This window comes from Neopsephotus bourkii, unplaced genomic scaffold (assembly GCF_033783945.1).
Source record: "Neopsephotus bourkii isolate Nb327-2 ecotype Australia unplaced genomic scaffold, CSIRO-AGI_Nbou_v1 NB_259, whole genome shotgun sequence".
NCBI lineage: Eukaryota > Metazoa > Chordata > Aves > Psittaciformes > Psittacidae > Neopsephotus > Neopsephotus bourkii.
The window spans coordinates 199224-325467 of record NW_026900768.1 but is presented as its reverse complement, the minus strand read 5'-3'; the positions used below and the strand labels follow the sequence as shown (position 1 = coordinate 325467).

General features: G+C 37.0%; 1 protein-coding gene and 2 long non-coding RNA genes across 6 annotated transcripts; 1 reads left to right on the top strand and 2 right to left on the bottom strand.

The window, feature by feature from the left end:
* Positions 1–29091: 29091 nt before the first annotated feature.
* Positions 29092–88898, bottom strand: GABRA2 (gamma-aminobutyric acid type A receptor subunit alpha2). 3 transcript variants are annotated; one of them, XM_061346150.1, is made up of 10 exons: positions 88845–88898; positions 87726–87813; positions 85100–85215; positions 61802–61869; positions 51034–51254; positions 48585–48667; positions 45681–45824; positions 44732–44884; positions 35103–35305; positions 29092–31376 (listed from the first exon to the last, which is right to left on the bottom strand). In XM_061346150.1, exons 2-10 carry the CDS (start codon positions 87794–87796, stop codon positions 31068–31070), a joined length of 1368 nt encoding a protein of 455 aa, XP_061202134.1. In that variant the 5' UTR covers positions 87797–87813; positions 88845–88898; the 3' UTR covers positions 29092–31067. The 3 variants fall into 3 exon arrangements, with proteins under 3 accessions (XP_061202134.1, XP_061202135.1, XP_061202133.1); XM_061346151.1 differs by lacking the exon at positions 88845–88898 and adding an exon at positions 88604–88725; XM_061346149.1 differs by lacking the exon at positions 88845–88898 and adding an exon at positions 88418–88558.
* On the top strand, positions 88831–117978 carry LOC133208342 (uncharacterized). 2 transcript variants are annotated; one of them, XR_009724333.1, is made up of 3 exons: positions 88831–89268; positions 93494–93773; positions 117869–117978. It is a non-coding gene; the product is annotated as an uncharacterized LOC133208342 (long non-coding RNA). The 2 variants fall into 2 exon arrangements; XR_009724334.1 differs by lacking the exon at positions 117869–117978 and adding an exon at positions 95124–95218.
* On the bottom strand, positions 116215–117487 carry LOC133208334 (uncharacterized). Its single transcript, XR_009724331.1, has 2 exons — positions 117448–117487; positions 116215–116528 (listed from the first exon to the last, which is right to left on the bottom strand). It is a non-coding gene; the product is annotated as an uncharacterized LOC133208334 (long non-coding RNA).
* Positions 117979–126244: the final 8266 nt, after the last annotated feature.

Sequence of the window (126244 nt, the reverse complement as noted above, 5' to 3'; positions counted from 1 at the left end):
CAAAATTACATGAGAAAGAATTTTCATGCTTAAAGCTGAAAGAGAATAATATAGAATAGAATATAATAAAATAGAATAGCTGAAATAGTTCAAACAGAAGGAGGAGGGAAAAACAAACAAAAATGAAACTAGTTAATAACCACTGTATTTTTCACCTGGGAGACTTCGCACCTAGTATTGAAAAGTATTTTAATCCTTCAAAACTTAATTATTCAAGACCACAGAGGAACCTAAAAACTCTCATAGGTAACTTTCCATCATGTATCTTCTGTATTTGTCTTGGGCATAACTACTTTCCTTACAGGAACATGGGAAATTTGATGGGAGCTTTGTGTGCCTGCACACCACTTTGAGTACATAAAGAGCTCTGAAAATCTAGTGGGTGGCTTATCTTCATCCACTGTTCTTGAGGGAAGTTAATGGTCCTCACTCATGTAGTTCTGTAAGAAGCATTTATCCTGCTGAGCGCAAAATTATCCAGTGGGTGGAGAGGGAAGAGAAAACTAATGTGGTGTTCAGTGGTGTTCTGTCCTCCACCAACAAAAAGCATATACAATAGCAAGAACTCAAGGACCATTAGAGCCATGTCTTCAGAAGGGTAAATTCAAATTTACATAACACTTTTTGCATGTTTCCATATGTAAACCTTAACTGTGGACGTACAAAGCCATTTCCTGATGACATTGCCCCCTAAATTCATATAATCATAGACTAGTTCAGGTTAGAAATGACCTTTAAAGGTCATCTAGTCTACACACACATACACACACCCCTCGCAATGACCAGGGACATCTTCAGAAAGTCTGCACATGTGATTTATGTGCTTGCATTTGAGTAAGCACAAATTTAAGTGCAGAGCCACATGCACAGATTTTTAAATCTGCAGCCCAAATGAAAACAGTTCCATTCTTCTTAAGGCAATTCAGAAAAAGTGATTTTAAATATGCATAATCATTCTTAATCCTACCTGAATATTTACTCCTTAGTAAAATTCAAGAAAGGTATCCTAACTAGCCCATTGAAGCCCGAACTGCCATAGATGCAAAAAGCATCTCAAGAACAAAGAAAAGTAATGGAAACATTTTGGCACTAGCCTTTTAAAATGGACTTTAAATATGGTGGATATCCTTGGGAAGAAAGCAGAAGGATGGAGAAATGTAACTTCAGTGTGGCTTCCATATTGCAATTAAAACCACAAAATAATTGCTTTCAGTGAAACAGTCAACATCTTAATAGAAAATAAATTATAAAACTCTCACTTCCCATGGCTAAATACTGCTTTAATTAAGATTTCATCTCTGATACATTGATTTAACTGCTCACTCACTTATGTTGTTCATTAAAATGATTACTAACAGTACAACTTTAGCAGCACTTAAAATTAAATTAGAGTAGTACTCTCAACTTGAGAACAACGGATGTAGGAAGGCAGCAGACTGCACCCATCTTTGCATCCAAGGGAAAGGGGAAGGATTAGAGCATATAAAATGATAATTTTTTACATTTAGCATGTTACCCTTCTTCTCCATTTAAGATAGGATGAAATGAAAAACAAGCTGAAGTATAGGCAGATCTATGGTGAATAGGCTGAAGTGCTTGGGCACAGAAAGGTAACTTCAAAACACAAGTATTCTCTTGGTCTGACTATTGTCATTGCCTTTCACTAGACCTCCAAGTATTTTCAACATAATTCAGAAAACAGTAAATAAATACATTTTGATCCTTACTGATTTATGGGCATAAGTCCACAATCCCACCCTCTTCTTTTCCCTGAGTACTATTTTATCTTTGCCTTTCCCTTACCTTCCAGACCATCTCCCAGCAAGCAGAGGCCAGGACCCTGGATTTCCCATCTGCCAAGGCACATCTTTGAAGACAATAGACTTTGCTAGGGAATTTGTGGCCAACAAGAAGAAGGATACTTGCAAGTGTGAGATGCGTATGCTGCAGATAAGGCAAATCTCACAAGGGACTGGGACACCTAGATACACTCTAATTTGGGAAGTTAAGTCCAGCTGGGACTACCTCAGTGTCACAGGCAGGAGGTGGGTACTAGTTCAAACTCTTCTTCACAATATGCTCTATTTTCCCCAGCAAGGAAGTGATATAGTTCAACCCAGTGAACCAGAGAGGGTACATTATATACATTGTCACTTTAGTTCAAATAAGGAGTATGCTTTCAAAGTTAACCTCCCAACCGTCTCTATATACAGAGCTTTACCTACTGAGCTTTAGCTGGCATAACAGAGAGGCACTGGAGATTGGACAGCATAACAGAGAGTACATGAAGATGCTTGCAGCATCTTTCCATAGGTACTAAGAACCTACTGTGCTCCAGCACTAATGGGTTTTCAGTCCATGGAACTAGATTGGTGCCAGTCAAATGAAATCCCACCCCCAAAACACACTGTGGGTGTTGGGTTCTCAGCACCAATCAATTCTCTCAGAAGACCTGCTTCTATTTCACCACAGTATTTGCCAATGTAGCCAAAGCCACAGTGAATTATTAGAGAACTGGGACCCTGTCCTGACTCATGGCAAATCAGATGCTCAGTGTAAGTGCTCCCATACTTTGAAATCATACAGCAAATAACTCTTTTCTTTTTTCTGATTCCTCTTGTCTCCAGGTAGAATGGACATTCCCTGCAAATAGTAAGAATAAGAATTGTTTCATGGCTTAGAAGATGCTCTCAGGAGACAAATATTTGATTATGTCTGATTTTATTTTGTTATAGGCTAACAGGGTAGCTGTTACACCTGACTACTGTGAGCACTTACTGTTCCAGCCAGATCAGGAGGACAAAGACATGTGAAAATAGAAAATAATGGGGCAGGCAAAAGACTGTGGTCTGTACTTTTTCCAGTTTCAAAAAGGTTCAGTTGGTACTTGGCTCTGCCTTTGTTAAAAGCTGAAGTGGCTTTTCAGAATACCCTAATTCTAACCAACCCTCCTTAGAGTATAAAGAATTTTTTAATCTGCAAAGCCCAAGACATAAAAAAGGTACGTTCATAAGACTGGTCTGTCTGATAATTGAGAACCATTCTCTCCAGGATGTCGATTTAAACTCCTGGTAACAGAATCCCATAGCAAATCTAAATGGTGATATAATGCTGTCCAGAATATTAACACGCTCTCTACAATTTATCATGTCACTCACTGAACTTCCATACTTAATTATTAATTGACCTCTAGACCTCTCAATTGTAACAAAAGCCTGAAATACTTAGAGGTTGTTTTTTCGCACGTAAAACTGTATTTTGCTGACTGTAACAAAGGATATACATTCTCTGAATTTGCACTAATTTTCACCTTTATTTGTGCATCTCCATTTTTCTTCTTAAGGGTCTTTTTTTCATATTTCTGTGATTACTATAGGACACTTATAAAACCAAATGTTTAATTTCCATTTTGAGTACATCACAATCATCAGTACCTCCTGTGCTTACTAGGAAAATAAGCAGAGATCTGGCTGAGCTTCAAATTATTTTTATTATTACAGAGTACCAAACAGAACTGTTGTACAATACAGCTTGGTGTAAACTCAGTCTCAAGTCAATAGATTTATTTGCAGTGGCGGGAAAAGGTCAAAATACATCATGTAAAACCAGCATTGCGTCCAAGCTTAATTATTGAGAGAAAAAGTTAAAAAACCCACCCTTCGTCATTAGTGTGTCATGACAGGTTCTCATAAGATTGTGTAAAGAAAATGCTGTTAATTACCATTAACCATTTGCTGATGATATCAAACATATCAACATTAAGCAGCATTGAGAGAGCACAGAGCTTAAAGAATAAATGCATATGTCATGATGTCAGAATGCTAATTTTTTAATGATGTATTTCATGGTATGTTTTCAAACCTACTCCATTCATCATGGTCCCAGAGAAGAGTATTTTTCTCTCACAAACAGTACTGGAAAGTAGAAGACCCTTAGTGTGAGGTCTTTTGCACCTAGAGAAATTGTTTCTGCAGTTGTCTTTAATCACTGACTTGCATATTCTAGCATCTGCATATGATGAAAATTCTTCATTTTAGCATGACAGAAACTGTTGCTCTGCAGAGATACTTCTAGTGAATGACATAGAAATCAACTATTGTTAAAGGTGGAAGAATTATGGTTCATTGTACACTCTCAGGAAGGTCATTATCAGTTACAATTATCAATACCAATTCACCCTTTTGATTGGATACTAATGGAACAGCTGCTTCAGTTTGTATCATTGATGACTCTATTATTCTTCAGTATGAGCCTTCCCTAGAGTAATTCAACCATTCTCTTGAAAGTATCTCCTAAAATAATTCCACTGACAAGACTGGTGATACTCATTGTCTTCTGCTTCAGCTATGTTGCAAATGATATCCTTGATGTTAGTCTTTGGTTTCCCTAATAGCTGTTAAAAGCATTGTATGTTTTTGCGAAGCTTCACCTCAGTCACCATGCTGTATTAGCCATGTAAAACATATACTTTATTTAGTCTGAAAAAAAATATTATAAATTAATGTGATCTAATAAAAGTTTAATTTAAAATCAATTTTCTGATTTTTCCCCCCATACTTTCTTTAAAATATTTCTCTTAAACTACTAATCTTTTTTACCCATTAAGTACTTACTAACTCCTGGCAAAATGTTGTGCACCCGCTGGCTAACCTACCTCTTCAGGATATATCACAAAGGCTATAGTATGTTGTCTTTGAGCTGCCAGTCCCAGTGTGTCCTAGGCTTATGACAAGTATCAAGTAGAAGCTGCTATTCATGCAGAATTTTACAGTGTGTTCCATAACCAAGGAATTTCCACCATCCATCTTCGACAGCTCTCTATTATAGTTCCCACTTCCTTCCAGGTCAAAACCAGGACCTGTATGACTTATTTACAACAGAGTTTGCAGCTTCTCCTGGATCATATTGTCTCTGCTAAGAACAGATTAAAAGGACCATACCCTTACTTCCATTTTTTACAATTGTATCTTTCTCATCTCAGAATTTCTTCAAAGTATCTACTGTAATAACAGTAACTTTGTATAATTTCTTAAATTCACTCAGATTTCAGTGGTTGCTGCACACACACAGTCAAAAGTGTAGGGTTTGAGTGGAAAATCTTATGGAAAGACAAAGAAAATTATAAAAGCAGGCACCCTTTTTAGTGTTGTCTTTCTGCAGAGCCTTGTGTCCAACATGAAACCTGCTTGCCTTTGCTCATTCTACAGATTTCTTCCAGTAAATTGCTATGTCATCTTCTGCTAAAGTCCTGCCTCTAGGTTTTGTCATTTATAGCCTGGGTTGTGAGCATTACCTGAAGTCCACTCTGCACTCACTGGGCAAATCATGGCAAGAATCAGAGATACTTTTTTAGCCAGTCCCAGACTTCATTGTAGCTCCACAGACTGATTCATAGCAGAATATCTGCCTCTTGGAACAAATGTAGCACTGTGGGAAAAGATATTCATGCTAACTCTTGTCCTTGAGTCACTGCCACATTGCGCAGTCGTCCCTGTGTAAGCCCTAGATAAAGTGAGTCACAGCTGCACATATACTAGGGATTGCTAAAGCCTACTGCAATTACAGAATATTTTTGAATAGCAGTGGTGTATTCCCCTTCCAAATAGATATCACAGAATATTTTCATCATGGTGAGGAGACACCAAAACCTGTCTTTAAAAAGTAAAACCACTTGCCTTAGTGGGGTGATGGAGATTCTTGCTAGCAGCAAGTATTCTTGCTGGAGCCTTATGTGAGCATCCTAGCCAGGAGCACCTATTTGTTTGCAATCAGAGTAAGCTACATATACACAAACTTTTCATCTTCAAGACTTGTGACAACTTGGTAAATTTACACTTGTCATCTGTTGAGAACATATGAATTCATTAATTCTATTCAAGCCTTTGATGATTAACAAAGTATTGAAAATAAATCCATATACTAAATTGCACCATAGAGTTTACATAAAATATAAAGTGATGGGGCATCTTACTATATGTACCTAGTGTAATCTTACCTAATGTATGTTGTGGTGACTGCCTTTTGTTTGTTTTTTTTTTTGAGCCATTTCAAGATAGCAGGATAAGCCTTTATCCCATAAGAATGCTCCCTGAAATACTGTCCAGTTTTCCTTGGAGAAGTAATCTAGGGAAAAAAAAAAAAATCCCTATACTGAAACAATCTTACTTTTTTATCTATCCATAGGGAAGAAAACCCCAAACAAAACCTAAAATTTTTGAAAGTAATCTGTATGGTTTACTAGTATGTGTGTTTGAAAAGCAAGGTGATTATATTCAAGTTACAGCTTTTCTTCAGGGAGGCACATCTTGACAACATTAATGTCGGTGTCTACAAATGGAAAGACACTCCTGAGAATAGACAAAATTATGTCAGTAGCCAAGTGCTAAGCTACAACTAAACAAACAGATTTATTAGCCTAAATTATTTAAGCTACCACATTTCTTTAGTAGCTATGTATGCCTTCAGAGTAGAGTAATTGCAGAGGTCCTTTCCCCTCGTCTGTAAGCATGGCATTGTGACTGCAATGCTACAGTGCTTCTGGGATGAACAGGTCAGAAACACAAAAGTAGCTATTGTACACACAAGCAATACTCTCACACTGTAAATTGTGATGGTAGCTTTTAATAGTAATTTTCCTATCAGAGTAAGAGAAACCATACCACTGAACCTCCTACTATTTTGTCCCTGCTCTTTTATACAAATTAACTAGTTAAGCTCATAACATTTTTGCTTATCTTTATAGAGGTTTTAAGAAAGAAAAGCCAAGAGACAGTATTGTGCTGTAGATATAGATCAAATATATTTGGTTTTGGTGCAGGCATACAGATCATGGTAACACATGAACTGGCAGCCCTGTGGACTTCTATTTACCTGCAAAATAGGTACATTACATGTAATCTTATTGTATAGTATCTTCCTACCTGTGGAATGGGAGAGAGTGAAAACTTAGCTCACTCTTCTAGCCCAGACATTTATGCTGTCTCTGAAGCTGATAAATACATTAACTAACATGAAGTTATTCTTCAGACTGAAAAATTACCATCTGACATCAGCAGAAATAATTTCTTTCAATCCTCACTCTACTAGAAACAAAACAAGTGACCACATTTACAAAGCCTGGTGTTTTATAACTATGTCAAGGTCTCTAACTTGCAATTCTGCATTGGTCTACCCTTTATAAAAATATTTCAGCATTTCTCCTGTATTTGTGCCTATGAAATCAGATATAACATTATACCTATAAACAGTTAAACACTTGGGAATTCAACAGCTAAGATGCCAGTTTAGTAAGCAACTAGATAAATCATAGAATGGTTTCGATTGGAAGGGACCTTAAAGATCATCTAATTCCAATTCCCCTCACATGAGCACAGACACCCTCCACTAGAGCAGGTTGCTCAAAGCCCTATCCAACCTGATCCCGATCACTGCCAGGGATGGGGCAGCCACAACTTTTCTGGCAACCTGCTCCAGTGCCTCACCACTCTTCAGTAAAGAACTTCCTAAAATATAACCTAAATCTACCTAAACAATTAATTAAATAAAACTATTGAATTTATTGATTTTATTAAATAACATTATTAAATAAGTAAATCTAAATAAATGCAGCATACAATTAACTTTTGTGTTGTTCTGAAGTGCTTAGGTTAAGAGATTTATTTCCCAGGATCAGTATGTAGTCCATGGAGAGGTAGATAGTTACCTTTTGCAGGATTCAGTTTCTGTTTCTCAGTTGCATATAGTTTAGCTGTGTGACTATCCCTTTCCATTCCTTTTACTGTTAATTAATGTTTCTGATTCTACCATTTTCTGTGACATCCTTAGCTCCATGTGACTGGAAGATGTTTCCAGGTTGGGTCTGCAGAAGGCTTTCTGTCCTCATTGTGAAGTGCCTGTCTATTCTTTTCTTTCACTGGAATGAATACTTCTTTACTCACTGCAGAATGCCGTTCTTCATTCTTCCAGAAACTGTTAATCTAGTCTGTCTAGATAGACAGTAGATCACAGTTTCTCCATTTCCTACAGCAGTGATAGATGTGGGCAAGGTAAGTAACTTATTTTCATTTTTTAGCTCTTTCTCCTAATGGAGCCAGTCCACAGTTTTGAGTAAAGAATTCCAAATCACATTTGGAATATGTAACTGTCAAAATGTGTGGTCTTGAATGGGAGAGTGTTTGGTAATAAGCATATCAGGCTGCCCTTGTTATTAGCCTGCTTAAGGTGGTGTCATTATCTGTGCAAAACATACATGGATTTTAAGCACCTATTATGTTTGTGGCCAGAATGAAATAATTTTTTTAATAACAATAAGCTGGAATCAATGAGTTAGGAATTGCATTCCAGTGCTACCCAGTGAATTTTGCATATGCAGTACACTCAAACAGAATTACTCCATTGTTAATCCTACACAACTTTTGACAATGTGCAAAGTACACTAAAGATTTGAGTTCAACTGTTCAAGTCTGCTCTGAGCTCTAGAAGCCACTAGCTTGCCCTGACAAGTTATAAACATGCATTAAGATGGTCACCAAAAATAACTATAAACTTTTAAAAATAGCTACTTCAATTTTAGGGACTGAAATCCCACCTCTAGTAAACAAATTTTGATAATAGCAACATTGCCATAAATTATGGCTATTAACAATTAATCACATTACTGGGAAAGAACAGCTCCAAGGCTTTTGAAGAAAACCAGGGGCCTCCAAAACTTCGAGCACAAGAGGACAGAATGGGCCTTGAAAGTGCAAGAGCAGGATGACACCAGAAGCCTTGGGGCTGCACATCAGGGTAGTATTGGATTTAGGGATAACAAATACAGCAAAAGAAAGTATTCAACATATGAAAAACACAGTATGTATATACTAAGACCCAATAACATGCAGTGAAAAAACTGTAATTGGATAATTTCAACTGTACATGTTAGCATCATTGTAACTTGATCAGTAATAAGTTTTTTATTAGATTTCTAATACTTTAATTGGACTAACAGTAAGTTCCTGACTTTGCATAAAATGTGTTTCTTTACCCCACAGAGCATTTGGTCTGGTACCATGCCCTTGAAGCATGATTGTAATCTGGATGCATTGCTCCTTAAAGTTATGTAACATGTCTCCGGTATCTTTTATCCTTTTGCTTCTTAACACATAATTCCAATATAATCATAAACAGATTAATGGGATAATTTTTCTTTTAATGGATTACTTTGCAAATATGAGTGCCTAATAAGTAGGTGTGTTTCATCATATTTATGCCATGCCAATAAAAATGAGAATAGTGGCAATTTGGTGAAAAGACTGTCCTGGTTGCTCCCTAGCTCCTGATGCTCTGGAAGCAAATAGGGATAACAGCTAAAAGCACAAGCCTTCATAACATTAGCTAGCTGCAGTCACTGAGCAGTTCTTAAATCACACACATAAGGAGCTCCATGTCACACATGAGCAAGTTTACCAGTTCATCGATACAGACACCATTTGACCTCCTAGCCATCTCTGAAATGCCTGCATGCTCTTGTTGCTTCAATTGCAGATGGCCAGGTAATCATACCTTGATGCAGGCTGGCTGGAGGGTTTGTCTATGAGTCTTGTCCAGATATAGTTGCTATTCTGATGCTCCCATTGAGCACCTGAAGAGGTCAAACTCTTCCCTTTGTACAGAGAGCCCTACTTCTGCCTGACTGCAAAGACTTCTATCTGAAATTATAACATTTTTGAGACAGAAGTGAGAAAGTCAGACAAAAAAGTTCCATATGTCTTTTATATTTATTAGGGGACATTTGCAGCTTTTCATTAGTAGGGGCAGTTTGGAGAAAACAAATGTTTATGAAACAGTAGTAAATACCTGTGGAATGAGCTGCTGGAATTCTTAATAAAAATCACAGCCAGACAAAGACACAGTTACTGAAGAACATCAAATCACTTTATATACAACAGCACATTTTTTGTTATGTATCTTTAAATATAGCAGCCCCCTAAATACACGCGCACACACACACACACACACACACACACACACACTCTAAAGTCCTTTTCAGGGAATCAGTGCCTTTTTACCTCCGTGATATGTCTAGTGCCTTCAGTTCACAGAAGTTCTTAAATAATCTACCATCCTAACATAAGTCAGTAATCCTCAAGGAGAATATTTGGGGAAAATTTCCCTCTGAAAAAGTAAGATGATAGCTTGTGATTATGTATAGCAAATTATGATGTGTTTGTTCCTTTTCCTATACTGAATTGCCTAGACATAATTATTTTATCTGTTTTGCCCTGTATCTACTTTGTAGACATTCTTTCCACTTCAAAATAGATGTCTCAGTCATAAAGCATAAAAGAACTATAAAAAGCTGACTTCAAGTTGTGTCCTAAATACCTTAGGGACTATCCAGCATTCAGCAGATTAAAGTACTGGTTCTTCAAGATTGAAATGAAATGTAAGTGTGGAAAACTCCTTTTAGGAAAATTAAACCCCAAACCAAACAAAACAACCCATTGGATAGTACAGTACACAAACCATTTTTTTAGAAGACATCTCTTGCAGAGCACAGTGGCTACTTGGGTATTAATATATGTGTCAAGTAAATTTTCATATACTTTAAATGGAAGTGTCTGGGATAAGAAAAGGCTGCTTTCTCTCTCTCACCCTTTACACTATTTAGTGCTGAAACTTGGCTACTGCTTAGTCATCTCCCAGCTCTATCTGTTGCTCTGTAAAGACTGCTCTAATGGAAAACAAACCACTCCCATGTAAAATTAATTGCAAAGTTACCAGATGAGCTTTAAACACAGAACCCTGAAGATGCTGCAGTGACTGGGTATTGTGTAGCAGCTCTAACACCCTGATAAAATTCTGCCTCTTCACAGACAATGAGTTATAAATGTTCTTTTGCCAATAAACATAAAATACTCATGCCAAGTAAAATGCAAGCAAGTTGTGGAGGTAAATTTGCTAGTGATAGAAACCCATAAGAGAATTGAGGAATGACATTACCCCAATAACTACTTTTCCAGGGGTGAACTGCAAGTGGCAGGGCACTGCTTATAGCAGACTCCTAGGAGCTTTATAGTGTTGGCGGGTTAGCAAAAATCTCACAAACATCAGAATCAAACTTAAGAAGAGATACCCAGCAGAAGGAGATTTTAAAGATAACTTTTCTTTGTTACCATTTCTAGAGAAGGAAACGGCAGGACAGTTTCACTCTTCCTGCTCAGGCAAAGAAAGAAAGTACAGACAGGTGCTTTAAGCATGCAAAGTAAGTGAAGAATTCTTGTGAGGCAAATTAAAGGACAAGTAAAATACTATTTTTTTTTTTCATGCAATTCAGACTAGCTGAATTTGGAATGGAAATGCCGAAGAAAAATAAATTGTAAAAATCTGAGTTTATTTTATCAAAAGCTACATTGTGGTAGTTTTTGCTTCAAGAGAATACCCTGAAGACCAGTCCAAGGCATTCAAGTGCAAGAATTAATATCCTCTCTCATTCTGAATTTCAGAAATAATTTAAGACACCAGGCAAGTAGAAGGAGGTAGAAAATACCTTAAATAAACTTAAGTTAAATATGCCTTATCAGAATATTGTGAGTTTTATGAGCCAAGAAGCTCCTTTAGGGCCATTTAATACTTGTTAGAATTTCTAATTGTCTCCCACATTATTCCAACACTTAAACATCACAGTTACTTCTAAATGGAAAAAAATATAGCAAGCTACATTGCCAAAATGTATCAGATAAAATGATTGCTGACATCTTATACATGTAAAGGCAACTTTATTCTCAAAGGCACTTCTAAGGCACCTACTATCTTGCTACAACAACAAACATACTCCATCATTTTCATTACAGGGTACTAACATGGGATTTGCTGGGAATTAATAAGGGTTTGAATCATCTCTAGGTATTTTCTGGACAAATTTTGGTTTCTGTAGGAAAAAGAAAATCTAATTATACAAATCCTCTAATTGACTTAAGTGCTTGTTCTCTTTTATGCCTTGGTAAATTCTCCCAGTCTCTCCAGGAAACTCACTGTCATTCTCCAGCACAGACTTTTGGAACAACATCCATTACTGCTGTTTCATCTTACTCGAGCTTCTCTTCTGCTGCAGAAGGATGAGACACACTAACCTGCGTCCTGCCCTGCACAGTCTAAACTCAGTTTGGAAAGGAGGAAGAGGGGACAGCAAACAGCTTGGCTGCTTAGGCTCAGCAGAAGCAGCGTTGGGTCCAGCCTGTCCTTGCTGCTCTGCATGAGCAAGGAGCTCACTGCATCTTTTGCACCCACATGCACCTCCAAAAAACATTGCTTTAATACCCCACCCCCCACCTCCGAAAAAGTGGCTGAGCCAGCAAGAATTTCTCAGATAATTCAGAAAAGCTAAGGATAGGATTATGGCTTTACATACATTATAAATGCTTACACTTTCATACCTTCAAAGTACCTGCAAATGATGTTACCTATTTGAGGTCTGCCTGTTATTGACTTCTCTCCAATGTATGCAGAAGTTTCTGAAAATAAAAGTGTTTCTTCTCAGAGTTCTGTGCCTCAGAAGTAAGAGTTGCATTGAATCTAATCTTCCTTAGCTTTGCAGGGAGGTACAGGAGTCAAAAATGCTTTTGTGAGCTCTCACACTTTTATCGAATGAAATATGATGTTAAGTATTGAAGCCAAGGAAAAATTCATTTCACTAAGCTACGAAGTAATTCACTAGAATGAAACATTAGAAAAACAATCAAAACCGAAACCAAAAAACACCAATCCTTAAGCCCCCAAACAAATGGAATTTAAATAAATAAATTTTGGAAAAGCTTGAAGCTGTAAAAGATCAGAATAAATTTGGAAAAAAAAAACTAAGGAATAATTCTTTTCAGTAATCTAAGGAAAAATTCACTAGGATGAAATGTACTAGAAAAAAAAAAGTCAAACAAAAAGCCAAATGGAATTTAAACGAACTGATTTTGTAATAAGCTATCCCCTCTCAACTGCTCAGCAAGTTTTCTTTGAGAAAGTGCAAGTTCAATAGTTTTGTGTTTGTCTGACTTTCTGCTATGAAAAAACCCCACCATGAAACTAAAATATTTTTCTCTTGATTAAACTCCTTGCCTTCCACATGCATTACAAAGAGCTGAAATACAATAACAACTGCCTTTATCCTGCACAAGTCACCTTGAGAGCTACAATCTAACCCTGAATTTATTTATGGTGTCTATCAAGTATGACGATGAAAGGGATATACAGTACTGAAGAATGAATATGAAACATGTTTTAGTCGAAGTGGTACATTATTACATAACCTACCCTTTGTTATATAGCCTCTTCTAACCTGATAGAAGGCTGCAAGAACACAAAGGGAGTCACTTTAAGTGGAAGGTTTTCTAAAAGTCAACTGCGACAAGAGCTCCCCATTACAGTTCAATTCAGTACAGTCCCTTCTTCCAAAATCTCAGTGGCATGGCTTCTGTGAAAGCACATCTAAGAATTAATCCCTGGGGGGGAGGAAAGGTACAGAAGAATAAAAAACAGCTCACAAAATCTGATACATATTTTTGCATGAATTTTAAGGAATATGTATTTCCCTTTCCTTATGTCTGCCCATACTGGAGGGAAACATGCCCAGGTGAGAGATACACCTCTGTCCCATCATCTGCCTAAGGGAAGAAATGAAATCAAGGGTGCATTTATTCAGAGATTTCAATAGGATATGAGTTGCCATAGAAGTCAGCAATACATTTTCCTAAACACTTTAATACTTATTTTAGATTATTCACAAATAATACAGGTACTGATATTCATATTCTGCTGCACTGGGTATGAGATGATTCTGAGTTACTCCCTAATTATCTAACAAATGACAGTTCCCTAGGCTAAGTTTCTGACTCACAATGGGGGAAATATACCATGAAATGAAAATACAACTCTCATCCCATATTAAATTTACTGAAATCCAGGTGCCTGTTAAATATTTTTATGCTTTAAAAGGCATTATACAGTTGCATGAGCAGGGAGAATGGAAAACTTATACTTTTTTTCCCTGAACATCAATGATGATTACTTTTAAAATAATCCTTAAAGCATCAGTGATCTCTCTCATAGAAGACTTTTCTCACTTTGGTTTTAGGTGCTTCCTGTGAATAAGAAACTTTGGGTTTATGCTTTATGTTTATAAAATGTGGTTTGTGCAATCTCCATTTTTAACCCTAACTTAACACTTTACTGAAATGGTCATATTTATGGCTTGGCAAGAAAAATGTCTGTTGTGCTTTTTACTGAATTACTTTTTAAAACAAATGTATAAATAAATCATGTTCCTTTAAGTAGTCAGATTTGTTTAGTGCAAAAGAAAATTAAAAGCATCAACTCTTAAAAAATAGGCTCTGGCTGGGAAGCAGTCTAGGTTAGAAATAACATTTTCTAAGATTTTTATCTTTGAAATTAATTCCAAATATTTAAATATATAAATAATATATCAAATTTCTAAACAACTAGTTTATAACTTGCTATGGATATAGTGCAAGTTATGTTCCAAAACATTCTTCTTGGGTGATTTTCCCCTTCCAATTATTTCCCAGTTAAAGTAACTCTTTTCTTAGACACTGAACATTTTCCTTTTCTTTGATTCCCTGTGGTACTGTACCATACAACAGATGCAATTTTATAGCTTTTCCTGTTTCATTCAAACCATTTTCCTTTTTTTTTGTAGGGAATTCACTTAAATATTGTTTGTGTGGGTTGCTAAACAGATATGCAGGTTATTTTACAACCTTAACTTTACACCATATTTTAAAAGCTTTTCTGCAAAATGCAAAATATGAACATAATTGTCCCTAAAGGCTAGATTATGCCTTCAGGCTTAATTGTTAACATCGTTCCTTGATTGGGTAGGTTGAAGACAATTCTTGGTACAACTCCTATGAAAAAGTCATTGTCTTTCCTGCAACAAGACCACAGTATGGAACACTGCAATGGGAGGACTGAGCAATAACCTCATCCTCACTGCACGCCATCTTGCTCTGGGACTAATCTTTTAAATGAGCAGGTCAAATAGCAGAGAGACAAATGTGGACCTTCTCTTCTTTACAACTGCACCATGAAAGGGTGATTGGCAGGGTGCTTATCTTCCTTAGCCAGTTCAGTGACTTTCTTACTATGTACCAGACCAAATAAACTGTCACAGATCCCCAGGACCTCACAAGAGCACCAGGACAGAGAGCCATTAAGCTCTGCTCTCCTACAATGGTTCTGCAAGGTATTGAAGGGAACCAAAGTCATGTAATCCAGAGCTGCTTTTGAAGCCCACCTGGGCAGGAAAGTACTTTGTGAGGAGCTCCATTAATTTAAATGGGATTACTTGAGAAATTAACCACCACTTGAGGAAGTGAGTAAATCAGACCTGAAATGAATACCAAAGGATTTTGCCTCAGCAAAATCCTGCACCCTGTTTGGGTCACTGTGAGTTTCTCTTGAATGCAGACCTACCTTCTGCTTTCCTCAGGATAGTGTTCTGGTCACTGATATCAGAGGCTCAAATGACTTCATGACCGGAAGCCTTTGAAGTTCAGCAAAGTGGGAATGCAACCCACACCAATCTTCTTCAGCTGTGACCTAGAAGGGTTTGCTCTGCAATTCAAGCAGAAGTCTGAGCTGGTGAGGCACAAGGTGAAGGACTGGTACTTAATAATGTCTGATTTGACCTTTTTCTTAAATTAAATTTAACATGTAGACAATTACATATGAGAACATCTGATAGATCATAAAGTCAAGTGTTCACCAGGTCAAAAATGTCTACTTGCCTGTGTAACTGCAGCCTTCTTGGCTGTTTGCAGTTTAATGCTGTACTCAATTCCAAAATCAAATGCCGTAGTTTTCCTCAAGGAATAGATATGAAACTTTTATATCTACAAAATAGATAGGAAAATTCAGACTTTATTGTCTGAATCACAATTTCTTCTAATATAGATATGTAATTCTGATATGCAGTGACCCATTACCCCAGCGAAGAAGTATTTAGGTGGATTAAGCCTTTTGTTTCAGATTTTATATGTGGGCTACATTTCAGAAATTTCTATCAGTAAGTGAACTTACAAATTAAACCATTAAACAATGTGAATAATATATGTACCATGTATTAATTAGAGATGCAAAACTTATAAGATGCCTTCACGACTGATCAAAATAAAATTCTGGTTGATATTTCCAAACATTCTGAAGAGCAGTATTCAATCTGTGAGTGTATCATATACCACAATGGAAAAAAAAAAAAAATTGTTACTGGATAATGTAATTGGATGCAAGGATATAATAGTCAGTTGGTGCTTGAGCAGGTGTAGGGAATTCAGATATAATTACTACCATGAGAAATCAAATGCCAACATCCATAAAAAAATAAATGTCAGAAGCAATTCTCCTCTGTAGAAAGGGAATAGTTTATCCAAACATAAAAACCCCTCAGTTAATAAAAACAGGTAGAAACTCTGAACAGAAAAGATTAAGATCTGCAGTGGAAGTTAGTGGGTGAAGTAATAGCTGAGACATATTTCTTGACAGAATGCAAATACACTGTCAATATTAACAAAATATCACTCACTGCCAATTCTCATTTAATTGTGATTCTTCCTCTAGCACTGAAGATCACTATTTCATCAGCAGTGAAATAATTCAAACAATATTGAAATGTGCATCATAGCCACTGGCTTTGAAGATTAAAGTGTTGCCATTACCATAGCTAGACAACAAAGCAACTACACTTCCTACATAAATGCTTAAGCTTTAGCAACAAGTATATTGTGTGAGTGAGAAAGGCAATAGTTTCAATTAGTCAGATCTTTATGACATTGTGATAAGCTCAAAATAAATTGAAACCATCTGATTGTCATTAATGCTCTGCAAGAGTGAAAAGACAATTTAGAAATTATCCTTGTGAAAATGGAGAACGAATAGCAGAAAAAAAACATTGCTTCAGTTGCAGGATCTTAATGTGAAAAGGACAATTTCAATCATCTTTAATAAACATTAGATATCAGAGTGTAATAAGAGATCAAAATATGCAATGAAGAATGAACTGCTGAAAGCATGAACCATGTGAAAAGCTTTCTCACACACTGGCTTTTCGCTGGTGGCCAAAAAAATTTTCCCTACCATCATTAAAATGAGGCACAGCTGCAGTTCTAGTCTGTGTCCCACCATGGGAAACAGTCCTTATTAGAGGGCAAGTGTTTGTATTGTCAGTAGGATCTATAGCATTCTAGTAACTTTTGTAGGTACTTTTAAATGAGTTAGTCCCTATCTTACAACCTGCAATACTTAGTTCTGTTTGATTTGTAGTAGCGTAGCACCGCATAAATCTCCATTTGTTTTTGTTTTATGATTTCCTCTTTCCTATCCCCTAAGCACTATAGACAATAAAAAGCATGTATTTGTAGCCTAGAAGAGGAAACAAACCTCTTCCTTGCTCAAATTACTTAAATTATCCTAATTGGAGTATGAATTAAATGATTAACTGATTAGTCCACAGCACACTAAAAATGACACTTCTCAGAAAAGATCTGTTGAGATCTGTCAGATTGCCTGGCAGATTCAGAGTGTGCTGTAACTTTTGATGTTGAGCATAAAACTCAGATGCTTTCTTTGCAACTGCAAACAATAAAAGCTGTTCTTGTACGGAAAAATGAGATATCAGCACACAAGAAATGGCAATAGTGATGGGCTGCCTACTGTGGTGCAAATAAAAGACATCTAGCTAATTTTTAACTGAATTTCCTCAAAGTAAGAAATAAATATTTGCAGAATTAGCAAAAAATCCTAACACCCTTAACTGTAATGTCCTACTACATGGAGCTAATGCTGCAAAGGATGAACTTCTTGATGCCATGTTTTGAAGTGTAGTGTCACATGCACAAATTGCTCCTGGAGTTCAGTGAATCTGCTAACACAGGTGAAGTTATTCCTCTCTGTAGTAGGACATTGGCCACGGAGTTTAGACAGAGTTTAAACTCTGTTTTTCTGGCTGGTAACCAAGCAGGCTGTGGGAGAATGCCATTGAACATAAAGAGAACTCAGCTGACAAAGAAGCTGCTGATAGACAGGAGAGAGGCCTCCTATGGAAAACATCATACAAGGTTGACATTTACCAAAAGACTAAATGGCAAAATAAAAAATATATGCTAGTAACAAGGTGGAGGATGAACCCTGGAGCCAAAGGGCTTTCACAACTTGCAGAAATCAAGCCAGCATTTCACCCAGGGATTCGAACTACAACAGAACCAGCAAAACTGAAAGATGTGAGTTTACAGATATGCTAAGCCCTTCCCTCACCTCTGGGTGCTTATTCCCATTCCTTCATTTAGCTAGCACTTGTTCTCTATTTTAGATCAACTGGTCAAATTAAGGAGGTAATCTTGCAAAAAGTGAATCAATCAATCAATCAATTAATCACTAGAATTCAGCATTTAGTATCACTATCAGTAGTAGTGTTTCAATATTTTGTACTATTATATCTATCCAGATTAGGAAATTTCCTCACTGTAGGAGAGGATCTGGTTCGAGACCATCGTAAAAAACCTGAACATACACAAGACCTTGGGACCTGATTAAATCCATCTGTGGGTCCTGAAGGAGCTGGCAAATGACATTCCTAAGCCACTGGCCATCATATTTGAAAAATCACAGCAGTCAGGTGAAGTTCCTGATGACTGAAAAAAGGGAAATATAGCCCCCATTTTCAAGGAGGGGAAATGGATGACCTGGGGAATTACAGACCAGCCAGTCTTACCTCTCTGCCTGGCAAAATCTTGGAGTAGATTCTCCTGGAAGGCATGCTAAGGCACATGAAAAACAGCAAGGTACTTGGTGACAGCCAGCATGGCTTCACTAAGGGGAAATCCCACCTGAACAATTTGGTGACCTTCTATGATGGGGCTACAGAACAGATAGACAGGGGTAGAGCAGTTGATGTCATCTACCTGGACTTGTGTAAAACATTGAACACTGTCCCACAAAACATCCTTGTCTCTAAATTGGAGAGACATCAATTTGATGGATGGACCACTCGGTGGATAAAGAACTGGCTGGAGGGCCGCACACAAAGAGTTGTGGTCAATGGCTCAATGTCTGGCTGGAGACCAGTAACGAGTGGTGTCCCTCAGGGATAGGTGTTGGGGCCAGTCTTGTTCAACATCTTTGTTGGTGACATGGACACTGGGATTGAGTGTACCCTCAGCAAGTTTGACGATGACACCAAGCTGTGTGGTTCAGTTGATACGCTGGAGGGAAGGAATGCCATCCAGAGGGACCTTGACACACTTGTGAGGTGGGCTGATGCCAGCCTCATGAAGTTTAACCATGACAAGTGCAAGGTCCTACATCTGGGGATGGAGCAATCCCAGACACAGCTACAGGTTGGGCAAAGAAGACATTCAGAGCAGCCCTGTGGAGAAGGACTTGGGAGTGCTGGTCAATGAGAAAATGAACATGAGCCAGCAGTGTGCACTTGCAGACCAAAAAGCCAACCTTATCCTGGGCTGCATCAAAAGGATCATGACCAGCAGGGCAAAGGAGGTGATCCTGCCCCTCTACTCTGCTCTTATGAGACCTCACTTGGAGTATTGTGTGCAGTTCTGGTATCTTCAACATAAAAAGGACATGGAACTGCTGGAACAAGTCCAGAGGAGGGCCACAAGGATGATCAGGAGACTGGAGCACCTCCCATATGAACATAGGCTGAAAAGTTGGGGCTGTTCAGCCTGGAGAAGAGAAGGCTGTGTGGAGACCTCATAGCAGCCTTCCAGTATCTGAAGAGGGGCTATAGGGATGCTAGGGAGGGACTCTTCATTAGGGACTGCAGTGATAAGACAAGGGGTAACGGGTTCAAGCTTAAACAGGGAAAATCCAGGTTAGATATAAGGAAGAAGTTCTTTACTGTTAGGATAGTGAGGCACTGGAATAGGTTGCCCAAGGAGGTTGTGAATGCTCCATCCCTGTCAGTGTTCAAGGCCAGGTTGAACAGAGCCTTGGGTAGCATGGTTTAGTTTGAGGTGTTCCTGCCCATGGCAGAGGGGTTGGAACTAGATGATCATAAGGTCCTTTCCAACCCTAACTATTCTATGATTCTATGGTTCTATGATTCTATGATTCTATGATATAAACCAGTTTGGTTCAAGAGGCATTAGCTGTTCTCGTTTAGGTGTTTTAAAATGAGATGCAAGCAATAGCTTTTAATTATTCACAAGTTATAACACAAATATGATCGCCATAGAGCCGTGGCTTAGCCACATATCTTATGGACAATATTTCTCCAATAATCTATAGTTCATTAATATCAGGCATAACTCACATCCCCTCTTCAGTGTGATTCAGTTTTTTTGTTGGAATACATTTTGCCAGGAATTCTTCATGACTTTCATAAGAGCACAAACTTGAATAACAAAATCCAGGCTGTATCATATTTCTAAAGTATGACTGTTCCTTCCAGTGAAACAAATATGGATCTACATTGAATTACAGCTGTAGCAGAGTGTTTCCTGATGCAATTGACATTGCATATGCTTTGTTTGTAGTGTACTGTCACATGATCAGAAAGCAAGCACTAACCAAAGGCTATGAAAGACTAGCAATTTGGTAAAGTTTGGCAAAATAGCAAGGTGCGTGTGTTAACTACAGCTGGCTGAATCGTTTATCTTCAGTCACTCTCAATGTTTCCCTGTTTTGAGGATCCTCATTTTCTAAAGGAGAAGGCAAACCAGTGGCGAGTATAATGATCTGTGTTTGTTCCCATACAGAAACAGACTATATTCCTTGTTGTGCACAACCATTTCTTACACTGTTTTAGAATTCAAAGACTGACATATATGCATTCATACTTGCATTTATGTATACCCACATAAGCCTCCCTACCTTTGCTTTTTTGGTTGTTTGCTTGGACTTGTTTGTTTTTGTTCTGGTTTTAGGTTGTTTGCTTGGGGTGTTTTTTCCCTCTTAAATCAAGACTGTTGTTAACATACCATGCAATTCATGAAGAACCAAATTCTGAACTTTTCAGATTAGCTAGGATAAGGCAACAGAAAGCAAGATCAGTCATAGAAAGCCTCAGGCTCAATTGTAAGGTTAAGTATGTCTTTGGGACTTCGATAATTTAAGTGCTTAATGTATCTATAGGCTCATTTTAAAAGAGGTAGGTATTCATTTCTTTCGTAATAGATTGAAATACAAGTCAATTTATTTCTACAGTTGAAGGGCTATCATTGTGACTTCTAACTTACTCATATTTTCTTTATGTAGCCTATGTTGGTAGTGGGATCTGAAGAAAATTTGGCTGCTATACTTGCAGATTTTGGATTTGAAAGTGAATAGGGGAACAACACATTGATTTGCAGCATGCGTTAGGGAATGCTATTACTGGTATCAGGTTGACCCACAGTCCACTCCAACAGGAAGTATTGTTCTAGTATATTAATGCTGTCAGAATTCTTTACTTTTTAAATAGAAACATAGAACACCATGCACAGCCCACAGTAAAAGCAGTTAAACTCTACCTATAATGCATCTTGAAGTATGGTTTGACTCTAAACTCCCATCGCTGTCATTTCTGCATACACTAACAGGTTTAGTGTCAGGTGGCTCTGACAGAAAGGAAGAACAGAAAAGGATTTTGAAGGAAAATGTGTTCCATCAGAAAGGTTTAACAGCAATATGCCAAGCCACAGTTTAGGGGAATTTTCATTGTCAGTTCAGACTATCTCAAAATATTAACAATTGACTTGGAGGGGAGAGGAGTGCAACAGTTAAATAAGTTGCTCTGCAGTAAAATAGTAATCTTCATGAAACTCAAGTCACGTTCTTTACACTTGCCACTCATGTCCAGTATTAGCAAAAAATGATGCCAGTCTTTGTAAAGAGGAAGAGACATTACATTCCTTCCTCTTTAATAATTTGTACTAGGGTGTCAAGAGAGCTGCAAGGAAACTGAAAGCAGAGTTGATTCTCAATATTTAAAATGTTATGAATATTCACCTTTCACTTTTACTCGTCTCCAATCCACCAAAAATGCAAAGGACAACTCTTCAAAATGTTTTCCATGCTGGATCTAGTTAAGTGCTTCTCTTCACCCTCACGGGGGGGGGTGGAACTAATTGATCTTAAGGTCCTTTCCCACCCCAACTATTCTATGATTCTATGATTCTATTATTTTTAAACTGTGCAAATATTACTCTGGACCCCTCTTTACTTTGTATCTGTACATAAAGCATACTGTTGAAATTCTCATTCGCTACAATCTGATTTTTGGATTAAAAGTTTTCGGAGAAAATATACTATATTACGGACCATTTATTGCATCGCTATTAATCCTTCAGCATTCCATAAGAACATAAAAATACTCTGACACTGGTGAAATATTCAGAAAAAAAATCTAAAGAAACACACTTTCTAAGGAAACAATAGCTGAGTTTGGACAATTGCAAATAAGAGAATATTTTGCCCCCAAGCACATTTTGTCTGTGTACATTTTTTGCATCCATGAGGGAAATGTATAAAGAGACAAGGAAAACAGATTGCTTCTTCACCAATAAATTCAACCTGAGTTTTATCTTGGCATTAGAATGTTGCTTTGCTTTAGAATACAACGTTCTCTCTGAAGGGGAAGAAATGAAAAGGAAGTCAAATTCATCCAGGGGCTCCGGGGGGGGGGGGGGGAGAGGGGTTATTTGCAGTTTCCTAATAAATCAGTACATCTCTTAATAACAAGTATCCTGAACAGATATATATAAGAAATGTATTGGTCATGCAACTGAGATAGATAGGACCTTGTTGGTACACACTCAAAAGCTACTGATGTGCAGTTCTAATGAAGAGCAGGAAGCAATGACCAGGTAAAACAAGTACATACCTATCAGCGTGTTTGCACAACCACATCCAGTCTCTTGCCAGCAGCACCTGAGTGTGAATCTCATGTTTCACAGGTCAGCCAAACACTCAGCACTATTTCCAGGCAGGGTGGTTTGTCTGGACCATTATCAAAGAAATGTTAAGCTATGAAGCGGTGAGAAGTATCAGGCCCACACATTGCCCAGTATATAGCCGATTGTGCAGCATATGTGCTGTTCATAGGCTTTTCCCTGAGAATAGCGTTTGTGACAATGTTGTAGTAGGACTGGAGTTCACTGATAGTGTTGTACTTCAATGACAGGCTCTAATGCAGTAGAACAAGCTCTTTAGGCCTTCAGGACTTCAAGACTAGATTGATTGTGTAAGGTGTGCTACACAAACAAAACAGAAAACCGACACTTCTGAGTGATCACAAAGCAATCCAGAAAAAAGCAAACCCATTAAGAGAGGCAGTGCCCTCACTTAGCCTGTACCAAACTGCAGATGGAGTGTATATCTATAAATACAAAGAAATGGTTTTATGTCATGAGAGGAGGAAAAGGGACCCAAAGAAGTTGTGCAATTTCCATCCTTGGTGATGGCTCAACACTTGACTGGGCAAGGCTTCACATAGCTTCATACAAAGTGGCTGTGTTTTGAATGTGGGATTTGACAAGATGACCTGCAGGGATCCTTTCCAGTGTAAATTATTGCAATTCTGCTATATTTATCTATTCACAAATCAGATCTCTCTCATTCTGTCCTGGTATTCCCAGGTGTTCCTGGAGGGCATTACATAACCCCAGCCCAGATCCAATTATCAATATTATGTCTATCTTTCATGAAGAACATTTATGTGTTTATCAAAAGAAGATGCATCTATACAGGAAAAGCAAGGGCTATGCTTGAAATATTTATAGCATTTCCACTGAAAGACTTGGAACTCAGAACACTCATTTTGAAACAAACAAACAAACAAAACCCCCAAACCCCACATAGTACTAACAGTATATAATTTCTGAGTAAGGTTTGGTACGCCATTTACTTCCTTTGATGAACTGAGCTGTCTAGTAGGAGGCTTCTTGTGCTCCCATTATCTACTGAACAGTGTATACCCTGCAGCAGTATATTTTAGAACCTTCTGGAAACATGAAATATTCTCATGTGTAATATGAATACATGAGGACATTCTCATTATATAAATAGAAAACCCTATTAAACTCTCACCAATATTTTGTTTCCAATATATTGCTTGCTTCCTTTGGGAAATTCAATCCTTAATAAAAAAGCACCTTCACAGATGCTGCAATGGGTTGCTTAAAAACAAGCAAACAAAAAAAATCACCCCCCACAAATCCTCAGAGAAAAACCATGAGAGAAACTACACATTTATGTTGTCAAAGCATGAAAAACAAAAATACAAAATGTGCTATATTTAAATTAACTTTAATAAGAAGTACAAAAAGATAAAGTTAAGCAATATTTTGCATGTGGTTAATAAATATTCTTCAACAGCAAGCAGTGACACATTCAAACTTAAATCCAGTTATTTCTTTTACATTTTAGAAAAGTAACAACTTTTTTCCAGTTAAAACAAGGTCACAAATTACAGCACATTATCATCCTCTTTAATTATTTATAACTATGAAACCTACTAAATAAGTGAACTGTCACCCAGAAGATTTTGTATGACATTGATGTTCAAGGTTAAGTATACTTACATTTATCATGCAGTTTCTTACTGTGCATATTTGATTGGTGTTTATTCTTTAAAATTATTGGTTCCATTCTTCCCATTTGCTTATTTCTTGTTAATACACCAGAAGCATCTATTTTCAAACTCCTATATATTTTCACACCTAAGTGACTCACTAAAGTAGATTTGTCATAGAATGCTCTCTGACTCCAGCCCAGCTTAGAATTTGCTAACAATATTTGAATCAGACTCCACATTTACTTTTTTTTTTAAATGAAGTATATAATAAGATTTAGTATAATCGCTTCCATTAAAATTAAAGTGCCTTCAAATGTTTCCTAATAAAGTGACTATTTGGAGGGGAGAGGGTGAATGGGTGCTGTTTAAGAACGGATTTTTAACAGTTTATAGATACGGTGCATATGTATTCTAAGAGATGTAAAGCACTACATTGCATTCCGTGCTAATGCTAAGCTACAGTACCCTATAAACTGATAAATTCAGCCAAAATTAATATCTAATAAAAATATCAAAAGCAGTTGATCAAAGCAATACCTTGTCCCATTCTGTATTTCCATCCATCCTCAACAACATAGATAGATGGATGAATTACTGGAAAACAAATATAACACTTCAACCTGTTGAAGCTCATCTTTTTGAATGTCAGATGAATGAAAGCACTCAGTGCAGTCGTTAAAAAACTTGAATGCATAAAGACATTCTCCAGGCCATCTGATCAAGTGAAGTATTCAAAACATTATGTAAGGAATTAAAATTTGAAAGAAAAATATAACTTTTGAAACACCCAACGATAAAAATATATTCATATATATTTATGTAGACACCGACACTAGAGGAAAATTATACATTATCTTGCATATTTTAAAACATCCTTTAAATTTCTTTTTGCATTATCACCTACTCCTAACTCATAGCACTTTCTCAATATTCTCAAAAGGCATTAATATATACTAGGAATGAAACAGACATCAAGTCCTGTATTTCACTATGGTTGGCTCTTTTAAGGTCTTAATTTTATAGGTTAAAGAACTAAACCACCTCTATTCAAAGGAGAACCCTGGTGTAATCTCAGGTGTACTCCCCTTCTGTGAAAAGTCCTGACTGACTCCAGTGACATAGATAAATATCCTCAGGATGTTAATCACTGTTAGTTTAAATTCAGTGCAAATTTTGCCCTGATCTCAGTCCAGCCTGCAATGTTTAGCATCTTCCAGTCAGATGTAATCACAAACTCCAAAACACAAGTTCAAAGATTCACCCAGAGAGATGTGAACCTAAAAAATTAAATGAGTTTAAAATATTTTTTAAATTTTTATTTTATTAACTTCTGCCATTCGTTGAAATGAACTTTAAAGCCTTTAACTTCTACTACTAAAGGTCTAAAGTGATAAAGTCTCTCACTGATCCTCACACAGCTGAATTCAGAACAGAATTAGAAGTTCTGAATGTTAGGGATTTTGGGTTATCTACAGAAATGAGGTGGAGGAGGTCTCCTAGACTAAAAAATTAAGAGAAAGTAATGTCAAAGGGATATAACTTCAAGTTACATTGCAAACTGACAACGTTCTAGCAGAAGAGGTGGAAGGAATCCTAAAACTCTGATTTTGAAAGAACCACTCCTTGTACTGGAGGCTGAAGTGTGAGCTGACTTCTATATAAAATCACTTCACCACTTTAACGCTTCAAAGTTTTTAAGATAAAAACTTCATATGACATCAAATTATACCACACTCAGAGATTCTATTTAGATGCGTTTAGACATTTGTACATTTTTCATGCTCTTTTTTTTTTTTTTAAATTAGGCTATTTAACTTTCTGAGCTAATTTAAAAATGTCTTCATCTCCTTAAAACCCATCACATTGCTTTCTAAATTGCTTTCTTTTTTTTTTAGCATTATAAGTTTACCCATAATTGGGCATAGACTGATGATAGCTTCATATCCATACTGAAATAATCTTCCATGAATATTTTTTAGGAATAGAAATGTTCAGAAGTATAGGCTTCCTCCGTTTTGTGAAAGGCCAAGGCTAAAACTTGCACACCACTTAGCTTTCAGAATAGGAATGAGAGGTATGGAGGATAGATACTGACAACCTGTGTTTAAGTGAAAGTCACACCTTTTAAGAAAAAAATAGAATTAACAAAGTTCTATTTCATCAATTAAGCTTCTTTCCCCCCTTCACCCTAGATGTCTCTTATGGCAGGAAGCACACAACACTGCATGGTTTTCAGAATGCAGCCAGCAGAAGTCTCTCACTTTCAAAGGCACAGCTCATGTCCCTCAAGTTCAGCAGAATTATACTAGTATTTAAATTTCCTATATTCTAGAAGTTACTTTCCCACAACTCATGCTAATGAAGGCTCAGAACTGAAGCTGATACAAAAATACATATTACCGCACTCAATGGCTTCTTCCTCAATTATCTCACAATCCACTAAGAATAACAAATACATTAGCTTCTTTGCTTTCCTCCTTTCTTCCCCCATACGTCCTATCTCTTCCCAGTTGTTTCTAGTTGCTTTCACACAGACAGTTTATGGTCACCTCACTTCTGAAAAGTCTCACCACATCAGATGTTATCTATGATCACTGGGAAGGGAATTCAGTAAGGCTCCTCTTTGGCATCTGGAGAAGCTCTTTCATGCTTCCTAATTTAGCATAATGTTCAGTTTTATGAGTAGTCTCCCAACCTAAAGTTTGTATCTCGGAACATCCAGGGTAATTTTCTTTTTTTTTTTTAGAGATGATCAACAATGCAGCAGTTACAAGTTGAATTAACCAGATATGGAACGTGAAGGTAATTTCGTTGGCTACAACATAATTGAGAATTTTAGAAGCCACTCTTTTAAAAGCAAGGAGTCAAGAAGTCTCCAGCAGACAACCATGGCTGATGAACCCTGCTGGTCTGTATATTCCTCATGCTGATTTATAAATTATTGTTAAAGTACTGACCATGTGTATCCAGCAGTGCATGCCTCAGTACTACCTTGGAAACCTGTTTCACAAATGAAACCTCGTTTGTCATTATAGTAATTTCAATCAAGTTTACCATAGCGTTATATCACTGTATTTTTTTGTGTTCATTTATTAACTCACATAAAATATGAACACCCTGACCCCAGAATAATGGGAAAAATAAATTATATTAACATGTCAATCAAAAATTTCACTGGTAAAAAAATTTCACTGTGCAAGTCTTCGATAGTGAAATTATTTGTATTTGATCACTTACGCTCCCTCTCCTCAATTTTAAGTATTTAAGACCAGCAAGTTTTACTTAAATTAAATGCAAATTCTAGGTATTTGGCTCATAAATTTGTGACAGCAGTTTTCAAATCCTAGACACAGATTCAATGCCACTAAACTGAAAGAAGGCTTAGCTCTTGCATTCCCATGTTCCTCTCATGATGCTTGCATTCATTTAAACCTTTACATTCAAATTCACTTATCCAGTCATTAGTTTTACAAATTGACAACTTACATGTAGTCATTGTACTTACTATAAATGTTTCAGTAGTGAAACAATAAAGCAGACTTCCTCCCACAGAAGGTGTTTGCTTTAACACAGACCAGCTGAACTAAATGTAAAAGTGAAGCTTTTGTGGAGCATACACACTCAAAAGTCTTGCTAACGCCCACAATAACTGCATGTGTATACTTAAAATGTATTATTGACTGACTGAATTTGTGCATTATACTTATTCTTCTATATTAGTGTGCAATAAATGTATCTTTAGCATGTGATAAACACCTGTTTTTTTGCCTGCCTGACTCCTAAGCATAACACAAGCACAGAGAAAATGGTCAGTGAGTGAAAACATTGTTTTACCCCAAAAAACAAAGCAGTAGCAGCAGAGCTGACTAACATGAGACAGCATCAGGTTTCTTGTACAGACTGAAGATACACTTTTTGCATGCAGCTCTGAATTACACAACTGTCATTTTCCAGAGAAGTCATCTTGTTGTAGAAGACTTGTACTGTCAAAAACCTTTGAGAGGTCCCATTCTTGGATTAGGATGAAAAATCCTCCCTTATCAGCTAATCCAATATGCCTCTAAGCACACTCGTATTTGTAGTGGGGAGAGTTCTGACTATACAGTGTCATGCATGGAGCAATACACAACATTGTTTGAATATTTTGAAGAGTTTGGAGTACCTGGGAGTGACCGAGGGTGAAACACAAACCTCTGCTTCTCATGCCCCAGTTCAGTGAGCCTTGGAGGGTCCCTACATCTTGCTGATGCAAACAGAAGGTAAGAACTCACACTAGGTCACAGGAAGGAGACCTTTGCCACAGAAAACATAATCGAGCTACTCAAGTTCAAGAGCAGTTTAACATGGGCCTCCATTAAACTATACAGTCAGAGCCCTTTGCCAAAAACAGAGTTAAAAGTGAAGGGATTTTTCTACAGTTCTAATATTTACAATTGTTTGTACATATGTACATATTTATATATTTATTCATACCTGGACAATGTGACTTTAAAGGGATCATTTATAATTTACAAATGAAACATTTTAAAAATGTATAATTGTACCATGAAATAAACCTTTGTTTATTGCTTGCCTTCCAGCCTTATGCTCATTATCTCACTATTGCACACATCTCCATGTTACATGGAAAATCTACATTTATATATAAATATATATGAAAATAAGGATATTTTAATTTTAATGTTCTGAGTAAAGTGCTCATTTTTAACTACTGTTGATGAGAAAGGTTTAATCTGACAGTTTAATTAGAGGGACTTCAAGGGAAACACACCTAGTTCACACTTCTCCATTTCATTTATAACTTACATTTTCCTGATGTCAACTCTTTCTTAACTATTAATTCTATTCATAATATGCATTTGTGACCTTGGCACCTATACTGTCACACAAAGTACAAAACAGAAATCACATTAAAAGCAAAGAAAAAGCAAGAAAATAAATCGGCAAATGAAAGCAGTGTTTCTTGTTGTTTTTAGCACATTTCCATGTCTTAAGATACTCTTTTATTTGATTTTAGAAATATTTGTACAATTTTGTTAAACTCTGAACATATCTATTTTATGCACTATACTCAAGTACTGTACAAAACTGCAATAAATGACACTATACGACTACATATGTCTCTACTAGAAGACATCATCATAAAGGTGTATCTTTTTTCAAAGGTCAACTAATAACTGCTAATGTATGTGTGACTAGAAGTATTTTTAATTGGCCAAGTATACTAAAATCTAAATACAGTACACAATTATTACTTATGCTATGATTTATCAGGCCTTTAGGGGCATAAAGAATCTTTGCAAAGGCTCAGATGAGAAACAATTTTACTGATTAGTATTAAATGTTCATATAAAATTGCAAGTGGCAGCTCCAATTTTGTTCTATTTGTGTATATGAAATACAGTTTATACCTACTGAAAATGCATGACCTTTTATTAAAAAAATAACATTCAAATCTTAGCAAAACCATTTCTAGTATACAAAGTTGTTGTAAAGTTATGTCAGCGAAATGCAAAGTTGCAATTTACAAAAGCAGCAGTAAATTTTATTATATGGACAATTTCCTGAACTTAAGTCATGATTCTTGTTTCCCTTCAAAAGAATGCTTTCTGGGACGAGTACAGGTAAATATTTTAATGGCAGGTTTTAGGTTAACATTAAGCAAGGAAGGAGTGTATGATATTACTCATATACTTAACCCTGATAGATTTCTGAGCACTTTTCTGAACCTCACAATAATCCAATTAAGGACAAAATCAAAAAACAAAACAAACAAAAAAAAGTCCAACTTTGCTGAACCAGACAAACCTGGCTTAGTAACATCAAATAAATAAAACAGTGAAAAGAACAAGATTTTTCATTAGCGGAAGTTGGTTGAAAGTGGAAATTTGATTAACACTTGCTTTTGCCTGAAATCAGTTAGAAGGGTTTAATAAGAACTTCAAGCAGGACAGAAGAAAGAAACTTGTGTCTTTTGCCATATAGTAGTCTTTACTACCTCTTCAGACTAACTAGTAGCCAGAATGTTTGTGAACAGTAGAACTGTACGAGCTCCATACTTTGTTATGTACATGGGTACAGCTATTGTATGAAACAATTACATCTTTTTAAAAAAATCATTTTTTTTAAATGACAGTTTCTTTCATTAAAGTAGAATTACTTTATAGAAAAATATTTTAACTTTAAATTAAAAAAATACTGTTCTGAAATAATTATGTAGGATCATATCTTCATTTTATTGTACGGAGAGAATATAATTCTGTATCTTTGAATCCTACTTTAACAGAACTCTCCTGGGTATAACTTTTAAACAGCTGGCTATATTTGCCATGGGTGCTATCTGTTTACAGACCCATGAAATAACAGTGTGTCCCTCCTTTGGAGATACACCGATATCTATATACACTCTGTACATAATGGTTCACAGATTAGCAGTTATTAGTCGGACTGTACATAGCAAACAACCTATCTGATTAGAATGATTCTTTAAGTCCTCAGTGCAATTCAGATTTTAGGTTGATGGTGCAAAGCCAAGTAAGACAGGCTCTCTGTTTAAATACGTAGCCCAATACACTAAATTGAAAGTACCAAATAAGACCGGAAACACTATTCTAGACATTCTGTCAATTTTGCTAACACTGTTGAATGTTTTCTTTGCTTCCTGTGGCTTCGCTTCTGGTTTTGCCTTGTTGGGTTCTGCAGTTGTAGCACTCTTGGAGATAGTTGGTAGCACTGAGTCCTTGGTAATATTTGGAGCATAGTTGGCAACAGCCACTGCATAGGCATTGTTTTTCTTAATGACAGACGCTTTTTCTTTTTTCTATTGGAAGACAGCATGAAATTAAATATTTAATGTGTGTTTGCCAGAATAGACTTAATTAAACATCATTTCAAATGTAAAAGAAACAAACAAGTATGCTAAAATAAATATTAGCAATACCATGCTGATAAATTCAAATATAAAGAAAGACAATTCCAGTCTACCAAAACAGAAGGTACAGATAACATGAGAATGCTGTAAAAGCATAGACTCTTGCACTATCAAATGCCCTACTGAAGTTCTATGAGGAAGGATCTACTACCGCAATTGTAAGGATAACTGGAAGAGTTTTTTCTCTAGCTGCTTTGTATCTGGCTCCTTACAATATAACTGCAAGATGTTTAAAATGTTCTCTGTTAAAAGAACTATGAGGAATGAATAGGTGGACTGAAAAAAAAAAAAAAGATTACCTGGCATTGTAATAAAAGGAAAATTAAGCCATCTTTTCCACGTAAATCTAGTATCACTATTAACTGAACCTCTCATAATATACCACTAATATATAATGAAATTTCAGCAATGGTCTACACTTTTAAGAGATGGAGAAATATGTGTGTGCTTACATGTATATATATATAGACCCACACACTGATGTCAGAAAGAGGTTGCAATTGAGAGAAAGAAGGACTGGAGCCTAGTAGTTGCAGAAACAAGCTGAGAACTAGTCCAAGAACTATTTCTGTTCTTCAGAAATTATTGTTTAAAAAATGTATAACAGTGATGAATATGGGGATTAGAACCTAAAAAGTAACAATATATGAAAAGTAGGGTGGATTTACAAGAATTTAGTGAAGTTTAGCAAAGGGAAATTGAAGTCCTGCACCTCGGGAAGAATAACACCATGCACCGGTAGAAGTTGGGACTAATAGACTGAAAAACAACTATGCAGAAAATGCCCAGGGTAGACAACAAGTTGAACAGAAGTCAGAAATGTGCCCTGACTGCATTACAAAGAATGTTGTCAGCAGGCTGAGGGAGGTGAGCATTCCCATCAACTCAGCCCTAATAAGATACATCCATAGTGATGGACCCAGTTCTGGGCTCCCTGGTTCAAGAGACATGCAGAGTGAGTCCAGCAAAGGATTACAAAGATCATTTAAGGCCCAAACCATCTGAAATAAGAAAGGCTGAAAGCTGTGACTGCTCAGCCTGGAGATCAGCAGGCTCAGGGGGGAGTTTTATCAATGTATATAAATACCTGGTGGGAGAGAGCAAAGACCAGAAAAGACTCTTCTCAGTGATATCCAGTGGAAGGACAAGAAACAATGGGCACAAATTGAAATGCAGAATGTTCTACTTAAAAATACCTGTTTTACCGTGAGCATGACTGAGCACTGGAACAGGTTGCCCAGAGAGGTTGTGGAGTCTCCGTCTTTGGAGATAGTAAAAACCAGTCTGGATATGACCCTAAGCACCTGTCTCTGCTTGGGGTAGGGTAATTAAATTCAGTGACATCCAGAGGTCCTTTCCAACCTCAGCAATTCTGTGTTTTTACAAGATTGTGTATGCTGTCAAATGGCTAAATTTCAGCCAAAGCCAATCCAATGGAAACACTATGTCTATAGATAGATACAGGAATGTAAAGTTAAAAGAGTATAGGCTTGAGTTTTTAAACATATGTATAGGTACACAGACTAGTTCTGAAACAAGATTGAATGTAATTGATTCACCATTTTAAAGCAATCCCAAACTAAGGAATTTTGAATAACTGACAGGAAAGAATGGAAGAGAAGCTTATCAGGAAGCAAGACTCTCCATATAGAATTTAGAAATAGACAAATATTACATTCAGTCCATCTCTTTCACAAAATACAGAGTTAAACAGATGAAGAAACAGTCTGGCTGTTGTATTGGTTTAGTTTAATTTTTTCATCTAATTAAGGTTGCATAGGAGATGGTGTCACATAAAATCTGGGATTGGGTGGGAATTCAGCACTGTTCCTTATTGACTGGAGCGTGAAAAAGGGCTGATCAAATCTGTAGCTTGTCCTTTCACCTGCTTTCCCGTCAGACAAACTCCATGTTGACAGCATTTAGATGGGAATTTCCATATAATGTGAACACAGATGACTGTCACTGAGGAAACATATTTCACTCTATTTGGTGAAGAGTAACCTGGCTTTAGGTGCAGAGATGCATTCGGCAAAAATAATTGCCAAATCTAATTACAAGAGGAGCACTCTAACTGATCTATAATTCCTTCCTTTCAGACACAGTGTGTTTTTAAAAGGTATCTGTAAAACCATTAAAGAGACCTGCATAATAAAGATGAACCATATTTTTGTATGACAAACTATGAGCATGTTAAAAGTTTAGCTTTTTGTTAAGACAGTTTGAAGAAAATGGAGAACTGGGAATGTGAATTGTATGTAAATCTTCACATGGAATAGATAATTTTATTTTTCCTGGGAAAGAAATCCTATCTTGCTGTTAAACAGCTGCCATTCCTAAGATCAGGAGACAACACTGTTATATTAATTTGAAGGAACATCCAAAGTATGATCAGAGTTTTTATAAGGGCTCCCTACACTATTACAATGCCAGGGCAATATGCCCATCTGAAAAGCTTGACTTGTGACATGCTGATAAACTTGTAGCGATTCTGTATCTATCTACTTCTAGCATGAGGGAACAGACCCTGAAGCTATGGACAGCTCATGTCTTAATGGAGGCCACAGAAATGATAAACAATGTACTTTTTCTTCTAATTCTCCTGCACCATTAATTGAACATTTTGTTTCTTTACGCATTGTGCATTGTGTATTCAAAGTGCTGAGAAACCACCAGTCAAACATTGCTTTACACCTAATACTATCATCTAGGAAGCAAATAGTAGTCTACCTAATTTAAGAAGAATGGTAGAAATCAGAGTATTCTTTACCATAAGAAATCCTTTTCCATTGGTAGAACCAGGGACTGAGATAGGAAAAATTACATAATATAGCCAGTCAGTCAAAACAACAAGTCAGCTTTAACAGTCATTCTGTGTTATTAAAATTGCACACTGCAAAGCTTGCCACAAATTTAGGAATATCACCAGTTAATTTTGTTCATGAAATGGGAAATTCTATCAGGTGAAAATTTCTTCATGCTGTCACACCTACACTACTATCAATACCAGAAAATTAAGGCATGACTGTTTTTCTGTGAACTCAGAGCAACAATGTATCATAGGTGAAGAAGTATTGAGAATTTTGTAAAATTGCTATTTAAAATAGTTTAAAGATCAATGTATACATATCATTAAGGATAAGATTCAGAATACTGAAAATGTTCAAAACCTCTAGATTTTGTTAGTAATAGTCTTTTACATATATGGGCATTCAGTTCATTTTCTTATCTTTAATTACCAGGAAAATTAATACACATTATATCATTCTCTAATATTTTTCTTATTTCCAATTGAAATGGATTAAATAATGAAAAAGTGATCAATCAATAAATCCAGATTATATTTTCTGAATATTTAAGGAGTCAAGAAACAAGTCAGTTCCCAATGTAAAAAAAGCAATGTGCTTGATAGATAAACCTGGAGTACTGAGACCAAGTAACATTAGCTACGTTAGGGCAGATATATTTTTGTTCAGGACTGAAAATACATCTACATTCTTTTGATTTAAAACATCATATATTATTTGTTTTTATCTAGCTAATTTTATCAAAACTATGTATTACAGCTGCTTTAATGCAATTGAATGGAAATAGAGAAATTTCCTTAGGACTTACCTTATCATTCACTACACTTTTTCCATCCCAAGCCCATCCTCGCTTTGTGAAGTAATTTACAGTTGCAAATTCGATTAATGCAGAGAATACAAATGCATAACAAACAGCAATAAACCAATCCATAGCTGTTGCATATGCTACTTTGGGGAGTGAATTTCGAGCACTGATGCTCAGTGTTGTCATTGTCAACACAGTTGTGACTCCTACAAGAGGGAAAAAAAAACACAACAGTAACAATTTTACTTGGATTTTTAAGGTTAACAAAAATACAAACCAAAAATTATTATGGTATGTTTGTGAACACAGTGGAAAACTTTCTTATCTAGGTTCGTGACAGACCACCAGAACCTTAATAAAAGCTGCATCTTGGATTTGACATATTTTAGTTCAATTTTGTTGTCTAAACTTCTGTTTTTTTTTTAATCAGGTTAAGATTTTACTTATAGGAGATAGAAAATATATATATAGATATATTTTTTTAGCTATCAGAACAGGTAAGGAAAAAAATAGCCACTCCTTAATGGAATCATACTATTTGGCAGCATTAAGTAAAAATTATTGATATGTTAATGTTTTGTGGATGGCTTCACTGCAGTAACTGCAGGTTTGGCACTGTTTCTCACTAACCTTTCAGTGACACAGTTGAAGATATAAACAGATAAAGTCTTCATCCATGTATCATGGATTTATTTTTTTTTCTAGAACAGCATATTGTTTTGAAATGTTAGATTATTATAACTATGTCACAAAACAAGACTTCATGACCCAGTAAGTTTGTTTTTCACTGTGGCAGTTATTAAAAGCACTTCACAGTATTTTGTACATGATGAAGACCAACTAGGAAACCAGGAATCAAACTAAAAAAAAACCAAAACACCATAAAAAAGATAAATGGGAGGAAAGGATGAACATTTTTTTAAATCAACTTTTAGCAAGCAGAAATTCACAGCCCAAACACAGTCTCCATTCCTTAAGTAAACCAGTTCTCCTGCATGAGAATGAATCACTCTTAGACAAACTGAACTATTCCCTTTGTGGCAAGCCATTAAATACATCTCCAGAATTAAAAGCAACACAAAGCGATATACTTAGCACAAATCAACAAACCTACACTCCATTACGACAGGCAAAGCAGATGCCATGGCAGAAATATTAGTAACAGCACATCACAACTTCAACAACTATACACTCATACAATTGCTATAAAAGGATTCCCAACAGAAAGTAAAGTCACTCTTCCTAAGATCCTTCACTGTCAGCAACCTGTCACCTGGGTTCTGCAGGATTGACCTAGCTCAGATTTTCCTTCTGCTACAAGAGAAGCATATTTAAACTGCTATGTGAGAGGAAAGAGAGGCACCAATTACGCCTACTCAGACCTCTTTAGGCTTTGCAATTTCCATCCTTTCTGTGAAGAATCTCCATCTCTGAGGGTGCTACATAGGATGACAGACCAAAGCTAAGCGGTCTCAGACTCAGCGTTACCCTCCCTTGATAACAATTCCAAAGGCCTGTGTATCAGGGAAAAAAAGGCACAGAAACAACCTGCTGAGTCACACAGTAGCCAGACACCTCAGCAAACATGATTTTGTAATTGCCATTTTTCAACTTCCATAAATGAAATTAGTGGATTTAATCTGGAATCAGCCATGACACTGTTAGCCTATACAATGAAAAGGAAGCAGCTATCATGCTATAGTGTGTGAAAGCCTGTAGACAATATATTTTGTAAAGAACTTATTCTCTCCTAACACACAACATATGGCTTAATTATTTCAGCACCTCAGGGAAAAGCAGTCTATCTTAAATTTAAACTTATCACATGCAAATTTTAGCAGCAGTCCTGAACTGCAAATAAATCATTTTAATTACAAGGAAGTATCAGTAAAGTAATTGTTTCTCAGAGATAAGTTGAACTTATCCACATGTAAATATATACAGTTGCTAACGTAATGTTCTGTTTAAGTCCTACCTTTTAGAATAAACTAATCTTCTGGAAGCCCCCTTGGCTTCTTCAGAAATTTAATTTAACTGCTGACCTTTTCTAGTCTCAATTAAAACATCACGAATTTACATCTTGTATCTTGGTACCAGTTGACAATTTCTCTAAAAAGTTAAGAAAACCACACCACTTTGGGACCCAAATATCCATCAAACAGCCCACTGTCAGAGAATTGCCAGTGCACTTCATTTACTCGTTCATTCTATAAATACAGACATGTTCAAGATACCACAGTGATTTAACCTGTGGCAGCTTGAACATCAGAGTGGGAAAAAAATGGACAGAAAATTTCACTTGTGAAACCTGTCAGTATTGGAATCTCTAATATTTTTATACTTGTTATTTTTCTTCAGTAAAAAAAAAGAGAGATGATTTTGCACATTATAGTTCATTTAAAAAATCAGTATTATGAAGTCTTTTTTACAAAAATGGACTGAATGGAAATAACCTCCCTCCTTGTCATTGCTAAATTTGATAGGGCTGAAAAATTATTAATGTGGAAGAATATGGTCAACTTCTAAAACAAAACACAATTATTTCACAAAGATTTGACTTAAACCCCATACACTGACCAGATCAAAAACATTCCTCTTTCCAATAATTTGTAACACTAGTGAACTAAAATTGGTATAAAACCCAGTGAGTAGATTGTCCCCGTACAATGAGGTAGCCAAGCAATTAAAGAAAAATGATGTTCTCTCCTAAATCATATACGACTATGAAGAGCCTAAATAATGTAACAGGCTACATAAAGACTGCATGCTATCTCCCTATGATGTAGAAACACCAGTTTATAGACATGTCAAGACCTATCATCTATAGCAGATATGGCACTTTGCAGGTTCCAGAAGGACATGGCCACATATCATCTTGTAAGAGACCATGAGCAGCCATCAATTTGTCTTTAAAAAGGATCCAAAACATAAACCATTGATGCATCTCTTCTTCAAAGAGGACCAAGCATTTTATACTTGACAGTAGATATAACCCAACATCATACAATTTATTTTTTTTTTCTCAGCAGTGCATGCTTATAAATGTTAAATATACCACTACAGTTTTATCCATTCTGGAGCTATTTGATTGCCTAGGATTTTTTTTTATGGTGCCACTTTTAAAGTGGCATCTGTTCAGTGGAGGGAAGATACCCATCTCCAGGACTCCAAATTCAACACTTTCAACTGACACTAAACTTACATATGTGGAAAATACCAGCTCTGAAATATTTTTGATTCCAGGACAGATGGATACCATCCAACATATGTTTTAAGTCAGACATCCACCTTTGGGCAAAAAATTTCTGTCACTCAGCAGTCTAGGGCACTGCCACACAACAGCAGAAGAGGTAAACTGAAAACCTAGAAATAGTTAACTAAAAACATTCAGTGCAAATTGAAGAAGTTATCACATAAATATTAAAGTTAAAATCTTGTCATGATGAATAGTTTATTCTCACATTTGTGCACAAAAAGTCAGGCTGCTCCTTGACAGCAACAAGATCTTTTGGACCCTAATTTCACCTCTTGTGTATCAACTGATTTTTGTAATTTGAACAGATTTTAGTTAACTGTAATGAAGGAGGCCTATAAGGATGCTGGGGAGGGACTCTTCATTAGGGACTACAGTGATAGGGCAACAGGTAATGAGTTAAAACATAAACAGGGGAAGTTTAGATTAGATATAAGGAAGAAGTTCTTTACTGTTAGGGTGGTGAGGCACTGGAATGGGTTGCCCAAGAAAGCTGTGAATGCTCCATCCCTGGTAGTATTCAAGACATGGTTTATTGCGGTGTCCCTGCTCATGGCAGGGGGGCTGGAACTTGATGATCTTAAGGTCTTTTCCAACCCAAATCATTCTATGTTCTATATCATGTCCTAGCCTTCTCGTGTTACAATGTAGACGCAACCCTTGAAAATGACATAGTCATTTGGGTGATATGGTTTAGTGGGAGATGTCCCTGCCCATGGCAGGGGGGGCTGGAACTTGATGATCTTGAGGTCCTTTCCAACCCTAACGATTCTATGATTCTATAATGAAAGCCAAAGGCCTAAACAGTGAGTTACTAAAGAACATTTCTGTAACAAAAGTGGTACTTCAGCTTTGCAAATAATCTGTACAAAATGCCTAAAATGTGTTCCATTTCTTATAATATCATGCTACTCCTCCCACAATTTTATCTTTTCACCAGAACACTTTGCAAAGATACACAGGGTGGCTGAAGAACATTTCACAAAAGGATTGATAAATTGCTCTTTTTGTGTGAGGAGACTAATTCAATTGCTCTATTATTTCATGCTTTACTTTTCCTTAAAAGTAATTGCAAATTTTGTTAGGCAATTAGATCACCCACCCTGGTCCAACACCTGAATAGATTTATAAATACAAATAACATAGCAGAAAGAAAACATTGCTGTACCTTTTTGAAAGATACAGATTTCTGCCCCATTTTATCACGCCAAGAATAAACAGTTGGAGGCCTAAACAAAAGCTTAAAAATTCTGGAAATAGATAGTGTAATTTTAAAGTATTATACCATAACTGTGGCTACACACCATACTGTTTCTTTTTTATTTATGTAATGTATTACTTGAGAATACAATACAAAGGAAGTTTACATTGATTTTGCTTAGACACTGGCAAATAAGTCTGAATTGTCCTGGGTTCAGCTGTAACAGTTATTTTTCTTCTTCCTAGCAGCTGGTGCAGTGCTGTGTTTTGGCTTTAGTCTGAGAACAATGCTGATAACACACCGATGTTTTAGTTCTTGCTAAGTAATGCTTACCCTGATCAAGGACTTCTCAGTCGCTCATGCTCTGCCAGTGAGGAGGGGCAGAGGATGCTGGCAAGAAGCAGAGATAGGACACCTGACCCAAACTAGCCAAAGGGGTATTTATACCACAGCACGTCATGCTCAGTACATAAACTGGGGGGCGTTACCTGGAAGGGAAGATTGCTGCTCAGGTCAGGCTGGGTATCAGTTGGCAGGTGATGAGCAATTGCATTGTGCATCACTTGTGTTTATTGTTTTCTTTTCCTTCTCCTCTTTTAGCTTTATATTCTCTCCCCTTGTTATGTCTCTTACCATTATTAGTGGTAGTAGTATTAGTTTTCTATTATAGTTCAGTCAGTGGACTATTCTTATCTCAACCTGTGGGAATTACATTTTGTTGATTATCCTCCCCATCCTGCCTCAGGGGGAGAAGGGAATGGGTGAGTGATTGGTTGTGTGGTTCTGAGTTACCAGTTGGGCTTGAACCAGGACAACAACTAAAGCCAAACAGTAAGTGCTATTTACCCTAACTCCAGTAAAAGTTACATATCATTATACCACTATTGGAATATGAGATACTGTTGTGACCACCACTGAGCTGAGAAGACATATTAGTTTGTTTGCAGCCACCTCAGTCATGTAAGGTCTACAGTTTCCCAGGTATGCTTGCCCACTGCCTACCAGTAGTGTTATACCTACAGTTAGCAGAAATTCCCAATTAAGAAATCATAGACTGAAAGTTGTAAGTGCTGGTATAACTCTAAAGGCACAAATGATAATCAGCAACATGTGAAAGGGAAGCAAATAGAGTTGAGATTTTTTTTTCAACAGAATGGGAAAATATAATTTGTATATATAGAATTGTTCAAAAGGAAAGGTCTACATTATTGAATTACCATGTAAAAATAACTAGAAAGCAAATCTACACTTTTCTTACATTTCCCTTTCTGTGTTTGTACATAGTCTGCCTATTTCAGGTCTAAATGGCTTTTTGCTTCAAAATGTACAGTAATTAATATAGGTTCAGAAAAGAAAAACCAAGAACAAACAAAACACAGGAACAGGAAAGCAGAATAATAATATGATCACAGAGAATAGAGTCCTGACAAAAGAACATGGCTACCTGAATTTAATATTCTGCATCTTGGACAATGTACTAAAAAATAATACAACTCCTAATTTTTGTTCTTGCCTGCTTTGGGTATCAAATTGTGTGTGTGTGTATGCATATATATATAAAACTACATTCCTTTTAACAGTCTCATTCCCATTCTGCGTGAGAATTAAACCACATAGACAACTATAGCACTAAGAAAACTAACTTTTGATGTTTCTGTCACCTGCCTGTAGAGCTGCAATTCAAATATATGTGATGCTTCTAAATGTTATGACCATTAAAAACGGAGAATTCAATAAGCTGAACAAGATTAGCTTTGCTAACATTGTTGACACTAAACACATAACAATAAACACATTACTAAATGAAACAGATTGTAATCTTGCACTAAATAAAGGCATTATGAACCAAGCTCATTCCCTTTCATTAAAAATGCAATCAAATGTTTTTCGAATTTATCTGCTAGAGGAAACATATTCAAGACTTAATTAATGATGATAGAACTTCCTTCTTCCATTAATTTAAAGCAAAGTTGAAACAATGTAACATTATTCCATAATTCATTCGGGATAAATTAGGTCAATAATATTAAATAGATGCCATAAAGGAAAGGGATTAAGGAGCTTGATTATAAAAGAAGCTTCATTCTACCAAGCCCTTAATGTTACCCTAGAACTTGAGACTTCATTGCAAGAGAATAGAAAGGGGAAAGGTCACTTCTTTCAAATATTAAATAATAAATGGTAAGTGCTGCTTTGAATATCTGGCAGTTATGTTTCTTTGAAAACAACAGTACTCCAGGAGTTAGTCCTTTCCAGGACTTGGTAGCTGTCAAGAAGATATTTGAAATAAAATTCTTATTTATTCTGACAAAGACTTTATCAAAACTAATACTTAATAATATTTTAACATTTATAAATTAATTATTGCTATACTATTATATCCCTATACCCAGGACATTATCATGTTTATACATTATGTGGAATATATTATTGTTATACCTATATATTTATGATACAATGCAAAGATGGGTATCTAGTGACAACTCCTTATAAAAATTAAAAATTAAGTATGACCAATAAAATATGTAAAGTGAAATCTCCTACAAGTTTTATATTTCTGCTAGAAGTAGGTTATTTTATTAACTTAGCTGTAATATGGGCTTCATGTATCACTGCTGGAGTATACATGAATATCATTCAAATGCGATCTTGAGTATACCTGCTAACTCTAATTGCCAAGATTAATTCAGTAAGAGGCAGAAAACTCCAAGAAGCAAAAGACGAACTTTGCTATGAAACTGTACCTAAATTCACACTTTCAAAACACATTTAGACAGGAGATCAGAAGGGTAACATAAATATAGGATCATAGAATAGTTAGGGTTGGAAAGGACCTTAAGATCATCTAGTTCCAACCCCCATGCCATGGGCAGGGACACCTCACACTAGACCATGTTGCCCAAGGTTCTGTTCAACCTTGCCTTGAACACTGCCAGGGATGGAGAATTCACCACTTCTTTGGGCAAGCCATTCCAGTGCCTCACAACCTTATATCTAACCTGGACTTTCCCTGTTTAAGTTTGAACCTGTTACTCCTTGTCTTATCATTGCAGTCCCTAATGAAGAGTCCATCCCCAGCATCCTTATAGGCTCCCTTCAGATACTGGAAGGCTGCTATGAAGTCTCCATGCAGCCTTCTCTTCTCCAGGCTGAACAGCCCCAACTTTCTCAGCCTGTCCCCATACATGAGGTGCTTGAATCCCCTGATCATCCTCGTGGCCCTCCTCTGGACTCGCTCCAACAGCTCCATGTCCTTTTTATGTTGAGGACACCAGAACTGCACTCAGTACTGCAAGTGAGATCTCATGAAAGCAGAGGGGAAGAATCACTTCCTTCAACCTGCTGGTCACACTTCTTTTGATGCAGTGACAATTGCTTCCAGTAAGTATGAAGACTAGGAGATTTGCCTGGGGCTATGTCACTAGAGAAGCCATCAGCATTTTATGCTGACAATCTCATCTAGAATGCAAAAGAACATTTAGAAATAGTTCCTCAGGGGATCTCCAACCCAGTGCCAAAGGCTAAGCCCAAGGTGCAAACGCTGTATACAGGGGTTATTCTGCTCCATCAGACAGAGCCTGGACATGTCTTGCTCTCCTGGGTTCAGGGTACCAGTCTAAGCTGGCCTGAATGGGACAGAACCCTGACTGGTGCATGAGGGCCTTGTCTGTGTGGCAGCAGTAAAATGCTAGCATAGAAATTGCTATTTCCTCAATATACCCATTGTGCTTAGTACACATACTTTAGATTTTATGTCACTGGGTGGTGTGATTCTGCTCTTGCAGCCATCTTACCCAGTTCCCTCAAGACATCCTGAAACAGGACACTGTTTATTAGCCATATTATGCTAAACCCCCAGGAGAATAAAACAGCAGGCTACCATGCAGGTATTGCTTATTTCCAAAGAAAACACCATAAATTTAAAAAAAAAAAAAAAAATCAGAAAGAAAGAGGTATGCAGGAAGGGACACAACATTTCATATAAACTGTCCTAAAGCCTTGTTACTGATGACACAGTAACAAAAAGGGCATTTTAAGAAAATAAGATGTGAGACTTTTTATGGACAGACCAGTTACACTGCATTAAATGTACAGGAGGGAGTACAATGGGAAAAGTCAGAGATACAGAACGATTTGGCAGTATATTTGCAAGGCTGGAAAATAAATATGTGAATTTTGATAAGCAGAAATGGACACATTCACAGAAGATTTCAAAGAAAGACAGAAAAAAAGATAAAAATCGGCCAGATAACTGCCTGGGAAAACGTGGCAGAATTCTGGTCCCACTAAAATCACTGATCCATTTCATCTGCCTTCAATAAGGCTCATGTTAGAATCTACAATTTTCACAATGCTTTGTGTGGCATTTTCTCTACAAGGAGAGACAGAAAGTGAGTTTGACCTATTTTTTGAAGAGTGCATAGTGTTTACTGATGACTAATCATATAATTTATGCAGCATTTCTGATGGCTTATTTCACACAGACATTGCTTTCCCTCTTTTGTTGTGCTAGTCTCTTTTTCTTTAAAAACAAACAAATTAAAATAACTTTAGGTTATGTAAATAAGAAAGGCATTTGTTACTTTGCTTTAATAAAGAAGAAAGCAAAACCTTATTGTAAGAGAAACAACATTTTGCACTGCTGATGCTGTTCACTGCCTTGTAGTACATTCCAATTTGAATTAGTGGGAAGGGTTTGCCCACACTCCCAGAATAGGGTTAATTTTAAACAACTGCAGCTTGAAAAGTTTAACACATTCAAATAATTCAACAAATTCAAATTTAATTTGCTTAATTTAAAAATTATATTTAGAAATGTGCTTATCTACCAAGTATGAAAATATTATTCATATAAAATCAAGGTAAGAAAGACATTTCAGAAAATAATCTAAATTTACTTTTTAAATAGAAACATTGTCTTTCTATTTTGTGAAAACTTTTTCCTCTCAAAAGAGTCGCATATATAAGGACAATTTTCTCCTAAGCACTAATTTCAAAAAAACCTTCAGGATTCTCAGAAGATCTGTGAGCTGTAGTTGAAACTCATTTGGACTAGAAAGAGTCATTCTACAAGCACACCAATTTGGATGAAAAATGCCTTTACCAAGCATACTTCAGAAATGCTTCCTAACAGCTTCATCTGCTGCAAACAAAGCTAACAGTGCCAAGTATACTCACCAAAAACTGTCCTGGCAGGTACAGATTCTCTGTTCAGCCAGAATGACACTTGAGAGAGAATCACAGTCATGATACAGGGCAGATAAGTCTGAATGACAAAATAACCAATTTTTCTCTTCAAGTGAAAATGAGCCGTCATTACTGTATATTCACCTAGGAGCCACAAACAAACAAAATATAATGAAATAAAATGTTATCATCTTAAGGAAGTCCATTTCTTTGGTAAAAAAAGAGTTTGCTATGTTTATGTGAACTAAATGTGCTAGGGTTAAATTGCACAGAACATATTTTGTAGTAGAAAGCATTCCGCAGAACATAAGAAAGTTTTTGAGCACAACTACATCTTATTCCCATTGAGCTCCAAGGAAGATCAGTGTTCAGAAATTTACAGGAGCTCTGCACGCCCTGACAAGAGCTTTAGTCTTGCAGGCTTCTGCCCATGAACAACATTCTGTGCTCACACAAAGGCACCCTGAGAACTCAATCTCAGTCAAAAGGCAATCATGGGGGTCCCTTACAGCCTGGCATATGTAGGAACACAGTCTAGACTCTGGTAGAATGTTTAATGCCAAAAACATGATGGAAGGGAAAAATGGCTGAAACTTGTATGCTTCACCATTTAGTGGACAAAAAGTGTCATTTATCACAAGAAATTAAATAATTATCCCAGTCTTGGGTTAAAAACATTAGGATTCAAGGCTAAGCTCCAGATACAGCATTAAAAAAACAGTTACCAGGGACAAGATCACCTTTGCTATCACCAGTTTACTTATTAACTTGAAAGAGTCAGTAAAGTGCTGCTATGTGTTACTTACCATACATTAATAGACTTTGCCTAGCATCTCACATTTTGCAAGTGTTTTTCAGAAGCCTTTCAACACCATCAGCAACGCCTATGTTCTTCATAGACAAGTTAATGCCTTTCTTTGTCAAAATTACTTTTACTAACCTGTACTAGATTTAACAGTCTCTTTTCCAATTGTTTGGCCTAAAAGATCATACTGATTCAATCTTGAGCCATCTGGTGCCACCTGCACTGAATCTGAAGCATTATAAGTCCAAATGTATGTCACTTCTGAAGTTGTGTATGCATCTGTGGGAAATAAGATAAAATATTTTGTCAGAAATTTAAAGTTTCTATCAAAACTCAGAATTAGAAGAGCTACTTTCTTTTTTTTCTTAAAAAAAAAGGCTGACACCATAAACTTACAATTATATGGGAAAAATATGCTTTGACATTTAAAATAGCTTTACTGTAGGGTAAACGCTATTGCAGCATGGGAACAGGGCACTCCTTTGTGATCTTGTCAACCACAATTTACTGCTTCTAAATTACAAACATATCTTCTACACTGCTAAAAGAACTTGTCAGAGATCAGGTATTATATGTATCCTAAAACCATGTAAACCAGATGAAAAAAGAATCATAGTGCAAGATTTAGAATGTACAACATTTCTGAAAATTCATTCCTATATTGTTCTGCCTTTCTATTGTCCCCACTCTCCACTTTGGGATTGTACCATAAGCATTTTAATATTAACTGAAATTTGTAAATAAACACAGGAAGTCATGTTCAGTGATAATGCCATTAACAAACCTGTAATTGTTCCATGACTTGCCCTGTGTACCCTCTTAAATTTTACCCTCTTAAACAGCACAAATAACATCTGTTTGTGGGACACACTGATACTAAGCAGGCTGCTTGCTGTCTCAGTACACGCATTTAGCCTAGGGTCTGTCAAAATAAACTAGAATTAAAGCAAATCAAAACTGTATTTTAAATAGTTTATTTTAAACTAAATTTTAAATAAATGCCTCTCCATAAGTAAAAAAGAAAATAATTGAGTATGTGTTGCTAGGTTTTCCAGTCTAACACCCTACTAACAAATGGAAAATGAAAGGAAAGTGGTAAACCACTGATGGATGAAACTTTGTGTTCAGTTTGATTGACTGAGACAAGTACATTTTAAGTCTTATAACTGTACTGCAGTGGGGAGAAAAAAGAAAAAAAGAAAGAAAGAAGCAGCAACATTTCATTTCTGGTGGGATGCAAACATTTTTGCTTGAGAAATATCTGAAGGCCCAGAAAGAAGCTTTTTCATGCAAGTAGCCGTAGATTACATGTGGAGATTTTTAACAATTCCCTCCTATCTTTCCAGCTTCCCACAGGAAGACCTCTGCTTCAATGTAAACCAACAGTATTGCCAACTACTGGTTTGTCCCAATACTCCCCACTGTTGGCTAGATTTTATGGTGAGGATAAAGAAAGGCTGTGAAGCTATTTATTAAGCTACGATTTCTCCAAAACATTCTGTTTGGCTTTTCTCCTATGTATAAAAAATCCCCACCCAAACAGACACACATAACAGGCTTGTGATCCTCCTAGCAATGTAAGAGTAGCAGCATAGGAAGAGCTGCAACAAATATACATCACTGGCAAACTTGTCTCAGCTAAACCAAAATCCTCAGGATTCCTGCTTATTTTTATGACTATTCATCATTCAAGTTCTATCCCAGAATAAGAGCTAAAAAATGCACAGCAGTCTAGAAATGAGTTGTTGGTAAAGAAATAAAATGAGTGCGAAGCTATTCCAAATGGACAGAAATAAGAGCCCCCTGAATGTGCACAGGTGAGTATGAGGGAAATGAAAGACAGATTTTCTAAAGTCACATTGCTTACAGCGTTAATTTTCCTTCTTACCAGAAAACCAGAAATCATGGACACAGAACAAAGAACAAATTAGTAAGCAAAAAAGACCCAACCAAATAAGGCTACATAGAAGTCTTTTTTCTTACCATACCTTATAAATCAAACATACTTTGCTGTGCACATACATATAAATAAGTATTAGCAGCTGATTTCAGCTAACATCTCTAGTGTTAGTTAAGCTGTATTATATATATAAAATATTTAGGGGTGGGTAATGCTCCATGATACAAATATTATTAGTTCTAATGATCTTTTATCTCCACAGACAAGTTTTCCCTCTAGTGTGGAAGCATCATCAGAAACACAGGCTTGGTTTAATCTGCTTCAAACTCCAAGGAAAAGTATGCCAGGGTTATGGGAGGGAGTGTGCATAACGCCCTGACAATGTTCACCTGATTAACGCTGTCCTTAGTGGCACCTTACCACCAGTTTTGTAACCTGTGGTGTAAAATGAGCCAGAATTTAAAGGTAATAACTGGTTTCCTAAAAAAAACAACATTGTCTTTCCTGGGCCCAGCAGAGAATGTAGACTGCAGGCAAAGAAAAAAAGAAAACCTTCCAGTGTACAAAATCCAGGACATAAAAATAATGTGATTCTAGTTCATGAAGAAGAAGAAGAAAGGCTGTAGTACAGATAAATGGAGTTAGGCTGCTGTTAAAGTAGTAACTACTGAGATCAAATCTCACCTGTTTATAACATGCAGATGTGCTAAGAAGTGAAACATTTTAACACAAGAAGCTTTCATTGACAAAGAATGTAAAAAACAAATCTCACTAGCAATATAGAGAAAGTAAGTGTTTAAATAAATGAAAAAAACCAACCCATTATTTGAAGTCTTTAATCTGCTCTTCGTTAATACATCATGGGCTACATGCACCCAGGTCTGCATTCATCAGTATGGTTTCAACCCTGGAATAAAATGCTGAACTAGGTGTATAGTGCTTATTGTTAACTGGAGTCAGGAAAGCTTTAAAATACATTAGAAGACACCACACAAAGAGATTTTGGTATATCAGGTTACAAACCTTTTAAAAAGAACCGTTTTGTGTTTAAGCCTCCCATGCAACAACTTGCTGAAACAAAGTGATGGTGGGAAATGTTAGGTATTCACTAACCTAGGCTAAATTTATTATATACTTACAGCTGCCAAATTTCAATGGGCATGAGTGGGCATCCATAGGGAAGTCCTCCAAGTGCATTGGACATTCAGCTTGGACTGTAAGCCTAAAAGGCAAAAGACCGCTGTGCATTTAAGTCAGTTAACAGTACAAGAAAATCACTTCAACAGAAATGAACAGAGTTCATGCTGGTTTAGGAGATGAAATTGAAATGTTACATTAAACTAATTAAAATTTAAATCAGCTCTTGCTTCTTCCCTTTTATGTGTTCCTTTGGAAGGCATTGCCTTATCACATCAAAAACTTGAAAGAACTGACCTCAAAACTCTGAGCAAAGGCCATTTAAATGAAAATATAAGTTATGTAACCATGTAACTGCAGGTTGTTAAGAACAGTCATTTTCTTCTCATAATATTCTGAGGTACATGTGTGATTATATGGCTCTCAAAGGCTCCTTACAAAAGCACATAAATACAGTTAACTTGCCAAAGGACTGTGCTCCATAGTTTCCTGGGGCTTTTTTTTTTCTGTTTGAAGATGTGGCTGACATAGACAAAACCCCATTTGTGTTCTTTGAAAAGATTGCCAATACTGCTCATTCTCCGTCTTACTTGCTATTATTATTTTTATGCATGTATAATCACGACAATAAATTAACAATTCATTCACTTTTGCTTTTTTTGTGAAAAAAATCCCACCAATGTTTCAGTATCAAATATAGGGATTAATAAAAAAAAAAAGTTTGAAGAAGGATTTTGATAGACTTTTCTTTCTTGTTATTTTTAAAAGAAACAAACAAACAATACAAAACTCTATTTCTCCTTCCTATCTCGCAAGTCTTCTCTGGTTAGAGATTTTTTTTTCTGGATGTCTTCATTCCTCTTCATCCAGCCTCAAAAGTCAGCTACATCCTCCTTGTACTCCCAGTGGTTCACAGTCATTGTATTCCCCACTATGTTTTCCCACCCTTCTATCCCAAAATATTACATATTACTATTCCCCCACTCCACAGAAAAGTGAAGTCAAGGGGCAGAGAGAGATGAGCCAGCAAACAGTGGAAGGTGAAAGAACTGCGTGAGCCCCTGATATAAATCACACTATGATTTTAAATATACAGATAAAAATGGCTGTTGAAAATCTAGACAATGAAAACAGTTTACACATTAATCTCATATGCTCAGAAGCAACATACATAAAAGTCAGGAAAAAGCTTAGTCAATTCTAGTTGGCATGTCCAAACTTTTGTTTTCTAAAAAAAAATCATCATGCTTTCAAACAGTATTTCATATTATTTATAGCATATGACTACAATGCCTTCTGAAGGAAGAGAATTTCAATTAATTTATACAAATACAATTGCAAATATTGATTTGAGCCCAAGCAAAAATACTATAAATGGGGGTCTCTATTTCCAGCAAAACTTTCTGAAACTCTCCAAATACCACATCATTCAACATTATTAACAGTCTACCCATCAACACCCAATACTATAAGTGTGTTGTGCAGTAAATCAGGCTTAAGAGATGCTGGTATTGCTGCATGGGAAAAAATGCACAGTACATGCTTCATGCTTGCTTTACAGCTCACATTTTATATTTTCCTTAGCCTGGGAATTTTAAGTCTGTATTTACAACAAATTCAATTTATTAAATATTCCCCCCCAAAAAAAAAAAAAAAAAAAAAGAAACTAATAAAATGTTTCTGGAAGTTTGGATAAGAATTTTCCAGAAAACTCATATAGGTAACATTAGTGCAGAAAGAATAATCAAAGAAGAAATCAGTCTTATACAACTGCTGCTTATGCCTATGGAAACATAATATTTATAATTTTTCATAAATTATTTTATAAGCAAATTTCATACATTTTACCATCTAAATGTTTATCTTAGCTGCTAATCATATACAGGATTCAAAAAATAAAACTCTAAGTAAAATATTGTAGTTAGATATAAAGATAGATTTATTACAGAGTAAAACACATTTTCCCTGCAGCTTTTGCTGGAAAGAATTTGAGGCCTTATTAACCCTTTCTTCTTCCTCTTTATTTTTTATTGCCACTGATCTTAATAGTAAATTTGCTTAAGGACTCACATGTTTGGTGCAACGGGTGCAGTAGCAGGCAATTAACATGTACTATTTTAATTGTTCTGAGATGGACTTGACAAACTTTGAGTATTCTTAAGAGTTCTTACACACTGATTTCATCTGAAGGTCTCAAAGCATTTTATGCAGGTGTTCAGTATCTTTTAATACATTATAGAGGCATGAAATCTGAGAAACATGTAGGAAAACTGACTCAACTGATAATCAGCCAACATACTTGTAACAAAACTATAAACAAAATGTGTTTTCCTAGCTTTCTTTCTGCTGGGACAGAAATGAAACAAAGGACAGTACTACTGCAATCAAGTTGTTATCTTGAAAAATCACTTAAAAAAATAGGTTAGGTAGAGAACAGATGAAAAGACTTACCTCATGGTGTACAAGAGAGTGCCATCATCTTGGATTCGTAGAAGCTTGTTTGGCATCGTCATATTATGAGCCACTGACTTCTTCCCATTGTGGAAAAATGTATCTGGAGTCCAGATTTTGCTTGCCATTAAGTTGTTTAATCGAAGAATGTTCATCGGGCCCTTAAACTTTAATCTCTCATCCTTCCATCTCTGACGGAAGAAAACATCTATTGTGTATTCCTGTAATGGAATAAAGATATGCTTGGTTTTGATGCAACAAAACATTAACCTGCATTTTTAAGGCCAAAGTAGAAAAGCTCTGCTTGCAAAAATTCCTTTGGTAAAATTGTCAAGGGAGAACAAACATCACACAAAATTGTATAATTCTGAGAATAATAAATAGGAAGTCAATTATTAAAGGTATGACATTCTTCTTCATGATTGCTAGCTGTTGTTTGTATATTGCTCCATTCCTATCTTTAATTTACATACCTGATGCAGACAGTATATGTGACAAAGGTAATTTTAAAGAACACAGCTATTTTACATTAAGATGTAAGAAAAAGAATATTGAATGGAAGAGTATTAAATGGTTCCTGCAGCAGATGCACCTGAAGGAGAATAACCCACCATTTCAAGAGCACAGGAGAATGGCTGAGACTGGAAGGAAGGAAATAAGTCTACGCATAAAGGGCACAATATATTGAAGCAGAGTGATATAAGGAAGATTTTTCCAAACAGGAAAGTAAGGCTCTGCAGTGGTATGGATTTTATTAATAGAAGTAGATAAGTAGGGAACAATAGCTCATGATTAACAGGTGACACTGTCCACTGAACTTTACTCTGATGCCTTATACTGGGAAGGAAGCACAGTCTGGAAAAAAGGTTGTAAGCGGAAACAGACTGATGACCTAGACCAGACACAGGGTATCCCATCTGCTGGATTTTGTAGCTTTTCTAAATGTGCAAGAAAAAAAAAGACACTGATTAAACACTGATAATAAAAATTCATCAACTAACTTCAAATTGGACCTGTAAATGCATTTAGTGGTTTGCTACTGTCAGCACAGAATACAAATTGCAAATGGAAGAGCTTACAAACTTTATTGGAAGCAAACTGTATTTTGTGTATTGGCAAATGCAACCTTGGTGCAATTTCACTTTGTTGCACAGGTGCAAAATGGACCCACTGTTTCAAAATATTAGTATGTTACAACAGTCTGTAGTATTGCAATAACACTGTAAATGTTAGAGTTTACACGAACCGTTTTTGAGTAAATTATCTTTGAATGAAAAAATCCTGATAAAATTTAAATAATACAAAATAATCAAGTGATTTCAAGAACTTATCAGTGCCCATCACTTTCTGCTGGCTCCCTTGTGTGCTGATTAACAAGGCTTAAGTTCTTTCTCAGTAAATCATATGGCGGTATAAAAGGACTGCTGCATAGACAGTGAGATGTGACAGCCCTTTTCAGCTCCTTTGGTCTGTGAGCCAAGGAGCTGTGAGTTGCATTTTCCAGGTCAGGGCCAGTGGCTAAGATGAGCATAAGGAATAAAGGAAAGAGAATCCTGATACCTGAAGGAGCATGTCAGGGAAGGAGAGAAAGCAGTTGTCATTAGGAACTGTGACAGGTGCTTCAGGACATCTTTCTGGAATGATGTAATGGGATACTTATAAACTAATCTGACAAAACTACAAGCACAATTTTTAGCCATATCAAGTGGTCTCACATTACTAAAATGCAATTTTTCAATTTTTATAATTAAAATTATAGTCACTAAAACAAATACTGAATAAAACTAACACTACAGTACACTGAAAATTATTTTGTTTTAATTTCTTTAATGCTAGTTACTATTACCTCTAATAATATTTTAGAAAATATATCTGTGAAATACAAAGTTATGACTTCTAAAACATTAATTTCATTGACATTATACCAGATCTTTTACTGTCTCTCATCACTGCCAGAGACACTGCCTCATGACAAAGAGTCTGCCATTTTTTTTACAATAGATCACATTCAAGTATCCTGTTTTACTTGCTGATTCATATGTTGGTTTATTTGCTAAATATCAAGTGACTTAAACTCATATTTACAAATTCCAGTTTATCTATCCATTTAGTTGTAAACCATGGAAAGCCAAAAAATGCATAAAATCATGGAGGATTAGGAGTAGAAGGAACAGTGTGCTTGAAGCAGGAGGAATATATAAAATCTAGCTAGAAATATCAGGTAATTCAAGGAAAACAATTGTACTGAAAGCCTCCTTGTTGTTTCTGTTTGGGGGGCTTTGCGAAAAAATCATTGCTATATATGATAAGATTGATGTTTGAGGTATAAAGAAGTGGAAAGAAGAGCCTGAGGGAGCAAGACTGAAATGCCACTGAAATTCAACAGAAGTGAGTGGCAAGTCCTCCAGGCTCCTTTGACAAATACCCCCGCATATAAATGATTAGAATATAAATCTTAAGTTTTGGTAATGTTTCCATCAATAAAGAATTTCAAAGGTCCCACTTCTTCACTGTCTTCCAGCATACGTAAAAAGAATTACAGGACATATAAAACAGGGGAAAAAAAGGCAAACATGAAATGCCACTAAATCAAAACAACATTTCAGAAAACCAAATCTGATGCATGGCAACTGCTTAGGAAGTAAAATAAGCAGGAGAGAATGTGAACTGCAACCTTGAATGATCCCACTGATAAATCTCTGACTGATTCACAGGTAATTCTAATCTCTCCATCCAATCCATGTTGGAAATCTTTATTTGCTGAATAACCCATTTAGAAGGTGGAAGCACAGAATAAACCAAGGTTTGGTGTGAACAAAAACCTTCTTCTCCCATTTACCATAACAGCAATAAAATCTCACATAGTTCTTAAATAACTTATCTTCCTATAAACCTCAGTACATTTTTCAAAGAAAGTATTGGGAACTCAATTTTGTTTGAAGAGAAATCAAGACACAGAGATGAAATTAACTTGTCCCAGTCCATTTACTGAGTGATTATGAAAAGCAGAATACAATGTATGCCTTTTGCATCCCAGCACTATATTAATCAATCCCATGTCCCCTTCAGAACCAGATCTATTCTGCTTATGATCATCAATATCTTTATGGTGATTAAGATACAAAACAAATTAAAACACAGGCAACTATTAAAGTATGTTGAATAAAACTGATATGATATAATGCCAGCATTTATCAAAAGATGCTAGATAAAGATTTTATAGCTATTTCCTATCCCATACATGTACTACTTTGTGGTAAATGCTGTGTAACCTTTACTTTCCAAGCAACACTAACATTGTATCAGAAACAAATCTGGACTCTAGAAAAAAACCCTCAATTTAATACCTGATACTCATTTTATGCAATCTGCAGATATTTTCCTATATGAAAAAAAATCTATGCTGTTACTGGATATTACCCACCACTCAGTCAGTATATACTACAGTATCTCTACAAAATCACAAGAGCATACTTTCAGGGCTATAAATGACTCCTGTGATCATTTCTAAGCAAGTGAATGCTTCCTACTGATTTGTGCCTCGAAAGGTACTTTCTCAGCTGGACTGGAACAGGGTACAATTAAACACAATATTTCAAGTACGTTTTGTAACAGCTTACGTTCCACACCACAGCACATCATGCCTTGTATATAAAATGGGGGGACCAATCACTGCCCAGGCTGGGCTGGATATCATCTGGTAGGTAGTGACAAATTTTATTGTGCATTACTAGTGTTTTCTGAGCTTTTATTACTTCTCCTGTTGCTTCGTATTATTAGTAGTATTGGTATTATGGGTATTCCTTTTATTATCGCTATATGTTGATTTATTTTAGTTATTGGACTGTTCTTATCTCAACCTGTGGGGTTGACATTCTTTTGATTCTCCTCCCCATACCACCCTGGGAAAAGGAGGGAAGAAGGTGGGTGAGTGAACGGCTGCATGGTGCTGAGTTACCGGCTAGCTCTAAACCATGACAACAGTAAAAAAAAGATACTAGTATCTCTGGGAAAAGATTTTACTGACCCAAGTATAAGCAATCCCTCTCACTACGTGGCCATCTTCTTTTTTTCTAAGGCCAGATTTGTATGGGAAAAGTTCAAACAACAAAAATGCACTCTCATCCTCTCATAATGGTTGGCAGATTTTGGCAGTTTTTTCCATCTGGAGTAAAGATGAAAGTGTTCCAAACATCTCAAAAATTGCTAGTGTCCATTATCATGCAGTACTGTCGTGGAGCAGACTGAACATTTTATTAAGCACCCTCTGGAACACAGCATTTTGTTAAGTAAATTGTTCTGGCCAAGTTTCCTCATTCCCTACTTGTAAAGATTTTACTCAGTCAATTCTCTACAGAAAGTTTGGCTTTAACCACTGTTACACTGACACACATATATAACCATGAAAACAAATTTTAAGTGTTGTAAAATATGAAACTTTAAAAAGGCAAATACAAAAAAAAAAGTAAAAAGGAAAGGGTAAATGTCACACATATCTTTTTATTGATTCCTTCAAGACAGTCAGAAATACTGTGGTTTATACATTGATAAGATAAATGCATAATATTCATGGACCTAAATCTCACATACAAATATAAGGGCTTTATATTAATATTTATTTTTACATTAGTATGATTTCTTAATTTTAGTTATTTAAAAGATCATTCTTGGTATCATATCTACCTTAAGGCAATGAGTAATTTTTCTTTCAGTTTAGCTTAAAAACATGAATAATATTAGTATACGAGGAGTACTGCTGAATACTAACATGGTTGGGTATGCAAGTATAAAAACTACTTCTAAGAAAACCAAGAATTTGTTTTATACAGGAGACTCAAAAAAACCCAGTTATTCAATCCAAAATAATATTCCGAGTATATGCATTCTTGTTATCATGTGATATTTGTGGGTTTAGTGAGTGCAAGTTTGTGACTGAACTTCTGCAAACTGATTTACTAAACTTCCTTACTAAGCATTTGGATTCTAGCTTTTGAGTGAATGATGAAATAGCTTTACAGTGGGGGGGATCAAATAATTGGTTTCTTATCTCGGTCATTTTATTCTCTGTGGAATAGATGTATGCATGGTGTAAATGGCATACGCAAGGGCTAACACACTAAAACAGTCTGCAAAACCCCATAATTCTTGAAGTACACTGCTTGGCTTTACCTTGGCCTGTCTAGCATATTGGACAAACAATGTTTCTGATGTTTCCACCTCACTTCTCTCTAAAATAAACTGAAAGAGTCCAGGATGCAATTCTCTTCTCCCCCAAAACCCTTCAGTGTCACAGTGTTCAGGCTCTGTAGAAGTACTTCATTAGCTGTGTATCTAACTTTAAATCTCATCGCACAGATGTATAAACTGTGTCTATTTGCTCTTTACCAAAACTCACCTTCTGGTGTGTACAAAACACAGAACGTAGAATGAAATGGCAGATGGCCAGAAATTCCTTTCAGACCTTTGGGAGGTGTGAATCTTATATACCAGCGAACAGAACTCTTGAAAATATTCTGAATAAGCTCTCTTAGAAGGAGGGTCGTGGTTTCAAACTGCACTGTTGGTTATTTTTCATCAAAGTCCTTAATAGCCCTATTAAAAACCTGAACACCATACCACCACTCCATTTCAAACATGTATGCATTTTTAAATACATAAGTAATGTCTGCCACATATATACAACCTCTAATACTATAAGAATGTCTGGTATATTCCTAGGGTATTGTTGCATGATTTTCCTCTATGTGAAGAACTCATTTCTAGCCTTTTATTTCTGCTTCATCTGCCAGCTTCACTCATTTTTGTCTAAGCATTTAATCTAAACATGAAATATTTTTAAAGATCTGCAAAAAAATGTGTTTAACCACTTTGAATGATAGTGTCTAGGGAAGACAATGTCTTCCTATTTATGTTCATTTATGAAAAAGGTCCTTCTCTGAACAAATTTCTCTCTTTTTCTTTCCACAGACCTGATGCAGAATGAACTCTGAGTCTAAAATAAGCACTGAAGAGGGATAAGAGAGGAATACAAAAGACACAAATAGGGATTACTTAGAAAAGAGACTGCAGGATATCATTCACAGCGCTGTCACTGAAAATGTAAACACTTTTCATTACCCTTTTTTATTCAGACTTGGAGAAAGAGCAACCCAGAAACACAATGGACGCCTGGTGCAAGGGGCAGGAATCCAAACAAGAGGTACATTGACAGCTAATGTCAGTGAAGGGCTTGGACACAGCCCCTGACAAATCAATTTCCAATATTGACCCACTTGGCAGGATGCTGCACAGGGGAACAAGCCATCCTAAGAGAATAAAAGGACAGAAATTCTGCAAGAGATCACACAAGATATCCTCAGCAAAATTTCAGCCTATGCATTTCACTTCCAAAGGCATGAGAGTAAAAGGGAACAGCGCAACCAATTTACTGACTTTTCAGACCTTATGAATCATAAAAAGATAACCTATATGCTCTCCAGCAGCCAAGAAAGCCAAGTGCATCTATAATTTCTTTTTGCCTCTTACACTTTAGTCTTCTGTTAAAATAAAAGCTACAGTAAGATTATTGCAATGCTTTTAATCTTTGTGGGGAAAAAATTACCTTGGTGCATTCCCTTATTGTTCCTAACTCACCTATCATATAACCCCTTTAAAGCTCTTCTCCAGCTAAGGACCCATAGCTAACAGTTAGACTTCAAAACAGTTAAAAAATAAGTTTTGTATAAAAAAATTCTACAATGGAATGAGGGAATTTGGAAAAAGGACACACAAAAAAAGAGAAATGCAGTTCCCAGTTCAGCAACTGTCTCTAAAGAGCCATCCTCAGTTTTAGTGAGAGATGCTGTAACAATCCTTTAGGTCATTTCTGTATTTGACCTACAGCCTTCATTAAAAAATTCTGTTCTAGCTGTATTTGAAATATCAGAAACACTCCTTGAAATGTTAATTGAAAACTAAGAAGGCAGAAGTGTGTGTAGTGATGAACTAGCTGGGTACAGCTGTATCTACAGAGAATGTTCATATTTCTTGAATCGAGTAAAAAAACAGAGGTTCACCATCAAGAAACTAGGAAAAAAAAATGGCATAAAAATAAATAGGGAAAAACAAAGATGTAACCACAGTAAACTCCCCAAAGACAATGAAAACCTAAGGTCGAAAGTTGAAACTCAAAACTTTTAGAAAGGTTACTAGTTTTAATATTCAATCAAAACTGATTCAGGTCCTGTCACCTGTTGTAGGACTGCTATAGTCCTGCGCAGCAGACTGCTCTGAGGCAAAATTTGGCAAAATCTTGGCAAGGCTTCCTTTACCTCATATAGAGGCTTTTAATGCCTATGTTCAGTCCTGGGTGATGCAATAACTATTGCTTGAGGAGTAAATATGTTTGTCTTTTTTTTTTTTTCTATCAAGGACATCAGCACTTCAGTCTATTACATTTTAGAAGGAAATTTTAGAAGCCAAAGTGTCAGAAAGCCCTGGAAAGAAAGCAAGTCTCAGGATAAACTGTAAAGTATCTTGCTTGCAGTGCTAACATCAGAGTTATCGGCATATGTAAATAGACAGCATTCTACTGGATTACAAATAATTAACTAAAAAAAACCCAACAGAACAATAATTAGTTATAATGTTTAAATAAATTATTTTAAACGTGTTATCCTACAAATTATAACCCAACTAAAATTATTCTTCACCTCAGAATTTTCAAATTTTAAATATTTAAAGCTAATTACAATGTTTTTAATTAGCTTCTTTAATCAACATTTACTCTTCTGACTCTTTAGAAACTCACATATGCTTACTTTTTCAATTGTTCTGTTCAAATTTCAGTTTGGTTTTCTAAACAATGCAGCTCTTCTCTATGGCTAACATCAAAATAAATTTTTATCACTGATCTGGTTGGACGCTTATGAGGCATAGCATCACAATACTGAACTTAAATATTTCAGAGAAGTAACAACTCAAAAAGACAGAAAAGTAAAAGCAAAATCTGTTTAAACCCATGTTTTGGTTTGCCTTACTTGATTCTCATTAGTTTGCAAAATGAAGTTGAAAATTCCTGTTGTGTACTGGCATTTCCTTTGACGTTAAATGCTGTGGTTGACATACAATAGCATTTTTATGACACAGCTAATACAGATACACCAATATTTTAGTCACAGCAGTTAATTTTAAGGACAGTTTGCTACAGAATTCTGTCCAAGAGTCAATAGATTTGGTAGCTGACTCTTTTGGAGCGGAACAGAGAGTAACATCTTCTTAACTTAGCCAAATATTAAATCACAACAAATTTTTTACTCTTAATACATTTGGAAAAAAACCTCAACCTCAGCTTTTATCTCCTAAATTTATCAACGACAACTTCAGCCAGCCTAAAATCAAAGACCAAATCTCCCTGGATTTAATTATTTTTTTTGGCAAAATTGTGATACTGGAAAAATATAGGTAATATGAACAGAAACCTACATTCTTGCAATCATACCGAGTCACAGACTGCACATGATACTGTATTGCCATTAAAGGGAACTACTACACTTAGTGAGGAAAACAGAAACCTCACAAATTGCTATCAATTCAACAACAAAGATTAGAATGACATTGTATCAACTTTGTGAATCAGCTGCCATGTGACAACTGTGTTGTTCACCTATCATTTTCAGTGTGCCACCTCCCTCTCCAACACTATAAACACGTATTAAGCATCTCCCATGGGAATGAGCCCCTTCCCATTTTCAACCGTGAATGCAGAGAACCTCAAGGGCTGGGACCTGACAAGATCCAAGATTCAGTTTAGGATCCTCTGGAGATTTAGGAGGTTATGGGCAAGAGTCAAACTTATTCTTCCAAGCCTTTTATGAAGGAAGCATAAAAAATGAGAATATTCCAGAACTTCCAACATCTACAGAAGAAACTACCAGTTAACCCTCTATATAGTAGCTTACATTATCAATTCAGTAATGTAATACCTAAATGAAAAAGTATTCATGGTAAAAACCCTAATGTCACCTTCATGTTTGAGGGAATATATGTGATAGTCTGGAAGCTATTATTTCCAAACTCACATGTTGAAATTTTCTAATTGACTGCTCATACATTTCAAAATGATTTTTTAATTATCAACTGAACAAGCTAAATTAACCCTGAAACTTGGAAGCTAAATGGCTCTTACTTACCTATCTACTTATCTGTAAACAGACCTACCCATTACAGTAACAGCTGCCACCCTGTTCCGATTAACACTCCTGCACAAAGCTGCTAGAGCTGTAGCATCAACCAACCTGATCCTTTATTGTGCGGTGAAATGTGTTTGTGCAAATGAGCACCCAGCATTCTCGACACATTTACACACTGATACCAAAAGTGTTCCAGGATCCAGGGATTATGCTTAGGGAGTTTTTCATTAAATTCCCATTTAAGGATAGATGACTTGCTTAGCCTTGGTTGTCTCAGTACTTGTGCCTCAGTACCAGATCTTTAACACTGGGTTAATATCATCTCTCCATTCCATGGGAATACTGTAAGTGTGAACACTGTGAAGTTATGAGATACCAGACTAACAAGGTCAAGATGTTCATACCAACTTTGTATATAGCTGTAGATACTTGCTTTTTATAATTAGTTATAAAACAAGAATAATTTTGGAAACTTAACTTCATTATGAAACAAGACAATAAGAGAATCAGTAACATTTAGAGTGACAAAACCAAAATAAATGTCTATTTATCCTATGAAATGACTTTTCATATGAGGCCTCAGAATCAAAACAAAGTTTGAAACTGAAACTATCACACACAAAACCCAAACACAAAACTCCAGGATATATTTTTCAAAGTTATGACTACCTGTTAGTCAGTGGGAAAATAACTTCTAAAATGTACACTGTACCATGAAATATTTAGTTATGTTTCAGCCTAACTGGCAACATCAAGATGTCTCCTGTTTTGCATGATGTGTAACCTGAAAGTTTCCATATTTGTCCATTTTTAGAATTACTCAATTTTTAATACCTATATATACACACATAAATAGCATTTTATATGTCTCATATATGATCATGAACATTGAAAACACTTAAAAAATAATTTCATATAGGAAATAATTTCTTGCAGAAACGGCAAGAGCAGCTAAAGTAACTCTCAGATTGTCCTTCCCTTCTTTCATTTTAGAAATGTTACACCCATGAAGATCTTTCTCTCCAACGTGACACGTTCTCCCTAATCTGTGTACAATTTGCAGTGAGACTGCAAAAAAAAAACTGTAATCTGGAGCAGTATTCTGACAGTTTCTATCTTTATTTAATGTCACTAACTTCCTTTAAGTTGTGCAAGCTATAAAGGACAGGTCTATAGAATAATACAAAAATGCTGGTGACCCAGCTCCCAAGCCACATCTTTCTAGAAGTTCAGTTTAGACTGAGTCCAGTCAGATCCCTCACTCTGATGGCAACATTAAGTATGCTTCTACAGTGCATCTTCCGCTCTAGTTTCATCCAAGAGGAATCCAGTTCACCCATCTCAAGACTGATATAACAGAAAGAGTAGTCAGTGGGGTCAACCAGAAGATTCACCAGAGCAAAATAAACAGCTGACACAAAGTACTTATCATGAAGACCAAATTCTGTCTCTAGAACTACTGGGATTTGGCACTTCCTGACTTCAGAGAAATTATTCCCAATGTGCGCAGTAAGTAAAAGTAGAATACAAGTTTACATGAAGTTAACAGTATATATCGTACATCATTTAACATATGTGAAAAAGATTCAGAAACTCACCATATCAGTATCTGAAACTGGTCCGAAACTGGTCACATAGATGTTAGTGAAGACTTCAGTAATACTATCTGATATAAAAAGAAAAAACAAGCAAATACATTAAAGTTATAGCACTTCTTCAAGCTGTCTATGCAAAATAATCAGACATTTTAAACAATTTTCTGTCTTATTTACTTCTCCTAACCAGTATCCTCTTGTAAGTACTGAGGGTCTCTACCCCACTTCCACAGAGGTTACCAGATGAGAGTTTGTCCCACTGAGTAGTTTGTTTCAATTAAAGGACTATACAACCATCAGCAACTGCACACATATTTTGCATTTCTCCAGAAAATATAACCACGCTGTTTCAAACTTAATACAGTAGTACAGTTCTAAACACGAAATGCCTTTGTTGCAGAGGTTCTCTCCGTTGTCGCAGATCATTCGCACTATAGACTTTCTAGTTCAAGGCTGTTTTCTTCATCCTGAATAGCTTTTTCAAAGCCAAGACATGAAAAGGTTTACAAAGCAATTATTGACTACACCAAATGTAACATTCAACAGCATCCTGCTTTTTAATTAGGTATGTTTTTAAGTGGCGCATATTTTAACATGATAGTTCCTTCTCTTGATACACAATGTTCCTGATACATTGCTCTGGTACTGTAAATACTGTAAGAAAAAGTTCTTCATAATCATTGTAGTCAGACAGCCATGAAATCGGAATATTATATATTGTACTGCAAGGACAAATAATTGCTCGATTTTCTATCTTCAGTTTTCAATTAGGCTCAGAATGGAATGATATCCACTAAGAGGGATAGAACACACTCACAGGAAATTTCTTACAGCAGTTGCCAACTACTGTCTGCATTCAAGAGAGTCAACACGAGGAATTCTCTGCCGTCAAGCCAGTTGGTGGCTGGAAAACAAAAATTTGAGTACAAGTAGCTGCAAGCTACAAGTTGACTTACCCCAGAATTTCCCATTCCTAAAAATACAGCTGCCTGTTATATGAGTAACCCTGCTGCTATATCATGATTTGCATATTTAATCATTATTTAATATTGATAGCTAATAATTTCTATATTCCTAAGAGCTACCTGTTCACAAATAGGTAGCACAGGCAGATTTTTCTTTTCCTTGTATGGAGGCCAACAGTATAATCTACTGCCCTTTATTGTGAGAAATGAGAAGTGCTCACCCATGGTAGCAGATGCTCTAACAGCCACCAGGCAAAAGCAAGGCTATTCCATGAGCGGCTGCATGGAGAGCAGCTAATTTTGAAAGGGATGCAGCTGCACCCAAAGCAGAGATGGGGTGATAGAGTACTTTTTTGGAACCTGGAGCGTGCGGGAGGCACATTCCTGTACTCTCAACTTTAAGGAAACTTGAATTTCCTTCTCCAGCCGAACACTAGATGGGCTTATTAGAATAAAGGACTTCATAAAGCCTTTCCTATCCAAAAAAATCTTCTTTCCAGGATCATCTCTGCTTTTAAGCCAATAGCTAAAGAGTGACTTTTATTATGTGTTACACAAAGTTCACAATTGCAGTTCTCCTCCATGTCCAGGGAGATGTTCATTTGTGTGATAGAGACTTCAGTAATTCCATATGCAGCATCCATATACAAGCTGAGTTGATTTCTACTCCAAACATTTTACAAATTAATGTTAAGTCAGTGGACAACAAGAGGAGCTGAGTCTGCACTCTTCTTAGTATTCAACAGGGATAAGTATGGGTCTGGCTGAAATATCATACAGAAACCACAGGTGCAGTCCAGAAAACCAGTGGCTGAAATTGCCTGTGGGAGACTTTCCAGAAAAAGAGATTATTCTCTCAAAATGGATACCTGGCACAGCTGACATGAAATGGAAAAGTGACAGGAGAGCTACTCTTCAGGGGGTAAAACAGGGCTGCAGGGACTGTGAAATTTGGCCTGTGCTATTACCAACAACACAAAACCTTAATTACAATTCTATGAAAAACACTGTTGTTACAAAAATATGACTGACAGTCAAGTATCCCCACAGCAGGGAATGAAGGCTAATTTCAATTATACTGTTATAAATAACAATAATAATCTGATGGAACACTACTGTAGCCAACAAAGTCACTTGGCAAACCTTAATCTGCACACACACCCCTCAAATGGTTGGAAGCATGGTCCTCTTGTAACTTCACCCTATTGCTGTCAGTTGTTTGCATCTGACGTGTTATTCGACACATGGGAATGACTTTGCAATTTGCATATAGTAAACTACAGGGCATGGAATCTTCAGGCTTGCCTTGTATTTTAAGTTTTAATTAAAAAATCATCCCATATTCTACCCTATTATTTCTACAAGTTTCAGGATCCATCCTCCCATCAGTAATGAGCAGAGAAGACAGAGCTGAAAACAAACAAACTGAACACCATATATTACTGAATGATATTACAACAGTCTGTAGATCCCCCTTGGTGATGCACATTAATCATTTCAAATCCTTGGAGTGAAGGATCACGACTTGGGTATTGGAGGGGATATGGATGGGAAGAAGAGGAGGCTTGCTATGGCCAGATCCTCAACTGCAAGAGCTTCATTTAAGGATGCTAAAATTAAGATAAGCTCTTCAATGTATATAAAAAGTCCTGGGGGAAATTCATCCCTGATATCCTCAGGAATGGGAATGGATGCAAAGTAATCATGCACCTTCATTTATTATATAGATATATATTTTTATTTTTTTTGCCAAAACTACCTTAAACCAGTGTAGCTCTAGGCAATGGTGACAGCAGAGAATTTTGATGAAACCAGTTGCTCTCCCACAAGTTGAGGGTTCATCTCGACAACTGCCACTCCACCAGGCTGCTTCTCCTCAGGCAAGAGCCACGCCATTGCACAGTGAAGGGAGGAGACAGAATGTCTTGCAAAAGGGTATGAAAGGATAGGAAAAGCTGAAAAGTTACAAGAAATTATAAGACTGAAGAAAAAAGGATAAGAAAAGAGAACAAAGGAAGGCAGTGAAAAAAAAATGAGAAAAGTACAATGGCAATGAACTGGCAGATTTTTATTTCTGCCTCCTATTTTCTCTCAACATGCTGCATATTTTATAAACTTCTATTCATACCCTATGTAAAAAGAAACTGGTCCTTAAAGACAAAAGAAGCTGAAATGTAATAAATTTTGAATTATTACTGTTACCATCTGTTAGTGTTAGCAGCCTAAGCTTTGTACACGTTTCTTCTTTGTTACTTAGTGTTACCATAAAGACTCCCCTGAATTACAGATTTGAACCTATGAACCTATGAAAAGAAAAAAAAAAATCCTCCTTTTTTTAGAACAAATATTACAGTTACTGCTTTGAAAGAATACATGCTTGTCAAATAAAGTCTGTATTAAAACATACTGCTTTGCCCCTCTAGTAACTCACTGAAAACAATTCAGAGGCACAAAGAACAGTTTTAGATGGACTCTCTAATCAGAATTCACCCAGCAGGCACCACAGTTGCAGTCTTTTTATAACTCACATACTGTCAAGAACAACACAAGTTATCACACTTAACCCACTGGAGATTCAAACAGTTCTGGATAATCAGTACTTGTGGAAAAGTCAAAGGAATGCACTCACTAAAAAATGTTCAATGCAACATGCGGTCATGAACAATCTAGAGTCTGTTTTTTTGAGGAAAATTAAGGACAAGACTTTTCCATTTGAATTATAAAAATCTTTTTCTTCAACTGACATGTAAACATGTATCTAAAAGGCCTGACTTTCAAAACAGCTTAAATCAATGAAAGCCTAGTGCTTTTGAAAAGGTCTAGTTTTTAAAGAACCCTCTGTTGGGATGAGTGGGGGCTGATTCATTTCTATTTGCAAGCTTTCAAGTTATTCTGAATCACTGCCTTTGAAGGTTAAACAAATATGGACAGGAATGGGTAAGGATATAGTTTCTATTTCTCATGCTTCTTTTAGGGGAAAAAATCTTGAAGATGACATGTAGATGCAATCACCACATGAAATGCTCTGAAATTCAAGAAATGCTGTTATAACACCATTTCTAACTTTCCTTGGTCAAAAATGTTAAAAGAGAAGCCTCAGCTGACTTAGCTTAGGCCAATTTCTCAGAATATGAAAGCCAAAGGTAAAATGATGAAAAAAATGTCATGAAAATTAGGAATAAAGAGAGGAAGAAAAACGCCCTATGAAAATAGTAAAAGTAAAACCAGTTAAGATCATGTTTCATGTCGGTCTCAAGCATTGGTTTCTTCTGATTCCCTTTTCTTACTTCAACTGTCATATCAATGCTAAAAAAATCAAAAAGTAAGAAAAAGCAATAAATACACAAAATTTCAGAAGATTTATAGATCCTTATCTTAGCTGAAAGGTTTACTGTGTGCTTTAATGACATTTAAGATTTTACAAACATGAATAACCTCTCTCTGAAAATAATGTTATCATTTTTATTTTTCTGTATTTGAGAAGCTGAGGTAGAAGGGCTTAAAGAAGTGCAAGTAATACGGAGTAGGGGTGTTTACCATATCTGACTACAGCTGTCCACCATTAAGTATACACACTTGAAAATGTCCGCATCATTGACTAACCAAAAATTAGGAATTGATATTAGTGCCTTTGCCCATTGCATTATACCAACACTTTTGCTGGGATACCCATTTTGGTGGCCTGAAGTCCTGATGATACTCGTTCCTCAGTAGAAGAGCTGGCTCAGCTCATATAGGCTGCCTGGCAGAGAATTTGAGATGGCTAAAGTCTAAACCAATCACAGGTTAAGTAAGATGCAGTTGGTCAGAGAAGTTGGATGAAAAGTTTCCTCATCATCATTTACCAATTTGTCAAAATTGGAAATTTCCATAAAGGCAATTCTATTTTGAATGAGTTTCTTTGGACTGCTGTCTGCCAGGCAGTTTTCAAAAGTCCTGCTTTCTTTCAGATGTCCTTCTTGGGTACCTGCGTCTCTGAAGCAGTTTCAGTGTCTGCAATGTGAGGTCCTGTCCTGGGTTCAATATGCAAGGTTAGGGACATCTGAGAGCTCTCCCTTTCCTGAAGAACTCTCAGGCAGGATTATCTTTCTTGAAAGAAATTTTCCAAATATTTCTCAAATTCCAGAATGACCTGTGTTTTGCTCATTCCTTCTCTCTTCTGAGCAAAATAATTGACAAACCTTGCTTCACAGAGAGTAGTGACAAAAGATGAATGGCTTGTTCCAAGTGTGTTTAAAAGAAGAGAAGAAAGAAATGTGATCATTGAGAGTTTTTAGAATTGACCATCAACAAGGTTCCAGATGTTCATTTGCAAGAAGCTAGATATATTATCCATTAATGTGTCGAAGTTACCTTCACAAGAAAACAGGCTAGCAGATTGGGTTGGACTTTTATTTCACTTGAATTTTCAGTCAATAAAACTACAAATGCAGGGTTTGGGCAGCTAAAAAAAAAAAAAAGCCATTCTGTTTGAGGCAATCCAAAACCACCAGAAGCACTCTTGGTGGGACAGAGCTTTTAAAAAATACATACAGAGTTCAATTTCTTACAAACATCATTTTAAATATGAATTATTACCCAGGAGAACACTGCAAGCTGTAACTGAAGGGCTGCTACACCATGAAAAAAAAACCAGTTTAAAATAAACTACTGCTCTTTAATTATGTCAACAAAAAATAAAAAGGTCAAGTCGCAGTGCTGTGGGAGCCTTAACTAAGATTTCTGAGGTTTTGTGGGAATGCTGTCAAAAGCCTGATGCTACTTTAATTATTTTGCTATTAAAAAAAATTATTTAACTGGAATTGACATTGTTCTGACATTGTAATATGGTCTCCAAGGGCATGCTTGTCAATATTGCCCAAAGGCTTTGAAATTGTCATTCATAATACAGGTCACAGTTTGCACAGGTGAAACAGCCAGGGTCTTAATCTGTCAAACACTATTCCAACTGAACATGCTGTCCTTATCTGACAAGCTCCTTAGCATGTCTGTTGACAGCTCAAGACACTCTCTGGCTGCCAGGGAATGGGGGTCAGAGGAAGTCATGTAACATGAAGCTGCAAGAACAGCAAAATCCATAGGAATGCAAATATTTCAAATTAGTGTTCTGCCAATTCTTCTTTATACTTGGTTTTGGCGCTTTATGTGACAGTTTTATCTGTCCAACAGCTCATCATCTTCATTCATTATCCAGCCATATGTGCCTGTACAATACGCTTCCAATTTGTAAATTTAAGCCAGCTGTGAGAAGAAAACAATTCACTTCCCTCGACACCAGCACTTTACTTCCAGTAGCCTCTCTATCCTCAAACTATCAGCAAGACAATTTCTTAATATGAACTATAAGTAGACTTCTCTTTCAAATCTCAATCTTTAATGAAGCATATGTAGAGTAAGCTGACCAGTAAGACCTTGTAATACCTGTGTTACTGCAAACAGCTGCTCTCTTGATTCATTTTGGTGTAAATTTGACCTGAATCAGGCACTGTACTTGACTTCTCATGGTGTTGACTGAAACAAGAATATATTCTGGAGAAAATATTCTGGAGGCAGATAGAGGAATTGAAAGCCAGACCCCAACTGATTTCCCTATCAGTATCTTACATCTAATAACAGACATAACACCACATACTAAATAGCTCCATGCAAAGACTATAAGAGTCCCTCCCAAAGGCTTACACAGAAGTCATGAAGGTGGGCAATCCTGTAAAGCAATACCATACTCTTGAAATAAATACCATTATGTAATTTAGATTAACTAAATAACTGGTTCTAAGCCCATTCTCAAATTGGAGTTCAGAAAAAGTAGTATTTATTTTTCCAGAATTTAGCTGAATAGCTGCCTGAAATATCAAGAAAATCTAAACTTGAGGAAGAATTTACTGTAATACAAAAATCCAGTTAAAAGTAGGTGTACCTTCAGAGAGTTTCTGACCATCAAAAAAAACCACACATTAACCTAGCTTAACTTTCAACATAGTTTTCTTCTGTAGCAAAAAAAAATATGACTTGCGAAAACATTGTCAGATACATTTTTAGCTGAGCTAACATTTTTTGTAGATGTAGATTACTCACAAAATGTGCACAGAATGAAATTTAGTCATACCTGCAACTCAGATAACATGATACATCTCTACAGCAGGGTGATTACTGAGATTTGTCATGTATTTAAGACACTGGTGCAACCTGTAAAAGCACTATTTCCAGCTAGCGAACAGAAAACTAAAATGTTCTCTTTGTGCCGAGTGATACATTTACACGTTACTAAGATAATTTTCACATCCATATGACAGATTTAGGGTTTAATTCTCACCCAAAAGCATACAGCTCACATACACAAATTCACACAAACACTATCTTTGCTACTTTTTCTTCTCTACCAAGAAACCTTTAATTTACAAAACTTATTACTTCAGGTAGCAAAACCAAACACATTTCCAAAGGGTCCTATAAATTAGGTGCCTTGGATACAAGTGGCATTTGAGGTGCAGTTTTAACTTTATTATAGGCTTCCTCCACAAGTTTGAGAAAGTCACTCAAGGATAGGGCTACAGACTGATTTTGGTGCCCAATTATCTCTTTAAGTATATTGGACAAGCTCCAAAAACTTATTCAGGCTCCAAGCTTCCACTTAAATCAATAAAAGTTAATCTGAATGTCGCTGTTGTCCAGATCATAATGGCTCCATTTTGCGTAATATCTGAATCCCCCTTTACTTTCAAATTCCTAACACTATCAGTACCTAAAATTCCCTGGCTGCTTTTATTTCCATCTTAAGAGAAAAAAATACCCTTATACTGCCAAGCAGCCTAAATAACTGGCTCTCAACCAAATCCCAATGAGTTCTTCAGACTACAAATAATTACAAATTTACTGTACCAGAAAGACTTTGGGAGAGAAAGCAAGAAATCAAGCAAGAGACTGATTCCACAGCCTAGCAGTACTCATGGGATGTAGGAGGCATAAATTGAAGTCTCTGTTCAATATCTAATTATTTACACAAAGCAGAACAATTCCTTTCAAAGACTGATGATGCATGCCCCTAGAAAATTCACCTTTGTGGCCAGGAAAGACCCAGAACACAGTAACCTGAGTTCATATTTCTGCTTTAAATCAGAGCATGCACTTGACAATAGCTGCTCTCCCACAGGCTTCCGTCATCCCAGGCTATCAGCTACATGCATGGTTCTTTTCAGGAAAAGGGGAATGGCATGAGCTGTAGAGAAATCACACCACTGTGGACAGATGAAGTGGAGACTGGTTATGTTTTCTCACCCAAGCTTGGATGTTTCACCTGTGTTGGTAAGAAAAGGCTTCACCTGCATGTCTCTCTTCACCATTTTTTAACTAGTTGACAGGTTTGCACTCAGTTTACTGACCTTGTGAACTGCTTTTGCAGACATTAAGGCTATGCCCCCACCATTTCTGAGGTGTGCCAAGCCACCTAGCTTTCCCCATGTTTTACAAAGGAGACCTGACTGTTTGAAGCAATCAATTGCACAATACCTTGGTTCCAGGAGATGTAGGCACTACCTAACCTAAGCCTTAAGTCTGTATGGGGCTGACTAGCCAGGCTGGGAATGGCTCTGCATCCTGCAGTACAAAAAATAGGTCTCGCTCTATGTTCTGACACATATGTAGATCTTTTATAAAAAGTAAAGTATATCCAGTGGAAGAAACCGGTCTGCCAGAATGATCAAAAGCCCTGTGTCTAGTTAACAGAGCTGGAGAAGTGGGAGACACGGTTTCAGATCCACACCAAGAAAAAAAAAGGGGGGGGAAAGTAATTAAAAAGCATTCAGCTCTAAAATAAACAGCAAGTGTAAGTTGGAGTTGCACAAAAGGTTCAGGAGAAACATGAAAGTGAAAACATAGTTGAGCTTGGCTGGAAGTGATCCTGCTGAGATGGATTACTTAAAAGGTCGAAGTAAAATGAACACATTTGGCAGCAAATCAAAACTGCATGGCATTCAAATGAAAAATAAAACATCAGCACTAAACCTTATCCCTCTAGACACTACAGCTTCCATCAAGATGCAAAGAGGTTGTATATAATAACCAGGCTGAGTAACAAATGGGACTACTGCATTGTTTAGATCAACTGGATGAGCATGATAAACTTAAAATGAACCAGATTGACCCAGCACAGTCTAAATAATGTGACAGAGGAAGACAAAGAGAATGAGCACTCAAGTCTAAAAGTGGAAGGGAGCAGTCTTTGATCAAGTGGAGCAGTAATTATTTGGACCAACCTGAATCAGTGCCATCACATAAGTAGGGATGGCAAAGTTATTAATCCCATGCAACTGTATTTCCATCTACTTTACTTAGACGTTTGTGCTATTAGAAAGGAAATCATAACATGCACGTAAGGCAGAACAATTTCCAAAAATATCCCAGATTTAGAAACTTATATTCAGAGTTTCTTTTTTTATTTCTTTCAATGTTTGAATTGTATGACCTTGGTACTTAAAAGTCATGCATGCAAAATTCTGCTGCATTACCCTTCTACTTTAATTTCTGTTTTAATCTGTGTTTTATTCCAAGTCACAGCATTTATAATTCATCCCATTTGATAAGATCACTCTGCCAGCCCCTCCTGCAATCCAAAACACATGTTCCCATAACAGCAGTATCATTTTTAAAAAGCAGCAGCTTCTAATTTCTCTTTGCAGTGATGAAGTGGCCAAGTCTGAGCTGCTTAAGATAGGCCTTCATTGCACAGTGACTCTTGACTAACTTGATTTTAGTTGCTAGCTTATTTGCTTGTTTATCTCCTCTTACACAAGCCCAGGTTCTTTTTTTAACCAAGATCACTGAGCCTAGGTTTTCTTCAAGTTTGATCTCAAGAACCACTTTGGCTTAGGCTGGTAACATGTCAACTTGGAGGTGAAAGTACAGGCTATGAAAGGCAGCTCTTCTCCACTGCCTTCCTATATTCCAAACATTAAAAAATATAAATTCTCATAAATCCCTGGAAAAACATCGGAAGTCAAAGTCGTTCCTCACAAAGGACATGTGAAACAGCTGCAGAACTCACTTTGGAATGGCCAAGGAACTTTAGTAATACATACATAATACAGGATTTCACCCTCTGGCTAAATACTACTTTTTCTAAGCTGAATCAGGCACTGTCACAGTCCTTATTACCCTGCTAATTATTTAATGAAGATTTGGGTAGCACACTAGAGCCCACTGAGGTCAGTGAAAAGGGTTTCCCCTGGTGATGGCAAATGTCAGAGGAAGCCTTTGGAGAACGCTTTTCTCTGTGGTCAGCCATGGCAAAAAGCGTTGTCACCTTGGAGCTGACAGAGACCGGGATGATGCCCTGGGAAGAACAGTCTTGCTTCTGCGGCAAACATTCACTGTCACTAAAGGTCAGCATCTTTCCAAGGCTTGCTGCTATCAGAGCAAAGTATGAAATTCACACATTCTTAAGTCTCATAGACTGATGGAGTTCATCTAGAAATCAACAGATTTAGGAAAGCATTGAAAATTATAATCCTTTCAGACAGATTAATTTTACTGTCCATGTATAGTGCCTGGTTACTACAGTCCAGGATTGTAGAGTCATTAAAAATGAAGCTACAGTTCTTTTATCTTTTGCTAGCCTTGTACTTTGCATTCAAGCATGACAGGAACCAATGGCAGAAAAAGGTAGTGCCTTTATTTAATAGAGGCATGTATTAGTGGGCACTCAATACATTTTTTGCAGCAGTAGCCTCAAATATATTTTTAATAGGTAACGCTTTATGAAATTCTGTAATAGCATTCAGGAGATTGTGACAAACTGTTAAGAAAACTAGGCAGCATTCTAATCCTTCTATCAACCAGCCAGCATTTCTTATTTTAAGCCAGGTGAAATAACTATGAGATATAGGAAATTAATATTTATCCAGACTGCCCTAATAGCCTCAAAAAAAGTTAGCATGGACTTACTAAAATCAGCAGGAGGCTGTGTGTATGATAATACCCCAAATACTCAGGGTGAATAAGAACAGTTAAGCATACCTTATATTTCCCTGATGCCCACAGTTGCTGAAATGCAGGGAAAGAAGGAAGAGAGGTACAGGGTTTCAGGTACAGCACAAATCAGACTGACTGCCAAGCTACCTGGGTTTTTTTATTCTTAACATCTGTTTGTTTGGCAGGACAACCCATGGGCTGGTCATGGATAATAAGCTTCTTACTAAACAGGAACCGTGACAAGGCACGAGTTCATGGCTTGAACCAACAGAAAATCATATTAATACTCCAATTCAACAAGGACCCCCAAATAAGCAAAAAAATAGTAACATGGACAGTAAGGGGGCAATCTTTTTTTAAATCCCATTTTAACATGTTCCAGAGTTGTCAGTTACTCTTCTGTCATCTAGTTAATAATAAAAAAACAAGGTCTTAGATTAAGACTGTGTAATTCGCCTGCAGGAAGTATACTGTAACACTCAAAAAGTCCCACAGCTGAGTCACTTGAATGTCCCCAAGCTACTTTACAGATAGCAGTGTTTCCCAGAATCTCCTCTAAAACATATTCCCAGGATACTCCTAGGGCTTAGATTAAGCAGCCTCAAATTTGTCTTTTATGGTTGCCTGTGACAAGAGAATTCCCCTCTGGCTGTTCATGGGAGCATCATGGGAACATTCAGAACCTATCAAGCTGCTGTATGTGGAAAAGCTATATGTTTGAAAATAGAATCTGCTTTTAATATTAAATTAACAGGCTTGGGGGGGGGGGGTTAACAAGTTAAAAATAAAGAACAGGTGTGTTTTTTTTTCCTTTGAAGCAATGCCAAATATGAGTTTAATTGGAACCCAGTTTCTTAAAGTGCATATTCTTCTAAGCAGATACGAAGGCTTTGTGAAAAAGCAGACAGCATCTACCACAGAATATTATTTTAAAACAACTGGTTATTTTAAAAATAGCATATTATGCAGTAACAAAAAGATTATTTGTTCATTTTTTAATAGGCAACTAAATACAAAATGGCTGTTAAAAAAATAAAGAATTCTGACAGCTTTTAGCACCCAGCAGATGGGAACAGATTATTATGGATGTAACCATTCCTTTACCTCAAACAACAGGCATTTATACTTCTTCCTTCTCATATTTATTTCTTTATTTTTCCAGGGGGAAAATATCTTCCCTTTTGTTCAGAAATCGCATGAAGTAATGCAGTACCGAGTTAACATTTAAAGAGCTAGTAGAAAGAAGTTCCCTGGTATTCAGTTAATACTATGGACACTGATAAGGCTAGTGCATGAAGTGCTATGGCATGCCCTCAGTATGGTAGAGGACTTTTATCAACACTCCATTGAATCTAAGGCTCAGAGTTCTGGTTTTCCTTATTTATATATGCCACACTACAACTGCTTCTCAGCTTCCTCTCATCCAGAGGAACTTATTCCTCATTCAGTGAGCCTATAAATTTTGAAAAAAACACATAAATTACTTCAAATAATAATAAAAAAGCATCTACAAGAGCCTTTAGATTGTCAGTCAGAAGGAAGCATCTAAAACATTAGGCTGTTTCATTTAGAGCAGGAATTGCCCCTTCACCCCCCCTCTCAATTCTTAGACAAATGCAGACTCTCCATTCCCTTTCTTCTCTCTAGTCTCCTGCTAAAAGGCTCATATGCTTGAGGGAATAGAAAAGGATGTCTCTAATAACACCCAGTCTCCTGATGGAAGTCATCTGAAGAACCTATTATCTTAGGACAACTGAAAATTAATACAAGAAAGAAAAAGCAGGGAATGTGCCAGAAGACAACTGGATGCAACCTTTAAAATTAAAGCAGAAGAAGGTGTTAAATGCAGATAGGTAACTCCAGGAAACTACATTCACATGAAAAATCACAAATGCTAGCAGTCTACAAACACTCCAAGGAAAAAAAATAGAAGTTTCAAAAAACAGCTTGTTTAGAAGTCATCTTTCCAGGTGGACTTCTGTATAAACCTCTCCACTCAAGTCAAATCTGTGTTAGAAATTATGTGACCTGTAAAACAGGATCTGTTCCTGGGGGCTTGGATCTGTTCCATTACCAATAGCAGATCATACCTCCCAATTACTTCACCCTCATGTACCTTTTGTATTTACTCAGATACAAAATTTTAGTGTTGCTGCTGTGAGAAAAGCCATGAGGTACATATAATGGACATGTAGTTCTACAGCACTCATCAGTTTTTAACTTTTTCTGAACTGTATGTGTCAGAACAGAGTGAAGGTCAGTGGTCTGTGCACTGAATCTGAACTGCAATCAGGTCTATTAGTTATAACACTACAAGATTACGAGATTCCTAATTTACAGTTTGTAAAAACACAAATTGAGCAGATGGAATATGGGGAATCCATGTTTTTACCAACCAAATTACAGATTAGAATGCATGATTTCTATTGATTCAACACAAAATGCATGTGCTGGACCAAATATATAAGGGCATAAAAAAAATAAATGGAATTCGGTCAGATGCAACTAAATCCAACCTCACACTGCAGCTACACAACTTTAATAGTGTTTCATGTCCTCTGATGTGCACAATAATCCCAGGTAAGAGGGAAATTGATTTACACTGCCTTCACAGAGTTAATTGCTCTAATTATTAAATAGCCCTCACATATGGCAAGGAATCACAGAATGTAAATTGAGAGCCATGTGCTGCAAAGTAACCACACAAATGGTTCCCAAATAGCAACATGACTTCCAGAAGGTTGGCAGAATCATACTTTAGTGAAATACAGACAGTTTCAGAAAACTAGTGCTGACATACTCTGCATTATAACGCAAACTATTATTAGGATGACAGTAGTAAACAAAACTTCCTTTCACTTGTGATTGAGTGCTAGCCTGAAAAAAAACAGCTATAAAAATGTGTTTAAAGATTAATGTCAGCATATTAAAGTGCTTTGATTCTTATCATTAAAATTTATTAGACTTTTGACAGTATTAATTCAAAATCTTCTGCTGATGCTTTAATTTAGCATGCTGGTGAATCGTACAGCAACACAAAATGTTATCCACTATAGCTGCTTCTTGAGACAGATGACTCATTTTTGAAAAGCATTAACATCAGAAATATAAATACATACATATATCATAATGACAAGAACTGTTTACATTATTCTACTATCAAGTTTGCAAAGGGTATTTGAAAAAACTCATTCATCTTAATATGCCAGTTGTTAAAAGCAGCCAGTGTTCGGTATTGCCATTTTGTCTCCCTCCTTCACTCTCCATCTCTTTCGGTTTGCCCTTTCCCCTGTTCCTTGTTCAGAGTGGGTTTGTTTGTTTGGTTTTTTTGCCTTGGCTTGTATTATCCTAATGCTAGTTTGTTGAAAACAGTGTTATGTTTTACTTCATGTCTGTTTCTTGGGAGTCTTTAGAAGCTACTGTTAGATACTAATAGTAGCCACTAATATGAGCTGCTAACATCAACAATTAGTAGAGACCAAAATACTGTAAAAGGCAAAGCAGATGCATTTTTAACGTACAGGCAATTACAATGTCCTTCTCCATGATCCTTGTTGCTGAAATACCTCTCTCCACACACCACTAATTCTAAACATCAGATGTACTAGACTGTAAGTTGAAAAGGTTATTGTTAAGAAAGGTCACAAAACGGTGGCACTGCTATTCTTGCAGGAATATGTAGTCAGGAATACTGCCAGAAGCAACAGATCTATCTCAAACCACTCAACACCACCAATATAATTACATTGGCACAAAAGGAATGCCATAAAATCTGTAGGTAGAGAAGGCTCTTTGTTTTCTACAGCTGCATCTACATGTCACAGTATTTGGGGAAAGCTGTGCTTAGATGGAGTAAAATAAATTCATTACATTTTTGTCAAGTAAGAGTTGGGCATCTTCTAGAATGCATCAAATAGGTATTTAGAAAGGGAAAAGACATGAAAACAAAAAAAAATTAACACCTCCATCAGGACACTTCAGAAGGGCAGAGTTTAGAGGCTCCTGAGGAGGTGTTGAGCTCTAGGATACAGCGTTGTTCAGCTTTTCAGTTCCCTGTACCCTGTCCAGCAATGACAAAGTAAACTAAGAATGATTCTATGAAGTACAGTGCCCCTCCTTTAAAATACTGTCTTTTCCCATATTTAACCCTTTTCAGAACTCCAGGTTATGGTGACAGTGGGAAAAATGTGGCTAGAGTCACTTCATTAGTCAAGTTCCCGGTTTTGCTGAATGTTAGAAAATCCAAGGTGAACACCATAAAAAAAGCTTGTCTTCTGTGTTTTTCCTGATCTTTCCCATCTACCCTAACTCTTATTCATGACAGTGGACTCAGGAGTTGTATAACGCTGCGCATCCTGCTGTCCATAGGCAGTCTAAACCTTTCATTTACACAGGTATATTTATTCATCTGTGTCTTCCAGAACTGACATTCTAATATTTTTTTTTCACACTTGCCAACTGAAATGGAAAAATTCAGCTATTTTCAATGTCTTGCTGGTTGTAAGTCAAGAAATCTTATCATAAGTTTAAAAAGCACCTTTGGAAGGTCCAAAGCAGAGACAACTCTGAAGGCAGATCAGGTTGCCCAAAATTCTGTCAAATTTTGAGTGTCTCCACAGAAGTTCCACCACTCAGCAGTCATTACATCTGCAACTGTGTTGAAAATCACCATCATTTGCCTTAGTTATGACCCTGCCTACTACAGCTAAGGAGGCGGGGAAAAAAAAGTAAAATTTCTTCATTATTTGTCATTTTAGATTCTGTCTCATAAATAAAAGATAGTATTGTTACATCGTTTTCACTACAATCAGACCTTGAATGGCGTAGAAGCCTGTCCTGCTATGCAGAATAAAATACATAGTAAGAGGTGTGTCTTACAGCAGTTTTCATTTATGAGGTGCTAAAATACAGGAAATAAATACATATTTGCCAGTAGAGCCTGCAAGAACTCAGTTAAAAAAAAAAAACCCAAACTTTTCTACACAAAGAAGCTGTAGGAGTTCTGCATGTCTACTTAATCACAAGGTTTTAGTTTCCATTACAAATAAAATGTCAAAATTTGACAATTAATTGTCTTGAAAGTAAGTTATTCATTATTGGACAGGGCTTTGAGCAACCTGCTCTAGTAGAAAGTGTCCCTGCCCTTGGCAGGGGGGGGTGGAAACAGGTGATCTTTAAGATCCCTTACAACCCTCACCATACTATGATTCTATGATTATTTGCTTAAATATTGGTTGTTGTCACATGAGCAGAAATACCATCACTAAAACAGTGATGCCTGCTCATATCACAGTATGCTGTAACTACCTTTTTCTTTAAATCAAAATACTCCTAAGGTCTATTTTTCCAACTCAGTGAAGGACAGTGTATTCCAAATATTGCCTAATATGTCTAAACCTAGGAATTCAAAGAGCATTAATGCTTTTATTATTGCTGATTTAATAGTTCATCATAGAATCAGAATAGTTAGGGTTGGAATGCAAATTCAGATCAAAAAGTTCCAACCCCCCTGACATGGGCAGGGACATCTTGCACTAGACCATATCACCCAAGGCTCTGTTCAACCTGGCCTTGAATGCTGCCAGGGATGGAGCATTTTCTTCACCAAAATTTCTTAACATATTTAGGTGATTGTACAATTGAGATCTCTATAGCTTCCTTCTTACTTTCTTTAGTTATGACTCTTTTTTTTGGTATACATTATTAAAGAAATATTTGAAACATAACTTTCTGTGTGCCTCCTATAGAAAGGATATGTGAAACTGTGTACTCCATGACTACATCAAAGCAGTAAACATTAAAGAATTTCCCTGATACTGTTTGTAAGTAGAATCATAGAATCATAGAAGTTCAACTTTTAGTGTGAGCCAGAATACTGTTAATTTTGCATTACAAAATATGTCTTCGTTGCTACCGAATGGCCAACTTTTTTTTATCATTGTAAGCAAGATATACATTGATTTCTGTATTTTAAAATCACTTTTTGCTTGGTTAAAATACACTACTAAAACCCCATTAAATCCATTAAAATCCCCCAAAGATATCCTGGATGAATTTTTTAATGCATTTAAACATTTCTGAAAACGTTTCAGATTTAGATTATTTAAGTAATAATTATATTTCCATATTCTGTCATTTCACAGGGGTAATAAAAATTTTGGAACTATAATATTGTAGTCCTTTGGTACCTGGCTCTTAAAACTAGTCAGCCTGAGTGAGAAGCAGCTCTGTATTTTGGATAGCAAACTCATTGCAAGATTTATGTTACATGGTAAGAGGCCTTAGTGGGAAGCAGTCAACAGCAGAATACCTTGGGTATCAGCAAGGACACTGCTTTTCAACGAGTTTCTAAATAACCTAGAATAAATTTATCATTGAAATAAGGCAGTTTGTCTCAGCCCATCAAATCTGGCTGAAAAATTAAACAATCCCAACAGTCTGTTTTACAATGAGCTTCAATAAGCTCCACAGAAATCTGCAGTATCTGCTTTCACATCTTCCTTGTAGCTGAGATAAAAGTAAACAAAACCTTAATTCAGCCATGGTGTCATCAGCAGTATTTCAAACATTAGAAGCAAATGTTGATGATAAGACAGGAAGAGGAAAAAAAATAAATAAAAAAAAAGAATATACTGAACAAACGTGTTCAGCGGACTGGGAGATCCTTCCAGACAAGCTCCTTTATAGGCATAAACTTTACAGTAAAGCATACAGATTTTTGTTAACTGTGGTGAAGCATAGCATTTTACCTCTTTGCACAAATGCAATACTCTGCACAGTTGCAACATAAATTTTATTCTGATATTTTCACTATTGATTTATCCACAGACTTCCAATAAATAGATACATACATACATACATACATACATACATAATTTTTTTTTAGATCCTCAGCCACTATCCTATCCTACAGCATTTGTGCTGGTTTGTTCTTCAGTATCACAACAGCTTCTGAGGGTTTTTTTATCCTTCTACTTTCCTAATGATTCATTCCCCAGAATGCTTATAACTACTGAGTTAGTTCTGTTCTTGGATTTTAACACCATCTGCATGCCCTGGATAACTAATTAAATGAGATTTTCATATCCTCCTCTCTATTGCTTTTCCATTTTTTACAAGGAATGCTTTTTGCCAATATACATTATCCACAACTCATAACATAAATTAATCGGAGTTTCCCACTGACTCTTCTGAAAGCACTGTTACAGCCAGATTCCATGTGACCCTTCCAGGTGGGCCCAAAAGTGAGCATACAGTAGTTTAATCCTTTGCATCCCAGCATAACTGCATAGATAGTGGGCTTTCAGAAAATGCAAGTGCTGCTCTGAATTGCTCTGCACTAGCACTGGGAGAGAGAGATTACGATTTCCAAAAGATTAAACTAGAGCAAAGAAGGGCTAAGGAAGCAACAAGAACTCTGCAGGGGACCTGCATCTTTTCCTTTCAAAACAGTAACAAAAGCTTTCATCTAGTGGTCTACAGCAAAAATAGTCAAAGGACCTTTTTCTAGGGTATTCTGAATGTGTATTAAGTATGATGAGGCTGACAAACACTGCTAAGTTTTGAATGACTAGCTAGGGGATTGCTGCAGTTACAAACTCTTCTACAGCTGATTAAAACTCTGAATCACAGAGACATATAAATATACTGTCCTAAATTTAACATCTTCCCAATTATAAGCATGTGATCATGGCCTTGTTTCTTGGCAACTGAAGAGATACAACTCTTTGATAAACACATACACATACATATGTATATATAGCTCTCCTGATCTGGTGAGGAATGGGGGAAATGTTTTCCATGAAATAAATTACTGTTTTCTTTTAGCTCATATTGGTAAATACGTCATACAACTTTTTATCCCGGAGTCTAATACTCTGTGCTACTACACCAATTTTATGCAACAATATATTCAGTGCTGCAAAGATAAATTATCATACCCTTAAGTACGCACTGCTCATCATCTCTCTGATAGTAATAATCCTCGGTTCTCATCAGTTTTCCTGCTCAATTTATTTAGAAAACATTGTGGAAAAAAAAAAAGGTTTTGGCATTTCTATAAGTGAAACACAATGGAGATTCTTGTTTAAAGCAATTAGAACATCTGAAAGTTATCTTGCAACAGAGATGAATCCTTCAAAATGGAAGCACAGTGGTATTTAGTTTTCATCTACCTACTATTTGATCTTCCTCAGTTTTCTTAATAACCCAAATTCACCTCCTTGGTTACAATAAGAATGCCATTCCAGAAGCTGGTGAGACTGACCACAGTTTGTGGAAAGATCCTCAAGTTGTATAAATTTGCATAGCTCTTTCCGATGTTAATGTAGCATCTCAAAATCTGGCCTTCAAGCTGTGAGGCCCAGTCCCGTGTCTTTGTAACTTCCCTCTGTGGGGTTTTGGGGTAGAGGGTTTGGTTTTTTTTCCCCCCCAAGATCTGAATTTTATAGATCCTAAGTCTTGCACTCAATTATATTTTATAAACTTGGGAGAGCAGAACAGACAGACCTTCTATAGCTGATGAAAATTATCAACTTGGTCTACTGAAAAGTGTCCCGTGGTGGGGTTTTGGAACTAGCTGACCTTTAAGGTCTCTTCCAACCCAAACCAGTCTATGATTCTATGAATTTCAAACATGAGAAAGCAAAGCAGGCTGAATAGCTTATGGTAAGGCTCCTGAAGTATTCAACATGATATCAAAAACCTAGCATCATCCCCATTATTTCTCCTTTCCTTCTTCATCTTTAAAAAGAAACTACCATTTTAAAAATTATATATGTTTTTGCTGATATACCTAATACACAAGAACATCAACATATTAAAGGAAGGGACTGCCTTAACATATGTCACTTTTTCCTTTAATTGTATCTGTCCATGGTGCAGAGGAAAGCAGACAGAGCAGACACATAATTCAATCACTTCCAGATTGTAATGCAGCTGTATCTCAGTTTCAACATTCTACTGTCCTATTACTTGAAGATCTAAACTCTTTTGGTCTCTTCCTTAATTTTAGTGTCCATTGTTTTGTGAATTTATTTTGCTATAAACTAACAAAAATCAAAGGATTCATGGTAAAGCACTAAGTGTCTTGCAAACATTACAACAAATAAATAGAACAAAATACCTTCATGATTTTGAAGAAATTCATGCACAATCAAACTCTTTATAACTTGTAATTTGCACAGCTGTATTTCATGCAAATCAGTGCTAGTGACATGGGGAATTTGTTTTGAAACTGAACTTGTAACTTATTTTGATGTCTCAACAGAAATAGCATGGAATGTTTGAGTAAAATAGCTTATGTCAGAACTGAAAGTGCAGTCAAGAGTGCTCCGGTCCTGTGCTTAGCATAAAATGAGTACAGAGAAAAAAATTATCTTCCCTTGAATACTCTCATGCCTACCCATATCAACATAGTAGGTCAGGGTATTACCTAATTCATATGAGATATCCCTGGATTTAGGGGACAATGCAGTGCCTTCTCTTGCCTGCCCGCACCTATTTGCAGGCTATTTCATCACTAGAGGGTTCAAGGATCCCAGCTCCTAGAACTACCAACAGCCAACAGCCAAAACCTGTTTATACAACAGAGCTTCACCATCAGTAAAAGTTAAAGCTTCCTTAACAGTCTATAGAAAATAGTATTCAGTTCTGAATTCTACTGATGTCTCAGAAGAACGTCAAGTTACATACTGGAAGTAATCACACCAAGTCTGCCAGTAAAACTAATTATAAATTCAAGAACAAATTCCCAAACAGACAATTACTTAGTTGAATCTATCCAGAGTCTTTGAAGGAGCCTATACATTTTTATTTGGTTGGTCAGTAACTACATACAAAACATTTCTGTTTTTAATAGAATGTTTGACTCCACCTAATGTTTAAAAGAACAATAGTTCTTTGCAATGAGCTGAATTTTTGCTGTAAGTCATCTCTAAAAATGCATTTCACAACAAATGAAAGTGGGCTGGTGAAAAACTCTTTCTTTCAAAAGACCTTAGAAGAACCTATCTCAGACCCTGGCCTATTTCTGTTGCAGCACTTTAGGTCAGGTGATCTCAGTCCTAGTGGTGTAGTCAGGATAATGCAAGCTGCTATGCCAAAGTAAATGCTGTACTAGTTTCAGTTAAATCATTTCAGATTCATATACATGCAAGTGGAACAGAACTGAGACTAAGTATATTAAATTAATGACGTGACATCAAAATGCAGCAGTCTATACAACAACACTTTTAGAAACTATGAGGACTTACTATGTACAGAGTGTTAAAAAAAATTACGAAAAAATATTAATTCTTTCAATTTTTCTTTTTAGAATACAGGTTAATAGAGAAAAAGGAATAAAGTGCTACAAAATTCCTGAAATGTGAAATTCCATAACTGCTAAGCATTATGTACAAAGGCATCGTTTGGTATATGTCAGATCATGGATTATCACAACTGGCTTTTATGAGCATTCTTTTGAACTACAAGAATTAGCCCATCCACCACTGAAGTATTCTTGCAGATTAAGATTAATGTATCATGAATCATCATGGTTTAATGTGCATGACACAGTTTCATTTCACACATGTTCTGCATGGGTTGATTGCCATGCACACCAACATCAAACAGATGTTAATTCTTTAGTTTTTATGCTCCCAAAGTATATTTTAATTACCTAGGAGGCATGACAAAGAAAAGGAGGGAGGCATTTTGAATTAGATTTAATAGAAAATCTAAAATATCCATCATAAAAATAATTTTTTGAATTATTTTCAACAGCATATATTTTAATATGAAAAAGCATACATTATATGAAAAAGAACTGCAGACTGCTCTTATTAAATGGCATAGTCCTTATGGTAAACAAGGACAGAATTCTTCATTATTTTTCTAATAAAACCCAGGATTTTAAAAGCTCTGTCAACTAAACTTGAGCTCTGTTATATAAAATATTTCTGCAAGTCACCTGCAAGGCATTTGTATGCTCATACTATATCTAAATTTTAAAATTCGGGTATTTTGCAAATTAATTGAATCCCTGTGTAAAACAGCACTATAGAAATTCTCACATCAAGTCCCTTTCTGTGGATCACCTAAATTAAAAAGTCCTTAAATATAAATTATTTCATGTTTCCCCTGTGCAGAGTCCAGAAATGGAAATAAAAAGATATCCTAGGTTAAGATTAATGCATATGAGAAAGTGGTTTCCAGCCAGTGCCAGCTCCCACTTTTTGCTGTGTCAGCTGTAAACCAAGATTCTCCGGAACCAGAACAGCAGCAGATCCACAGGTCAGGATGAAAGATGGTCAGCTAAAACCTGTGAGTTTTAACTAATTCCTGATTTGATCAGAGTTGTTAGAGCAGGTCTCTAGCTTTGGGCCTGATCTTACTGAAATCAACAGGAATAGAAATGGCTCCCAGGGATTTTGCACTAAAATCAGTTTTAGCAAGTTAAACAGTCTCCAGGTTGAAAATGACAATTACCAAAACTGTTACAGATAATAACAGTGTTCTATTTGATACATGAATATTTACATTGGTTAGCATCAATATCAGATAAACAATAATAGATAAAAGATTATCAAACCCAACATATTCTGCCCCTCCCCATACCACAGAGACCTTTTTGCACAGTAATTCTATAATTCTAATTCTTCCAACACCAAACAAATTGCTTAAATTTTTTGCTTACATATCTACATGAGCCAGTGTACAGCTTTGAAATGAAAATGTGAACTGACATTTTGAGAAATAACTGACAGTCATGGCACAAGAGTGCAGTGACCTCTACCCTCTAATGTTCCCTTGTTTCTTTTGGTGTTCTGGGTTTTTTTTTTTTTAATGCCCAAATATGTGCAAGGTACCCAGAAACAAAATGTTATTTACCAGGAAAACCTTAATTCCAATGAAGTAAAAAATACAACATTTCCATTGAATTTACTGGAATAAGGAATGAATCTAAAATGTGGGTTGTGCACACACCACACATAACACTTGTGCAGATTTCTGAAAACATACATTCATCGCATTGCAGGGAATCAAGACTGCATTCCTTGTTCAACCAGAATTCCCTGACTGGAATAACAGCTTTAGATGTTATTTTTGTTCTCATTCTGTTTTACTATGTCAAATCACCAGATTTTTGTTGTGGTTTTTTTTTTTCCTTAAGATAAATGTGTGAAAGTGCTTCCTTTCCTCCTTTCCATTCATAGATGCTATTTTCCTCAAACTTCACATGATTCTGCTGGGTGAATATAAAGTTATAAATAATTTTTCAAGATACATAACAGTTATTTGGGGGGGGGGGGAAGCCCCAAAGGAATATCACTGCATAAAATCTGAACATTAAAGCTCATTTTTTTTAATTAATCTTTGTTTTTATTACCTCCTAATCCAGGTCTGAGACGATTATCATAACCATCCAGAAGTCTGTCTAGAATTCTTGTAAAGATGGTGATGTTATTCTTAGCTTCATCTTCCAGGGAGTCAGCCAGCACTGATCTAGATGGACATTTTACATTTTAGAAAGTACTACGTAAGTTTCAATGTACACTCAACATGCAGTTTTTGCAGGCTGGCCCAGAATACTTAACTTTCTGCTCTCTAACAGTAATGGTGTAGTTAAGAGTATACAAATACACAGTTTGTACATAACAAGTTCAGAAACATAGAAGTAAATTATATACTACTTAAAATTTCCAGGAAGTCATTCTTCAGTAGCCTCTACATCTAGTCAACATTGCACCACCATGGGTGTTACGTCAAGCTCTACTAACACATTTGGCTGTGTAGGCACAAAAGTCTAAAAGAGCTTCCCAGGCCCCAGTGGCATGTCACTCCTCGACAGATAACCTGGGTTCCCACACACAAAACTGTCTCCTTCCAGCTCTATCCTAGTTGTCCTCACCTAAGTGTACTCTATCTCTGGATAAATCCTGTGGATATGCTTCCACCCAATGGTCATGTAATGTACATGACTAGAAGAACTAACATGAGGGAAAACTCCCTTGATCATGCTCAGGGAGTCCTCTGATGTCAGTGTTTGGTGGGTGGGAACAATGATGCTGACTAGCAAGCTGCAGGACAGCTGTGGGTTGATTTCATGTTACTAAAATGCTATTTTGTCATAAAAACAGTATCTGACGTTCCACTAAATGCAGACAGACCTTGTTAAAGTTGGATAGAAAAAAATTAAATGAAGCATCAGGAACAATCTATAGATCGTCAATTGTTTGTAACTTCCCTGATGAAGAAAGAGATGTTACAGCCTTCATAGGTCATACCTCTATAGAAAATACTAGGGGCTGGAAGATGAATCTTCTGCCTAGCTGGCTGTGGTGCTGATCTGGAGACCCAGACCAAAGCTGTTGTCTGCTAGGGAAACACTCCCATGCAGAAAGATGTACACAAGCAAATGTTACTGTGACAACAATTTTAAGCACCATACGTGTGAAATGCATGAGCTCATCAGTCCTACCTGCTTAATTGTAGAATATTAGTATCCAGAAGTAAAGCAACATATGCTACACTCATCATCATCTACACCTTTTCTAGCCATCTACATTTTTAACCTGAAATGTCTTAGTATTTATCGTCTCTACATGAACTACTGATCAAAGCATCCTGAATGCCACAAAACCAAGAATGTTTCCTTCCTCCTCCAAACCAAAAGTGGGCTTGGGTGGCATTTTCCCTAAAGCAAGCTATAAAATGATGAAAGGCAGGGCTTTATGTTGGTCCCCAATTCAACAGCATGGAGGAAGTATTTATATATAAATCATTGCAGTCTGTGTTTTCTGACACAGAACTGACCAAAATCTTACAACTTATGAAGCCTATACCAAAATGTCATGTGTGATTTCACTGATGTGTGAGTTTTTATCTTAAATTACCAGATGGGTCATTTTATTTTTAGTTATTTTCTGGACTGTCTCTGTCATTTTTAAGCTTCTTTTGAGCTAGAAGAACTGTTGTATCTCAGAGATACCACTAAAAAATCAGATCATACAATATCAAATTAGGGTCGAATCCTGCAAACTTTACTCAGGCATGAACTCCTTAATTACGCATGTAGTCTCTTTGACGTCAGTGAGATTACTCACTTGAGTAGGGTTTGCAGGATCTGGCCCACTGTGACTCAACTAATACTGCACCAGAGTTAGGCATGAAGTGAAATAGGAAACATAGTTTCAGGAAATGTTTTGTTAGCTAGGAAATACACAAAAATAAACGCAGATTTTTTAAATCATAGGAAACTTGCATTATTTAACTTACAACCCTCACCAGTGCAGGACAAGACCTACTGCAGTCACAATCAAAGCAAGTGAACCCAAGTTACAAACTACAACTACTCACACGTTTAGGGACTGTGAGCAACACCAGATTATTAGGTGATTAAAATTGCTTTCTCTAATGGGGTCGCTTTAGAAATGGTGAACTTTAAACATAAGAAAACCTGATTAATAAATGAGGCTATTGTTTTATTGTATATGATTGTGAAGTTGTATGCTATCTCCACCTAGAGGTTTAAAGCTTAAGTATCGTTTTGAATTGTTATGTTGATCAAGAAAAAAAAAGCAAAACCAAAAAAAAAATGGCATGCCTGTAATAAAAACCATGCAAGCATTAATTTAGAGACTGTGATTTGCTATATTGACTAATCTATGTCTCCATCTTAACTCCTCTGTATGGTACACAATCACAGTGGTACAGTAACTCCATTAAATCTGTAAGATTCAATAAGGCATTTAAAGGAATTGTTTTTTAATGGCAAAATAAAACATCTATTCACAAACTGTTTAAGGACATGCAATTAGGCTTATACGGCCCTTAGACTACCTTCTAATGCATTTACTCTGGGAACTATGTAAGACTGCATTCAAAGAGCCAAGAAAGATTTTTTTCATGACATTACTATATACCATACTTTCATAACCTCTCACACAGGCTTACCTTTAGCAGACCATAACATACATGTTTGTATGGAACAAGAAAACTAAACGTCCTCTCACCTTGTTGGTAGCCACACCAATAAAACGAGAAGAACCAACTGCATCTCGGAGAGCACCAGTTTCCTCTTCATCGTTGCTCCTGCAAAACCTAACCGTGCAAGAAAAACACAAACCCACTCTCAGCTACAGTCAGTCTCCGACATGCAGTGCTTTCAACTTAACCCGAGGAAAAATATGTCACTTCGGTGGAGAGAGGAAACCACTGGGTTTCTGCAGCACTTCTCACTACTAGCAACTTATTGTATCTCCATCTTTCCCAACGATCCTGCTCTGTGCAAGGAGGCAACGTATGATCAAAAGTGGCATGTGAGCAGACGCATCAGATGCTTTCCTTTTCCATACGCCCCAAGACGAAAAAGAATAAATAAAAAAAAGTCACAAAAAATAACCCACAAAAACCAACAACAAAAAAACCCCGCATGTACAAAAGGACCGGGGTTTAACCATTCCTCGCCTCACAACGGCACTCCGCAGCCGGGGGGCGGCGGGGGGGAGTCACGCCATTCGCGGGGGCTCGGTGCGGAGATCGCGGTCGAGCCGCCCCCAGCCGCCGCCGCCGCCGCCGGCCGCCCAGCACGTTTGACAGCTGCTCGGCAGTACACCGGCGGGGGGTGACAGCCCCGCAGGGCGACAAGTTGCGGTCGGCAGCAGAGCTCTCCTAGGAGCAGGGCGGGGACCCCCGGAGACCGTACCTGGAGCCAGCGTGCGGCCGGGGTAGGGAGGGGGGAACAGGGGCGAAGGGTGCCAACAGCGAGCGGGGCAGGAGGCGGCGGGCGGCGGCGGAGCGCGGCCAGGACCGAGAGGATCCCGAACGTCGGGAGCGCGCGTGCCGGTGCGCGGAGGCGGGCAGGGAAGGGGGGGGGGAGGGTTGCGCGTACCGGCGCGCGGGCGGCGGCTGCGCGGGCGCGGAGTTGCCCCACGGGGCGCGGCGCGACGGAGGGGTGCGGGTGCGCCCCAGGGCGTGCGGGGCAGGGAAGATGCAAGTCACCCTGGCGAGCGGCGGCTCAGCCGGGGGCCTGCAGCCTGCGCGACAACTCCGCCTGTGCGCGAGCGGTAAACCGGGTGATCCCCAGGACGACACGCCACCTTCCCTGTGGCCCTTCCCGACCCTTTAATCACCTCTTGTTAAGTGCGGGTGTGACAGGGCACAACCCCAACAACGGCCCCGCGCCCTTTCCGGTCTGCTGGGGGGGAACGAACAACTCGCAGACCGCGGCTCCCGCCCTCGTGGCCCTCCGAGGCTGCCTCATTAATATTCCCCGCTTGCCCACTGGCACAGTCTAATTGAAATGCAGAGAGAAGTCTGTCATTTAAAGTGAGCTCAGGATGCAGGCAGCAAAGAAAACAAACCTCGCTTGTTCCGCTCAGATGGCATCACTTTCAGCTGTGTTGCCTTCTAAAGCACGCTGCCCTCCTTTCTTACACGCAGCCCTTCTCCGGTAGGAAGTGGACCCCTGCTAGGATTCATCCACATTGATTTTAGCTTTTCCAGCACAAGTAGATCAGGACAGGTTTGACAGTTACAGGTGAGGGATTATATTTAGTGTACCCCCATTTTGCATTGTTAACTTGGAAATAATTAAATAACACCTGCAATAACACAGTAACATTGCAGCTTTATTTTTTCCCTTTTTTTTTTTTTAACTAATCCCCACCTATCTTTTTTCAATTTATGAACTGCTAAAAATACAGCTCAGTTATTCTCTTAGCATCACTGGCCTACCTGCTTACTGTGTTTTGACTGAAGCTGCTTTGCTGAAGTTTGCTTCTGAACCATTACCAGTTCCAAAACAAACCTGTAAAGTTGCATGCACAGACATGGGGGGGGGGGGAAGAAAGAAAAAAAGAAAAAAATTACATAAAATTCTTCAGTTGACTACAGAATCAACTCCAAAAATTGGGGGATTCTTCTCCCCACTCTTTCTCCTGTTTTTTCTTTGTTTCCTGTGGTGCTTGCACCTGGAGGTCGACTCGTTTTTCTTCTCCTTTAGTGGAGTAACAACTCCACAACAGAGCAATGAGAGACAATAGAAGGAAGAAAAGTGCTTGGGCTGTCAAGATAATTTGCTACTTCCAACTTTGAGATATTTCATAACTTGCAGTAAGGCTGGGAAGAGAGAGAGCAAGCTGGATTTTGGGGGTTTTAAATAACCAGTAAAATGAGAGTCCAGACTAGGAAATGACAAAGACAAGGGCTCAAGTGCAAAAACCAAAATCGAAAGAACACACATTCAGCAGTCATCTAACCCTGGCTGTGTCTGAGGTAGAGAACCTCATCTTTCCCGTCCACATGTGAAAATGCGCTCTGCTCACAGACCTTCATTGTGTGATCTGTGGTCAGCCTAAAGGCTCCTTTGGATTTACCTGTAAGTCCCCACGTATTAGGAATTAATTGACACTAAAGGCAGAATCAGCCCTCAACAGTAAACTATTTGTCCTAAGAAAGGGTGACTTCACAAATATCAGTATGCAGAAAGAAAAAATCATTTAAAGTGAAGAGCCTTTGTGATTTATTCTTATGTGAAATACATTGCATAATAGAAGCAGAATAACTTTTTCCACAGGCATTCACAGCATTCCTTCCCAAATGACACTTCAAGTAACCATAATACTGAAACTAGAATCTAATCCTTGTATGTGAGATGAATCAAAAAATAGAAGAACATATTTGTTAAGGAAAGCAGTCACAGCGGCTTCTTGTTGCTGTGATAACATATTGTCATTCTTCAAAAGCCACATGGGGTAGATATGTATTTATAATGAGCTTGTGCTCAAAGCCTTCCCCCAGAAAAATGTGCTGGGTTTGAGGCTCTAATCACAATTATTGCCTGTGATGTTCTTTGAGATTTACCATAGCTTCATGCCTTGAAGTCACGCTTCAGATAAACCACATACCTTGAAACTATCAGAAACTTGAAAATAACCCCTCATTCCCATTTCAGGTAAGTTGCACAGCCCTGTGGGGTACCCTGAATCAACCGGAAAGCTGAGTACAGGGACAGACTACTGTGACAGGGTGTGAGAGATCAGAGGCAATATAATTACTGCCAGAGTGAAGGTTCTTTATGCTAGTCGCACAGGCTTAAAGCCCATGCTGCCAACGAGCTGGAAGGCATTTGAGAAGAAAAGTGTATTGCTTGGGTTTTATTGTTTTGCTTGGTTTGTGACCATGCATGCATGGCTCACAAACACTAGATGTGTTAGCTCTTATTGGTTAGAAACTTGAGACCCCTGCACAGTCAAAAGGTAACTCTCCCTTCCTTCTGTGTTATTATCTGTGGAGTGATATTGAATGATTTCAGTCATTATTGAATTAATTTCAGTTAGTTCTGAGTCATAGACAGTGTCCAACATGTCACCAGGGTTTGTGATACCCTCCTGAGTTCAGATGCAAGTGCCCTGGAAGTAGAGAGTCATGCCATTGACATGAATAGGACTTGAAATAATCCATTGGAAGGTAGCAGTAACAAATTGTTACTTTCAAAGTACAAACAAAATATTTTACTTAAAAGGTTTTATTTCTTTTCTGCTGTATTTACTGAAATATATAAATATAATTAAATCACTCTTTTGATATTAAAAAATACCTTTTAAAAAAAGGACCTAACAATCCTATTATTCCACTTTGCCAAGGATCGCAGACTCTGCACATGATAATAAATGATGTTTCACAATACTTCTGTGAGACTGGAATTACTGCCTCTGTGAGGACAAACTGAATAGCAGGGCAAGTATGTGACATTTTGTAAGCACTTCTTCCAGTTTAGAAGTAATAGAATCACAGGAGAGGCAGACATAATCAAGTAGTGCTGAGCTGAACTTAACACAGTATGCTGATCTGGGGTATGTTCTGCAGTATACCAGTTCCAGACAAAGATTTTGGCAGATTGAGGTAATCATCATATAGTTTGTGCTTCTTTAGAATAATCCTTATCCTTATATCTAGGCCAGCAACACTCTTAGCTGTAAGGATAAGAACAATTATCACTGGAGTTAAGTGAAGCGATGCATATATGTGAAAACTGAAGTGCTATATCAAATTTTTATATGTGATATAACAGTGGATTTTTTTAAGTGCATTAAAAAATATTTAATCTCTAAAAAGGCATAAACCGCATCTCAATCAATATGATATTAATTACTGGAAGGACTATCTTTTTAAAATTTCTATTGATATTAAGTAATTAACCATCCACATGCAAGTGTTTGAGATATGTAACCAAGATACAACATCTATGTAATTTTAAACATAGATGTCTATGTAATTTTAAACATGTACATTATTTTATGTAGGTGAATAATGACAAAATAAAAAGTCAAAGGGAAAATTAGTTTTTGACTGAGTCAGTCCCTAGACTATTTCATCATGTAACTAACACAAATCCTAATCTGAGCAAAAAGAAGGGAAGAGCTGGCTCCATTTCGGAGAAGTTTCACATTATTCTGCATTGAATGGTGATGGAAATATGATTTCTGTAAGAAAAGAAGACTTGGATCTCCACAACACCTCTAGTCACTAACTTTCTGCAAGATTGCACCACAAATCCCAGAGGGACTTGGAACTCAATGATCTTTAAGGTCTCTTCCAACCCAAACCATTCTGTGATTCTGTGAAATCCCCCAGAGAGATTATTTTGAAATGCACTGTTCAACAGTAGATGCTAGTATAATAAACAAGAAAGCAAGAACAATCTTACAGCCTTATGCGGTACCCACTGTTGTAAGTCCCTAAGAATGTTTATCTTTAAGGTTTTCCATCTAAGTGTAACACTCATGGGTTGGGAAGATTTGCTGTGCTTACTCAAAAGTTCTAACTATCATACAGACTTCCTAATGGAAGAACAGTAGTAAATGGCTAATGCCAGCTTTAATTCAACACTGTTTAATTGGCTGTAAGTTACTTTCCAAAGTGTGCTGGGAAGTTCAGCAGAACAGGAAATTGAAATGAGCTTTCCCATCCTACATATTATACTTCTTCCAAATTTGAATCTTAAAAACCACATGAGGATTTTTCATTCTCCAAATATACCTACAGGAAGAATGAGCAGAGAATCTTTGATAAATATCATTAATGGAGAGGCTTGCATCATCCTTTTAGAGTAGCTCTCCCTTGATGGCACAAACATAAGGCAAGTGGTAAAGGGCAATGCAACATAAACACCAACTGGGACAGGAAAGCTCAGATATATAGAATTAGTTCATAACTCATGGTTTTAGTAAGAGGAAGATCTAAGTTTTTAAAAGCAACAGTTTTTGTCAGCTGCAAATTCCTGTTTTCTTTTTCCATCTATGGGGAGCTCCCATATCACAGCAGGCTGAAAGTAAGTTTATAGCAAAGCAAGACTTTTGCTCTGGGTAGACAAGACAGAATTCAGAAAATGCAAATATATGTTAAGTAATTTCATATGTATCTTTACCTTTTTGTTACTTGTACAAACACAGTCTATTTTATCTTTCAGCTGTTCACTCAAATATTCCTTGGACTCAGGAGATGTTTTTCACATAAAGCACCACATATCTGTGATGTTTCATGTTCCAGTTGTCCAGCTTGGGGCAAGTAGGGCTTGTTTATTAGAGGGATAGAAACATACAGCATTTCTAAAAAATGAAGTCACAATATCGAACTACTGTGAGATTCATTTTGTTTGAATATATTTTGAAGTTCAAAAGCAAATCTTCTATTGCTACAGTGAAATTGATGTTCAGAGAAAATTTTACAGACATAGGGCCAGTTGTGATCAACCTTTTTTTCCAGGAACACAAAGGAGAAACACTGGACTTCTGCCACCTTCTGTTACCCACAAAATTGCCATATGCTGACTTTTGAATCTGGAAATACCAGGAATCAGTCATCAGTGGCTGTCTTTGCTTCTGCAAAGGTCTCATCTCCCCTCTTCACTAGCTAATATTGGCCATCCTAAATGATGTTCAACACGAATCTATCAATGACCATCGATTTGCCTAAGCTTCAAGGCCCTGATGACTTCTGAGAGTGTTCCTGCACATCTTTTCTCTCACCACAATGCAGCCTGTAGACAGATGATGCAAGTAAGGAGTGATATTTTTATGCCTAAAATATTTAATTAGTTAAATTCTGCTTCTGGAGATTCAACAGCATGAAAGATTAGTAAAAATAAGCAGAAAGCTAAAGGCATGGCAAACAAAGGGATTAACAAGGGATGAGTTTTCCAGACAAGCTGGTTTAAAAGGTACTGTATTTTGTGACACTGTCTGTCACTCTAGAATAAAAAGCACAATACAGACCTCCAGGTTGCCTGAAAACTGCTGAAACTGACAGTTCTGGCAGTGACCAGTTTTGAGCAGAAAAAAAACATGGGTTGTTTTTGGTGGTGGGGGTTTTTTTTTATTATTATTCCTGCTAACAAGACAATGAAAATTTGAAATTTTAAACATGGATGCTTTTCTGAAATCTTGAGAGTAGATGTCAGCCTTTGCCCTAATTTCAGCTGCTTAAAAGAATGGCCAGAATTAATTTAGGAGTCTGTTCAATAACTGCTCCTAGTCAGGAAAGCATTTGCTGCTGATCCAAGATTACCTTATCTTGGGTGGCAAAAAAATCTGTGTTTTAAAAATGATTCTGCCTCCCAGGACTTCAAAGAGTTTTCTCCTGTCTGTGACTAATGTTAGCTAAAACACATGCGAATGTGTTCTATCACTAACAACAAATAATCCAAAGACAGCTCTAACATGAAATGTCTTGCCTAGATTCAACAAGAACAAAAAAAATATCACATTGCTCCATACTGAGTCAACACAAATGTACCTTCTTTGTCTCTGGAGTCTAGATAGTAAAATTTAGGACAAGTGTTGTGCCACGTCCCATGTTTGTTAGAAAAAAACATAAACTACATAATTGCTTATGAATGTAGCCGTAGCCTGTGACAGTTTGCTGATATTTTGCAAAAATATTGAGCTATTTATAGACATATCTGGGTTAAGTAATTGCCATTATACTATTTTTATACATTGGAGAGAATTTAGCTTTTCTGCACACTGCAGATGATATATCATGCAGGATGATAATTGAATCATAGTAAAGACATTTGCATAAGCAACCTGCTAGATTTCAGTACCTCCTCCATGTGTTGCTGTTTTATAAATTGCCCCTTGCTGCAGCAACAGATAGAGAGATCAGGAGGCTCCCTAGCTGGTCAGATGAGTACCACCCCAGCTCCTGAGGAGCTGGTTAGATGGATTCGCAGCCAGCCCTGCTGGAGGAGGCTGAAGTACCCAAGGATGCACAAATACAAAACACTCCTAGCAGACTCCTGAGCTGTCAGTATGAATCCTTTCCCCACACTTTCATGCTTCAGTGCAAGAGATCTTTACACGAGTGAACGTTCTTCATTTCATCTCTACTCATTTCCATACATGCAGGTGCCAAGCACATACCAAGACCTGAGAAAAATCATCAGCCTTCTGCAGCTGTCAGTCCAGCCACATTATATTGCTTTGAGAATGCTCTGGGCTACAGTAAATAAATAACCAGATAAATGGATAACACTTGGTGTAAACAGGCCTGATTTGCCTTCCTCTCCTTTCAAGCGATGAATCACCAGTGAAATAGAGGTGACTCACTAAGGGAATCGAAAGCACATTTTCTCTTTCCTATGTGAGTCTGCAGTGGCTGTCCATGCTCTGAAGGGGGAGGAAACTAGGCTGCATTTTAATATTGGCTCTCACAACACTGGATCAAGACTGTCTTAAGTGCAAAGGGATTTTTAAGGAAAAGAAAAGCTGTCCTCATACCTCACTATCAGTGGGAACCTGTAAATAGTTGCACATGGCAGGTAGTTTGTGTCAGCACGGCATTGTGAGCATCTGACTAGAAACTGCTCGACATGAGAGAGCAACTGAGCAGTTGCTAGCAAAATATGCTGTCATCTACAAAGCAAGCATTGTGTTACCCAAAAGCTCTGGATAGAGCTGTTCCCATCTGCCACACAAAAAGAGATGCCCAGGACAAGAGTTTGTCAACATCACCAAGATTATTTGGGAACTTATTATGTCCTTTCTAATTGACACTGTGGTACCTGATTTTGTGCTTTGATGTCTTGCTGGTGGTCCCTGTTGTCTAAGAACATGGAGGAGACCTCACAGCACTATCTGTCTTCAGAGGCTTGAATATTCTGGAGTATTGCAAGTCCCTGGAGTGTTCTTTTTTTCACCTGGAAAGCTCTGAGGGATGCTGTGAGGGACACAGGGGCGGCTCCTTCCCCATCCTTCTTAGGGAATGCAGTGCCACATCTGATGGAGGAAGCTTTTAGCTAACCCCAAATTGCTGCTGTATTGAAAAGCTGGTATGAACACAGCCAGGAGTCACAAACATGACTGTCAGCCAGGGCGGGATCCTCCCCAGTGCTGACTCTCCCTGAAAACCTGAATCTGCTCTCACAAACACCAGAGGCAGAGGGGCATTGATCTGGGATGCAAGAGACTGGAGACACACACACAAAAAAAGTCCTTTTTTAAATCTAGCTTGCCAAGTCACATATCTCCAACTTGAACTCCACACTCTTCACAGAATTCCCACTTCTCTTTCTTACTTCCCACATACTACAGGCAACAGTTCATTAGGAACCTCATATTGTCATATCCTTGAGTATTTGTGGGGGTTTTGAATTATGTATTTGCCCAGCAGGATTACTTCCACAGAGAAGTATAGATGGCTGTTATGATTCCAAATCACAGCTCCTCTTCAAGGAAACAATTGTAGCTGAATCGAGTCTTATTTAGGTTTTGAAATTTTAAAGGACTAGCAGGGGGCTCTGTTTGCATAAGCACCTTTCTATTGCTCTGCCTAAAGACTACATTATAATAAGTAGTCAACTAAGAGATCACTACCAAAAAACATCAACAGCTTATGTGCAAAAAATTGAACAAAATATGCAAAGTAGTCTTCATGCACCGTCTATACAACATTAGAGATGTACCTGCAGCCCAATTTGGCAGACTTATAGCTTTCACACATTTTCACTTGAGTATTTTGGATGGCAGAGAACAGCTTTCTTTCCTGGCTTTATGTTGCTTAATCAAGCCCTCACAAGTACATTCAGGAGACAGGGGATACTTAAGGCATTTTTTGAGCACAGCAGCAGTCTATCTTTAATTCAGGTGTAAACACAGTGTTTCCTCAAATTCATTCTTATCCTGTGTAAAACCCAAACACACTAACAATCCCACAAAACAAACAAACAGATAAAGTCCCAAACAAAAGCAAATGATCCAGCTATCCAAAGAGACCATAAACGTGTTTTTCTTCAAACATATGTTTCCCAACTGTCATCCTTCTTTAAGGTGATTTTCTTCTCAGATTCCTACATTTTCTACCAGCCTGTTCCATCTTAAGAAAGAAATTACAGTCTTCAAGTTGCTCCTCTGTTACATCATAAATACTTTGGAAAAATGAGTATTTCAAAGTTAAATATTATTCAACACTTTTAATTTATTTTTGTGTACATTATTTTAAATGGAAAATGAGTCTGTGATGTTCCATCACTTAAAAGATACAGAAGAAATATACTTGCACTGAAGAATTTTGTACTTCATTAATAGACCAACAGTGTTGAAAAGGTCTCAAAAGGCGTGAATAGTACCTTTAAAGCCATGTAACTCTCCTTAAATGACACAAAATGGTTTTATTTGGCTGAAGATAAAAGAGTAAATGTTTTTACTAAAAGAGTAAAAAAGTAAAAGAGTAAATGTAAAAAAAGATCCTGGATACTATTCTAACGTATTACTTAAACTCTGCTTGTTTGCAACTTTCATTAGTTTTTATATGCATTGTACTTCAACTCTCTCACAAATGCACTTTGTAAAATGTTAATCACATGCATCCAATTGCACATTGTGACTACATCGCCTCAAATTCTTATGTATTACCTCATACCAGTCATCTGCCAATCCAAGCTGTAGTGTTAAAATCCCAGCCAATGCTCTTGACTTTCATAGGGCCCATAATTCTTTCCAAGACTTCACTTCAGAGTCTGATTTGAAGGTGATTCCTTTGGGTATATTTCTAACAATAATGGCAAGGACTAGCACATTATTTGACCCAAATACCTGTGCCATACTTCAATGAAGTTATACTTGAATGACAGCATTCTTACGTGGCAGTTATTTGAGAGAAAAAATGTGAGGAAGCTTTGAAGCAGCTCAGATCCTGTTAATGGTGTAGAATCTGGCAGTATGAAGAACAAAGATTGCTCAATAGAATTGGCACTTTACAGATGGCAGGGTGGACATGTAGTAGGAGGTAACTTCAGCTAACAATGGCTTTAGTGCTATTAATTCAGGCTTGTATTCAGATTACTATATACTGGTTCTATCAAGATGAGTCCACCTGAAAACTTTATGGTGGCTATACCGTTTTTATAAAACGTGTTACAAAACACCAGTGTTTTGTCTATGCTCCATAATCTCTCTCCTATACTTGTTATCAGATGGATTGTGTAGAGGAAATTTAATACATCATCAATTTAAAAAAGAAAAAAAGGTATTTTCTGCATGTATTGGTTTTGGAATAATCCTGAACTATTATAAGATCATGGAAGAACTATTAGTATAGAATATTTATACAAGGACAGTGAATACTTAATCAGTACTTAATGGTGATATAATAATAGGTTTCCTCATAGAGAATGACAATATGATTTTCAACTTCCTGAATTAGTAATATTGCAGAATACTGAAGACCATTATTTCACTTCACTCACATGCAGAAGAAGAAATCTTTTCCTGTGCAAGTAAGGAAACCTCTAAAACAAATCAAAGATGTGGGCAGACAGTACAGAGAACTAATTAACTCAAGGCAAGTAACACAGGAAAATTAATGTTGAATTGGGGGTAGTTCAAAGACTTCAGGGTTAACAGTTTAAAATGCAGCATATTATGGCCTTGAGTAGTTAAGACCTTGTGAATCACTATGTTCTTTTCAGAAGGCATGAAACATCAAAGGCAAGAGAAATAGGAATAAATTTGTGTGTACAAAGTGATAGGAAAAAGAAAAGAAGATCTCTTGTATTTGTAGAAGGGCAAGATTCCTTAAGATTCTCAAAGTCTACTCAGGAGACAGTAACCACTACTACTGCATTACAAACAGGCCCTTGGATGCAGTGAGATCATTGAATAAACAATGCAGGAGTCCAGGCATGCGAGTTCCCCTCAGGAAGCAGGGTGGCTGCTCCACTATGGCAGGGTCTTCATTGTACAGTGTGTCCCACATCTGTAAGTAGCTTCCTTTATAGTGTTGCTAAATTCAGTGTTCATTAATCAGAAACAGAGAAGAAAGGTAGCTCTGAATCAGTAATGTAAAGTAGCACCATAAAGTAAATGTGATCCTAGGACACACCAGGATTTTTTTTTGCAGGAGAAATAAAGTTTAAGATGCTTGTTTAACCCTGTAAGAAATATTATGGATCAATTTTTAAACTGGTGTTTCAGAAGAAGAAATTGAAACTTAAAATGTGTGTTCAAAAGGGCCACTGAAATTACAGGGCTACTTGTATTGCTGAAGAAAGTCAAGACTTGTCTTCTTGTGCATACTATAGCAAAGGCTGGAGAACGAAGGGCAAAGAGAGAAAGGAATCTGTGATGAGATGTCTCTAGAAAACACCAAAGTAAAAAAGAGCTATTGCCCCTGAAGGACAAAAGGTGTGGGTGTCACAGGTCCTTAATAGATATACTCAAGAAATTAGAGGGTTTCTAGCAAAGTGGAACAGGAGGCTGAGGGAGGGACAAACACGGTAGCTGGTAAGCAAAAGGGAGCAAAGCAGCACTTTGAACAGCAATCCCTTTCTTGGGTGTTTGCTGGTTTAGGATATGTTTTATATTCTTTGTTTTAACTGGAGAGCCCTCTTTCATCATCCCCAGTGGTACAGTCTACTGAAAGAGAGCATTGACTGGCAAAGCCTTAGGCAAGGGCAGAGTAGTGCATTTGACCTCTATGCAACTTAAATGTTTCAGCACTATTGTTTGGTGGTAGAAGAAAAGTAAAAACTAATTAATGATAGCAATAGTCATAGAATCATAGAATAGTTAGGGTTGGAAAGGACCTTAAGATCATCGAGTTCCAACCCAACAAACATGGTGCAATAATGAGAAACACACTTTACCATAAGAGCCTGACAAATGTCAGCCTACCAACTGTGATAACGTCTATTGCACTGGTATTTAAATGCCACCTCTGTCGAGTTTTTGGACAGAGATGTCTTTGCAGAAAATTGGTTTTTAGTAGAACAAATAATTTATGTTGATTCCATCTCAAACACACATGAGACCTGCCCTTTTCCAGGCAACCTCACTCTGTCAGCTGGTTATAGTTAAGAAAAAGATACAGTATTAAAATATGTTGAGTGAGCATTTTGGTTATCCTAAATATTTACCATGTCTGCTCCAGAGTTTTTAAACGTATAATGACTTTTATTTTTAAGCTTTCTTAGTGGATTGAGACAAACTCTACCTTATTCCAAAGACAGAGAGAACAGACTATGGCTCATTTCCCTTTTTAATAAGCTTAGGGTTTTCCCCACTTAGTGCTCAGTATGGATTCAGTGATATCACAGTTGTATATTTTCTAGCAATATATATTCTGAATGCCTCAGAAGGGTAAAATAAGTGCTTACATAAAATGAAGTAAGTGAGGTTTCTCAAATTTCATGAAAATGCATGCATGGATGAAGATCAAGTGTGGAGATTTTCTTCTTAATGGGAGAATACTTTTATGAAACTGTCAAAGTATTTTTAAAATAATATTTTTAATAAAATAGCATCTTATTATAACTTTACTGTATAGTAAGAATTACTGGTCCTACAACATCACTCTAATCTCTTTGAAACGCTACTCAAATTTATTCTTTCTCCATCAGTTAACTGTGATTTTTTTAGATATATGTATATACACTCTAGAAAACTGTGATTGATTAGGCCTGATTTTGATTAAGCAGATATGCATAGTTCATTTCCATCCCAAAAGGGATCAAGAAAGTAAAAAATGAATGAAAAAGATTAGCAAAGTCATTTAAGAATTAATGTGATTAGAATCCATAGCCCTATTACAATACCCGGACCTTTCAAGAGTAAATGGCAAATGTATTCCAGCCACTGTCAAGCACAGGATAGATAATAAATCTCAAAGAAATGAGAAAGGTTAATGGAAGATCATAATAAGGAAAGAAAATTATCTCACAAATTCAATTAGGAACTTTGATATCTAAGGCTAAAAGTGGAAACCAGAGGTTCAGATGTACCTGAATGTAGAATAGTATGTCATTGAAACAAGAAAATGTGGAACACAAATGCTTTTTAGTAGAGACAAGTCAGTTTTGCAAAGGTGGAAGATGGGCAGAAGTATTTACTCAATTGAAAAAGCTTCTTTACAAGCTAGACTGGATACTGTTGTTTTGCTACATTAAAGCTGGATTTCACGTTTATAGATTTCTTGCAGTGCAATCATCTGACAAAGCCACTCTCAATGGTCAGGAATCCCCCTTCTCTTCCCTTCTTACAGGGAATGTATTCCCTAAAGAAGTCTACAGCCTTCTTTTCAACCTTGTTTAGTTACAGAGCACAGACCAGTTTGCAATGACTGGGCTGTTATTTATATGGTTTGCAGTTAAAAGAGTAGCTTGCAATCCCTGTCCACTCACTTCCAGTTCCTTATCCAGAATTATACCCCAGAAATACAGAAAAGATTGTGCAAAATATAATTCTCTGATTTTATAAAACACAATGCCCTTATTTTAAAAAAGAAAATAGTGATACATGTAGCAGAGAGCTCATAAACCTTGAAGCTAGAATACTTTCTTCAGTAAAAAAGCAATTAAGTATCAGGGTAAAATAAAGGAATTGTCTCCTGGAATTCAGGAATAGTTGTTCACGCACTCGGCCAGGAGAGGGACTGCTGAAGCCTGAGTCATGCTCTGCCCAGCAGAAGCTGCCTTAGTTATGCAGAAAAGGCACCTGCAGGGCAGTGCTGCTGCCAGGTAAAGAGTTTTGCTTTTCACCAGACTGCTTCAGGAAAGCTGTCCACCTGGAGATTCAGTTAAGTGCCCGAGCTTTCAAAAGCACACCCCCCAAAATGCTACATTTGCCCCTATTGAACGAAGGTATTTTTTAGATTTAAAATGATGAACTTCTCTAAGTCTTAAATGAAACTATTATAAGCAAGTACAATGCAGTTAAATCTCGGCATTATACAGGTTGTTTCTAGGTAGGTTGACACCAGCACTCAGCCAGTGGCCAGCCTTCCTCTCCCTTGCTCTATCTGTCCCCCTTACCTCCCAGGCAAGCCTTCTGCCCTCTCTAGGTATTCTGTTTCACTTAACAAATGCAGACTGGACCACTAGTTCTTCTGATAGCTATGAAAACACAGTAATCATCTTTCTAATTCATACACTTTTAAGTTTAAAATAAAAATCCCTGATTTCCAAATAAAGGTTTAAAATACTTTTCTTTTTTTTAATAATCCTTCTGTCCCTCCTTTTATATAATGACCTAATGCAGTTTGTTTTCAATTTTTTATAAATCTGCAGACCTCTAGAAACCTTCCAGCAGAGATATTTGGCAAATTTGAGCCTACTAATAAAAAAAATTTTTATGGTTCCATTTGTCAGACCTCAGGGGAGGAATCCATAGACACTACAAATTAAAAACCACCATAGCATTCAAGCCTTATCGTGATTGCAACCAGTGAATGTGCCATGTACCATTTATACCATTTGATTGTAAAGGTCTGCCTGGAAGCAGAAGGATATAATTCCCATTTGAACAGTGGTAAGCTGGTGAATTGGCTTACATATATTGAACAGAATTGCGTATAAGGGCTTTGCCTGTGGTAGTTCATTTTAAAGGGATATACCTATTAGAAATTATTCCTTCTAGAAATTCTTCCTTCAGTCAGTTAGCGTCTCTTTATTTCTATCAGGAAAGGGAAAATATATCTAAAGATATATATCTAAAGAACTCAATTTAACTCTATGCATGTTCTTGAGGGCCAGAGGAGTATTCTGGAGACCAAACCCTCTCTCTGCATATGCAGTTGTCACCTCACATATGGCAAGCAGGAGGAAAATGGAACCTATCATAATCTGGCCTGTCCCTCATTGCTCCTGTTGTTAGCGTGTGCAGTCACCAGCTCCTAGGCACACTGTGCTGAGATAGGCAGTTGAGGCTCCATCCAAACTGGGACTTAAACAGAATCCAAACCCCATGTTTGATACCTCAACACATAGGGCATGAGGAAGAGAGAGGTCAAACAAGATCGAGGACATGGCAGTTACACACATCTTCTCATGAGCTTACAATCACTTTAAAAAACCTCATCTCAACTGTGACACCCCATGCTGTTATATAGAAGCAAAAGGAATGACCAAACAGTGATGGAAACCATGAGAATATTCCTGAGTATCAAGACAGGCTCAGAAGTCAGCCTGCAGAAATCCTATAGAGGTGATTTTCAGAAGCTATGTGATCTGGAGGGAAAAATTAAAAAAAGCAAAAACCCACCGAACCACCACTGCCACCACCAAAAAAACCCACCACCCAAAAAAAAACAACCAAAAAACCCCCCAAAAAACCCAAAACAAAACAACACCACCCACACCACACCCCCCCAAAAAACAAAACAAAACCCCACCACAAACCAACCTTTCTGTTCTCTGTTATTCTCACACATAGAATCATAGAATAGTTAGGGCTGGAAAGGACCTTAAGATCATCAAGTTCCAACCCCTCTGCCATGGGCAGGGACACCTCACTCTAAACCATATCATCAAAGGCCTCGTCCAACCTGGTCTTGAACACACCCAGGGATGGAGCATTCACAACCTCCCTGGGCAACCTATTCCAGTGCCTCACCACCCTAACAGGAAAGAATTGCCTCCTTATATCCAATTTAACTACCCCTGTTTAAGTTTTAACCCATTACCCCTTGTCCTACCACTACAGTCCCTAATGAAGAGTCCCTCCCCAGCATCCCTATGTGCCCCTTTCAAATACTGGAAGGCTGCTATGAGGTTTCCATGCACCCTTCTCTTCTCCAGGCTGAACAGCCCCAACTTTCTCAGCCGATCTTCATACAGGAAGTGCTCCAGTCCCCTGATCCCTCATGGCCCTCCTCTGGACTTGTTCCAACAGTTCCATGTCCTTTTTATGTTGAGGACACCAGAACTGTACACAATACTCCAAGTGAGCTCTCACAAGAGCAGAGTAAAGGGGCAGGATCACCTCCTTCGACATATTCCTGAAGAAATTGCTTAAAACCAAAAATTATTACAAAAGTTAAGTTACTGTTTCTTTTTCTTCATATGCTTCAGAATTGTCTAATTTAAATAGAGTGGTGCATGGGTTTTGTGGATATTCAATGACTGTTGCCCCAGTTGTACATAAAGACTCAGAATCTATTCCATTTTGGGCAGAGGAGAATGTGTGTAAGTAGCTAGCAAAGTAGAAACAGCAAAATTTTTAAATGCTTATTGAGCCTAACCTCCAAGCTTCTGCCTATAGGTGACAAACTTCATTCCCCACTGACGCAAATCCTTTTAATCAATTCATTACCTCAAATAAATATACACTATGTAATAAAGATGTCCGTGACTATAAATCTATATCTGAATTTGCTGTGCAATACTATTGCAAGAAATACTGTTCTTTTCCCATTACCAAAGGTGTCTAACACCCAAGTCACACAAAACATATTTTTGGAGAAAAAGTTTAAAACTCAATGGGTTATGCAACGTGACACAGGAAAATGTTGGATGAAAATGCAAGCTGTGCTATGCAGGGGCAATTGCAAAGTACTAGTTTTTAAAGCTAGTTCACTAGAGTACTTAGAAGCACCATTAACCCAACCTCTCATTCCCATGTAGAAGTTTCCTGAAAACTTATTTTACAGTATAAAGCAAAACCCTCCCCAGCCATTTCAACAGACCTTATCCCTTGTTATTTTAATATATTAAGATGTTGTACTTTTGTTTGTAAAGTTTTATCACGCCTAATCAAGCTTAACTAGGGTGTTAAATAATCAGTCTTTAAAGGAAGTGTTGGAAGAGACAACACAATTGCTGTGTTCCTTTTTGCTCTGAATTCATACGTACAGTTCTGCTATCAGCTCCAAATTTTATGTTGCATTTGTGATACAGAATTTTTAAGGCAGGGAATAAGAAAAAAGAACTTTTTAATAAGCATTCCAATCCAAATAAAGGTTTAAACAGACATCTAGAGCTTGAACAGCTCTTAAATTTCTTCAGGCCAGGGATACAAATATGTCAGATTTTATTTTAAACCAGCTACATTAGTAAAATTTGTTAATTTAGGTCCTTTATCAAGATTTAAAGGTCACTTTAATAAGTAATATCTTTTTTAAGAAGACATTTACTGAAATTCAGTCGTCATGGCCCAACAAGAATCTTTTCTGTCTTTGATTTTGACAGAATTGGCAGTTGTCCCACCTCATGGGTATCTTTTGCAGTGAACTCTTGTGATATGGAATGCACATTTCAGACCAGGTATGTAATATTTACTTTCATCCCACAGGCATCACTGATAAATACATCACTGTTTTTTTGTGCAAAGATGACCTTAGTTATTCAGGTTAGAGAAATCAATTACATGTAATCCAATTTTAACAGTATGCTATGTTATAGAAACGTAGTCTGGGTTATTTTGCCCACTGTTATTTAAGAGATTTAAAAGAACAATCTAATTTTAACATTTTTGATGACACGTCACAATAGCTACACTTGAGTCTGGTACCAGGAAAGAGGTGTAAGGGGAATGCATCTGAATGGGCAGGAGTTTATCGTTTTCAACAGTATCAGCTGCTTTATGAAATAGATCAGTAGCTTGCTCACTGTTATTGTCCTACTCAAAAAGGCACTACCTTTTCTGTAAAATATGGTTTTAGCTTCACCACCAAAAAGAGATGGGAACATATGAGTGTTAAATTATTGACACTAGCTATTAGGGGGGTTTGCCTTGAAACTGCTTTACCTCAAAAAGAAAGAAAGAAACTTCTGATAAAGCATTTCATTTCAGCGGATCCCAGTGCTTAGAGGTGCCACCAGACACTGTATTTGTCAAAAAACTTTTAAAAAGTAAAGGCTCTCTAGCTGATAACACTGTCTCTTCAAATATATTTTAGACAGCTCTGACACAGGGATGCAGAAGTGGAGGTGTATGGCTGAAGTATTTTCCACCCTCAATGTTTTGCTTGGATACTCCAAAGGATAGCAAAGCTTTTCTTTTCCCCATGTGAGAATTATTTTTTTTTTTTTTTTTTTTAATCCAAGAGTTTGGAAAGGAAGATTACTTCAATCCTTTGAAATTATAATTTCAGCTCTTAAAAGAACCCAGAGATGCTACCTAAGATATTTTGAACCCGTATCTTTGTTACACTTAGTTGCTGTTAAAGCCTGTACCAAACTGGAATATACCCTCATTGTTTAATGCTTGGTTCTGGTGACCAGCTGTAGCTCCCTCTCGTTAGGGGTATGTGCTCTGGCATCTTAAAGAAAGTAAACAAACAAATGACTTTTAAATAATACTGTCCTTTTATGCATCTATCAATCAGCTCCAATTACTATCCATTCTAAATTAACATCCTTTTAATATGGACAACTAATAAACATTTCTGACTTCTACATTCATCTCAAGTTTCTCATTTCCTGTTCACTATGGCACTAGAGTTAGTATGGCTAGCATTTTAGTCTTTATGCTGACATGTAGTGATTGAACATCACTGCACTGTATACATCAGGGAAATAATGGTCCCCACAAGTAATGAGTCAACGGTGGCAGCAGGAGGAGGTAGGAATTTATTTCACATATTATTCACTGGAAAGAGCCTTTTTTTTTTTAATGAACAGATAGAGAGTACGTCAGAAAATTGTAGTTTCCCGAATTCAGGCTGTTGAAATAGCACTTAGGGACTGATTTGTGATAATCTGGTGATTCACTGTGAAGGGCTGAAGGAACAATATCCCCCCTGTTGACAATGATGAGAAAGAATGAGATTTCTTATTACTGCTGATGCACCTGCTGAAACTAGTACTCGAGTACTTTCTGCTATTGCTATTTTTCCTTCTGCTGTAATTAAAGTAACATCAGAGAAACACTGCCTTATGCTATGTCTCAATTAAACCAAAGTCAGCTCTTCACACAGTCTTTTCTAGATTTACAAAACGAGTAAGAGACAATGTACTAACTTTAATATTGTTTCAAACTTTTTATCACTTTCACTATTTAGTGGTGCTTTACTCTCAGAGAACTACACTTCCAAAGACTCATGAGGACCCAGATTGTTTTTGCTTATCTGGGGTCACATCCTCATTATTAATCTAAATGCAGTAGAATTGCTGGACAAAAGCAAAGGTACCTAGTATGCAGGGGTGCCAGAACATGACCTGTGTTTATTCAGCAGTGACTCAGATAAAATGCCCTTTTCTTTCAGTAGCTGATTTAACTGAAGAAAAATAATCATGGAAGCACACTCTGATCTCAACCCAAACTTCAACCAGATTCACAGACCTGATAGTAAATGTAATTTGAATGCCAAGATCAAGAGTATTAACTAATTGCTGAGCAACATTCTCTTTCTCTGCATACATAAATTGGGCTTGTCTGTGACTTGGGTCTTACCCAAGAACCTAGCCTCTTCATGGATGGATAAATAAAATCTCATGTCTGCAGGGGCAGGACCTAGTTGCATCAGTGATAAGATGTGGGGAAGGAAGTCCTCACTAGAGTCCTGCACACTGAACTAAGGAACTGACTCAGCAGAGGGAGTACAAAAGGTGACAATTGCTTAAAAGGGCTAGGATTAAATTACAGCTGTGGGATATGTAGAGCAATTTTCTCTGGAGATTTTTCTCTAAATCGCATAAGCTATATCTATATTGCTAAATAAAAGCCAGAGAGATGTGTACACATGACAAAGTATATTGACATAGCCTTAGAAAGTGAGATAGGGTGGTCCAGACCACAGCTGGTTGTCAAGTAATTCAGACAATCATGAGACCGATATTTGATCTCAGTCTCTGTTTTGTTTTTTTTTAGCAAAATAGAGGTATGATAAGACTGCTGTAGTACACCCAGTGCACAGGACCATAGCTAAAGTCACAGCCTTCAAATGCCTGCCTTTCTGCAAGTCGCCTTTGCTGTGGCTGGCACAGGATTCTCTTTTTTTCCCAGAATGTTTGGAGATCAATTGTCTTAGGACATAGATCTAATGTTTGGGTCATACTGCTGGGAAATGTGCCAGTCACAGAGGAGAAGAGGAAGAAAACAGAAAAAGGGAAATGACAGCAGATGTCAGTAAATATAAAGGTAGCAAAGCTATGCCCGTCTAATGTCCAGTTACATTGATACAGATGTTTCCTTAAAGCCTGTCAGTAGATTTGTATCTATGCATATGCATATATATTTATATGCAATTAAGATGCATTTTCATACTGCAGCTAAGGAAAACTAACCCCTAGCTGCAGCCAAGTGGTCCCACCATTTTCCTTATTCTTATTCACTTTGAGTGAACCAGTCCCAAACAGTAAACTAACAAACACAAACGTACCCTAACTACCGTTGGCTCAGCTCCCTGAGTAAATTTGCTGCTGAACAGGACCCCAGTGTAATGACCCTGTGCTGGAACCCAAAAAGAAAGTAGCTTAACTTGGAGGCAGGAAGAGGAGCAGGTCTGGCCTTTGTATCAGCCAGCAGCTGTTTGACAGGCTCTGCTGTACTTCCAGTCACACTGTCAGCCAATAAGATTTTTATTCAACAGAGTTCTGTTACACCTGATTGTGTCTGTCATCATGATACAAGCAGGAACAGATATTCTTTTTTTTTTTTTTCCTGTTGAGAGGGGGGCAATATGAATTCCTTAAGACCTGAAAATACACTTAATGAATAGACTCAGACACACAGATCAATTTGAAACTGAAGTGTTTGCTGCTTCTCAGGATCTGATATGTACCCAGGCTTACCTTGAGTCTCAAAGTAAGATCCCAACATATACCTGCTGTCCTCTTTCCAGTGAAGGATCAATAAGTACATAATCAACAAAAACCCCTGTAGTCTGAAACTTTTGCTTATCCTCTTAAAACACTGCTCTCTGAGCACATCAAGAGTAAATCACATCTATGGGCTGAATCTCTCGGAAGGTCACTGCATTATTAATAGCTGATTCAATTTAGGTACTTTGAGGAGGAACAGTTTCTAAAGAAAGACTGGATTCCAACCACCTTTTTTGGATTTATGCTATTCTTATTCCCCCAGCACTAATTGCCCCCTGTGCATGGTTTGCCACACAGCTATAATTCCTGTATCTCTTTAATACCAATATAAATGGCTGCCAGGCAATGCTAATCCTTGCTACTGTCATGAAGATTTTACTGTCATCCTTGATTGGATCTTTCCCTAAAAAGGCTTTTTAAGTTCATCTGGAAATTGGGTTGTTGCATCTCCCTAGTCATGCCTTCCCACTCTTACCACCTCCCACCACAGATGCTGCTAATGTTCTATTGAACATTAGCATACATTGCAGGGTATCCTCACTGCCAAGATGTATAAGGCCCACTGAGCCACTTTGATTCGAGATACCTGCCAGCGAAAGGGATGTCCTCTACCACCATGCTTATCTAACAATAAAATTTGTTCTAAGGAGGAAATTTGCAAAGTAAAAATAATACCTCAGTGCCAGAAATCCCTTTCAAAATCAATGACAACGGCAAACATATTTCTCTGTACCTTTCTTTAAAAACAAGAATAAGTAGAGTATGTTCTTCAGCTAATTCTCTCTAGATAAAATATTTATATTCCTTCTCTGTAACTCAACAACTTACAGCAACATTTTGCAATAAAGCCCCAATGTTATGTTCACTTAAAAAACACAATGAGTTTTGTATCACCAGAGGGTATACGCTTTCTGCTTTGAGGCTTCTTTTGACTGAAAGACTTCATTAGTTGTAGCTTTACTTACATATACAAATAATAAAATGCTTGCACAAAGGATTCAAGTTAACATTTACAAATATCTTAAGAAATGTACAACAGTAATGATTTTTCTCCTTGCCACTTTACATTTAAATATTACTATGGATGATGATATGGAGATAAGTGGATATGAGGATTCCAAGAAAGAGCAATTTAAACAGACAGAGCAGGGAGATTATATTAGTAACCTTTTAGCCTTTTTTTTTTTTCTCTGGGGGAAGGGATAAAGTGATGGGAATGCTGGGGGGAATAAAGCAGCCTGAGTGCTCACCATGTATAGACTTCAGGCCTGAAAGTGTTAAGTGTTGATAAAGAAAGATAAGGTTCTTAGATGTGTTACAGGGAAAAAGCACCAAGCATAAAAGGCAGCTAGGACCTTTGGTTCCAGCAAGTACTGAGGGTTGTCTTGCATATTTTATGATCAATTTCCCAAGATAAATAACACCACCCTCAAAATGTTTGATGCTTTCAGTTTTATTAAATTACAGCAAGTTACTTTCCCATCGATCAATTAAATAGGCAAGACTGGAACTTGATTATATATCACTGAGTTTGTCTGCCATAAATCAAGCCCACAGTTGAATAAGTATTTAATGATGTGTTCACAAACTGTTGTGTAAAAAAGAACATATCCACCAAGTTGTATTTTTTACTTTTTATAGAAAGAGTTTATTTCTTATTAACCAATTGCTAGCCACAGTTAACTTTCCCTTCAGAATGATAAATAAGAGCCTCGTATCAGGACAGAATCTCACCTAGGAAGATCCTATGTTTCCACTGACTCACTTCTGGCAACTTAAGAAAAAAACTCCATACCTTGCAGGATTCATTCATAATATGAGTGTGTGCACTGCTGTCTTCGTTTAGCTTATGTTTACTTTATTGGCCCAGGGAATGTATTTGTGAATGGAGTCCAAGACTGAGGAAAGCTGTATATCAAGATACAGGCAGCAAACCCATTCTTACACCACAGCCAGGAAAAAAGAATAGTAAGGACTCATTTTATCTATTGCCATGAGAAAAGACACAGGGTTGAATGCCTTCTGATGCACCCAAGAGCAAAAATGTCCACTTTCCAGAAGGGACTGTGTGCTCCAAGGATACCATGGCATCCACTTTCTGTAGACTTAGTAAATGGACTGTAGCCAAACCACCATGGTTCACAGTCTTTATTATTTATTCAAAAGCATCTGCCGCCCAGATTTTTTTGCTTAATTTTAGGAATTTGTAGCCTCATGGTCAATGCACTTCCTTCTAATGACAACAATTGAGTTTGCTGGACTTCTTAGGGCTATCAGGCTGTTGGTGGAAGTATCTAAGGATCCTAATGCAAGTCATTACTGCCCCAGAGGGATATTTTCAGACTGAGTTTATACTTTGTAACGACAAGGTTATTTGGGTTGCCAACCTTAAGATTCACAATAATAATTTCTCTCCCATTTATATCCTAAGAAATACACTGTTAAGAGTCATTAACCCATCCTCTCTATCTGGCCTTTTCAATATATTATTCTTTTGAGAACAATCCAGGAAATCCAAGTTTCCAGCAGCTCAGTTTTGCTGTAGCTTATGCATGAAGTACTTTAGAATCATAGAATCATAGAATAGTTAGGCTTGGAAAGGACCTTAAGGTCATCTAGTTCCAGCCTCCCTGCCATGAGGAGGGACACCTCACACTAAACCATGCCACCCAAGTCTTTGTCCAACCCGGCCTTGAACACCACCAGGGATGGAGCACTCACAACCTCCCTGGGCAACCCATTCCAATGCCTCACCACTTTCTCTTTCTTTAAAGAGAAAGTCATCACAAGTTGTTTTATCTTGATTTTAAAATACCATCTGTTTTTAAAACATGCCTTTTCATGGCCAGGTAATTACACCATTAAGAAACCTGTATTCTTTTTCTTCCACTATTCCAGCCTAGAATGGTGATCCTTCAGAGAATTCACTTTCTTAGAAATGGTCTTGAACAAGTTTGTCTTATCCTAGATGCCATTATATGTACAAAGAGCAGACCAGTCTACTATAGTGCCCTTCAACATCCATGGAATAAACTTTATTAATGTTTGAATAAGGGCACAGGCTTAAACTGTAAACTCAAAAATAATGTGACAATTCTAATTCAGGATGCTAAAATCTTTATCCATTGGCTTTCACCTCTGCTAATATATATGAAGATGTTTGGAACCCATAAAGTTTCCAAGCCTAATTTACCCAGAGATCCCAGAGTTGCCACTAAACCTGTAGCTTAAAATTTTATTGAAGAACCGTGAATTGCATGCTCTTTCAATCTGTCTCTTGCCTGCCACAGGAGAACCACATCCACACTCAAACAAGGTGAGCTGAGAGTACTAGTTGCACATATAGGGCAATTTTAAAGCTTTTATGGAAGAATTCAAGGTTAATTTAAAATGTTAATTTAAATTATTAATTTGGGGGGTCTTGTGTGAATAATTAAGGCTGTGGGTCTGCAAGGAGAATGGTCAGATCAAGGCAAAGCATAAGACTTCTAAAAGGCACAAAGGATATGAATTTTTCCATCTTGCACATCTGTAATTAGAACTTACTTGGCATAGCTTTCTTCATGTGCAGTAAATGAGACACCATGTGTACTTCCATCCAGGTCAATGCTTGCTGGCCTTGGTAACTTGCTGGCTTCCATCCGCTTTTCATTCTTTACTGCTGGGAGCCAGAGGATGACTGCTCTTGCTACAATACAGAGTACTCCTGAATGGAAAAAAAGGGAGGAAATACAGGTGAAAACAGTGTTATGCAGCAGATGGAGTGTGGGGGAAACTGCTGAAATAATCTGATTATTTTGTGTGATTTTTTTTATGTGGAGTGGTTGTCCTTTTGTTTGATAATAATATTGAACCTTGGGCATTGTCTGCATAGTTATTAATTACTACTTGTACAGAAAAAAGTGGATTGTGATCCTAGTGTACACCCATAATTTCAGTTTCTGCAGCTTCATATGTTCAACATTTTGTCAGATCTGGCACATGAATGCGTTGATACATGAGTATAGGCTAGTTTGTATTCCTAGACAAGGTTCTTATTTGCAGAATCCCAGGATAAAAGTTCTCCTACAAAATGTCCAATATTTTAATTTCCCTTTTATATGTGTCCTTGCCAAGGACATATCAGAAGCCACACAAGAGCATTCAACAATTTATTACAGCTCCAAGGCTTAGAACTAAGATAAATCAAAGATAGATTTTAAATTTGAAAGTAATAAGTCCTTGTATTTGGCAAGTACGTGGTACTTGGCAAGTGTAATATGTTGGGTGTTTTTCAGTGGAGGGAGAGAGGACTGCATATTTTTTCCACAGTAGGAATGCGAGCTACATATTGCTTCACTTAGAGCAAATGAACTTTTTTTCCTGTTTAGCATCTTCATAATTTGTTCCAATTCAACAAGGTACTCAAATTTAAGCCTAGGAGTAAGAACATGAAGTCAGTAGAACTGCTTGTGTCCTCCAGCTAAGGAGCATGCTCAGGCATAATGATGAATTCAGCCTTAATTAGTTTCTAATACTGCTAACCACTTCCTAAGACAAGGAAGATTGAGTGCATTTCAGCTGGAAAGTTTCAAACTCAGCAGGAGCCAGGGTTACCTTGGCCTAGCCATGAATGCCCTAAGTAATCAGCCAGTTTCATGATGAAAGCTATTTATTTTGTATTTATTTATTTATTAATAATTATTTATTATTTTCTTCTTTTAAATAAGGAGAAGAACAAGACTCCTAAGTTTGGAGTTACCCTGACATTGCTAATAGTACAAAATAAATTGTGAAGGGAAGGAAAACAAAACCAGGAAAACCCCTTGTCCTGGGTTCAGCAGTAGAAGTCATTTTTCTCCTTCTTAGTAGCTGGTGCAGTTCTGTGCTTTTTACTTTCAGCCTGGAAATAATGCTGATAAAACCAACGTTTTTAGTTGTTGCCCAGTAATGTTTACTCTGACCAAGGACTTTCTGAGTCTCATGCCAGGGAGAAGAGGAAGCCGGGAGGAAACAGAGACAGGACACCTCACCTGAACTGACCAAAGAGGTATTCCATATCACAGCACATCATACCCAGTATATAAACTGGGGGCAGTTACCCGGAAGGGTTAGATCACTGCTCGGGTTGGGCAGGGTATCGGTCGGCAGGTGGTGGGCGGTTGTATTCTCTTCCCTTGTTGTTTCCTTTATCATTATTATTGTTGGTGGTAGCAGTAGTGGTTTTGTGTTATACCTTAGTTACTGGACTGTTCTTATCTCAACCTGTGGGAGTTACATTCTTTCAGTTCTCCTCCTCATCCCTCCAGGAGCTGGGGGAGGAAAGGGAGGGAGTGAGCGAGTGGCTGCATGGTTCTCTGTTGTCAGCTGGGCTTAAACCATGACACCCCTAAAAGCAATGCAATCACACCAGCAGCAAGAATGAAGTAGCTTCCTTGTTGGTTAAAAATTCATTTAGGTCATCACATTATGCCTCTCTACCTATTTTTCTTGCAGATTAAGCTGAAGCAGTAGTTTAAATTCTGATTACTTATTGGAGGGAGTCACTACATTTGTTTAGTGGAAAGGTAAGAGAGACAAGAGGATCGGTCAACTTGGTTTTATCGACTTTGTTAATTATGTTTAGACACTGTTGTAGATACACTACAGACAGTAATAGGACATCAGGAAATGGAGGAAATGGAGCCCTCTGCCTGCACAACTCCAGGGCAGAGAAATTCTATGTCTACACATGTAAAACTACACATGGAGAGAGGAAGCAGTTTGAATGAATGGAAGGAGCAGAAAAATGGAAGATAAAGATTGCGAGTTTTAAGAGCAACCTTCTAAGCAATTTTTTTTAACTGGATGCCAAACTAATTAGAAGTTAATGAAATAGTTTTTTATTAAAACATACCTATTTTTGCATGCTGAAGTCATTGCTTACCAAAATCTTCATTGCCACCTCCTCATTTCTCATTCTTCAGGCTGTTAGGTAAATTGCAAGACCTCTGGCAGCTGCAAGCATGCATGATATTTCTTGATTCTCTTCTCTTATTCCTCTGCTATTGGGTTGTACATTTTCTTACTGTCAGTGTTCTCAAATACTTCCTCTAATAAGAAAAACAAGAGTCAGAAAACCACTGAAATAAAAAATTTATTGACAAAAATAAATGTAAGTGAATAAAGTAAGGTAAAAAGACAGTGCTACATAGACTTTAAATACAGGAGAAATCAGCTGTCTGGTGAATTTGCTTTACCAAAGCCATTAGCTTGTGTTTAAGAAGAGAGGCAAATAATAAAAATAATTAATAGAAACAGACATCACTGGGGCTACTTAAGTAAGAAAAAAACTAATGTGAATAAGTATTTGAGGGCATATAACATTTAATAATGGATACTTAAAGGAAATTTTATGTGTTCCCGGAACTGCACTTACAGCCGTTAATCCTTAGGACACCCCAGGGAGACAACTTGGTAAGAAACACTCTCCTGCTTGGTTTACAGAAGGGATCACAAGTGTGGAAACAAGATGTCATTGTAATGTGTTAAAGACTAAATAGCATTTTTATAGGAAAAGCAGGGCAAGAACTCCTGAGGTTCTAGATTTCTGTTCTACATTCATATCATCAAAAGGGGCAGAATCAGAGTGGATGGGAGACAAGCTCACACACTTATCTTGTGTGCATGCCTGGGCATTCTGTTGCCTAAGAACATATCTCACACACTGAAATCATATGGGAAAATATCTAAAAAAATATTGGTGCAATTATCAGGCTGGAAATCCATAGTTTTTCTTCATGATTTCCAATGTGATGACCAATGGAATTTTAGGTAGATTTCACAAAGTAAAAAAAAAGTTAAATTATTTTCAGAAATAAGAGAGAAGAGTCTTTGTTTGCTTATGTTTTGAGGATGAGACAAGAGTTGGCATGAACTGAAAACATCTCATATTTCCCCCTGGGCTTTTAAGTATCAGTAGTTCATTTGAGCAATAGAGGATAGAAAAGAAAATAGAATGTGAAAAAGGACAAAAGAGAATACAATCATAAAGGGGAGAAAAAAGATTTTAGCTAGTAATTTAAAATTCCCGTATCACATACATTCAAAATACACTTTTTCCCCCCAATGGACTCATATAAACAAGTCTTCATCGACCTTACCAAGATTATTGCCTTCACACAATAATTTCCTTTCCTTCAATTTAAAAATATTTTATTGGACACCCCAATTATGCACAATTATTTTTATTACTATCATCGGGTAGGAGTAATGGACCAACATGCCATTATAAAGACAACAACAAAATCATTCCTCCTTCAGACAACTTACATATTCATTTTAATGGGATGTATAAAATGTTATAATGAGAATCATTTTGTATTGCAGTGATTTTTCTTATTAAATGGTGGTAAGTACAGAACCTTGAAAGACAGCATTTTTTCTTCTAATTCTTACACCTAAAATAACTAGAATTTTAAGGCAAGCTTAGAAGAGAACTAATATAGGTATAGTCATTTTTATTCAGTGACAATTAGTAATATTTTTTGTAAACATAAGAGTTCTAGGACAAGTAAAAAGGAAAAATCTGGTTTTGATACAGCTGAGCATCCTGAATACTAAAAACTAAATTATCCTGCTATGAGTGTCAGTGGCATAAGCCTATGGACTTCAGCTTGCACCCTCATGTTAATTAAAATGATGCTTTACTGTTCCTGCACAGGAGTGATGGATTACAGTTTTTCTTGGGCAATATTCTTTATCAGATACTCTCAGACATTGCTTTTTGTATTCTGCCATTCCAGCTGATACTCCATTCCTGCAAGAAGGACAGACAAAAGACCAACCATACTGTGAAGGCAAGAAGTGACTTTTGAAATCCAGTTATGATTTGAAATATGTCCACTCATCACACTTTTCTCCTTAAAAAGAAAAGATTATTATGGTTCCTGTGAGACTATGGGCTACATGCAGTTTGAATCTATTCTGTAGTTCTATGGCTACTTCCTCTAGTTTGCATTTCTATTATTTTATGCCGCAAACCTCATAGGAATAAGCCAGTCATGATTTGCCCATATTAGCTCACAATTTACAATGCTACACATTACAGTGATAAGACCTTTCCCAGACAGATGGGGAAAAAAAAAAAAAGAAAAGACTCAGAATATCAGATTTTTTTATTTTTTGTAGTCACATATGGTATCTGAGAAAGAAGCTAATGGTGAGCTGGAAGCCATAAGCCCTTTGTTGCGCATGAGCAGTGAATCCTCCTCCTTGTCTAGGAAGATGAAATTCTATTATAGCCTTAAAATAATTTTCAGAAAGAGACAGAAAAAAGAAAAACTAGCCAAGGAACACAGTATCTGTGTGAGATAGCTTCAATTCCAATTAACTAGAGGGGAATTTGGAGAGAAGAAGAGAAGAAACCTAACCCTTAGTTAGTAGTAAGGAATGAGAAACCCTCCTGCTTACTACAAATGTCCAAGTAGCCACCCTTGTGAGGAAGTAACTTCACAGATATATTTAAGAAAACCAAGAAGGAAAATCTGCTGAGAGCAAAGAGAGAAACTCATTCGAGAGCTGTAGCTTTAATAAAGTTCAAAAAAGGTCCTATAGAAAGAGCTGCTTACAAAAACCCCAACCATCCAACCAAACAAACCAAAACCACCAAACAAAATAACAAATGAATAAAAAGTCTTATGAGGAAGAATGGGGTACTCCCCCAGCACCCATCCTACCTGTGAGGATGAGACAGTGAAAGAGGGAGCTTTAGCAGAATCCATCCTTAATAAAGGAGCAAAGAGGGCCTATAAAAGGTGAAGATCCCAGAGCATGTGGTATTGAGAGCAGCTGTGCTAGCTGCTGTGTCCCCATACTGGGTATTTTGAAGCAAGTAAGAAATCCTTGCAGTGCCAAGACTGATGCAGAACTGCATTTGTTTTGGCTTATGTTTCAGGGTGTATTTTCTGTGGGGTTTTTTGTGGGTTTTTTTTTTTTTTTGGTTTGTTTGGAGGTTTCTGGGTTTTTTGTTTGTTTAATTTTGGGGTGTTTTTTGGGGGGGAGTGGATTGTGTGTGATTTTTTGGGGTGTTTCTTTTGGGTTTTTTTCTGACTTTTATGTTTTAAAATTCATATTTCAAGAAACTTATCTCATTTTCAGCCTGAACTGAATGTGATGATGAGCACCCTCAGATTGCTCATCTGAAATGCCCAGGGCTCATCACTAAGAAATTACCCTGAGTACTTTCTTCCTTAAGAAGCAACACAGCATGGCCGAGAGAAGAGTTCCTGGAAGTGAGTATTCCCAGAAATCACTGGGATTTGTGGTTCACATCAGAAATATCCTGAAGAAGTGTGCAAGATGAAAGATCTTCCTTCATCAAGCAGAAACTAAGGAGAACTTTAATGTCTCTCTTGTTTTGGGGGGGATGGTTCTTTTGATCCCAGCACTAATTCCTCTTGGTGAAGGGGCTAGATATGTTGGGAAGTGTCAGAGCCATGAACCTTTGCAAATCTTTCTTTTCCAGACTTCTTGTACCTCCAAGGCAAATAAAATTCCTAGGTAACGTGCTTAGTGCTGGTGTCAGCAATAGAAGTTCTGATCCTCCACTCACGTAAAGCATAAGTAAAAATAAGCTTAGCATGAGCAGGCCTGGGGGAGAGCTTATAGTGCTCCTGCATAAAACCTAGGCCCGGAGCTTCACATTCACTGCCATTAGTTTCTGCAGCACTTCAGCAATATGTAATTCCTTATCCTGCAGGTGAAAGATATCTTTGGTGTCATTGCTGCTCTGTGGGCGATAAATCTCCACTCAAATATAATCCTGGGTCATGCCATATGACAGCTTCTTTACTTATTTGCATCATTGTAAGGCAGCCTGGCAATTATACAGAAAGTGTGTTTCCATGGCAACACAGGGAAACTGCAGCATCTAAAAAAAAATTAAGACTGCAGAATTACTTAACATTTTATTCTCCAAAGACTTCAGTATTCTGAGTTTAAACTTTGAACAGAAAATCATAACAAATGGTGCCTATTTCATAAATAGTGCTTCCTACGCTTTTCATCAAAGCATTTTATATTTTCATCTTTGTGGATTTATTGAGTAGAATTTAATTAGCAAAATACTCCTCTATCCCCTGTCCAGATTTTTATTTTTCTTTTTTGGCAACAAATACCACTTGATTCTTACTCAAGTCAAATACAGTAATTACTTCAGTACGGTTAATGCATAAGTCCCCTCACACACCTCCCACACAAATGACTGCAGGCAGCTCTGACGGCTCCTGCATCCTGGTAAAGCTCTGGAACAGTACAAAAGAATATCTGAGACTTTACTTTTCATAGGATGGGAAGAGCCAAGCAGCCTGAAGGATGAGAAGGGACACAAAAAGGTGAGACAGATACAACCATCTAATGCCTGACTCATGGGCTGCTACTCACTAACTCAAGGAAAAGAAACTACTCTGGATTCTAGCATAAATCACAGGATTCCTTCCGGCTTAGTAGCTCATTCAAAACTGAGGCTTAGCTATTCAAAGATGGCTCTGTCACCCAGGTCATCCAGCTACACTGCTTGTTAATGTTATGTGTCGCATGATTTGTGCTTTTAAACCTTTAGTCACATGCTGGTGATCAGGAAAGCAATGGACACTGTACTGTCTTCCCTATCAATCTGCTACTTCAGATAATCTTGTAAATCTGGGGTTTGTTATAATTTAGTGTAAAGCCATTTCTGACATATCATTGCTATAAATAGTGACAATACAATGAAGTAGACGTACAAAATTAATGCAATTCAAACAGAAAACCAAATATCACTATACGCAAGAGCGTTTTCTCTTGTGCTACTATTAGTAAATTACTTCATCTCATGAACATGGTGTTGTGCCATGTAAAGACAAAAAATGTTTAGTGGCCTAAGAATGTTTGTTATATGCTTCTTTGAACAGAAATAATTATAAAAATGTCAAAGTTTTGTGACAGCTTTCTCAAAGAGGGTAGGCAGAGAGCTCAGTCTGAGCCTTTTCTGACAATAAAAAAAAGGAATTATGTGACACAGATAAAAAATTCTTGAGAAGTCCATTAATGCAGAACTAATGCTGAATACCAAGGTAAATACTCTGGCTTCAATTATTTTCTAAATGATTCAACACTGCTAGCAGGCTACTTCAAAATCTGATCTTGAAATTCATCCCTTCCACCTATCCATCAGCATAGTCCCTAGAAAAGCACACAATAGAAAAGCACTTCTGAAGATCAGACTTTGAAAAACAAAAGTCTTGCTGTTCAGTGTCTCTGATCCACATTCCACACTAATTAACCTATATCTTTCAATTAAAACCAGATCTTGGTTCCTTAACAAGAAGTTTAATTATGTTACCTATATTGCATTTTGAAATAGCTGATAGACTTAAATTTAAGTTTTTGTTAACATCAGTAACTGATATGACTTGCAGAGATATGGTAAGGAACAGAAAATTTTTAAATGTGAAAAGCATTTGGACAAATGAAAAATACAGAACTTAGCCATTGGGGCCCACCCAGTATTATCTGTTGCCTTAATATGTACAATAAATACTGAATACAAGAATTCAAAATAGTCCAACAGTCTTGAGTAAAATTCTAGAGCTTGAGGCCAAAAATACAATGGAAAATAAAGTACATCAGTAAAAAGTCAGAAATAAAATCAGATGATCTTAAAAATCATCTTTAAAAATCAGATGATTTTATTAAAAAAAAAAAAAAAAGGAAATGCTGATTTGTATTCCAAACAATAGTTGCAATAAACAAGAACCAGAATACCAGGCATATCAAAAAGCAGAAGCAGCAGGAGGAAGAGTGGTAGCACAAGGAGATACTTGAAGTTGTCAGGGATTCTACTGACATATCTACTGACATGTCAACTGAACAGGTGAAAGTGGTAAACAAGCAGCAGCAGCTCAGTCATTAAGAAGCAAAAGCCAGCTAATGGGGAAAAGACATACAGCTATCAGGAAGCCAACTGCTTGGAATAAAACTACCACAAAAGAAAGTTGACCACCTGGCAGCAACAGCCAGTTACAGGTACAAACAAAATTACTAGAATTATTAAGTGGAAAAACCAGCAAGAGGGGAAGCCTGAAGCAAAAGCTGTATGAAGGTCTTGACCATGCTGCAGATACTACATTCACCAATTTAATTTTGACTACAGCCTCACATAGTTGCAATGCAGCTTTCACAATGAAATAGAACTGATTTCCAGGTGCAGAAACATCTGTGTTCCTACCAGAGAAAATAAGGTATCGTCATAGGAACAGGATTACTTACTGCTTCTATCTGCTTACCAATTTCTCATAAAAATGCTTAATTGAGTGATACTTCTCTTCATGGGACAGATTTCCTTTCACTCTATGGTAGTATTTCCCATCATGCCAAGCCCCAGGTACAGCTCTATGTCTAACTAAAGAGGAAGAGGAAGGAAATATGATGCAGTATCATTGGCATGGGATGTGAGAAAACAAGCAGGTTCAATTCCCTGCCCTGTCACATACTTCTAAAGTAAACTTTTACATGCTACTTTAGGCAAGTCTGCTCTTTCCAGCAGACCATGGCATGGCTTTCCACTGGGCTCTGCTAGTAACACACAAGCCTGCACTGGGATGCGCACCTGCTCCTGCAGTCACGTTGGAAGCCTTTCTATCTGTGAAACGAAAGTAGCAATCTTCCCTGTTCTATAAAAACGTGATTTGCACAAAGATACAGATGGCAAAGGCCTAGTTAAATATTAGGTCTGAATATCCTCTTTATTCACAGTGTGCAAGCTGTGTAGTTAAAAATCTAGAGAATATAGGTTGAAAGAAACGTACAGCCACCTCTACAGAAAACATACGGCTGAATTCAGACTTGGTGTAAACATAAGTTTCACACAATTTCTTTTCCTCCTTTTCATTTCACACCTTTTCAATAGCTGCAAACTATCATCAAAGACCATCACAGCCAAAGTCATTTCTGAAGCCAAGCTATGCATTTTTTAACACCATTTTATCCTTTTCCATATGTCACTCCTATTTTTGTTTCTCCTCTTCACCTGTAAGCCAATTATGTATCTGGTAATTTGCTCTCCAGTAAAGTCTGACTCATCTGTAACTGCGTAAGGACAGAATCCATGATGAGATCTCTAGGCAAGCCTGCTCAGAGGAAGAAAACTTCATATTTTCCTAAAGATAATTTTCCAAAGCATTCCACTTCTAGGAAAAACATCTCTAAATCGTGTGGAATTAGCAATAAATAATACAGTCCCCAAGGCCAAACTTGCATATAAAGAAGCCTGTTTCTACGCAGGTTTTCTTTCATGCGATATTCCCCTGTGCACTTTGCTTCTTTTTAAAGGCACTCATGAGAGGGGTATGTTAAATTTCACCATGCCTACAGTAACTACAAAATTATATCTCTCATTTTAACAGCCATCTTTCCACATTGGAGCCCTCATATTTTATTTTATTTTTTGTCTGTAAATCCAGTCTTTGACCCTAAATCAGTGTTCTCTCTGCCATTTACTTTGCCTGTTTGAAAATCATGAATATGCTTTACCTTTGCCATATGTCAACTTTAGCTGCTGAATTATTAGTCCCTAAGACAGCTTATTAAACATCTCCCACCTTGTTTGACATATTGTTATTTTTAATATATCTGGTAGTCTTTCAGCCTTTTTTCTGGAATAAGAGGTACAACTTTTGTTCAAGTAAATGTGAATTAATTTTTGTCAGCTGATTTCATAGGATGAGATAAAATTCTGAAATTAAATCCCAAGACATATGATGTGCTGCAGTCTGTACAGCCAATGGTCTTCCGTTGTACTTTCAATACGAAAGAACAATTCAAAACATGCCTGATAAAAACCTTTTCTAAGAATCATGATACTTCCTGCTCAAAGTGGGTATATATATGTTTAGAGACATTTCCCTCTACTATTCCATTATGCTTCCAGAAGCAGAAGTTAAATGTGAGAAAGTCACAGAGTGACTATCTCCCCTCCCCGTCTCCTCTCTGCTCCCTCATCACAAATCAGTACAGCTAGATGTGGTTTTTCTCCCACTTTTAACCAAGTGACAAGGGCCTGCTGCACCTTCTCCTGGCTGCAGAGCCTCTTCACTCCCTTACTCTGGGATCCCAGTGCTACATGCAGACAGTGTCTGGTGTGCTCTTTCCTACACTAGGAAGCAAGAGATGCAGGTACTGAGGCAGAAAAAGAGGGAGAGATTGAAGTGAGCAGTTCATGCTCAGTCCACAACTTCAGTGGCTGAGGGTCACTTAAGGGCTCCTCAGAAATAGCTCGATACATATACTTGATTAAGTGTTCCCTCAAAAACTGCATGCCATACATCCTCCAGAGCAGTAACTACCCCAGGTTCTGCTACTTCAAGTGTTTCCTCACTTGCTCCTTTGCCCTCCCCTGCAAAAATTTCTCTACGAACTTACCTTCTTTCTAATTTGTGTGTGCACACGACAGTGAAATTTCACAGGGAATCTCAATCTTTGCCATTTTTGATAAATAATTCACTCCTTTTCATTTATTAATGAATTAATTTCTTGCTAAGGTTAAAGTTACATAAAAAGGAAAAAGACAGAAGTTTTCCAGTGCATGAAGGCCTCACATATGTCAATAAAGCAGCACATTTTGGTGTCCTGCTGCCTAGAAGAGTCCACAAACCATGACAATGAATAACGGAACCCGCACATTTAGGGAAATGGAGTGGGACCTGGCATTTGTTTTGGATTTTGTATGTGCCTCTTATTCCTATGCCCTGTAAGTCTGGTTAGACTCTTTAGGGGAAAACAAAACCAAACCCCTCAACTATTCTTCTATAATCGTCCTCAGAGAAAATCTTTTTCACAGCTTCTGAAGATGTGCCTCCCACCTTCATATCTGGGGATAGTTAGTTATTTTCTCAGAACCATGAAAGTAATAATTTGCATTTGAATACAGAATACCTTTTATGATTGTTAACATCCTGGAATGGGGAACTCAGGATTTCAGGGGTCTAATTCAGGAATTACAAAAAGGCAAAGCAGACTGTATGTCCCAGTGCAACTTCTCCCATGTTGGAGCAGCACGATTGTACAGGTTTAGCTCACTGAAATGCAGGGAAGAATCTGAATTCTTCGCTGTACTGTCTCATCATTACGCTGAGCTACCTCACTTCCTACAGGCAGCATATTGCAAGGTGAGGGGAAATTTGGATAAGTGAAGATAATCTGTCCATACTACTTGGAGAGAAGTTTTTGAATGTTGCATGTCGCTATGCACAGCTGCTAGATTATGATGGCTCCTGTTCTCCCTGCTCTCTTCTGCGACGACTGCATGTTACACTCCAAGTTCAGATTAGGCTGTCACTCTCCTTTCACTGTGTTCTCATTTCTATGTTCTCTTAGAAAATAGGTCTTTAGCTCACTCAGGTATGTGGCATGCACATTTATAAAACAAAAAATAAGGTCAGCCAAGGTCACCGTTACTAATGGAGCCTATTCTAAAATTATGTAGCCCAGATGTTTCTTTTTTTTTTTTCTATTTTCTCTTTTAAACAAATGTAGGGCAAGAATAAAGAGTACTTGAATTGACACATTAATATAGGAGGAAGACTATGTGAAGATGGAGTTAGGCCTGCTGCATAAGAGCAGACTGCTGCAGCAGTGTTCAGAGTAGAGTATGATTTAAGCTGTGTACTCACATTTTGATTTCTTTATTAGTTTGTTACTGAAGACTTACATTGTATTTCTATATACAGACACACACATTAAGTTGTAAGGGAGACACCACAGTCACTGTTGGTAAGGAAACAAGTTATTGGGTGCTGAAGTGCACATTTAAAATCAGAATTATAATAATATTTGAGGCAATTCATAATTGTCAATGAGTCTTTATTTGTATTTATGTAGATCAGGGAATCATTAACTGTGCCAAGATATTTGAAAGGAACTTAGTTATTCCAGTAGTGTTGAACTCAAGAAAGAATATAAGAAATAAATTTATGTAAGAAAGTCAAGCACATAAAATTGCTATACCTTGTTTCCTTACAACTTTTAGTAATTTTTGAGGAACCGACACACCAAAAGCCAGCATTTCTTATTAGTTTCCATGAAATTAGTATAGTGCTATAGACTGCATTGGAATATAGTTTCATGAGCAGGTGGCCTTCCCATATTTGCTGTCCAGAAAGAAAACAACTGAAGTTCTCTTTCCTTATATTCTTGTTCATGTCATACTCACATGCAGCCTCCTTGTAGCCTATAGATTTGCGCAGTCATTGCAACTGATTCAGCACCTTTATTTCATCTTGTATTTTAGGACAAGGCAAAAAAAGGGGCATGGAAATATCCAGTCTGTATAGACCTAGCAGCAAAACCAAAAGGAAAAGTTAATACTTATGACTTTTCTGAGAGCCTAAAAAAAACAGCCAAGAAACCACAACCTTTGTGTACCACACATCACTTAGGGTAATGACAGCATTTTCCTGCCAAGTACTGTTTGTTACCAAAATAAAGTACAAATATATAGTCGTTAAACAAATTTTATTGTTCTTAGATAGAAAGATTCCAATTCAAACTGAACAGTGATGCTTTATCAGTTGCTGCTGAAGCAACATTTTAATTTTTCTTCCATATACTAATTAAAAAGATTCCGTAGTGATTACTTAAAATGTTACTAGTTTATGTGAACATTAAATGTGAAAATATGAAGTGTTGGCAGTTGAAGTCATAAGTAGAACAAGTCACCATTTTATGTTTTCCACATATAAATCGTTTCATTGCATATATCTAATAAAGGCATTGTAGCTGAAGAGAGTATAATACATTTCCCATCCTATTTTCATGGTAAGGCTGGTATACACTGGGAATGTACCATCTTTGCTTAAACCAGTTCTGGGAGTTGCATGCATGCTGTATTATGAGAATAAAAATTCATGTCAGATTTTGAAAATGACATTTATTTATGGCTTCACAATTCCAGGTCATTTACAGAGATCATTACTTCCACTTACCCTGCCAATTCTTTAGATAGTTTGACATAGTCAACTAGCAAGATTTCCAAAAGTATTAAAGCACAAGTCATCTTAGTTTAAAATAGATGCCCCTTTAAATACACTGATTACTTCCAAAAATAAATAAAAAAAAAAATCCAAACAAAACAAAAAAAGTATTTTAGTAGGTTTATATTATAAAACTCAAGTGTATGTTATTAACTCAGGATCGTGAGCTTTTGTTTGTAAAGAGATTCTCATATTCCTGGAATATTTATTAAATTTTATGAGAAAAAAAGGGGTTTGCTAACTTAACAATCCTTATAATTTTAAGCTCAAATACCTTTTTTTGTTTGTTTCTTTGTTTATTTGCTTGTATTTTGAAATAGTGAACTAGAAGAGATACTTGGGAACAAAATATTAAACTCTTAATACGTACAGGAAGATGGGTCTAAATCTCTTGGACATATTTCAGACAGCAATGTGTCAAGAATTCTGTCATGAGCTTTATTTCACCTGAATAGCAGGCAGATTC

What these genes read in the sequence shown, in the direction of transcription:
- GABRA2 (XM_061346150.1), bottom strand. Translation starts at nt 87,796, where the DNA reads ATGAAGAGGAAACTGGTGCTCTCCGAGATGCAGTTGGTTCTTCTCGTT. An exon ending in CAGTTTCAGATACTGATATG is followed by an intron (nt 51,255 to 61,801) that starts GTGAGTTTCTGA and finishes ATTCCATTACAG; the next exon opens with GAATACACAATAGATGTTTT. An exon ending in ACTCTCTTGTACACCATGAG is followed by an intron (nt 48,668 to 51,033) that starts GTAAGTCTTTTC and finishes TTTGCCTTTTAG; the next exon opens with GCTTACAGTCCAAGCTGAAT.